The sequence below is a fragment of the Cupressus sempervirens genome, chromosome 3 (assembly GCF_028749045.1).
Source record: "Cupressus sempervirens isolate cs-2001-9-10 chromosome 3, ASM2874904v1, whole genome shotgun sequence".
Lineage (NCBI taxonomy): Eukaryota > Viridiplantae > Streptophyta > Pinopsida > Cupressales > Cupressaceae > Cupressus > Cupressus sempervirens.
The window spans coordinates 187901963-188046141 of NC_143120.1; the positions used below are offsets into that span (position 1 = coordinate 187901963).

General features: G+C 34.8%; 2 protein-coding genes and 1 pseudogene across 34 annotated transcripts; all 3 read left to right on the forward strand.

Annotated features, from left to right (window-relative positions):
- Positions 1–5204: 5204 nt before the first annotated feature.
- Positions 5205–55470, forward strand: LOC149565432 (Protein kinase superfamily protein). 33 transcript variants are annotated; one of them, XM_089818933.1, is made up of 18 exons: positions 5205–5806; positions 6847–8648; positions 8757–8941; positions 9071–9300; positions 9528–9596; positions 9981–10053; positions 10213–10369; positions 10461–10752; positions 10870–10984; positions 11169–11332; positions 14908–14982; positions 15115–15608; positions 16184–16250; positions 17434–17498; positions 35619–35791; positions 40072–40203; positions 40409–40496; positions 54539–55470. In XM_089818933.1, exons 1-12 carry the CDS (start codon positions 5381–5383, stop codon positions 15301–15303), a joined length of 3777 nt encoding a protein of 1258 aa, XP_089675059.1. In that variant the 5' UTR covers positions 5205–5380; the 3' UTR covers positions 15304–15608; positions 16184–16250; positions 17434–17498; positions 35619–35791; positions 40072–40203; positions 40409–40496; positions 54539–55470. The 33 variants fall into 33 exon arrangements, with proteins under 33 accessions (XP_089675059.1, XP_089675060.1, XP_089675056.1 ...); XM_089818934.1 differs by lacking the exon at positions 54539–55470 and adding an exon at positions 47988–48420; XM_089818930.1 differs by having other exon boundaries at positions 40072–40496.
- On the forward strand, positions 23249–24427 carry LOC149565433 (uncharacterized). The gene is made up of 2 exons (XM_089818962.1): positions 23249–23629; positions 23748–24427. The coding sequence occupies exons 1-2, from the start codon at positions 23438–23440 to the stop codon at positions 24129–24131; spliced, it is 576 nt and encodes a 191-aa protein (XP_089675088.1). The 5' UTR covers positions 23249–23437; the 3' UTR covers positions 24132–24427.
- LOC149565434 (uncharacterized) lies at positions 53935–113201 on the forward strand (annotated as a pseudogene).
- The last annotated feature ends 30978 nt before the right edge of the window (positions 113202–144179 follow it).

A 144179-nucleotide genomic window follows, 5' to 3' on the forward strand; every position in this document is an offset into this window, starting at 1 on the left:
AATCTAAATTGGATCATAAGTGGAATCATACTTGGAAACCCCCCTCTTTCCATCGTATATACATATTTGAATGGCTCAGTGCCCAGAAAAGCAGAAGTCTACATCCTACTAAAGTGCTTACATTTTACCATTGAACAAGCCCCACTAAACAAAAGGGGCATGTAGGCCAATCACAATATCCACCATTCCTTGAACCCCCACTTAGCTAACATCTCCTCATAGGACTTATTCATTGTATCATTGGAAAATGGAAGCACTTCCATTTAGGACTAGTTTAGCCCTCCCAGTAGGTGGTTTGGGGTCATGTCAAGCCCTTTGGATGCATCCTCAATTTAGATTTAGCTTTTTCCCTTGATTTTGCCCCCTTTTCTACTTTCTTTCTGCATTTTTCTAGCATTCTAGATTGAGATCCTGAGATTTGTGACCTGAAGGTCAAGGTTGATCTCAACCCTAACCTAGGTCAAAGTTGACCTTGACCTTGGCCCAGGGTCCAAATTTCAAGGTTCCATGATTTTCGGATGTCAGGTTTTAGAAAGAATTGTTTTCCCACTTCCAGGTCGACTGTTCTAGTCTCCGAAATGGTAAACTCTTAAATTTCATTTAATCCAAGTCTATTTCTAGGGTTAAGGGCCTAATGGAAATTTATTTCTCATATGTCAGCCTCTCTAGGAGTTTGTGCCCTGGATCTCTATAAAAGGAAGCCTTCTCCTCTCATTTTCTCTATCTCTTTTGGAGGATCTCTTTTTAATCTCTCCATCAAGTTTGGAAATCAAGCATCCACCTTCAAGCATTCAACCCTTAAAGCATCCATATTCAAGCATTCAAGCATTCAATTCATCAAGGAAATTCATTAGTAGCCATTGAAGGATTCAAGCTCTATGGAGCCCTCTTGTTGAAGATTCATCCATTTCCATTCAAGCCTCTTCCCAATCCAAGATCCATTCAAGATTGGTTTTGAAGATCTAAGACAATTGATTTGAGACATCCTACATCCTATTCTACATTCATTTAGAGAATCCATATTTGTGGATTCAAGGATTTGAATCCTCCACAAGGGTTCAACATAAGCAAGGTGAATTATTCCATTTACTTTGTTTATTCCAACAATTTCATCAAGGTTAATTCCTAAATTGGGGTTTGACTAAGGGCAAACCACCACACCTCCTCCCCCCCCCCCTCCACACACACACACACACACACACAAAAGAAAAAGTTTTCCTTGCAGGTACAGGTGTGGAACAATGAATATCAGTGCATATTTGGATATCCTTTTTGCCGAACTTTCAGGATCCACGAACAAAATTTCTATCAGAGCTATGCAGGTCAAGGTTGAATATGTCTACTTAGGTCAAGGTTGACCTTTCCCCCAAATTTTTTTATTTATAGGTTTTGTAGATCTCACAGTTTTGGTTGAGAATAATGAAAATAAATAGTTTCTGAGACTATTTGATAGGGTTTTCAACCGATTATTTTTTCGGAGATAAGTAACTTTTTATTTCTTCATTTCAATATTAGTCTCCTATATTTACATCTTGTATCATAAGAATTTATATGCATGTATAGAATATTGGTTTAGGGTCTCTTTCAAGTGCACTATTCTAAAACCCTATCTAACCCCATATTTTACATATTACATTCACCATGATTCCTTTGATGATATCCACCTTGGATTTCTTTCATCCCAACATAGGTAGCGACACCTCTTGAAGAATCTCCCCTGCATCCTATTCATGAACCTTGTCTAGTGTGTGTTTACACTTGCATCTTCTTTCCTCTGTCAACTATCATTGATCGACCTCCATTGGTTCATGCACTCCAACAACTCTATCCATGTCATCTTGGCTTTGTCCCCTCACTTCACAATCAGTGTCAAGGTACCAAACACCAAGAATGGTTGAAAGTCTTCCTTGCTCCTTCCACACAGTGCCATCAACCCTCTGTTGTGTGAAAACCTACACCAATTTTTGTCACATTTAGCCACTACATGACACTGAAATGCCACAATCAGTGTCAAGGTACCAAGCACCAAGAATGGCTGAAAGTCTTCCTCGCCCCTTCCACATAGTGCCATCAACCCTCTGTTGTGTGGAAACCTACACCAAATTTTGTCATATTTAGCCACTGTATAACATTGAAATGCTTTGTATAGATTTCCACCCTACACAAAGATTCTTCCTTATTTTGAGCAAGTAGGAATGCCCACATACAAAACATGGAAGAGATGTCCATATCTGTGGGGGGATGGAAGTCTCCTACAATGAACTCCTTACCCAAAAGTTTATTCAAAAGGCAAATTAACTCATCCTCTTGTATCCTAAAAACCTCCCCTAGCCTATGCAGTGTGATCTTAGATCAAAAGTCAGGCATCTACTTCTGCTTCAGGGTCTCCACATAGAAATTCACCTCCATGACTCATTCTCCTACTAAGCCAACACATAGGTTGTGCCAAAAATTGCAAAAAAAACATTTCATTTAAAGTGCCTCCCACATCTAGAGAATTTCGTAAGAACATCACCAAAAATCATGATTGCATGGTACTTTGATTCTCCATTATACTTTGCTGGCCAAGTAACTCACATGCCTCACCGCTGCCATTCACCATATAATGAGTTGCTAAGGTGCCTCACATCATTATAAAATCATCCCAAAAAAAAATGGGATTACAAGGGCAATTTAGAGAAATCGTCAACCATCTCTATTTTTTCATTCATCCCAACTCCCATATTTGCCATCTTGTCCATTATTTGGTTCCCTTTGCGTAGTGTATGAGAGACTTCATAATCGTCAAAACTTTATGTTAACTTTCTGATGCATTTAGTTTGTTTATCTAAAAATCATGTTTCCATTTTGCCCTTGAGAATCCCATTAATTACAATTTGTGAATCTCCTTGAAGATAAATTTTCTTCTATCCATTTTGCAATCTAAAGTGCATGGATCATTGCAAAATACCCTACTACATTATTTGGTCCTTTTGGTGGAGATTTAACTCTAATGGATAGTTTGTTATTCTCCGTATCTAGGATGACACATCTCACTCCACTCTTGCCCAAGTTTCCTTTTGATGCACCGTCAAATTGCACTTAGACCCATCCATCTCCAAGCTTTCCATCATTCTTGACATTCTTCATCCCTGACAAAAGGATCTACCCTTGGGAGCCCCTAAGCAAGAGTATTTGATTTTATAAGTTTTGATAGAACGTTGAATAATAGTTTGAATGACTTTTACATTATATATATATATATATATATATATATATATATATATATATATATATATATATATATAGTCTATTTAATAAGATTATAAATTAGATTTACATCATGTAACACAAGGTAATTTAGAGGAGATTACAATTAAGGTAGTTATTCATTTCTTTTCTTTTGGATTGGTTTATTTAGGACTTCTTTCATTCTAAGAAGAAATTTGATAGTTGAGTACAAGTTTTGGTTATCATTAAATTTTTTGAGATGATTATTGTAAATGGCTAATGTTTTAATATTGTGTTGGGGTGGGTGATCTTTTGGAAAACCCCAATGCTTCACCTTTGTGAGTATCATTAAATTTGGGTTTTTCTGAGAGATGGGTTCTTCCCAACCATTATAAAATAACCAATGAATTTGACTTGAAAATTGAACAATTGAATCATGATAACAATATTACAATTGGACATAGATCAATATAAGTACAAGAAGAATACAATTTTCTCATTGAAAAGAAAAAATAATTAATCTTCCATAAGGCTCCCTTAACACTCATAACTTAGTATGATTATATATATATATATATATATATATATATATCTATGTAGATAATATTAGATATACATAGCTAACAAAAGCTAAGCTACCATACATGTACCAAAGTAAATATTAAGAAATTTTATGCTCTAATTATATTATCATTTATATATATTTTTAATTTAGTATTAATGATAATATAAAAGAAATGAGAGGAGGGTAAGGATCAAACTTTGAGTTTCGTAAATCCTTCAAACCAAACTATGCACTAATTGGCTCAACATAAGCTTCCACATTGCTAAAGCAACTTGTAAGGAAAATCAAACAAGTAGTTCATTAAGAGTCCACACAAACCAAATTTATAGAAGTAAAACATGAGTTTTTTGGCTTTCTTATGAGATTTATATGTTGAAACTATGTTGACTAGAATGATCAATTAACTATTTTATTTGGTCTACATTGCATATATATGAAAATGGAAACAAGTTATATTAGAATTATACTTAACATAACACATGATACCCATGTTTATTATCTGAGTAGGCAGATAGTGCATAACACAATCCTTACTGTGCAATATCTACAAGAAGGTATTAAATATAATTTGGCTTGATTGAATACATCATATCTAACAACCTAACAACTATTGTTATGTCTTATGATTTTGAATTATGTTGTATTTGGTTATTCAACTCCAAGTTTTCAAAATAGAGTTTTATGTGTAGAATATTGAATGAATCCTCCTCGAATACATCCCCCCATAATATTCTTGAAACTCCTTTTGAATCTATAGGTGGAAAATGAATTTCAACTCAAATAGGTGAATTTTATCTTACATAAAGTAAGGGTAACATAAAGTAAGGGTGGTTGAGGATATAACCACTAAATTAATGGAAACCTAAAAGAAGGCATTTAAGTGTAATATGGAAAGGAAAGGAAAGGTAAGGAAAGGTGGTTTTATAGTCCACGACACTATGCCATAGTTTTTGGGTTTACATATGGTGACAGTGATATGGGACTACCTTGTACTCTTTTTCGAGAGGCGCTTGGCGCTACAAACGAGGCGTACATACCCTACCCCCCAATGGGATTTGAACTTGTGACCTCTCTTTCAAGAGTACAAGTTCTCCACCACTAGGCCAACTCAATCTGTTTTCCCACTTTCATTTGAATGATTTACTTAATCAACCCACATCCTTTATTTGTATCTATTTATGAACTCATGACCTACATGATTTCAATCCCTTCAACCTCTTCAATAATTTAAATCTTTATGATGTTAACCACAATATTAAACACGAAAAAATACCACCACCTTATTCCCTATATAAGTCAAAAATCAATTAAAAAAACTCTCAAATTGTAATATGTCAACGTATTAGACCATTCAGCCGAAATAAACACAAAACTAAAAGGAAAATTGAATTTGTTGTTACAAAATGAGTTGAAGCACGTGGTTGGTCTCATTATGCGAAGGAGATGAAAGCAGAAGCCCGAAGGCTCAATTATTAGTCATTCTCCACCGATACTGTCAAAACATAGAGAGACTTGTTTATTATTATTATTTTATTTGGGATTTTCGCTGTTTAAGGTAAAGATTGCGTTCGTCTATCAGATCGGCATCCCTGTTTCAGGAAGAAGATGAGCGCGCAGGAAGCAGCAGACATGGAGGCGGAGCCCTACAGAAAAGACACGCGAAGGAAGAGAGGCGAAGATGACACATACGAGTCCTCCAAGCGGCACAAACACCATCATCACAAGGACAGGGATAAAGATAAGGATATACACAGGCATCATCATCGCCATCACAAGCACAAACACCACCACCACAAGAAACAACGCGGTGACGAGACTGAGAACAATCTCGCAGACGGAATGGAAAAAGAACAAGGGTTTCGATTTCCTAGGGTTTCTGCTCATGATGATGATGAGAAGGAAGAAGGAGAAATCGTGGAAGACGAAGAAGAAGATGGAGTAAATCCTGCTCTTTCCGAGATGGAGTCTGGGGAAATACAGCCTGATGAGTCCGGCTCAATCTTTAGGGGGCTTGAGTCAGCCGCATCTAAGGTACTTCATTATTTTTGGCCTTCGTATTAGAATTTTTTTCGAATGCCCTCCAATTTTTAAGTTCGACGTGTACCTAGTTATGGTTAATATCTGATACAGGGCTAATAACTTATTGTTATTGTAGGAAATTGAGTTCACATTGCTCTCTGCTTTTTCACTAATCACTGAAGTTTTGTGGCCGTATTAGTTTGGCGACCTTGCGTGCAATTTCCTTTTTCTTTTTTTCTTTTCTGGGTTATGGTGAGTTCGAATGAGGTTCCAATAGTTTGGGGAGTCTTGGTTAGCGACCAAGACAATAATGGTCTTAAATTCCGCATGATTCACCTCTGTACCACAACCGTAAATGCTACGCCTCCCCCTCTCACAACGCACGCGCACAATACTGTAACATCAATATAACTTTCATCTGCATGAGCTGCCCTTGCGATCATCGTCTGTGTTTTCCAGCAGCTTGACCATCCAGCCCACCCCAGAGTACTTAGATCTGCACATATTTACCTTTGTCATCTTGAAATCCTGAACTTATCTCAAATTATACTGGAGTTATTTCAAAATTTTGCTGCTGCTATGTTATTATTCACTATCACTGTTATCATCATTTGTTGGGGTTATCAAACTCTGCAAGTGGATTGAAATAATCTGTTTTTGGCGTAATTTCAACAAAAAAAAATGTTGAATATTATTAACAAGGCTTCAATAGTATTTCTTCGATCAATGTAAAGAAATTTAGTTCTTTGTAGCTGATGCACTATTTTTTTTTGTAAGTATAAGCCACTTTTGAGCTCCATCTGAACTCTTTAATTATGTCTGCTGTTCTCAAAAGCTCTGCCAGTAATAGTTATGTTGAACTCTCTCACATTAACTATATTTGCTCAAAGCCATGGTGACCATGTGCCCCCATTTTTCTTTATGACCTTTAGCTAAATCTCTACAAGCTTGTGTGTGGTTACATTCTTTTTACCATGTATGTGTATTTATAATCGAGATGCTATCTGTTTAATAATTTCAGTTGCATTACAATAACAGTCTTTTATTTGCAGGGATCTAGTGGGCCCAGAGACCAAATTTCAGAATTAAAAGATGGACGTGCTGCAGTTGAAAATAGATTTACAGGCATTTCAGAATTTTCTGAAAAAAATGCAAGTGAGAGTTGCAATAAGTCTGCAGAAAACAATGACGCTGAGAGGGTTCTGTTAGAAAAGAGAAAGGACATGATTATGAAAGATAGAAATGGAATAATTGGTAATCTGGTAGGGAAACTTGACAAATATGATGGAATTAAAGGTGAAAAGTATTTTAAAGTAGACTCAAAGTCTGGTAGATTTGATAGAAGTAAGATGGCAATTAACGGTGACCAGCATACAAATCTGGTTTCTAGGGAAATTCAAATATCTGAAGATGGTAATGGACAGTCCTGTAAGAATCAGCAACCCTCTGAGGGGACAAAGACTGGTATCATCAGAGATGACAGGACGCTTATACTGGAACAAAATGATGCTATTCGAGAGGATGAGTTAAAGCTTTTGAATCATCATCCCTATTCAAGGCACAGAAAAGAAACTTTGTCAGAGAACATGGATACAAAGACTCAGCATGGCCATGCGGGAAGTGGACACGGTGGCAAAGTTGGAGATACTGAAACGAATTGCAGCAAATCCCATTTCAGAGATGACTCTGACAAGGAGAAGCATTATGAATCCTCCTCACCATTAGAGCTTAATGAGAGAGAGAGGTCCAGAAAACAGAGGCATTCTCCATCTCCTTTGAAGTATACTGAAAATGAGAGACGACACAGGCAAGAAGAGAAATCAAATTTGCCTTCTAAAGATACACAAACAGATAGACAAACAAAACAGGGCTGTTCACTATCTCCATTAAGAGATAGTGACAGGGAGAGACAATGGCAAAGAATTGGTGTTGATTGCAAGGAGGTTGGAAAGAATCTCAAATATTATACCCAGCCCCAGTCTCCAGGTGCTAAAAATGATATTGATGATAATCATAGAGATCATCAGTACAAAGAAAGATACCATGAAAGGAGAAGTTCAAAGTCTCGAGACTTCAATAAAGATAAGCCATTGGAAAGGGACAGAGCGGGATCCCTTGAAATTGGAGGAGATAAGTACCGGGGTAAGGGTTCATCGCCTTCATATGATATGTATAGAGATAAGGGCCAATCTTTTTCTTGTGACGGGTATAAAGATAAGGGCCGATCTCCTTCCCGGGATAAATATAGAGACAAGGTACGATCTTCTTCTCATGACAGGCACAGAGAGAGATTGCCATCTCTTCCTCGTGATAGTTTTAGAGATAGGGTTCGGTCCATCTCTCGTGACAGGAATAGAGAGAGGGGTCGGTCCATTTCTCATGAGAGGAATAGAGAGAGGGTTCGGTCTATTTCTCGTGAGAGGAATAGAGACAGGGGCTGGTCCATTTCTCGTGACAGGCATAGAGACAGGGAACGGTCCATTTCCCATGACAAGAACAGGGACAGGTTCTATGGTAGAAAGCGTTCAAGGTCTCTGGAAGCAAGGGAACAGTGCTCCAATTTGCGAGATAGAGTTAGGGCTTATGGGGAAGTCAGAAAAACATCCAGATCTCGTGAGAGGGAGATGAATTGGAATAGAAGCAGCCGGGATCGTGGTCAACGAGACAGAAGATCAAATTCAAGAGAAATCTCAAAATCTGCTCGAAATGATGATCGTTATGACAGATATCATAGATATGGTTATGAAAGACAATCAGACAAAGACAAACAAAGAAACAGAACAACGGAAAGAGAGCACATTTCAAAGTTTCAAGAATCAAGACAGGAATTTAAAGAGGAGAAAGAAAGAAATAGGTGGGTAAATTGTACAATTCTTTCAGTTTTTTTAAAAGTATATGTACACTTCATATTGGGGCTCCCTTCATGAGCTGCACAGAAGCTTCACTAAAACTGTTTTTGTAGGGAGGACGAAAACCAAGAAGAATACCAGGAGAGAGTTTTATTACAACTTGCGGAGCAAGAAGAGGATGATGTTGAAAAAATTAAAGAGGAAAGCAGAAAGAGGAGACAGGCAATACTAGAAAAGTACAGACAACAGAATCAACAGACAGTGATAAATGAAGAAGCAGCTGAAGGTGCTGGAAAAGGTATTGATCTTTAAACCATGTTTTATTAGTGAATGTATCTCTGTTTTTAGAGAGGAAATATATGGCAGAAAAGTATGCTTATTTTCACTTCTCAAAACAAATGTAATTTAAATGTTTAACTTGCAACAGATTCTCATAGATCTACTTCAGACAATTTGGCAGAGACAAACTTGGCTGCTACACTGATTTCAATTAGACAGTCAGAACTGATCACTGGACATGCTGAAAATGGACAGGATGGGAGTGATAGTTTTGTACCCGATTTAAACTTTTCTGTTGGTAAAGAGTCTCTACAAAATGGGATACTGCCAGCAGAGAAAACACTGGGTACTGGTGCTCTAGGTGAAGGCTCTCCAAAGGTAGGCATGCTCGCATGTAATTAGAAGCTTCTCCTTATTTTTTTGGGTCTTATTTGTGGAAAAGATTGCCTTTTTGCTTGAATTCTTTACTGTGGAACTTATTATTGTTTTATGAAATTAATACTGGTTAAGTTATTAATAATTATGTGTTGCTTCTGTGTACTAATTTTCTATGTATGTGTGACTTTATTTGTGCTAATAGAAATTACAACATTTGTTTGTTTCAGAGTGAGGTGGCTGCAGACATGTTTAGTGATGACATCTTTGGAGAGACTCCAGCAAAAATACGTAAACCGGTAATATCAACATTATAATAATGTTTTTTTAGTATTAAATTACAAGTATAAATATGAATGAAATAGCAATCGTTTCTTGTAAGTTTTACACACACACGCGCACACACACACACACACACACATATATATCATATTGTAGTTCTTGTTAAACAATACTAATCACAATATACATTGTGACTAATATTAATTGTAATATATATATTTTAATTGTATATTATTGTTTTTTTTCTGTATATTAATTTTCTTATCTGCATCACACAAACATGATTATTTGGATTGCTGCATATATTGATACGAGATTAGATGATGTTGAATTGTTAACACCTGCAATGCCACTATTGTGCTTATTTTGTCCGCTTTATTCATGTATTTTACTTACTTCAGGCTAGAGGAGATGGCTTACCTGTCGATACAAGTGGTCTTCATGACAACTGGGATGACGCAGAAGGATATTATAGTGAGTTTCTTTTGTGAGAGCAAAACTTTAGGTGTAATTTTAATAGTTACATTTTTATATTCTTGAAATTGATGACCCATTTATCTTGGAAAGTTGTTTTGAAACTTTGGACAATTTGCCTGGTCTACAAACAAAAGTAACTTGGTATTTGACTTCCAGGTTATCGCATAGGGGAAGTTCTCGATGGTCGCTATGAAATTATAGCAGCCCATGGGAAAGGTGTGTTTTCAAGTGTTGTTCGTGCAAAGGATCTCAAGGCTGGGAAGGGAGAGCCTGAAGAGATTGCTATTAAAATCATTCGAAATAATGAGACAATGTGAGTGCTTATTTCCACTTTTAGACTATCAATTTCGGTTACTGATTTGGTCCTGGTCACCTGTTATTTATGTCAGTCCTTTGCTCCACAGGTATAAAGCAGGACAAGAAGAACTAATAATATTGAAAAAATTGGCTGGTGCTGACCCTGAAGATAAACGACACTGTGTCAGATTTCTTTCCAGCTTTAAGTATAGGAATCATCTTTGTTTAGTATTTGAGTCTTTGCACATGAATCTTCGAGAGGTTCTTAAGAAGTTTGGTCGCAATATTGGTCTTAAATTGACTGCAGTGCGAGCGTATGCAAAACAATTGTTTATTGCTTTAAAGCATCTGAAGAACTGTGGAGTTTTGCACTGTGACATCAAGCCTGATAATATGCTGGTACGGTGTTATTTATCTGTAGGGTTGTTTTAAAAACATGGCCCAATCAAATTGAATTTTTATTCTAGCTCAAGGTTTGTGCTAATTTGCCTTTTTTTTTTTCTAACCACTTGGCAGGTAAATGAAGCAAAGAATGTTCTGAAGCTTTGTGATTTTGGGAATGCAATGTTTGCTGGGAAAAATGAGATTACGCCTTACCTTGTGAGTCGCTTCTATCGTGCCCCTGAAATAAGTAAGTTCTTGGCCTCCTCTGATTTATGTATGGTCTCTTTTGCAAATAATAAGTTGTGTACTGTTTCATGAGGTTGACTTACACAGGGTTTTTTTTCTCTTGTAGGATATGTAGGCATAATATCAGTATGCTAATATGTTGTGGTTGGCTTGAAGACTTACTAAGATTTTTAATGTTATTGCAGTTCTAGGTTTACCTTATGACCATGCCATGGACATGTGGTCCGTTGGTTGCTGCTTGTTTGAGCTTTATCTTGGAAAGGTTCTTTTCCCAGGCCCAACAAACAATGATATGCTTAGACTTCACATGGAGCTGAAGGGTCCCTTCCCAAAGAAGATGTTAAGGAAGGTGAGAACAATTACATTTAATAGAATTATGTGTTTTAATTTACATTAAATCTGGGTTTCTGCCCTCGATCAAGTGTTCTTAACAGACTCCAACACCCGGTTGACAGGTGGAGTACTAAGCAGTTAGTGAAGCAATAGGCAAGTTGCTTTTTCTTATTAATGAGCCGTGTGCTAGACTTAAGTGCGTTCGTTAATGTGTCTATATCTTTCTTTTGTAGGTATTATAACTTTAATTTTTAATGGAGTTATAACAGACAGAACATGCTTCTAAGCAAATTAATTAGAGTCTAGGCTACATGCATGTCTGAGTGAATGATGAACAAGGAGCCATAAGGCTAAGATAATTGTCATATGCAAGACAAACCATGGAATCTATTTCCAGGGTTAATTAACTTGTCTTTGACCACTAGAGTCAACCATACTGTGGGTGAGATCAGAGCATTTGGCCGCCATTCTATTATTTATGAAAGTTATCAACTTGCATTTTTAAACTTTTCCTCACCTAATCTGTCAATAACAATTTGCAATTCCCTTTGCTTGTCTACAATTAGAGAGGTAATATTATGTAAATATACCTTCCTCGACATGTTTTTTATCCAACTGTAATGGCCCAGTATGAGATGACTAAATAAAATTTTGTGAGCAGTTGAAAATCCTTTGCTTGCCTCCAACTGAAAAGGCAGAATTGTGGAATGTGCCTTTTTGCAACTTTTGTCTAACTTCATCCCTATCTTTTCATAGCCCTATCAGAACAAGATGGCTGAATAAGATATTTAGAGGATGTCAGGACCTTACTGTTGGGAAATGCTTATCCTAATCATGAACAGTTATCATAGATTCTGCTTATTGATTCTTTTAATTTTTTTTGTTTGTTAACTGGCAAGGCAGTATTCCTATACAGCTTGTTTCATATTTATCTTTTCGCAGTCTCTGCATGTTGATTTTAACCTGCTGGTTTAAGGCCTACATGTAGATTCTAATCATAATGATAAAAACATCCCAAGCGTTTCCATTATAAATGGATATGTTCTTGAGATGCATGTTTTATCTAGTCATCTCCAGATATGAGGGTAGCTGTAGTGGTACAGGCATGTGGATGCCATACAAATCAGGATTTGTGAGTTATCATAACTTGACCTGGCAAACATGCAGGAAAAAGCTCTGCAGATTATTGAAGACTGGAAAAATACATAATTATTTAACACATTCTTGGCAAACTTGCATATTACTGAATTCATGGAACACATTTTTGATTTTCTTCATATGTAGATCAAAATTAGCATTTGATACAAAAATGCGAGTTCACATTTTTTCTACATATGAAATTCAACATGCACATATAAGAATATTACAAATTCATTTGTTTTTCTATGACTAAAAACGTCTGTGCCATTTGTGGGTGTTGTCAAACTGAATGGTCCAGGTACATTATGTTCCAAAGGAGCCCGAGGCATAGGAAAAATACTGGAACAACATAAGTTGATTAAATTTCTTAGGCCCATGCTGAAAGTTGTGTGGCTGCGACCTGTAATTGTTGCTCATGATTCACTGTTGCGCTGCTGTTGCCTGTTGTCCAGCTAGAGCATTTGGCATAATCTTGGAGAAATTTCATTCAATGCCTGAAAATGAATTCATAGGATGAGAAGAAACCTCCTGAATTATGCTTTTTAATGTCAGATTTGTTATTCTTATGGTCAAAATATTATGTTCAGAAGGAGCCCGAGGCCTGGGAAATTTTTTAGAACAATAATATTTGATTTAAGTTCTTAGACCTGCTCCTAAATTATGAGGCTTGCTACCTGCAATTATAGCTTGTAATGCACTGTTGTGACCCCACTGTCTGTTGTCCAGCTTCAGCACTTGTCACAAACACAGAGAAATCTCATTCAAGGCCTCAAAATGAATCCATAGGACATTAAAAACCTTCTGAAAATTTATTTTATTGCCAGGCTTATTTTTTGCCCTGTTTTTAAGTTGAAGGTGGTTTGGCCTGCAAGTTTGGTGTGTGGATGGGAAAATATGAACTCGAGACAATTGATAGTTGGAGCTGCAATTAAACAGCGAGTACTGAGAGTACTCACATACTTTTGAAACAATGGTCACTAGAGATGTGGATACAGGGAAGAGGAAGTGAAGCTTCCACATAAGTCAAAGTTTTCTGATGACTGATATTTTATCACTGGCGTGCTGTTTCGGATTTGTAAATGCTTGTTTCTATCAGATTACTGGTGTTTTTTGTGTAGTTCAGGTTGATTTCTCTTTGATAAAATGATAGTCATATAATCAAAGATCAGTGAATTCCCTGTCTTCTTAATGATTCTCTATACCATAATATTAGATACCAGTCTTTCTGGTTATTGCTGGGTGCTGGTGCGTGGATGCGTCCTGGTTCTGCGTGGTTTCCCCCAGTAAGGGCATCCTGGGACTGTGGGTGCTCTCGGGATGCACTGAAGAGCATCCAAAGAACACCCACAGTCCCAGGATGTGCTTCCTGGGAGCACCCTGAGAGCATCCAAACGGCACACATGCATCTAAAGGCCTCTTGGACGCCCAAAGTCACTTCAGCAACTATTTTGCATGTGTTTAATTAATTTTTTAAATTATTTTTTTGCTCCTTCTAATTTCAATTTGTATATTTGTCAGTTTGTGTTTGTGAAGTTTGAAGTTGAACTATCGATGGTGAAGTATCATGCCATGGAATGGCCTACTTTTCTATAATTCTTATATATGTATATAGATAGATGAACCCAAATGCATCCAAACCAATAAAAAATAAATAAAAAATTCGTGGATCTGCGCATCAGAATCCCGCACCCGCATCAGCGTCAGAACCGGAGTTGGCCACTTAGACCATAATTATAGAGGAGCAGAATAAACTTTTAATTCACAGGTGCTGTAGATATAGTCTCCTTTAGCAGGGTGTTGCCTTGTACTGAAATGAGGTAAATGGCTCTTGTGAGCCATGATGTTTAGTCTTTGTCACCTTGGTCACAGTGGTTCTCTATCTGGTTGTGCCATTATAGTTAATTTATTTGTTTCTACCAGGTCACGATTTCATAAAATTGCATTTTAAATCCTTTAAACCAGGTCACGATTTCATAAAATTGCATTTTAAGTCCTTCTCAGGTCTGATAGCTGGATGTTTGTATGGACTATCAAATATATATCATAGCCATAATTTATAAAGGTGAGGTAGGTGGATGTTTGTCAAGACTGTCAAATATCTATTGTAGAAATAATTTATAGCAATAGGAGAAAGATCTGTCACTGTGGCTTTGTTGGAACATGTTTTATATATTTGAATTGTAATTTTATTAAAGCATAACACTACATAGCCTATTGTTCTCTGATTATTCTTTCTGCCTCACATTGATAGTTCAATTTCTTGTACTTGTCTTTTGTCTTTTGTCTTTTGTTAATGATAATTTTGGCCATAGTTTATAGGAATCGATGAGCACTGTTTTTCTTCATATGCCTGATTTTTCTGCCTTACAAATATTCTACCTGCGAAATAGATACTCCATATGTTCCAGCGTTATAATGTTTTTAATAGATTCCCATCTTTGACTTTGACAGGGGAGCTTTACAGACCAACATTTTGATCAGGACTTGAACTTTCATGCCACAGAAGAGGATCCTGTTTCAAAGAAGGTAAATGATTGAATATTTATTTGACTAGTTTTCAAATTTTTTATAAGATATTGGCAACCTTATTCTCGTTTGCCTAAATGAATCTCTTCCTAGACCGTTACCAAATGATTCCTTTTTTTTGTGATCAAGCAGACAGTGAAAAGACTGCTGGTGAATATCAAACCCAAAGATATTGGCAGTCTTATCCAAAGCTCTCTAGGGGAAGATCCGAAAATGTTGTCCAACTTCAAAGATCTTCTGGAAAGGATTTTTATTTTGGATCCAGATAAGCGACTAACTGTATCGCAAGCCTTGAGTCACCCATTTATCACTGGCAAGTGAAACGGATTGCCAAAACATTGGCTTCAATTGAGGTTTTAGATTTTAATACAATGATAGACATGGTCAATTATTGTAAAATTTTCAGTTAATTGCTAGATGACAATGTGGCACATAATTTAGTGCTTTTCTTATTCTATTCACCTGATGATGGGATATTTATCCTGTGGTCTATCATCTTTGTTGTACCCTGCCAAGCGCAAGCGGTATAGAGTTCTTGGCGTGGATGAACGGTGAAACAGATGGTGTTGGTCTGGAGCTCCTTTTCTACTGGGTGATTCTTTCAGTGGAATATTACTGTTTCTATTGTAAGACAACTCGCCACAGGCGTTTTCCCCTTGTATAATGTTCCTGGTAGTAATATTTTTTGCAAGCAATATTGGAACGCAGTTGTATTCAATGAAAGTATTTAGATGTTACTTTTAAGATTGTTGCAAATAATTGGTCAGTGGAGTACAATACATCGTGGAGTACTGATAAATTGGATTTGTTGATAGTATTAGTATATGCTGCTATACACATTGTGGTATATATACTGAGAAGTTGTACCATTGCAAAATAAATATTATCTTTTGTTGCATGCTTCACGTAAAAATGCTTCTTTGTCATACACTTTTTGAATTCAATTTTGTTTGGAAGTGGAAGACAACCTTATTGAAGGTTGAATGGGATCTTTGCTTATTATCATGAAAATTGATATTTTATCAGAGTTTTTTTTTGTAATCTATTGTTTTTAATGCACTCTAAATAATGTACAATAACAAAATCCCTGAGGACTTTAATAATGTTTAATTGGTTGATTCTTTTGTTTCTTTTTATAGGTTTTGATTTGATGTCTGATATTGTAAGTGTCCTGGGGAGTCTGATTATACTTTTTGTTCAGGGTTGCTTTCAGGTTTCATGAGATAATCCATTCGGTGCTTTAAGTGTCAGGTAGCTGCTGCAAGAAGGTACCCTGTTTGATATTTAGCCAACTGGTGACTGTTAAGATTTCTACTTGTAATGGGTCTTTGATGTCGTATGCTCCTTGGTATGGTGTAATATATAGGTGGATTTATCTGTTCTTATACAAAAAATTCTTGACTGTTTTGGAATTTTTAGTATTTACATCTATAGATTACCGGCAATCCAATAGAATTTGATTGCAAAGATCAATTAGTTGTAATGAACATGTCATATCCATCTGCAAAAGGTTTACTGTGCAGTTGCACGAGAATGCACTGTTCTACTTTTACAGGTCTGATTATCCATTAGTATTATATTTAGAGCATCTGCATTCTCCAGGCTTCATCAGTATATGATCAATCATTTGTTTTGACAAAATGGTGCTGGATATGTTTGAGGCTCTTAATTGTATATGCCTTTATTTGTCGCAAAAAGCTGTTACATGTGCGTGAGGCATTTGACTGTATAGGATGCTTTATTTGTCTTAACAAAATTGTTCTACGTTTTTGTGAGACATTCCACTGTAGGGTCCTGTTTTTGTCTTAACAAAAAGGTGCTATGTACATGTGAGGCACTTACTATTAGTATCCTTTATTTGTCTTTAAAAGAAGGTGCTACATGTTTGCATTATTTTTTGAGTGATCATAAATAAATAAGACTCTAATGTTATCTTTAATAACCTAAGAGGTGCATGCATATAACATTGGTTGATAACTTTTGAAGAATTGTGATGCTGATGCTATGCCAAAAATAACATCAATTGTATGATATGAAGAAATGTAATCTCTTCTTCACTTCCAATAACAGGTTTAGTTGAAAACATTAGAAGTTAGTTATGAAATTTTAAAAAAATAGGGTCAACTGCACGTACTGAAGACAATATCTATCGTGCATTTTATTATTTAGAGAGTTTAAGATAAGTGTGCTATGATTTCATGATGATTATATATTTTGGTATCTACCTCCTTGAAACCTTTAGGCTTTTATGCACTGTCTGTGGCTGATGACTTCAGCAAGCATTATTTGGTAGTCTAAAATTTCTAATCACATTATCTTCAATAACTAATACAGTGCAGAAAGCAAACTGTTTATCTTTTTTTTTTTTTGGTTAACCAAGCAATATCAGTTGTCTGAATCTTAAATTTTATATCTACATGATATTTGATCTTCTTTTAGTTTTGATTGCAGAGTACAGATTCATGATGGAGTCTTGTGGGACACTGAGAGTTTGCAACAATGCAACAGGGAATACAGTAAGTAGCTAAGCATGATAAAATTATTAGCTCTGCTGGAATTTATCCTAAGTAGGTAAGCTTAGTCTAATGTTTTTAGGCATCCTATATGCTAAAATGTTTACAAACACTATGATATCTATCTTGTAAAAATTAGTTTTTAAATGTTATCCTTGTGAGTTTCTGCCTGCCTTGCTGCTGTTATTTGTGTGGTGAAAACTCTTTTTGTTTGTACTGCATGCCAATTTTTTTGAGAACACTATGATAACTATGTTGTACAGAGTAGTTTTTCAATGTTATCCTTGTGACTTTTTGCCTGACATGCTACTGTTGCTTGCTTGGTAAAATCTCTTTTGGTCTATACATTTACTTATCTCAGTAGAAGAAGAAAAAACAAATCAATGAGAGTATATTGTGTTTAAATGCTGCTGTGCCTGGTGAGCCCATGATACCAAAGAAGTGTTGAACTAAATGGTGTTTCTCAATTTAAAGCTTATATTCTTAGTTGCCGATTCGTGAAATGAATCCGATTTGGGTACGTGAATCGGATCTGTGGATTCGGGATTTTTTTTCTTTTCCAATAATGATCCATGGAGGATTCATCTATATATATACACACTAAAAACTAAGAGAAATAATTTCATAGTATGAATCTGTGATCTAGTATGCATCAATGAATCTAGTATACTTGATAATTGATCTATTTTCATGATTATAAAGAAAATCAGAACATTCACATTCATGATTTTATGTTTTTGTGCCTTGTATTGCCACGGATTCGTGCTGGATCCTCAGGGTTCGCGCTTGGATCCTTGATTCTGCCTGGTGATCCATCAGGATACTTGGGTTCCACAGGCAGGATCGCTGACCCTGCCCGGATCCTTACGGATTCACCGGCAGGTCCGGACCTGAATCCATATCCGGGGTCTGCTAATCAGGTAACTAAGCTTATATTATATCATGGAAATCTGGAGACTTGTCTCCGGTACTTTACATCTCCCAAAATGCCTTGATACATATGTTCCTTTGGCCGCTGTCTCCTAACATTTCTGAAGTCTCCTGGCCAAAAATTGACATCTGCTGCCAGAAACTTCTGGGCAAAAAGTATTAAAGGCAAAAAGGAAGGCAAACAAATAAAATAAACCTGAATATTGTTTCATGCTAAAATTTTAGATGATACCAAAATCCATGGAAGTTGTAGTAATCATATCTACCAACTGGGACATCAGTTGTATGACTGATTTCCTGTCATTGTAATGTTCTTAAGAGAAATTCAGTTTACCTATTTATAATTTTGTTGTTATTGTATTACTGATTTTCTGCCTTTGTTTTTGAAGTTCTATGCCATGATATTTTTTGGAAATTGTTAAATAATATTAAAAAAACTAGTCTCTGGCATCTCCAAGTACCTGACTCCTATTGACAATACATTGTGTCTACATTGACCACATGAAAAAGTTCATTTTCATTTGACATTACTAGAATTTGCTTAGAATTACCAATAAATGCTTATTTCTAATTTTTTTACCCTCAGCCTTGTCCTACTATAGAAATTTAAAAACTGATTCCCAAAAATATGGTTTTTTAACAACTCCCAGTCTACTAAAGAATTTAGAAGAATGATGCTTGACTTGTATTGGCATTGATATAAATCTTGGTTCTTGCCATTGTGTGGATTCTGGTTGCATCGTCTGATTGGTAAATGCATAATTTGGACTTTCAAAACCTAATACGATTGGCTTTTACTTTGTTTTAGTTGGAGGGAGATACATTTTATGCAGGTAAACTCTTCTTTGCGCTTTTGTTTGTCTCTACAATTAGTTTCTGCATTTGCATAAGAATGAAGAATGCAGTCGTACTTGATGAGTTGAATGCAAGAAAGGTTATACACACACTTATGTGGATCATCTATAAATTGTGGATGCATACCTCAATATCTTGTAATTGCAAATGCACAAAATTGTATTAATATATTTCAATATTCCCATATAACACATGACAAGTTTCGTCAGTCATCTTGTTTTGAGATTTTGAATGCAGTATCTAAATTTTAAATTTTCACATAAACAGATCAAATCTGTAGTTTGATATAACATTTGACTGTATTTTTTTCTGTCGGTATTTGTAGTACTTGTTATGGTGTTATTGTTGAGAAGAAATTAATGGTTAATGCTTTTGCAGTCTCTCTTCCGGGTGTATGTACTTCAAAAAGGACCTCATAAGTATTTACGTATGTATTTAATGTGAATAACCGCTTAAAGTAGCCTTATATTCCAATAAGTATCAATTATTACCCTTGTTGATGAAATTTAGAAGGGGTAGAGAATGAGTATGTTCTAGGAGGGTAGTGGGTGGTATGCAGAATGAAGTGGATAAGAGAAAACATGTTCTAACTGGCTAGACTTGATTTTGTGTTGATATTTCACTTCGACCTAGAGGATCCTTGGGCTCATGTCTGGTCTTATCAAACAATGTTCTTTTGGTGAGGTTCCTTTGGACTTGGAGTTACTTAGTTGTACATAGAGGAACCTTCTTCGAACGGGCCCCCAAGAGGAAGAAATTTTGTGTTTCATCTGAAAATTCTATGTACATGTAAGTTTGTAGACCCTAATCTTGTATACACAACATGTAAGTGAAAATGTAAGACAATAAATCATGTGAAAGTGGAGGAAACAATGGTAGCAAAAACGAAAGTACATGCCTCAATTTGCCCGGCTGGCAAAGGGCTTATGTGAATCTTTTGTCAAATTTGATTGTATGCGCACTTTGCCTTTCATTACATGGCATTTATTTTTGAGAGTAAAATATGTGTTTTTATTTAAATTTTTTGGGACTGATGTCTTTCTCAAACAAAATCCAGTGGAACAAAATGTGATCTGTAAAGTTGGTAAGGTTACAAATTCAAAGTTTTAAGTTACCCCAAAATTCTGAATGATATTGTGCTAATAGCAACATGTTTAATGTACAGCAGTCATATAATTTTGTAATCTGCAAATGGAAATTTAGCTGGCAGTTTAAAGAATTTGTAATTGACAATCGATAATGGGACTCGTGTTTTATCACCTGAAGGAATAAGGGTTAAATGTGCCTGTAAGGGTGTGACAGAATGCGGAAGAGGTTGATAGGTTCATTAGTGCTGATAAATGTTTTGGTATATAATCACAAAATGTCAGCTGTAGTTGAAATATATGGCAATGCCCATGTAACAAATTGTCAATTCTTTGTCTGTGCAGAATGGCTGAAAGTTGGAAAACTTACAATGAGATGCCATAAGTACTAAGATGAATAATAAAGGGAGAGGCCTGATTTTAGTCTTCAAGTCATACAATTTTACACCCAAGAGCCTGTTCGCACTAAGAAAATAACTTAAAGACAGCTGACAGGTCATTGAATAATAGATGTTTCAAAAGGGGATGAGTGATTTATGGACCACCAAGTCATTTATAGTAGAACTCGATCGGTGTATCAATCCCTGGATCACTATTATAGGCCTCTATTTAGGTGTTGTAACTGTAAACATGTTAATTGTTTAGAATTATGTATGGGTTTACTTGAACCAGCTTCATTTCCCATGTATCATATATAAACACATTGTTTCCATAGTGAACATTATCATCAAACCCTTCATCAATTTAACAACCTGAAAATTCCTATGCTCCACGGGGACGCGTCCCCTGCCTCTGTACCCTAGTACCCGTACCGGGTACGAAACGGGGACGCGGGTACGGATTTTGGACGTACCCTGCGACGTCCCTTTTTGAGGGGAAAGGGGACGGTCCCCGAAACGCAAAAAAAAATTTCGTAGGAAACTTGGGTACGGATTTCCGTACCGGGGACGGCGTTCCCGTCCCTCGCCCGTACCCTTTTGCCCACGCCGTCCCCTATTTTCCAGCCGGCCATGGGTGAGTTAAAAAGTTAAAAAAAATGGTTTTTTTAAAAAAAAATTTAATCTTTTCTATTCCGCCTAGGGCCCACATGGATGTTAAGTTGTTAACCCTAATGTGTCTTCTTAAATAGTTAAAGTTGGAGCTCATTGCTCATTTGGAGTTGTTTGCAAGTTGGGAAGAGGAAGAGGAAAACATTGAACATTCAACAACAACAAAAGAGGAGTGTGTTTTGGAGGTGGAAGAGAAAGTTTTGCCTTCATTTCTACTTCATTCTAGGTATGTTTTTTATTTTCTTTTTGTTTGATTCAAACTTCATTGTTGTTTGTTGTCATTTTTCATTTTTTTCAATGACATAAAGAGGGCATGTTAATGGAACATTGAAATTTTTTTTTTTCTATAACTTGCAGCAGTATACTATAAATCATTGTAAAATCCAAAGGCAAAAACATGAGCAGCAGTGAGAGTGAGGGAAGTAGTGATAGCATGGAAGTTGCCATGCAAGAAACTCAAGTGTCACAATTACAAAGACCAAGAAAAAGACCTAGGGCAGCCATTGATGAGCCTAATGTAGATGTCCCTATGCCTAATCCATTTGAGTGCCCTTCCAAAGCCTTAAAACAATATGCCAAAGGCCCATTCAACCCTAAGAAACCTCTCCTACAATTTGCCACAAAAGTAGACAAGAATAAGAAGAAAAATTCGGGGGGTAGTAGGGAATGGGAGTGTCATTTATGTAAGAAGCATTATTTTGGGAGCTACACAAGAGTGTATTGCCATCTTTTATGGATAGGTGGGCAAGGGGTGAAAGGTTGCAAAAAAATTACGGAGGAAGAAAAACTTGAGGCCAATAGGTTGTATGTGGAGGGGGAGTTATTGAAATCCGGGGGTCCTATGAGTAGCACACCCACACCCTCATTGACTCCCACTAGCACTGTTAGTAAAGGGAAGGGAAAGGCCAAGACTAAGAGAGATACCAATGTGGCTGATTTATTTAACATACAAGCAAAAGATAGAGCTGAAGAGTCCATTGGCAGATTTCTTGTTGCTCATGGCATACCATACCATGTTTCTCGTTCCTCATTCTATAAACAAATGTGCAAAGATATTTATGCTGCTGGTCCCTCATTTGTACCACCAGGAGAGACTAAATTACGCACCACTATCCTTGACAAAGAGTACTCAAAAGTAAACATTTTGATGGAGGATATGAGGCAAACATGGATGAGTGATGGATGTTCTATTATCATGGATGGTTGGACCGATATCAAACATCGGCCACTCATCAATCTTATTGTCACTAGTACAGCAGGGGCCTATTTTCTTAGAGCCATTGATTGTTCGGGAAAAAAGAAGGATGCATCCTTCCAATTTCAGATTTTGAAGGATGCTATAGAAGAGGTAGGGACTTCAAATGTTGTGCAAGTAGTCACTGATTCAGCCCGTGTGTGTAAATCAGCTGGATTGATAATAGAGAGCACCTATAGACACATTTTTTGGACCCCATGTTGTGTACATGCATTGAATAACACCTTGAAGGACTTTGGGAAAATTGATTGGATAAAGACTATGGTGTTTGAGGCTAGAGACGTGCAAATGTTTATTTGCAATCATCACACATCTCTTGCATTATTTAGGACATTTTCCAAAAAAGAATTCCTCAAGCCTGTGGAGACTCGATATGCTAGCTACTTCATTTTGTTGGAGAGGATGCTTGAGGTCCAAGAGGCCATACAATCCATGGTGGTCAATGCAGAGTGGAATAGATGGCATGAATCAAGCACCCCAGATGGAAGACTTGTCAAATGAAGAATCCTAGATGAACATTGGTGGACCACAATGAGGTAAGAAACTTAAGAATTGGTGGATATCATAATTGTTATTATTGCTGATTTAATAAAAAAAAAAAATTGATTTAAGCACTTGCTGATTTTTTTAACATATTATGTTTCTCACTTGCAATTTTCTTTCATTTGCAGATACATTTGCTCCTTCATTGACCCTATTGTGCAGGTCATTAGATATGCTGATACTGACTCTCCTAGCCTTGGAGAGATTTATGAGACTTTTGATAGCATGCTTGGGCAGATCAAGCAAGCTGTTAAAGATAAGGAACCTACTTTGGAGTTCTACGAGGAGCATCTTAAGCCCATTGTAATGAAAAGGTGGAACACTATGAACAACCCACTTCATATGGCAGCCTATGCAGTCAATCCAAAATGGTATGCACCAAGGCCTGGGAGAGTGCTTCCATCTAATGATGAGGAGGTGAGTTTAATTTATTAAAGAATTCTGATTTTATAATACATTTTTAAATATTTTATTTTATTTGTAAAGTTTATAAACTCTAAGTTCTCACTTCTTAATTTTTGTTTGTTCAATATAGGTGAAGGACGGCTTCTTCAAGGCCCTTTCAAAAATGTATAGTGCAGAGGATGCTGCAAAAATTCGAGGGCAATGGCTTGACTTTGCCAATCTTCGTGGTCCAACATTTGGTAGACCAGAGGCGAGGACTGATAGAGCTACATTAGCTCAAAAGGACCCGATTGGATGGTGGACATGGCATGGTAGAGATGCACCTGAGCTGAAAGCCCTTGCCACCCGTCTTCTCTCACAGGTTGCGAGTTCCTCTGCTGCAGAGAGGAATTGGTCTACATATAGCTTCATTCAATCGGTCAAGAGGAACAACCTTACCTCTAGACGATCAGAGAAGCTTGTGGCTGTTCATAGTGTATTGCGACTACAGGAGCGACAGAGTCTTGAGTATTGACAGACTCCAGCACTACGTTGGGATGTTAATCCTGAGGATGCATTGCAGATTGATGAGGATAACACACCCCCAGGGCTGCTTGGAGTTCCATTGGATGAGGACCCTCTGCCTACCCCTGCCAGTGATTCAGAGGATGAGATTGATGATGATCTTGATTTAGATAGAGATTTAGATTCCTAGAGGACAGCCATATATTTGGCTTTCTGCTTTTCAGATACTCAGATACATTATTGCTTTTGATTATTATGGAGTTGGACATCTCATTTACACTTCTAGTATTTACTTTCATTGTGTCATTTTGATTTTCATTTCATGCATGATGATGATAGATTGATACTTGGAGCCTTTGGGCATTTTTGCTAATTGTATGCGATATTCGGATATATCATCATATCATATTCTCATTTTGATTCTAATCTTAATAGTTTTCAATTTCCATGTATTCTATGGTGAATGGTTTATCAATGTTATGATTTATCATTGTTATGGTATGCATATCAGAAATATATCTCTAAAGAAGTCTAATTCTCCATATATAAAAAATTTAAAATTCCCTATATTTTATAGCCGTCCCCTGAGGTCCCGTCCCCTAAATTTTGGCTTCGACCCGTACCCGTACCGGAAACACGTTCCCGTCCCCTAAAACGTCCCCGTCCCGGAAACTCCGTGGAGCATAGGAAAATTCAATTTACTCTGAGTGAGAAAGAAGAAATCATGCAACTTGCAAAAGATATCTAATTCACCAACAATTGAACAATGAATTTACTGAAGCAGTTTTTATAGCTCATTACCAAGATTTAGACAGCTATACCCTAATTAGGGTTTACAATAACTATCCAGTGAGAAGCAATGGAAAATGAACAGATCAAAGCACCTCTTACCCTGAAATTATTTGATCTGTGGAAATGGACGGTTGTCACACCTCTTTGGCTTTGAACAATTCTTTTTCAGTTTTTGGAATTTGAGATTTTGGAAAAATCTTCCCAGATTGTATCGTCCTTAAGTTTTTCTTTTGAATTTTTTCTATTCCAAGGTTTTGGACTTAGTGTAATCTTTGAAATTTGGAAGATGTTTTTGAAATCTTTGATTGTCCATCCATTCCTTGTTTTCTTAAAATTCTTTTTAGGTGATGAAGTCCTTTGTTGCGTTTCCTCATCTGTGAACATCATCTTTCCTTATACCATTTGAATTCCATTCTTTGGTCTTGATCTTGGAAATCTAGTTTATAGCATCTCCTTCGTCATTGTTTGCCCTTGATTGTTTACTTCACATCTGATCTGCAAAACAATATTGAGAAAATTGTCAATAACTCATTAAAATGACACCACCAATCATTCCTTTAATCTGAAAATGGCCTTACAATTTTTTGGAAATGATGAGGTCCCAGCCTTGGAAACAAACTTTCTAGTCTGAATTTCAAGAAATTTTCCTATTTAGGCAATTTTCGCTATTGCTTCCTTAATGATTTCACACTTTAAAAATGCTCCCCTTTCCAAAAGTCACGCCTCTCTATAAACTTATACCTCTTCTTTTCTTTGTATTAATTTAACATTCTCCCTTTGAAACTTGGCCTGTTTTTCTTTCCCAGTTGGATTTGTTTTTGGATACTTGGTGATTTCAACCTAAATGGCTTTGGACTACACAACTTTCTAACTTTTCTCTAGCTCTAGAGAGTGGATTTGATCACTTAGTTTGCATTGTTCACCTAGGCTGTCAACACTTACCCAATTTTCATCAAGAGAGGGGAGACTTTGCTTGGTTTGTGGCTTTTTTTTTTAAAACAGGATTTTTCCAATACTTGGAGGAGCAAACTTTGTAGTTACTTCTGGATTTTCCTTTGTTAAAGATATGGTAGAGTCTGTCAGAATTCAAGGACTGTTCTGATAAATCTGTATACATATGTGCATGTATACTGGCTCATCATATGAACTGGTATACATGCATACACATACATACATAATCAGAACTGTTATTGTTATCAGCGAAATAGCTCTTGAAATTGACCAGATTATCATTGTCAAACTAAGTATAAATTCTGAAGCATTCATTCTGTTGGATCATGTTAGATCAAGCAAACAAATCGTGGTTATGATTGTTTATTCCAGATCGAAGTTTGCAAATTAGTTTAACCTAATTACACCCGAAATGATGAAAATTTGATTTTTCAATCAAGAAATAGGACTTAAAGAATGAAAAGCCAAGGATGTAAACATCGAGTCTCCTCCAGTTCCAAGAATTTGCAGACTCCTCCAGTTCCAAGAATTTGCAGACCAAGATTCTGGATTTGGAGTGAAATTCTCTTTCACATCTGCCTAAACTTGTTAGAATCTCTTATAATCAGTTTAGAAGTAAAAAATTATGAAAATTGTCTCTAAACTTGAGAAAATTTGGAAATATAAATAAAATTCCTCCGCAAATATGAAAATTCTAAGGAATGATAATCAAAATTCATGGAACTCAATCAGAAAACTGCCTAAAATTTCTACCTGATCTAAAATCTGAAAAGTACCACCAAACCCAAAGCTGAATTTTTTTCTTTGTGAATAAATACAACGCCTAGTTCTTGTCTTATAGGAAACAATGGTATTAAGAAGGGATTGACCTGGTTCTTTTATACTTTTTTGATTTCTTTACTTTGTTGAACTTTAGAGAAGCTTCATTTAAAAAATTTGTTTTCCCCGTTCATGGCGATCTCTTAGCTTTCTTCCAGAATCTTCCTATGTGTCGACCAAGTTATTTTTTAGTGGCTAATATTCGTAAATTGGCTAATTTTAGAAATTTTTGGTTGGTAATTTGGCTAATAATTTAAGATTTAATGCAACCTAAATTGCCATATTTTTATAAATTTTAGCTTTAAAATATTTAAATTCGCTCAATAATTTATTTTATTAAAAAAATTATGTTCAAAGAGTCGTCATAATATTAGATATATGGGTAGATTTGATTCACCTAAATATTATGTATTATTGGGGAAATTAAAATTAATTCACCAGTAATTATCATAATTATTAGTTACTTAAGGGATATATCACCAATATTTAGTTTTCACTATTGATTTAAAATATAATGTAATGATCCTCATAATAATCCTTTAGTTAAAAAATATTCAGTTTTCATTTGTAATATTCTATGTTAATTAATGGAATTTCTATTATTATTGAGATTCACAAACATTTTCTATACAAAAATTATGATTCCAAAATAATCACCAATATAAATAATATTTAAAATAAAAAATTTCAAAGATTCGTGAATAGAAATAATTTTATTTTTATTAAATAATGAAATATTCACCAATATTTTGTTTCTTTTTTCCGAGGGGGGTTTCTTAAAGATTACCTTGGTGTCGACCCTTATCTTGCTTTCTTCTAGAATTCTCTTCAAGTGAATCCTTTATGTTTTCTTTTAGAACTTATCTTTTCAAGTTGATCCTTATTCTAGAATTTTCATGTTTGAATAGACATTGAAGAATTTCTCTAGGGAAATTTTTAGATATGTAACATTAAAGTCGAAGTCAATTATATAATTATTGTTAGGATGTTTGAAAGTGGTTTCAGATCTCTAGGGGCCCGTTTGGTTGCTAGAATACGATTTAGGAATGGGAATCTGAAACCCTTGATTTGGGACTCTGGGACTTGAAATCTAGATTATGGTTTTTGGATTTTTTTTGGGATTGTTTGGTTCAAAATTAAAAATATTTGATATTTGGAATTTTTTATTCCAAGCCCGTTTGGTTCAAAATACAAATATATGGCTCAAAAAATGAGTATAAAAGTTATAGTGAGAAAGACAATTTGTATCTCTAATTTTTTCAAGGATCTATTCATGATGCTTTCAAATCCGCACATGCCAAAAATGTCTATTCATTGCAAAATAAAAATTCAAGAAAAAAGTTATAAAAAAAAAAGATAAAAGAATTTAGATATGTGCGGTACTAATTATTTTATTTAATCCAAACATAAGAACAAGTAACAGCGAAAATTTTTCCCCTCATTTAAAAAAAATAAATTTCAAAAATTTGTGCAAAAAAAGGTAACCTCAAATGGGCATCCGGATTTCAAATTCAATTAAATTTTACTTCAGTTGAAATCCTCATTTTCAAAAAATGGGAATTAAAACGGGAATTCCAAATAACAAGTATTATGAGGAATTTGGAATCCTTGTTTTGGGGGTCAAATGGGGATACTGGATTCTACTTTTTCCCAATTTCAATTCCGATTGTGTGGACCCAAACAATGGATTAGAAATTTTTTAGAATTCCGAATGCCAATTCCATTCTAATTCTAGCTACCAAACGTGCCCTAGGAGTTATAATGGAGATTTTGGATTTTGGAAGATCCAATTTTTTTTTAGACAGCCAAATTTCAGTGCTCAGCATGCTTCGATCAATGTATTTTTCCTCAACTTTTCCTGACTTTTCCAAGAAAAATAAGAAAAATCTGATTTTGGAACAAGGCTTCTATAAGATTTTTCACAATTTGAATGCTTCTCCTCATTTTGAATTTCACCACATTTCATGCTTTTTCATGAAATCCTAGACGAACTCAAAGTTCAAAATAGTAATTTTATTTGTGTAACACCAGTACTGTACTAGGCTACGGCGGGACGAGTTTCCGGGACATGGGGAAAATGGGCCTCATTTTGGGGACGGCAGCAAGGGGAACGGGGCAGGGAGGGGTGTTGTGTAGTATACATATAGAACTTGAAATGTAAGTTATGAAATGATGTTTCAGTAGAATATACCAAGTTAAAATACTTAAACATAGCAAAATTGCAACATGAACTAGACACATTGAACATTCAACATAGTAACATATTACATACCCAATAGTAACATACAAAAATCAAAATTCAAATAGAAATTCAAGTACCAATCCAAGTGGCAACATGGTTGCGGACTGACAGAGGTGGGGATACTTGACTCGGTGCAAGAACGTCTTGGGGAAAGGTACTTCGAGGTTTGGGAGGGGGGTGCGAGTCCCTGTGTTACCCTGAATTTTACACTTGGGCACAACTTTGATCTTTCTGAAAACAATTTTTTTGAGAAAGCAAAAAGCAACATTCCAAATTAAAAAAAGTAAACAATAAATTTAAAAAGTAGAAAAAAGCAAAAAGTAGAAAAAATCAGAAAAGAAGAAAGTAGAAAAAAAAACTTTTCCTAAAAGTAGTAGTCAGAACTCACCCTAAGCAATGTATATCTTCGTCCCTTGGTGCTTCCAAATACTTCCATGGCATCAACATACAGATTTGGTCATGCTTTCTCTTTTTAACATTTTGATATCTCTGAATTCGGATCAAACTCCTAAATTTGCACTGGCAATAGACCAAAGACTGAAATAGAGACACTCAGCGAAGTCCCTAAAATGTAAAAATTTGGAGGTCGATCTTTGACAACATCACAACAACGAGCAACAACTAAATCTAGTAAGGAGTTGAACAGCTTCAAACACAGATTGATTCAAACTAATAAATGTAAGCTGCATGCATGGTGTTGAGAACAATTAATAAGATAACATTGTTTATAGATTTTTTTTGATTTATTATCCAGACTCTGAATTTGTGTCAACAGCATTCAATGGTAAAGGTTATTTAAATAACTGTAAAGCCGGATCCCAGTTTGGTGTATGGGTTCCCTTTGTGGGTTTACACCAGTTAATTTTCTTTGATTTACATTTTATTGTATTCAGACTCTACCCTGCTTCTTATTTCATACTATCTCATTGTTATCAGCTGTGGTCAAAGGCAAAGGTTATTTAAATTGCTGTAAAGCCAGATCCCAGTTTGGTGTATGGGTTCCCTTTGTGGGTTTACACCAGTTAGTTTTCTTTGATTTACATTTTATTATATTCAGACGCTACCCTGCTTCTTATTTCATACTATCTCATTGTTATCAGCTGTGGTCAAAGGCAAAGGTTCTGCACATCACTGTCAAACCAGATACCAGTTTGAATCCCATTGCGGCTCAAAGATTGTTAAAACTGAGCACCACTGTATTTCAATGTCGTGATTGAGCTTGTGAAGAAGCTTGACCTTGTTACATTGAGATGCGTCTACATTGGCAGCACTATCTGAGTAAGCTAAATTCCGTCGTATTTTATTTGACGTCCTCCATGACAGTTCTGCTGGAATTGAGGTGTTAGAATATTACTTGCCTATTAGTAACTAACCATTTTGTACTTGGAACTAAAAGTTAGAGGGAGTCAATTAAAAAAACATGATAATGTAATTAAAATTGATCCAAAATCCTCTTCTATCTGTCAAAATATTATTCTTGGCTGTAATTGGCGATAGTTGGAGCATTTTTATATACAAAGTTTATCAATAATCTGTCTTCTGCATTTTCTTAGTCATTGGCATTTAGAATGTTACTCCTCTGGTCTAAGAACAGATGATAGCCTACATTTTTAAATAATAATGCCTAGGTGACCAAATGAATATGGCTGAGCCAACATTAAAGAAATTTAAAAATGAAGCAATAGCGATTATTAATTTGAAGGGCTGACTAGATTAAAAGAGTATATATAATAATAATAAAGAAATTATATATATTGATTGCCACCTTTTACCCATCATAATGACTAAGGAAAGGCCTTAAAAAGTAGAAGATCACTAAATCCTGGTAAACTGAATTCCCTGGTATTTTATTTGATGTCCTCCATGACAGTTATGCTGGAACTGAGGCATTAGAATATTACTTGCCCATTAGTAACCAACCATTTTGTACTTGGAAGTAAAAGTTAAAGGGAGTCTAGAAAAACATGACAATGCAATTTGGTGATATGTATATTAATTTTCATTGATTTGTGGGTGGTGGAAACCATCAGTAAGCGGTAGTCCTTTAAGAGTAGTAAATAGGCAAGAAAGAGATAACAAAATAAGTAATCTGATCCCTCCAAGAAACAAATAGATTTTAGATAGTTTCTATGAATAAAGTAAAATTATAGTGTGCAATATTTGCCAGCAGTTATTGATCTTTTTGTGTAATTTTAATGCTTCTCTTACTTTTAAAGGATTTGATTGATAATCTATTTTGAATTCAGAGAAACTGATTCCAAATAGTTATGTAGATAAAAGCCAAGTTGCCGGCTCATATTAAATACTGGTTCAAATCCACAATCTGATAAAGTGTGTTCTGCAACAAGATGAAATACTTACTCCACAGTAAGAATCCTGATAATGAAGCTTTCACATGTTCTGTAATTAAAAGCTAAATTACTGGTTTATATTTTTTCATTTTCAATTTATTTGCTATATATATATTTAATTTTTTTAAAAAAAGTGTATAGACAAACACAAAATGAATCCGAACCCAGCCCCCAAAAAATTTGAGCCAATGTTGAACCTGCATCCGAACCAGCAACTTATATATATCTGTGGTACTGGAACCTGCCCAAATTTCTTTTTCACCCAATCCTGGAATCCAAATCTGAACCAGAACCAGGATTAGGTACTTTGGAAATAACCATTCAGCACAATGCTAATAATAGATATTCTGATACATGATATAAAATCATCAACAGTCAACTAGACCAGCCATGGAAAGCAAAGGAGTGCAGAACAAGACCTTGCCAAGCCAACTAAGCGAACACCCATCTAATCTCCTCCTAAACAAATGTTGTGTGATTAATCAGGTGGATGGTTCTTGGTGTTTTCCTGCATCAATTTTGTCACTTCTGAAGAGAAATTATTCTTCCATATGAGGCTGGTAATTCCATCATCGCCTACACCATCCTACTAGTAGTCGTTGTGTCTGCCACTTTATTGCCATCTCTCTTAACATTGGAGAATTTGATTTTGTTCAATCCTCTAGATAAGTGTTTGCAGTCTTCAAACAACAAATTCAGCCATTAATTAGTGGATGCACACCCATTCATTAGATTGATGACAATTTTGGAATCATCCTCCACCCAACATTCTTCCATTCTTCCTTAGCAGCAATCTGCAGACCTTTCCACAAAGCTCTAGTTTCTGCAATATCATTGGAATCTACTCCAAAGTCAAAAGCTTAAATACTCAAAGGTTGTACTCTACGATCTTTACTCACCCCATCAATTCTAGCTCTATCTGGATTAGGTCCTAGGATTGGTAGCTCCATCGAATTTGAGGTTTATCCAACCTTTTTCAAGGCAAGACCACATGCTCTTGAACCACGTGGTATTGTTAGGATCATCCTTGCATTTCTCTCCACCCACCCAGTAAAACCTAGGCCTACCTACTTCACCCAATTGAATTCTTCCTCCATCACTTCCTAATCCTCTTTGCTGCGTACCTATCCAAGTCAAGATATTATATTTTCAAACATTTCCTTATCCTTGAAAGTCTTGTTATGCTTCAGCCAAAGATTCTACAATAAAATCTCGGGACCCACATTCCATGTGAGCCTAAGCCTGGGTGAGGGTACTGCATCCCATATGAACTTAAGGCCGAGGCTCTTGATCTCGAGAGTCCAACCCTCCACCAAACTCAACAGATTCTGAAGAGTCACTCAATTGAACCCTTTATTGATAATCAGTTTGCACCATGATTTCTCCACCACCACGCAGTGAATGAATAAATGATCATTATTCTCACTGCAAGCCCTACACATCTCATATCTGGATGGATCATTCCCGCCCATCAGCATCAGCCTATGTAGTTAGAGTCAGCCAAATTATGTAATTTTTTAAACTTCCGTGAGATCTTGCTCCTCAACCCAAACATCTCCCTAGGAAAGACCTTATCCCCTCTACCAACTTTTCATATTGTGTCTGGTCTGGTAAAATCACCAAACTTCTCATAAAATTCCAAATAGTGGACTCTTTTAGACAATAGAGATATTTGGGCGGGTCTCTCAGGCATTCTATAAATATTTAGCTTGTGTCCCTTTTCCACAACCAGTCGTCCTCAGAGACACGCTAAGTAAGCTTGGCACCCTATTCCTTATCTTCTTTAGATTTCTAAAACTAGCTCCATCCTTCATGGGCATACATTTATCCTCCTATGCTAATAAGTTGTATTTGGGAGCTTCTTTGCGTGTCCAGTGAAAAATCCCCGACTGGCCTCAAGCACCCTAGCAACCGTGCTAGAAATCTTGAAAGAAGACATGTTGTAAATTGGCATAGAAGCAAGGGAAGCCTTGATGAGAGTAGTCCTATCAGCAAGAGGGAGCAACTTTCCCTTCCAGGTTGCAAGCTTGTTTTGAACCTTATCCACCACTTTTGTCCATTCGACTTTGGATGTTCTCTTGTCAACTAATGACATCCCCAAGTATGAGCTAGGGAGATAATCAACATCAACCATCGAAATCCTTTGAATGTTAAGTGAGTCCACAGAACATTCTTTCAAGAACAAGATCCAAGATTGACTACTGTTGATTTTCTGACCAGCTGACAACTCATAATTCTGAAGCACCTTTTGTATTCTTCTTGCTTCCTTAGTTGAAGCTTTCCCAAAAAGCAGAGTACCGTCAACGAACCTTAGGTGAGTCACATTGAGATTGCCACCAGAAATTTAAGGCCCTCTCACCTGCCCCACTTTGACCTCCTTGTTAGCACGCCCCAGAACTTTTGCTACAGTCAGAAACAAAAATGGGATAGAGGGTCACCTTGGCTCAAACCCCTGCTCACATTGAAGAATTCCGAAGCCACTATACTGAACAACATCGCATAAGACACAATCGAGATCCAACTGAACACTCAAAATAGTAAACATAGAGGGTCACCTTGCCTCAAAATCCTGTCTGCATTGAAGAAATATGAAGTCACTGCTGCAAATCCCAAACCTTTGCATTACCATAATATTATAATTGTTTTGGAAAGCCTAGTTTCTTCTCTCAAAGCTATTTCTTATGCCAAGTGTACATTAGGTCCCCATTTCCATGATCAGTTCCAAAACATACTTAGAAATAGAAAAGAGAAGAGCCTTTGTTTAACTGTGAGCCCTCCCAGGGTGAATGGTTTATTGGTGTTATGTGGAAGAAATTGCTGCTCCAAGATGAAGCCAGGACTAAAGTAAATACTATGTAAACAGGTATATTTATATTTAATAATGTATATTAATGTTTTAAGAATTGAGTATTATACTCTTTGCATATTTTGAAGGTATTGAAATATTCTATTTATTGGCAAATACGAGTATCATTGTTCTAATTTGAATTTTTGAATATATGTATTTGTATCAATACACAATGGGTAAAATTGCTGTACCAAGTTCCAGTTCCTGCGCATACACCTTTACCTGATTGGGCAGCTTAGCTATATCTTGTTGACTTAGTTTCTTTCAGGGTTATTGAAATTATTTAAGCTGGATGACATATCAAATCTGAATATCTTGTCGCTTCTGGATCTGGTCAGCAATATCTATTTAAGAAATTCGTAATTTCTTTCAAATTTGGAATTTGTTGATATATTTAATTCTCTGAATTCATGGCAAAGAATAATTTGGGAAAGGAAAAGGTTACATTTGAGTGGTGGAGGAAACTTTTCTATTGGGAGAGACAGTTTGGTGGAATTGCAAGAATTATTTGGAGGTATTTGTCTTTTGATGCATACCGTGACATCAAACTATGTTATATTTGGAAGATGCAAAAGTTTCTGACAGCAAAGTGACATCCCTTGGCATCCTTCACATAGAATTTTCTAAATGTAGGTATGCTTGTAAATACACCAACGGAAAGTTGACCTTTGGTTCTAAGTACTGTTGATGAGTTATAGAAAGATGACAAGGGGCAAAGTTTCAATTAGTTTTTAATGGAGATTTTTATAGATTCTCATGTTGCATAACCCAATTCACAATATGGGTGATGGCTGTGATTGTGTTACTGGTGTTGTGTTAATATTAACATTGTTCCTTCCAGGGTTACATAGACTATTTTTGGGAGTTTGGTTCTCTGAGTTTTGTTTTCCAATCTCTCTCCTTGCTTTTTCCTATTGTCATACGTACTGAAGTTCTGATGTCACCAATCAACCTACTACAATTTTTTTAAGGATTTAGGAGATTTGCCTTTCCAGGGATTGATTAGACCTGGATAGAAGAAAGAACATGGACTAAGTGAAGGATGAGTTTTGTCTGTCACAATATTTGACCATGAATAAATGGGTTATAACGTCTTTGTTGCAAATGTTGAAAAGTTTAATATAAAATTTACATATTCCTAAGTGCCGGAATATGTTTTCCTGTTCATAGATTGTGATCAATATTGGGCATTGACCTTATACGAATCTCAAACATAATTTTAGAGGAAACTGTTGACTTTCTTCCTGTGGATCATAGTAGGACAAATTGCAGGAATGACTCTGCTAGTGCACATCTAATATAAAGCTTTTTAAATATGGTGAGGTAATTGTTCATTATGACCAATGATTGGAGTGGAAAGCTGAAAACCTGAACTCGCTTTTATAGTAGTTTCAATAGATCAATTTTAAACATCTACATGAATCTTATTTATAATCATTGAGTTTAAATATTTCAATCTTCACATGGATGATTTGTGCAAACTCTTGCTTTCAGAGGGCAGTGACATTGAGCAGGGTGAGTGCTGTTGGTGAGTGGTTTGCAGGTAAGCAATAAGACGAAAGGTTTGCTGCTGACAAAAACAATGCCTGATTTTTTTGAGGCATTTGTTGAACTACACACCTTCCTTCTGCAGATGGAGTCACTTCTTTCCATTTGGTTACCAATACGTATGTTTATTGTAACCATTCATTTTTCTCAAAATCAGCATGTGTTTTGTTGCCAATAAAAGGATATTAGTTAAATTATGTGCTTGAGCTTGCTTCACTGGCATGCTGAACTGCTAGCATATTAGGAACTTGACATTTAAATGTGGGATTTGTTGCTAACACTTGTTTAGCTTTGTTGAAAACTTATGGAGGAGGACAGATATGTGAGTTATTTTAACTGATACAAAGAGCAGTGAACATAATTTTTATTATCTGTACTACTAAAAATATTTAGAACACCCTTTTCAAATTGTTTGTGGTGAGGAAAGGTTGCTTATTCGTGGATGCACATTGTATCAAATATGACTTTTGAGTGTTGTAGCAAGTACATGTACCTCGATCTCTTGTTTGACAAGAAGCTATACTTTAGCTCCATAACATAAGTTTGGCATCTATTAATTATTGATAACCAGTTACCATAATATTGCCCATAATGTTGTAGCCATGTGAGCTGCACGGGTCCAACATGATTGTTTCTATGTTGCCGATTCGTGTTCGGGGCTTGGGTTTGTGGGCCCAGGCAATTTTTTTTCCCCATTTGGGTTCATGGGGTGGGTTTGTGAGTGTCTATATATATACATATGCTAAAAAAAAAGAGAAACATGCATAATCGTAAGTCATGTCATAGTATGAATATATTAGTGTTACTTAATCATTGATTAATGCCAAAGTCAAAGATAAGCATTGAATACTTGCTCATTAATCTATGTTCATGATTGTAAAGAAAATCATAAATTGAATTACTAAATGGCAAAATGAAATTTTAAAACTTAAACTAGTTCATGAGATTGACAGATAATAAAGTTTGAAACATAATGATAAATGACAAATGTTTAATAGTTTATCAATGACCATAGACGCATAGTTTCAAAGATGCAAATGCCTTTCAAGGGTCAAATGGGTCATCAAAAAATGAGGGATCAATGGCTTCATCCCCAACTATATCTACTCCTCACCATTGGAACCCAAACCAGTTCCACTAGCCCCAGATGCTTTTGCATCCTCCTCCGCGTCCTTCTCAACATCCAACAAGGCAATTCTAGCTAGATCCTGGATGGTCATATCCAAGTCAGCAGTCTCGGGTAATACATCCCACAAATTCTCTGGCCCCTTCTTATATTTTGGAACCTTGCATGACAAGAGGCACCAGTTGTTGTGAATATATACCAAGTTCTCTGATTTCTTGGAACCCAACCGGTTACGCTTCATTGAGTGGATAAAGGAGTATGTACTCCAATTCCGCTCGGCAGCAAAATATCTAGCAACCTAGGAAGACAACTAACAAAATTGAAAAAAATTAGAAATTGTAAATTATATTACAATAGGAATTTAAGAGTGCCAATTCTACAAGCTAAGTGCCCACAAAAAAGGAGGAAAAAAAACTTAAAACTTGTGACATGATTTTAATGGCAAGAGGTTGGAGGTACATGTAACCTTGCCCAGGTAAGTACCATCATAGTTGGAAAACTTGCCAAAGCCAAAAACTCACCAAGCCCCCCAAAAGTTTAGTGGGGAAAACTTGGTGGGAACCTAAAAAAACTGCTGAAATTTAATTAAAAATACATTTGTTTTTGCAAAATTTAATGAGAAGATGCATCTAATAAGTTAATTAAAGAGAACACAAAAGAAACAAGCAGAGTTTTTACATATATATATGCATAGTGGGTACAAAATTGCATTCTCATGCAGAATGCTCATGGCGTGAAGCAAAATAGTAAATAGTTTCTATCTGTCAAACTAGAAGTAAATACTAAAAGTCTAAATACATCAATACAATCACATCTTCCTCTTTCCAGCTGCACTAGTTGGAAAGCTAGGGGTTCTAGTCCTTGAAGAAGTGCCCCACATTGGGATAGGGCGTGAGTTGCGTGATTGTGAAGTCTATGGCTGTGCCTCCTCGTTCAACATCTATACTGACTGGCTCGGCATCCTAGAAGAGGATGTATCTCCTCTTGAATGTGGCACTGGTAATGTCTCGTCCTCTGAGCTTGAATCATCATTGTCCTCGTCCTCAATGTCATCCATTTTGAAATGAATATCTGTTCCAGTATCCCCCTCCATGGCTTGACTCTCCAAATCAGCGATCTCATCCGGTGAAAACAATGGACTTGGCTCATGTTTCGTCTAATCAGAATAAGGATCTATCTCTTCGAGATCAAGTGGACCAAGTAGTGGAGCAACTTAAGATTATAGTGCACATAAGCAAGTTTATTAAGCCGTTTTTGAGTCATTCTGTTTCTTTTCTTTGTGTGGATGGACTCAAATAAGCTCTAATTGTGCTCACAATGGGATGTGCTACAAGGTTGGCATAGGACTCCGAGAGCAAAATTGTTTAAATTGAGGGTATTGCCACCCTAACTTGCCCACCAAGCATCTGCAAAATAAAATATAAAATTTGTTAAATCAATGAAAAAAGATAATCAGAAAACTCAACTTATCAATTTGCAAAAGTTTTAAAGTTTGACGCTTTACCTAGTGCTTGAGTAGATCTTGCTCTCTTTGCTAGCACAGAAGAGAACAAATTACCCCTCGATTCCAGATAGACTTGTTGTTCGGTCACAACAAGGTCTCTCTCCGCTTCATTGGATATCATTCTCTGAATGCATTTAGAGAGACCTTCCATGACCTCTCCGTTAGGATCTGAGTAGGAATCATCAGCCCTAAAACAAATAGAAAATGATACCAAGTCTTACTACACAACCTTAAAAAGTAAAGTAAAATAAAGTCTTAGTAAAATCTCAACTTCAAGGACAATCATAGTACTTGAATTTGGGATTAAGGAAGTAGCCTGTTGCATGAATGGGTTGGTGGAGCATATTGTTCCACCTCCTATCAATTATTTTCCAAATGGGGTCAGATCTGAGTCTGTCTGCATGATAGTAATTCTAATAGCCTCTTTGGCCTTATCCATGGCCTCATAAAGACCTCCCATTGGGGATTGTTGCCCATCACATATGCGCAAGACTCTAACCAGGGGCATAGACATCTACATTTGAAATTTGAAAAATACAAGTTAGCTAATAACATAGAAAATTATGAATTAATAATGAAACTTGAATCAACTAAAAATATAATGTTTTGATTCTTGAAGTTACCTCCACAATCTCTTTAGCCTTTGCAAAAAAACTATCATCAAAGACTATTCGTGCTACAGCCTCTCCTTCGGGCTTCTTTGAGTAAGATGAAGCAATCCAATCAGCACACACAAACATTTGTTTTAGAGCCAATATGTGGTCGATAATACTTTGCAACGTCAAGAACATCGTTGCAAACCTTGTCATTGCGGGTCTCACCAAATCTTTGCCTTTAGTTGTCTTTCTCATCAAATTGAGAACCCATGGGTGATTATAGATATATTTGGTGACTTGCCTAACATCTTCCACAATTGGACTCACCCAATCAAGTTTTCCTGTGCCCTCCAAAAGAAGGTCAAGGACATGTGCTGCACAAGGTGACCAAAAAAGTGTGGGATGCCTCTCTTGGAGGATTCTACCTAAAAGATTAGTAAAAAATCAATAATTAGTTACAAACTTTCCATATTTACATCAAATCTAAATTGAATAATACCATAGCATAACATTCATGATTCATATTGAAGATAAAAAATTAAACTTACGTGTTGCCACATATGTTGTTGCATTATCTGTGATGATTTGCACCACATTCTCTACTCCGACCTCCATGATAACATTCTCCAACATTAAGGCCAGTGTGTGTGCATTTTTCACTTTGTTGGAGGCATCAACAGATTTCCAAAACATCACATCATCTTTTCAAGCAACCAAGAAATTAATAATGGTTCTACTTCTTCCATTTGTCCACCCATCAAATAAAATGGTTCAGCCATATTTCTTCCACTCTTTCTTTTGGTCTTCTATTGATACTGTTACCCTACCAAGTGCATGGTCAAGCAACTTACAAAATTTAGGTGTAATGAAGTGTTAGTAAAAAATAGGAAATAACAATTAAGATTTAAAATATAACAATGAACTGAAGTGAATCACAATTATTTACAATTACTAAATAGTAAAATACTAACCTTACACTCAAATCCTTGCGAGTAGGCAGCTTGTACCCTTTGCTCGATATTGACATTGCATTCACCAAATTCAACCAATAGGGACTATTAGCCGCATACATTGAGATATTGTTGAAAAACCAAAAATCAGCTGCTGCAATATCAGTTTGCTCATGCACCTCCTTGAACCATCTAGTGCTTTCTAATGATGGTTATGATCCAGCTGTGTTCCTAGGCACAAAATAATTCCCTATCCTTGATGTGGATGGTGATGAAGAACTAGGAAATGTAGAAGAAGTGGAATCGGCAAAAGAGGCATTTTGTTTGCAGATCCGTGGGCCACGAAGAGATCCTGGTATGTTCTTAAGTGCTTCTTCTTCTTCTTGCATATCAAAAGGAGCTCCTTGAGATTCAGCTATAGCTGCCCTCATAGCTAATTTCATCCTCTCCCTATTCAATTTTTTCTATTCAACAATTGCAAGTAGAGCATTGCTGAATACTTTTTCTTCTTCAGTTACCTTGAGACAAGGATTTGAATCATGTTTCTTTTTGCGTGCAAGGTGTTATTTGAAGCGGTTTATGCTTCCAAAGATAAGTTTTTTACGTGGAATGCATATAACTTTTCCAACATCATTTGGAGCTTCATAGGTATATTGTCATGCCTTATCTCTTGCATTTCTAGGCCGCGTGCCTATATATTCAAGTGAATACGGTGTTTGTGGCTACTCTTCTTGCGGATTTGTCATGCTTTTTAAATGCTTAACTAATGCCCTACACTTAAATTTATAGAAAAATGAATAAACAAAGTTAGAGCAACTAGGGTTTGTTTTTAGAAAATCTTACATATTCTTCAATTTTTTTTATGAAACATAGAGTTTAATGGCTTTCAAATGATTTAAACATAGAGTTAAAATGCTTTTAAATGATTTGAATTCATTTACAAACAACAACCAAAACAATAGAACATTTTTTAAAACGATAAAAAGTTTTACAACTATGAGAAAAACAACATACGTGGAAAATGATTTGTCTTCTAAAATCAATTAGAATCCTCTACAAATCCACTCAAATCCGCCTTGACTCACTTGCAATCACCTAAGAATGCCTCCAAACCTTCTTCTCTCCACACCTCAAGCCTCTAGAGTGCACAAATGCAATAGACATTGCCAAAAAAAGAATTTTTTGCCCTTTATTTTCATTACAGCACGCGGGTTTTTGGACTAGGTATGTCACCGCAAGTTTTTACAAAAAAATCGTCAATTACTTGCCAAGTAATTGGTGATTTTTTTCGCTTGAGCCGAGTTTTACCATCCGCGAGTTGTTTGGGGAAAAACACATCGAGCTTGAAAACTTGGTGAGTGTTTGAAACTTGCTGAGTGTTCCAAGTATGAGTACCACCATCTAATGGTATCCATTTTACTTTGGTCATTGATTGCATCAGGGTCTGCATTTTTTCCTAAGACAAAGTTTGCAAACTCTCTTCTAACATTCGATGCCACCTTAGGATCGCTAAAGAGTCTGTTAAATGCCTTCTTATACCCACTAGCAGCCTCAGGATCTCTGTATGGTGCCACTCTACTAGGAATATAAAGTATCTCACTGCTATAATACTTGGGATAAAGTGCATATGCGAGGAGGTGTAAAGGTGTAGTCATCTTGTTCCAATGATGTAGAACAATTTTCTCCACCTTTTTATAGAAGGTTTCCTCAAGATCCTGATCTCTCCTTTGAATGACCTGGGATGTCAAATGATGTTTATATAAATTATCTTGATCTAGTGTTAATTAAAATTAACATCAAAATCTCTCAATAAACAAGGATAAAGTATTGTATAAAAATTATAACTTCTCTCTCTAGTGTGGAGTTCATGGCATCGTATCTGTCCCCTAGAAAAGGTTCGTTAGTGTTGGAAAACCGAAGCATAGTCATGATGGGCTCGGTGAGTGCTAATACATATTCCACCTTATTTTAGAAGTCATCACTCAAGATAAAATCCTTCACATTTTTAGCCCTTGTTGTATTGGCTCGGTTCCATTCACCCCATTGGTTGCTAATAACCATTTGGGACAATGCTTGTTTCATCCTTAAGTCGTTTAAGGACGATTGTGTGTGAAGCAAACCTTGTTTCAGCAACCTATTACCTTGTTAATTCAAATTGTAAGTTAATAACACATTTCAAATATGTAAACAACACAAAAAACATTTTATTCAATTATGATAAGTATGACACAAGAAGATAAATGAAACTAAATAAAGTTAAAAAATATACCTTCAATAATTCCAAGCAAGAGAAAGTTTTGAAAATTGCTTGTGACATATGGTGGTTGTGTCACAAATATTTGGATCTCCCCACCCTCATACACTTCTTTCAACCGTTCAATTTGGGTGCCAATTGCTTTCATCACCAAGTTCAAGGAGTGGATGGTGCATGGTGTCCAAAAGATACGATGATATTGTGCTCCTACCAAAGCAATTGCAGCCTTACAAACTTTAGCATTGGCCGTTATTACTTGGACAACATTGTCAACTCTCATGGACTCTCAGAATTCAATGAGAAGCCCAACAATAAAATTTGCATCCTTTACCTGCCTTTCACAATCAACTGCTCTCGAAAAATTACCCCGTTGGGGGAGACAACAATCACATTTATTAATGGGCGGTTTTTGCAATCTTTCCATCCATCAGAGTCAATAACTCAACCTTGTTTGGATCCAATAATCTTTTATTGGTTTGAGAAGGGTGTCTACATTCTTTCTCTCCTTATGCAATATGGTGGTTCTCAATTTTGGATATTGGGGCCTCGGTAACCACGAGGTGCTTCATTTATTGCTTGCACATCTAGGGCCTCTCTCCAATATGGATGATCTCACTAGATTGAATGGAATACCATTTGTAATGAGGCAACGCCTAACCTTTATCTCAGCAAATTCTCTCAATTCATTTTGAAATGCCTTATCTAATGGGCCTTTTTCGTAGGATGGGGGTGTTTTTATTTCTTCTTCATCCGTAGAAGGGGTTGGTAGGAAGGGATGTTGTCTAGTGGCTGTTTGAGTGGGTGGTGTTGGTGGTTTTTGCTTTGTTCTATCTTTTTCCCCTTGACACTAACCTATCTGCCTCTTGTTGTTCTTTAACATGCCTACTATTTGAGAAACCGACAACCCCTTACTATCTCCACTTGGGGCCCCTTCACACATGCTAATCGCTTGACACGCAAGGCCTATGAAATGATGTTTAACTCAATAATATGAGCTTCTATACTGGGTTTGGCAAAAATTGCATTTCCATATATACGCTCCCCCTCCAACACATTGCTCAGTTCTTGTTGTATACTTCCACAAAGGAGAACTTTTATGAATTTTATATCTTTGGGATCCCTCCCCACCAAGTGAACTCTGACTACTAATTCTTGCAATCTCTAACAAAAATAAAAAATAAATATTTCAAAATTTATACAAAAGCTTGATAAAATTTTAGAACAATAAAAAAACTAAAAACAAACTATCAAAGAAGCAAAGGGAAGGATCAAATGCATACATGGAACACTCAACATTGATTATTGGAAGGATTTGAGACTCCTCAAACAATCTCTACAACCTTCTCTTTAAATTTGCAAAATAGACACACCAAAATGAGAGAGCAAAATTAGAAAGCAAATGAGAGTTAGATGAATGAAATGTTTCTTGTTAGGCTTCTTTAAGGGTTACAAACAAAAAAATATTAAAACATTGGTTGTTTTTATTTATTTTTAATCCACTTTTTTGGCCCCGCGGGCTGTGGGTCTGCGTGGATCTGCCCGAGTCCATTTCGGTTCTAGACAGGCTCCCTGTTGGGGATTATGGGTCCGCTTTGGGCCGTGCTTGCATGGGCTTGGGCGGACCCACAATCCCCAACAGGGACCTTGCCTCGACCCGAAGTGGACCCAGGCTCGAATTCGGATCCAAATCAATCCGGACTTGGACCCGAGCTCTAGGGTCCAAGCCTAGCTTCCTAGGATCATTCTTTACATGGACGTGAATACTTGTTAGTTTTTGCAGGTTTTAGGTGAATTATAAACAACAATAGAATAAACTGCATATTAATTGAATTGACTTGGTGCTTAAAGAATAGCATAAAACTTGGACTAGGCAAAAAATTGGTAGACCCCATTTTTTTGGCTGTTTGGCAACTCGACAAAAACATGAAAAATTTCCTCAAATCAATACTTTAGTATGTGTATATGAAACAATAAACTACAATTAAACATATATGCTCTTTCACTTGATTGAAGTGTTGTTTTCCTTCAAATGCATGGAATTGAAGAAAATGACTCCCTCTTCATACCCACAACCCACATAAATCCACGATTTATGGTCCCCAGGGCTTTCACAGGCAATCATCCACGATTTATGGTACCCAGGGCTTTCACAGACAATCATCCAAAACATGTGTCAAGAGTATGCATAACCTCCTCAGTTGTTCTTAATGAATCACGGATTTTTTTTGGTTATAGTAATAGGCTGCAACGTGAACATGCTGGCGTTGGTTTTGTACCTATCAACAATGCCCTTAATGGGCTCATATTTGGCCTGTACAAATGCTAAATCCCCATTCTTGGCCTTGTCCATGGCTTAATATAGATAGCATATATAATTAAATCAGAAAATTAATTTTAATCAGAAAAATATTCAAAGAATAAGAAAGTTGGCAAATTAACATTACAGAAAAAAAATATTGTAACATACCTTTTAAAATGAAAATTTACTTTCATGATGCTTTCATATACTTGTTAAATGAATTATTAAAACCGTTTTCACAATTCACCATCTTCTTGCTTCCAAAAGAAAGGACTTTCCACCATCTAGCATTGGCAAACACACATTTAAGAGATGGCAATGGGTTTGCAATATGTTACAATGTAATGAGATTAGGTACAAACTGTGTGACTCAATAAGTTCCTTATTGCACATGTGCTCTCTCATGAGATGATGCCTCCACAAGGGAATATCAAATGTGACGGGGAGCACAAGGGCTCCAAAACAACATATAAAGCCTCACCTCTAAAAGTATAACAGCTCCTGTGTACATAGCTGCCGTTTTAATCATTACCTAGAGAAAGTTCTCCACTCACACCTCATCCAACTAGATGCAGAATGCATAAACATGCTAATTTCATTGGAAGTATCAGCTAATCTCAAAAACTATAATTATCCCTTGGAAGCCATGAGAAATATGGTTAAGGTGCATTTCTTACCAATTGCTTGCTAATGAAATTCAAAAGAGTTGCAGCCTTTCTTTTTCCAAATTTCTTTTTGTTTATTTGATTTTTGATTTTGATTTCTTCAACGTCTCTGATAATGGTCCCCACTCAAAGTCATGGAAGATTGATGTTTTAAACCCTTGCTTGCTAGGCTCATGAATCCAATTCGGGCATGTGAATCGGATTCATGATTTTTTATTTTTCCCATTATGATTCATGAGGATTCATGAATGTATACACACACACACACACACACATATTATATATACACATTATATATATTTATTCCAAGTTTGGTCTGTGGGTCCTTGGGGATTCATGATTGATTCGTGTTGGATTTGTGCAGGGTCTGGATTTGACCCTGCGGATTCATCCGGATTCACAGTCAACAGATCCACATTCCAAAACAAGGCTCCTGCCTGGATCTGGACGGATCCAGGCATGAATCAATCCAGATCTGGACCGGACCCGGACCCGGACCCGGACCCGAATCCAGCCTCCTAGGCATGAATGTGGTAACTAGGGGCTCAGTCCAATAACCAATTGAGGAACTCTTGGATTCATTAAGGGATAAATTGTTGTAGTTCCAAAAAATTGCTTATATATTTCATGATTACATGCACCTTCTAATGGAGTGCATTCACCAAAAGTGATATCTTGTTTTATATAATCTAGATTATTCACATATTCATTGCACACTGTAAGATGGCTGCTCTCCTTAAATCTCTCTGTTGTCTTGTAAAACTCATGACAGCTGATTTCATTTTATGTCCATTTTTTGGCATTTCCAACTTGAAAATGCTACGTCACACATCCCAACTGACCATTCCTATCTCTCCTATCTGATTCCATATTTCCAAGTAGGGTTCTGCTGCTTCTAAATGATATTTTGTTTCTGAAAAATGAAGTCCCTAGCAAAATGGGAAAAACAGAAAATGTTGAAAAGAAAAAACATGAGCAGCTATTACAAAGTTGAACAGACTGACCGTGAATTAGAAATACAGTCAGTGTTGTCAGATTTCCTCTTTCCATTAAAATTCATTTGAGTAGCTTCTTGTTTGGACTGTATAATTTCTTTTATCAATGTTTTAGATCACACTCTGTGGTCCATCATCAGCATGTAAGAGAAATACAGTACAGATTTAACCATAGCAGCTAGAAATTTAGAGTGATGGATAAATTTTTTAGTGTTACACACTTGTTAAATGTGGCTGATAAAATCAGCCTAAGCTGAATCAATGCTAATATGGAATCACTTGCAAACAAACATTCAATGCTTAAACACTTAGATCCTGATTCTCTGCTGAAATGGCTGGATGTTGGTTCTGATGTGTCCGGATGCTTGGGTGCGTTAGGATGCTGCATGGATTATCCCATTAAGGCATCTGGGGACTGTGGGTTCTGCAGCACATCCTCTAAGATCCCACAGTCCCAGGATGCACTTCCTGGAAGCATCCAGGAAGCATCTGGGCCCACCCATCCAGAAAGCAGCCGCGGCTAAAAGGCCTTTTAGATGTAAATTTTAGCATGCATTTAATTGATGATGATGATAATGTGGACTTTTTAAGAATCCTTATAATTCTGATTGACTGAATTTGATTAGTGAATCTTGAGTCTCGACTCTTGATTGATTAACATTGAATCATGAACTAAGTTTTGATTTTGTAATTCAAATTACATTGGAATCTTCAACTTGAGCAATTTTAAATTTACTAATTAATATTTCAATTTTTATATTTGAAGTATAAATGGTGAAGCATCATGCAATGGAATGGGTTATTTTTTTATATTTCTTGCATTTCTTTGCATATATATATATATATATATATATATATATATATATGGATGCACCCAAATGCATCCAAATCCCCCCCGCCCCTCGCCCTCCACCACCAAAAAAAATTGCACATCAGCACCCTGAATGGTAAACAGTAAGCTTAAACATGTCAAGAATGTTACATGCTTTAAAAGAACAATGGGAAAAATCACCTAGATGACTTTGTCGGGGCAAACTGTTTTGTTTTAATATTGATTGACTTTTTAGTACAGACTTGGAAGTTTTTCTTCAAATTTTTGGGGAGTACTCGGTGAAAACTTGCCAGAGTTATTCAGTTAGTTACACACTGAGCCTGTCATGAATATTCTTGAAGCTTTTGATCCTGTCTGAGTGGGAGTACTCACAGGCTACTGAAATTTTATTTTTTAATATTGGTTCTTGCGTATACAGAACTTATATTTCACCAGTCGCTAACATATAATGGCACTGCGACATGAGCTAGGCCTTTCCCAAAACATTGTTAGAAAAAATTGGTTTAAACAGGGTCAACTATCAAATTTGAACAGTGGATATGAAATTGTTATTTTAGGATGAAAACAACCTTTAAGTTTGCTATCTGTTTAACCAGAAAAGCTGTCACGAGAGTTTTTAAAATGGTAAATTCTTGTCTTGTAGTTGCTCAAAGTTTCGACTGTTCTTAGAAATATTCATAATTTCAGAGAGTTCCCTTTAGAATGTGAGACTGATGGTTGTCACTGATCTCAACATCCTCATCTCAGCCTTCAATGTGTCGGCTGCTCTGTACCAGCAACAACTTGGTGCTTGTTTGGTGTATCGGTTGGTTGCATATTGGATATCTTCCTTCACCGATTGCCTATAGCGGGTGATGTGTGTTTCTGTTGGCTAAGCAATAATTGTTTTACTGTTTCATGTCTCGGAGGTGGTTTGCATTGTTCTGGTGGATCGATCCTTTGTGATGTCTGTGGTTTGATTTGGTCCCAATAGCTGTTCCTAGTGTGTTCAATCATAGCCATTGGTACTGGTGATCGATGTGCCATGATGTTGTACTTAAGGATTGTATTACTTGAGGCAGTGTCACTCAACTCAAATCTGTTTTATCTGACAGATTCGTGCTGTGCATCCAGTATATACTATATATAGAAGATCATTTCAAGAGGGATGTATGGAAGTCTGAATTTAAGGTTGTATATTCATGTGATCTTGTTGCTTATATGCGAGCTATATGTGGTGCTAGTGCAAATTTACTCAGCTGATTCAAGGAGGTGCAGACAGTTGTTAACAGGAATTGTAGAGGTTCAACAACCTTATTCTGTGGTCGTTCATACTAAAGCTATCATGTGCTGCTCTAAGCCTATTGGCAGTGAGCCTTATAGTATCGACAGTGAGCCTTCTGTATTTCTGGGGAGTGGCCATCCTGGCAGTGGAGCCTACCAGCAGAACTCTTTCATATTGCAGTGAGCATTTCAGGCAGTTAGCCTTCCTGTATAAGATCACCTTAACTGGTCTCACCTTAATCAATGTTTTTTATTTCATGAGAATTAGCTTCTCTGTGGTTTTTCCTTGTTTGGGTTTTCCACATAAATCCTAATGTTGATTGTGTTGGTGTTTTTGTACTGCAATGTTTATCTTTACATTGTTCATTTACTGTGCTGTACCTGTCATGTCTTAATTGGTGGTTGTTGATAACTAGGTATTAACCAGCAGATCAAATGTTTTTTATGAAGTGTATGGGAATAACTGATTCATCCTTCCCTTAGTTATTCAACCTGTTCAACTGTTTGCTATTGGGGGGACCGGGGACACGAGGATGGGGGGACCAAGGGCCTAAACTTGAGGATGAGAAGGGGATGGAGGCAGAGTGGCGAATGCAGGTCAACACTATTACACAAATTGAGGTGAATTGAAATCCTCAAGGCAAAATCTGCATTATAACATATTTAGAAGTGCCCCATGAAAAGTGAACTAGTTTTGACGAATTTAACAGTTGCAGTAGTATAGTAAGTGATCTGATGGCATCCTTAATGGAGCTGGTAGAGTTTTCCCCAACTCCCCATGTCCTGAAAATGTGTACAGAAAATGGCTTTCGAGAAACTTTTAATCATCAAGCCTTAATAAGGAATACAGAATACAGAATACTAATTAAATTATGACCCTTGACAAAAGGAGATAAAAACATGATGGGGTTTTTTTCATTCTAATTTACTGTCATTGCTTCAAAAAAATTCTTATAATATTGGATGTTGTAGTTTTGTAGTATATATAGAACCAAGTATGAATTTGTGTCATGCTGGCAGTGATTCAAACTGGATCTCCCAGTTATATACAAAACTACTTATTGCATCTGCTGGTTAAGGATGGCCATATATCTTATATGTTTTTGTCATCTTATATGTACAATTAATATTGAAAACAATTGAATTTTGTTGATTTGTTTGTCAGTGCTCATGTGATATCTCAATAGAGGTCTAATGTTATGTGTTAACTGTTTTCATCTATGATGAATGCTTTAACAATGCTATGATATGAATATCTGAAATTTCTCTATTTATAGCCATCCCATGCTGTCCATTAATAACATTCCCAAAAGTACCCTGTAAGAGAAACACATCCCGCTGTCCCTGCCCCCAAAACTTGGTTGAGTTTGACTGCAGTCATTGCCATTATATTATTAGAGAATGTTTGTTCTTTATTGGGATTGTAGGGGTTATATTACAAACAAGACCTGGAGAATTTACCATATGGATTTGAGATCAAATCATTTAAAAGATTGCATTTCAAGGACTTTAGGATTAAGGTTTTTAGGAAGCCTTGTAGATGGTTGCATAGAGGATGTTCTATCTACTTGGTATACAGATTTGTCGTCGTGGTTCTGCCTTGAAAGATGACCCTGAATTGCTCAGTGAGCAGCAATAAACAGACCAATGGTTTGAGAGATCACTATTGATTATGTGATCTTCCTCTAAATTTTAGAGGTAGAGCTTCCTCATATACTGAATTTTTTTTTTTAGGGTATGCTTTTAACCACAAAGCAGTAATGGCAAGCGAACTAAAATGAAATGAGAGATAGATTGCAGCAAAAGTGGGAATGGATACATAGCAGAAGATTTATTGAAGTGAGGCAAAAGAACTGCAGCTAAACATTTGGTAAACATTCAGAGAACTGGCTGTAAATTGGACATATTATTGAAATGGATAAAAAACACACTCAAGACTCCCAGATTAGAAAGTCAAATGCCAAAATCAGCATCTCTCTAGACAAACTTGAACCACCCCTATTCACCCCTCTTGGAAAACTTTACAATAAAATAAGCCCCGAAACATTTCAGTTCTTGGAACTGACCTATTATAAAGAATTAAAAAAAAGCCCTCACATTTCCTTGCACACAATACTAATTCACAAATGAGCTAAAATATTAGTTAACTTTATAATAAAATGGTAGTTCCTCTTCTAAGTTTAACTGGTATATGCCTGTTGCCTAAGTTGCATCCATAGTTGGAACCACCCTGGTCTCTTCTTTATCTTTAGTTATCATATCACTCTTGTCAGAAATTTTATGCCCAAAACCATTCTGATCTATAATTTAGAATAATTCTTCTCACTAGCATTCTTAACCTCAGAAGATGGATGGCACCAAAACCTTTCAGTTCTTGTAACTGACCTGTTATAAAGAATAAACAAAAATCCTTCACATTTCCATGCACACAATATTAACTCACTATTGAGCTAAAATATTAGTTATTAAACTTCATAATAAAATGGTAGTTCCTCTTCTAAGTTTAACTGGTATATGCCTGTTGCCTAAGCTGCATCTGTAGTTGGATCTGCTCGTCTCTTCTTTATCTTTAGGTATCATCTCATTATTTTCAGAAAATTTTATGCCCAAAAACCATTCTAATCTATAATTTATAATAATTCTTCTCACTAGCATTCTTAGCCTCGGAAGATGGATGGCACAGCCCTCCTCATTGTGGGAAAGATAGCCACAACAATAGCAATAAGCAGGGAATTATCATGACACACATCAAGTTATCCTGTCTCAGTGGAATACTAGAACATAAGCTTTGTGACCATTGATCCCAGTTTGCTCTTCTTCCTGTTATTTCAGATGCTATACTTAATGATCTTCTAGAAACGAAAGGAGCTATTCCAAAAGTCGGACCTCAAGATGCTTGCTCGAAAATGGAGAAGATCAGCATGTCTGTAGTGGACAGGCCCAGTGAATTTGCATTTCCCAGCTAGACAGTAAACTCAACCCACAGTGTCAACAATCTAGAGAGCCCATTTTCGCCCTCTCATGCCATACCTACATGCTACAAGGTCAGAAACGATACCCCAAATGGATAGCTCACTATCTTGGTAATCCTCTTAATTCTGTAACTTCGAAATCATACTGGTCTGATGGAAGAGATCATACAGATCTGATTATGCATAAATAATGCCTTTGTAATGAAGGCCTATAAATATAATTGTTTAGTCTTCAATGATGATCGGTGTCTCCCTTGGAGTAATGTTGTTTAAGTTAATCTTCAACAAATTAGTCTGCCGATTTGAACCAAATTTGAACCTGGACAAAAGAGGCCAAAAAAATCGAACCAAGTTCAAATCATGTGCTTTGTGGGCCCTGCGAATGACAATAACGTGCTTTTTATGCAAAATTTCATAAGTTTTTGGTGTCTACAACCCTAAAATGTTGTAATAAAATGCATTTGGCAGCCTCTCATTGTCATTTTTTGTGGCCTCCAATTGTCACAGTCATTGTCATTTTCTGTAGAATTTGATGCCAATACCATTGTCGCTGTTGCTGATCCCATTGGCCTTAGCTCTATTGCTGACTCAAATGATGCCAGAGAAGAAGATGAATATGAAGATGAAGATGAAGATTGAAGAACTTAGAATATTTATAGATTTTTATTCCATTAATTGAACAATGAACATGAAACAATGATACTTGAATTTGATGCATGATTTATTTGTAATGTTTTGAATCTTTGATGTTGAACTATATGATGGTGTACGATCACTATGATTACAAGTTTATGGTATTTTTGTTGTTTAAATGTGTTTATGCTACTATGCTACATTCTAATTTTAACTCGTGCTTCATATATATATACATATATAAATTTTACATGTTTTTGTACTAACCCAAATGAACCCAAACCCCTTTCCAAAATATTGACGAACTTGCGAACTGGTTCTTGAACTTTGAACTTGGAACTGATATCGAACTGGTAGCTTAGGTAAAAAGCAACGTGCATGCTAGAAAATCTACGAGAATTTGTCCTTTGCCTTATCTTCCTGTTTATGAAGAGCCACATAATTACTATGTGGCAGATCTTGTTCAAATATGAGCAGAAGAAGCCCCATGAAACTCCAGGTGTGATGAATGCAATGTGCCATTTTGTAGAGCATGTGGAGTATGGATTTTGAATCAATTCATAAAACGGATGTGTCAATAGCTGTTTTGCTTTCCTTGAATTAATATTTACTTGATTCTCCACCTCTATTTTCTCGATGTCTTTGATTTTTTCCTTATCATGGTTAAACGGGCATTTGTTTTTTTCACTCAAAATTTTCTTACCATAAGTTCAATGACCATTACCACTAGTTGACACACATGATTTATCAGTATTTCCTTTATATAAAATGTGAGTTGCTTTTTCGGCATAGAAAGATTGAACTGGTAACTTTGATATCAAGGACCTTAACACACTTCACAAAATTTCTTTTTTGTGGACTGAAAGTGGAAACTGCACTAAACCTCCGACATGTAAATGAGGAGATCTCTGAGGATGGCATAGCTGAAATTGCTAAAGCAGTGGATGGATTAATTGTATCAGTTGATGACCCAACTGTTGACTGAAATGTTCTTACGGAAGATCAGTTTTTTGAACACAGATGATTAAGAATATCACAACTATTTTCTCACAAGAACTTCATTTCCAGAATTTATGCATAAGTTTGTCATGAGAGTTTCATACAGATACCAAAAGACTTGTAACTAATCAGTGCTAATCTGTATCAAACATGCAGGACAGTTAACAGAGTCTATTATGATATGGGATATTCACAATTTTCTTACAGATTTTCAGACTTAATGTTCTTATTATCTCTGAATGCTTATCGATTCTGTTGGAACAATCTGATTGCCTTTCGATGCTATCCTAATGATGCTATCCTAATGGCTTTGCAGGTATTGCGCATACACTGCAAAGTCATGCTTCAATTCAGTTCTGTCTTTTCTGTATTTGCTTCGTGAATCTACTTGACCACTAATGACTCTGGTTGCTTTTCCAGTTAGAGGTGTTTGAAAGTGGTGTCTGGCTGTGGCCTGAATTAACCACCATGACCTCTCCTTAAGCTGTGAGATTCTCGCTGACCTCTGATCTGGAATACTGTGATGCCAAACAAATCTCACTATTATTACTGGTGAACAGTTCACTAATCAATGTTTAATGCTGGGGATTTTTTCCTACCTTGTGTGGACACTGGATTTGGCGATCCAATTCTAGGCACGCTCAGTTTTTGCTTAAGCCTATGACTGGTACAACTAAAATCATCTTTGATTTGTTCTGCTTTCCTCTGCTCTCCCACAATAATTTTGGAGAGTTTTTTTAAGAAAATTTGATTTAACTTCAACTGAGGCTTTCTGTTTAATATTTATATTTTATTCGTTCATGTTATCTGCTGCGACATAAACTGAGGGTTTACTAACATTGGAAACACTGAAATTCAAATATCAACATTCTTTTCTCTCTGTCCTTTCTTGGTGGTCATATGATTGTTGCTGAGGTTATGATGGACATCCAGTAAGAAATGGCAGTTACCGATTTAGGATACGAATCCAATTCGGGCACGTGAATTGGATCCGTGGATTCACGATTTAGAGAGAGAGAGAGAATTTGAGGTGAACTGTTTTTGGATGTGAAATGAAAGGGTTGTTTTAGGGTTAGAAAGCAAAAAAAAAGTATTTAAAAAGTCATATTAAATAAGTTAGAGCCAGTTAAAACCTTGGCCTGCCTGTCGATCCTTGAGAATTCATGCCGGATTCATGCTGATTCGGGCAGGATCCTTGTTTTACACAGTGAATTCATCCGGATTTGCGGGCCCTGAATCTGGACGAATCCACTGTTTAAAACAAGAAACCTACCCAGATCAGCACGAATCCAGGCACGAAACTGGATCTGGGCTGCGAATCTGGACGAATCCATTGTGTAAAAAAAGTATCGTGCTCAGATCAGCGCAAATCCAGATCCAGATCCAGCTTCTAGGGCATGAATCCAGTAACTAAGAGAAATGCATGCTTGTGTTCTTTAGTCAGTTGGGCCACGAATCCGGACGATTCACTGTGTAAAACAAGGATCCTGTCTGGATCAGCGTGACTCGCAGGCACGAATCCGGATCCAGATCCGGCTTCTAGAGCATGAATCCGGTAACTAAGAGAAATGCATGCTTGTGTTCTTTAGTCAGTTGACTACTCATATAAAGCATTAATCTTGTGCTTAGCACTGCATCGAGATATGCTTTCTTGTGTTTGGATTGTATTACTTGTGAACATTCCTTTACAGATGCTTGTAGATACGGAAAAAATCCGTATCTTTAATGCTGCAATGTGGAATATTTAATGGTGTTCTTGTTTCATATACGTCCAAAAGAAGGCGATCTTGAAAGTGGGGGACTGGTTAGAGATGTGCAAAGAGAACTGGAAGTAGGGAAGAAACTACCAACTAGAACATTTTCTGGGCTACCAAGCAGCAGCAGTTCCTTATGCGTGTCTTCCTTTCCTAATCTTCTGAAAGGGAAAGTTTTCTGCATGCCTATGGTTCGGCGTGGTGCACAATCCTGCATCATGAAGTCTTATCAGGTTTGGAAGGTAGCGTGTGGTGTTGATGTAGCATGTGTCAATACTAGGTATTGAATTGAAGGGAGGCTATCCAGTTGTGACCAACTTACGAAGAATATTATTAAGGTAGGCTATCCAGCCGTGACCAACTTTTTGAAATTATCAGGTTAGATCTAGTAGCCAAAGTTAAAAATTCGAATAATCTTGAAGTACTTATTTTTGACACTAAAAATAGGTCTTGGAACCCCCCTCATGGGGCTGCCTCCAAAGTGAAAATTTGGGTTGCAAGAGTACCATGGTATCCGAATTTGTTGGTTTTAAATGAAGATGGTATGTTGAAACAGGCATTGACAATGTTTCCATCCTGTAGCAGTTAATATGGTGCGGACAATGTCTTATGCAAGCTTTTTAATCAATAAAATATCCAGTCTTCGATAAACTTATCATCTGATGCCTTGGCAAAGCCTTAGTAAATTGGGACCCCATTTTATGATACATTTCAGGGTAAGGAGCGAAGTACTTGGTTTAACAATTATTGTTAAAAACCATAGATGAAAAACTCGCAGATTACTCGGCGAGTTTTTACTAAAAACTCAGCGATTTTTTTTTAAAAACTCAGCTGCATTGTTTGATGCCAAGAACTATTTACTATTTTGCTTCTTGCCATGAGCATTCCGCATGAGAATGCAATTTTGTACGCATTGTGCTTTTATATATATCTAAACTCTGCTTGTTTTTTTTGTATTCTCTTTAATTAACTTATTAGATGCATCTTTTCATTAAATTTTGCAAAATAAATGTATTTTAAATTAAATTTCAGCAGTTTTTTGAAGTTTCTGAGTTTTCCCGAGTTTTTTTAAAAAATTGCCGAGTTTTTCCCGATTAAACTTTTGGGGGGCTTGGCGAGTTTTTACTTTTGGCGAGTTTTCCAACTATGTTAAAAACTACTAATAACATAATTTGGGGGCTATTTTACAAATTTTAAAAGTTGTATTAATTTTTTTTTACAAAAATTATTTTTAAGAAGACTTATATTATGTCAATGAAAATATGAATTAGTTTATGAATGATGTGGTCTGTATGTAATCATAATTGTTTGACATAGTAACGTGGTATTTAATTCACAATCTTTGTATAATGGACGTGATCATGTATTATTGGTGATTGGGAGGGGTGCAGGGTTTGTAAATGGATGTCATCTTTGTTTTCCTTATTGCTTTCTGCATCATGATTATGAATTTTGTATAAAGTAGTCTATCACCGTCTTCAATTTATGTGTTAATTTTATAGAATATTTCAGTTCTTAACATATGTAACTCTGAGATTGCTTCGTAAATAATGACAGGTATAACTGGGAAAGTTTTTGTCATTGAAATGCCCGTATTACGAATATCTGTTATATCCATCAAATGATACAAAATAATTCAAAATTTCGAATGTTTATGTGAAACTTAGGCATTATTTTGTAATTTAAATATTAAACGTAAGTGGCGATTTATAAGACTAAGGTCAAGAGTATGACGACATGGATTTTTTAACTAGTGATAAATTAACATATTCACTGATTTGTCTACGGGGAAAGGATAATTGAAATTTGAACAATAAAACGAATTGACGAGAAGATTGGGCATTAAAATATGCGATTGAAACCAAAGTCAAGTGAGGCACTTTCATTCACTCATTAGAGTGTTAGATTGCCATTAGGCCACGGAATTTAACTTTGGTCAAAAGACATCTGGTTTAATGGGCTTTCAAAGGGGAAATACTTGCGTTTTTTCACGTTTTTGCAAGTCTTTGTAGCAATTTGGAGCGCACAGCTTAGAATTGTGAGTTTGAATTTGTATTGCTGTTTATGGTAGCATATATTACTGTCGGTGAAGTGAAGCCGCAACAATAAGCATTAAAGGTTCATTGCATTTGATTTCCCTAGTATTTGAGCTCCAAACTTGAAAGATCTTTTGATATAATTTGCAGCGGAGGCAGTGTCCATGTTGTATCCATTTAGATGGTATTGAGCTCAAATCTTTTACAATACCACATATATTATAAAAATGAAAATTGAACTCCATGTGTAAGTCAGAATAGACTTGAAATGACATCCATTGTAGTTGTATCTTTGACACGATTTTATTTTTTGGTCTCGATAAAACATTTGATAAAACATTTGACACTTAGAAAATAATCTAAGGTTAATCTTGTGTCAAACAATTTGTTTAAGATTAACATTAGACATTTAGAAATAAATCTTATGGTTGATCTTGTGTCACAAAGACTTTGTTTAAGATTGTCCACTCGCTAGATAAAAATTGTGACCTTAAAATAAAATAGGGCAGATATAGCTCTTGAATGGAAGAGAATTGAGCTCGTATTAGAGAGACTAAAGAGTATATGGCAATCACAATTATATCCACTCGTAAAGCTTATTTTTTTGAGTAGTTTCGTTGTACAATAGAGCGTATTCTTTTGCAAAAAGGTGGCTTCTTGTTAGTTATAAGGAATGGTTAATTCGATTTGTCAAGGTCATAACAATTACATACTTTATGCAATAGCTGACTTGAGATTCCCATATATATAATGTTACTTAACTAATTTGTGAAGTATGAAAATATGTTTACGTGATTCTTCACCTCAAGTGCTTATTGACAAATAATACATGGATATTCACAAACTAATTTGTGAAGTTTGAAAATATGTGTACATGATACTTCACATGGAGTGCTTATTGACAAATAATACATGAATATTCACAAATATTTGTGTAGCATAACAAATAATTAAATTAATCAATTTGAAAGCCAAAAAGTTGTCATAGGAGTGAATCTAAGTTTTTCTAGAATATGGATCAAGTGATTTGTAGTGTGGCAGGGGAGAGCTTGGAGATAGTTCAAGTGTAGGAGACATGTCCAAATTTTTGATGACGCCTAGGGGCCTAAAAATGGAATGCATGTAAATTGGAAAGGTGATGGTAGGACGTGGGAAAATTCTTTGTTGGGATGTTAATTTTGTGTTGATCCCTGTTTCAGTAACATGCAAAAGATGTAGTGTTGTTTCAACATTTTGGAATGTTTTTGTTGGATTTGAAAATGATTCAAAATAGTGGTCATAGAAGTGAATCTAAGTTTATCTGGAATATGGATCAAGTAATTTGTAGTGTGGCAGGGGAGTGCTATGGAGATAGTTCAAGTGTAGGAGACATGTCCAAATTTTTGTTGACGCCTAGGGGCCTAAGAATGGAATGCATGTAAATTGGAAAGGTGATGGTAGGACATGGGGAAATTCTTTGTTGGGAGGTTAATGTTGTGTTGATCCTTTTTTCGATAACATACAAAACACGTAGTGTTGTGTCAACATTTTGGAATGTTTTGGTTGGATTTGAAGATGATTATAATAAAATAATAAAATGTAGATCCTTGGGAAGGCTGATTTGAGGTGGCAACATGTAATTTTCTTTCATGTTATGGAAATAAAATAAAATCTTATTACCAAGAAAGAAAGCCAGGTCTCGAGAAAGAGTACAAAATGTCGCATACTCTTCATTGCTGGAAAAATAACATGAAGACAAGATCCTAGACACATGCCAAAATATATCCTCTTGTGAGAAGCACTCCTTAAGGCTTGTGGGAAATGTTTCTATTATCCTACAAGAATACCTATTCTCGGAGAGTTCACCAAATGACATGATATAATTCTAGACCACAAGCACTACTAGATAAACCATAGATGATCCAATAACTTGTAAATTAATAATGAACTTTTAAAGCCTTAAAATAACACATGATAGTCATAATCATTCAGAATTGACATAGAACCTTAAATCATTTGTAGAAGTGTAAGAAAAATGAATTATAACCTTTTTCTTAATGTTTTTCTATATAATGACAAAACATTATAGAACAAAGGTTCTAGATCTAACCGAACTCCTTATTACAATGTGCTTGCAACTTTTTCAATGAAGAAATCACTTAACAATATCTTGAATGTGCAACTGAGGAGGGTGATACAATTGTGCCATATTGAGATCTCATTTTGATGGCTGTTACAATCAACTTAGGCATGTTGATTTTTTGCATCATTGTTCTCCTTTTACATGGAAAACATGGACACTCTATGTGCTTTTCCAAACCCTCGGTTCATTAAGAGTTGTAGTAATTTCTCCTTTTTTGTGTGTAGAGGTGATTTGACCCTTAAAGCAAATCAATATTAATAATTAAGTGCTATAAAAAGATATGAATAATAAACAACAAACACATGACCCTAAATACATAACACAAGAACAACAGATTTGTTCTCAAGTAAACCTATTAGGAAAAACCCTAGTGGGAATCTAACCCATAAGATGTACTCTACTAAAGTACTGTTTGGTTAAGAGCATGAAAAATAGAGTTGGTAAACGAGATTAGTTTTATGCTCATTTTGTTTTGAAGGTACAAAATCCTTGTTTTGGTTTTATTATTATTAAAAAAAAGTGCTTAAATAATGCAATTGATAGTACAATATGCAAATATAAATATAAGAATCATGATTATAAGTTTACAAACATAGGTATGATTAAGGTACTCGTAAATAATAAATTTGTAGGAATAGTTAGCACTAAAAAGTAATAAACTTTGATGCTTCTAAATAATTCTAAAAAGAGGACCTAGTAAATACTCAAATCCTCATTATCAAACTCATCTAGGATTAGATAACAAGAGTTTAGATCATTAAATAGAAAGTTTCCACTTTTCATTGTTGCAGGATACAAAATCTAAAAAACAAGCAAAGAAAAATTGTAACCTACTTTCAACAATCTACAAAAAAAGGAGTTAAATTTTGTATTGCAAAATAATGAAATAGAAACAAAGTATTCTCTCACATTCCTACAATTATCTACTTGGTGAAAGCTAATATAAATATACAAAATTAATTTTTAGTTTATGTTGATAGATAACATAACCATTGCATCGATTAGATGCTTATTAAAAGACTCATTGAAATGGCTAAATCAAATATTGTACTCTTGCAAGAAACCAAATTGTTAAAAGGAAGAGGCAGTGACTCTAAATAGGAAACTTGGGTTATGGCAAGGAGAGTTTAATCAATCAAGAGGGACTTCTAGAGGAGTAACTATTCTATGGGATCCGAGGAAAGTAAGCTTTGAAACCTAGATAAATAACCATAATTGGCAAAGTGGTTGGGTGAAAATAACACAAAGATCGTTGAAGTTCTTTCTTATTAATGTATATGGAACCATTTCTACCACTAGGAAAAAAGTATGGAATGAAATCAATGAAATTTTCAACTAGATCTACATTAACCATGTTATTCTAGGAGTAGGTTTCAATGTAATTATTTATAGGAATGTAAAAAGGGGAGGTGTGAACTATGAACCATAATCATTAAGAAACTTTAGAGAATGAGTGGAAAATAATAATACGATGAACATCCAAACAAAGAATGGGACACATACTTGTTATAATAAACGAGAAGGCCATGTTTTGTAGCTGAATAGTTAAACAAATTCTTATATAAAGGAAATCTAGCCTTATTAAATTACTCTTTGTTTGTCTCGATCCTAATGATAGGAGGATCAAATCATCTGTTGGTAGCACTTGAAATTGAAGAAAGTCAATAAGCCTCAACATTGTCCTCTCAAATTTGAGAAAATATGGTTCAAACATAAGAAGCTCTTGGAGATGGTGGATATATGGTAGAAAAAAGGAGTTCTGAAGGATCAAAGTTATCTTTCTGTGTCTGAACTAAAATGTACCAAACAAATGAAATATTAGAAAGGAATAGGGAATATTTTGGTAATATTTTCTTAAAAAAGTTGAAAGTAGATGGAGATAGAAAAGCTTAAAGAAAATAAAAAAAATGAGAGAAGGTATGAATAGGAATAGCCACTTTTGAGAAAAGTTGTTACAAAATAAAAACTTGCTAGCTAAGGAAGACAACTTTTGGTAAGAAAAATCTAGTGAAACATGGTTGTTTGAAGGTGATAAAAACACACAAAAAAATCCATAACAACAATAAAACAAGAAGAATAATGAATAGGATAGCCCAAGTCAAAGATGAGAATGGAGAAGTTATAGATAATTCGACATAACTAAAAAAGGTATTTGTAGAATCTTTTGACAAGGCCTTCAATGGCTCCCCTACGCTTAGATTTGGAAGCACAAAGACATCTTATGAGCAATATCCCAAAGATTATAACAAAAGAAGATAATAATTTTCTAAACAAAAGATTTTCTATTGAAGAAAAATTAGAAAAGCCCTTTTTGATCTCCATCTTGATAAAGCACCTAGACTAGATGGATTTTAGACCTTATTTTTCTAGAAATTGTGGGACTTTTTTAGGCTATGAATTATGGGAAGTATTGGAGAATGCTCAAAGTGTAGGGAGTTTTCTTAAAGAAATTAATAATACCCTTTTTGCCCTCATACCCAAAAAAATATTCCTCAGAAGTAGCAAGAGATTTCAAGCCTATAGCTCTATGTAACACCATTTACAAGATTTTTTCTAAAGCAATTACAAATAGATTAAAAACCCTTCGATATAAATAATCTCTCAAGAACAAACATGTTTTGTGCATGACAAGTCTATGTTAGATGGTATAGTCATCACCTAGGAAATGATTCACTTTGCTAATTTTAGGAGTGAAGCAAGTATGATAATCAAAATGCATAAGATTGGGTGGATCAAAGATTTCTATGTAAATATTTTGAAACCTTTGGTTTCTCTAAGAGATGGGTTAATCTAATTGTAGTTGTATTTTGACATAAAAAATATTTGTATTGATAAATGAGACCCCAAAAGGATACTTTGGCATTTCAAGGGGATTGAGGCAAGGTGACTATCTCTCCCTCTCTCTTTGTCATCAAAGTTGAGGCATTTGGAAGAAGTATTAAAAAGCACATTTTGAAAGAAGAATTTCAGGATTAAGGTTACAAGTGGAGTAGATAATATGTCTTTGCTCTTAAGGACACTATACATGACACTATACTCTCAATCAAGAGCAATATTTTAGATAAGATCAAATAAGTAAATTTATTAATGTCCAATAGGAGACCAACGAGGCTCTAAGGGATTGGAAAAAGTACAAAGGGCAAACACTAGCAAAGGGAAGCACCAAACAGTGTTTGTAGAAAGAACGTGAAAATAAAAAAACCAAGAAAAGCAATAACAACAACTAAAAACTCCTCACAAGTGAGAAGTAGTCCAAAATGGAAAGGTGGACATTAGAGCAATCAGGTACTCTAGAAGGTCTTCTCTGAGGTCTACTAGAGGGACGCTGTAGAGTACAATCTCTATGGGGTCTTACAGATTTGGTGTGAACTGAGATAGTGTAGAGAGGCTGCTTCAATCCTCAGGCAAAAACCATAGGACTGAAGAAAGAGGTGATAAGCTCCGTAGGGTTGATGACGAGCAAAGCTAGAGCTGTATAGTGTGCTGGCGAAGCCGCATGGTCTCCAGAAGGTAAGAGTGCAAGACAATGTTGGTCAGTATATCTGAAAAATGAGGTAAGAGATCGACACTCTCTAAACAAACAATAGAATCTCCCTCAGATCTCATAGTAAATGGGACAACAAAAAATAAAGTGAGACTTGGTCTCAACCTCCCTGAGGTGACAAAGCCGACAAGTCCTGTCCTCCCTGTCGATCTAGTGATCAATCTGAATTTGTAGCTGGTGAGGTCCCACTCTAAAAGATCCCAAGGAGATGTGAAGAGTGTGAGTTGAACAACGAGTGAGGTACTAGGGTCATAAGATGATCCTGTCCTGGATATCAAGAAAGTGCTCAGCATATAAAGCCATACATAGATAAAGCCCACTTGGGGGATTCCTCTAGGTCGTGATAACATACTGTCTGTAGATGTCAAGTCTAACATGCTCATTCAACTTCCACTAAGGTGGAAGAAGATGGGCTGAAGCGTCCAGAGAAAATTGAAAGGGGGAAAGATGATCCAAACTAATACCAATTGAGCCCAAGTGGGTAGAGACTTGAGTGTACCAGCAATGAGACCTGTGACCAAAGTCCGAACTTGTAACCTCCATAGAGGAACAGTAAGCCAAGTAAGAATATCTGTGACGACCGTCAGAGGAATTGGCGAAGCTCCAGAGCCGGTGAAGAAGCCAAACTAGATCAAAGATGGTCCCCAATTTGAAAGGGTGAGCACCAAACTTTGCCAAAACAATGTTGTGTGGTGTGGACAAGTGACATCTGATAATGCGTCGAAGGAAAAGGGTTTGGACTCTCTCAACAAAGGCTCAGTCAGACTCCAAGAGGGAGGGCCCCCAAATAGTAGAGCCATAGAGGACAGTCGGTTTGACTAGGGAGTCAAGAAGAGACATCTTAGTTGTGGTGTCCTGGAAGTGGTGTCAAAAGCATTGTCGCTCAAGAATAGTGAGGGAGCCAAGCCCCTTGTTGACTTTGGCCTGCATGGCTGGTCTCAGGCTGAACTGAGGTCCAGAAAACTTAACCCCCAAGTAAGTATATGAAGATGCAATCTTGATCTCAGTACCTTGGAAGTAAAAATGGAGGTGCAATGTCCTCAAACAATTTAAGACCATAACTCGAGTCTTGCCTAGATTTACAACTAGCTCATATGAGTTGCAGAAAGAGGCCAAGCCATCAAGGAGCTGTTGAAGATCATCAGGAGAAGGTGCTAGGAGAATCACATCATCAGTAAGTACGAGAATAGAGATCAACATTTGATGTAAATAACAACCATTGCCAGGGAGCGAGCAATGACAAAGAAATGCCTCAAGCTCGTCGATGTAGATGCCAAAGAGAGTGGGGGAGAGAGGGCAGCCCTGTTTCACCCTAATAGTGCTCTGGATAGGGTTAGAGTAGCCTTGTGGAGTTCTTGAATCTACCTACAATGCACTCATAACCTCATAATAGTTGTAAGGAGAATCTTTGAGATCCTGATGTGCTTAAGACGTTGAAAGCGAGCCGCCTAAGGAACAAAGTTGAAGGCTTTGCGAAAGTCAACAAAACACCAGTAAACTTTCACCGAGTGGTGCTTAGCCTCCTCAATGATGGCTCGTAAGGTCAAATTGTGATCAATGGTTTGAAACTTTGTACGAAACCCAACCTGACCTCTAGCCCGACAATGTCATTGATCAAGCTCTCTGGATAGGATATCGTTCAACACAGTTGCATAGAGTTTGGCGAAGGTATGCCCAACCATAATAGTCTTGTAGTTCTCGGGGAAAAAAGCTGGCCCAGATTTATGGATCAGATAGATAATATTTAGTGACCAAGAGTTGGGAAAGCCAACACAAACCACTTGATTGAAGAACACTGTAAGAACGGGACCCAGGATAAAGATACCCAACTTGAATTCAGCTTGGAATCCTTCCTCATCTGGAGTTCTGCTACTGTTCATAACTCTAACTACCTCACTAATGTGGGAAAAGGAGAAGAGGTGACAACAGGTGAGGGGGAGGATGAGACGAAGAGGGGGTTGGCTAGGAATATCATAGAGGGTGGAGGTATGGGAGGCAAGGGAGTGAAGGTCAAGAGTATTAGTGCCAAAAGCCAAAGATAAGATAAGATAATATTAATGTCCAACAAGAGACCACAACACGGGTCTAAGGGATTGGGAGCTTACAACCAAGAAGATAGCACCAAACAAAACACCAAACGGTGCCGAAAAAATAGCATCAAATAGTGCCGATAAAAGAGCAAGCACAAAACCTCACCAAGAGTCACCACGAAAAGAATATCAAAACATTCTCAATCGGTACCAAGGAGCATCTAGGCAAAAAGTTAATGGAGAAAAATGTAAAATTTTCTTTTTAAACAATTAAATAAGGTTAGAAACTACACTTTGCTAGGTATTAGGATTTAATAAAGGTATTTTACCATGTAAATACCTAGGTATGACTATAGAAAAAGGGGCTCATTCCTCTAAATGTTGGGATATAATTTTTTTTAATCTAAATTAGATTTGAGGATAAACATCTAGAAAGAGAAATGGCTCTCTAGCACATGAAAAGCAACAATGATTAGACCATAAATAAATTAACTAAAATTATTAAGAACCTTCTTTTGGCAAGGTACCTTTGACAAATGTAAATTTTCCCGTATTAGCTAGCTTAGGATTTGCCAACCACATAGTCAAGGAGGGGCACTGGCAGGGCTAAATGATATAGTTACGCAAAAATTGGCTCTAGGGGCCAAACTAGTATGGAGATTATATGAGGAACATTATAGGAAATGGGCAAGGATTATCTATAATAAATATATGTATCATAATGATCCAACAAGTATTTTTAGAACTAAAAACCCTCCTAAGTGCTGCAAGGTGTTGTGGAACTAAATGTTGGAATGTCAAAATATTATATCAAATAATATAAGTTGGGTTGTACAAAGGGCGATTCAACATTGTTTTGCAAAGGCACTTGGGGAGGGTATATACCATTAGAAGAACAAATTAAATATCAAAGAATTAAAAACATCCTCAAAGACCTCTTAGGGGACACCCTCAATCATTTCATAGAAATACCTATGGGCAATCCAATTATGGGACAAAATTGGAAATTGTTAGAAGGTACACCTTTAAACCTAGAAGATAGAGTAGACCTTCAAGAGACCCTTAAACTTACAAATATTTTGATTAAGGATAGAGAAGACAAAATCAAATGGGTTAAATCTAAAACAAGAGAATATGTGGTAAAAGAAGGCTATAATATGATTAATTGTGCTCCTTATAACCCAAAATTCCCTTTACATCTCTATTGGGATAAAAGTTGTTTGCCAAAGGAAAACTTTCTTATGGGTAGCCGTGAAAAACATGATTCAAACTACAAATTGGTTTAGGATGGTTGGTTTTGAAGGGCCCTCAAGATGTTTATTATATGAGAACATTGAAGAAGATGTGGACCATCTTCTTTGGTAGTGTCCCCTCTCACAAAAATGTTGGCACTAGCTTCAACAAAAAAAACAGGATGTAAATCTACAAATCTACAACAACTCACTAATTTCCTTATAGCACAACCAATCCACACAGTTATTCTTTGTATAATATCATTTAGAGAATATCCCCCTCAATAGTGGCCTTAGAATTATGGAAAGAAAAAAAAAAAAAGATTCTTTAAAGGAACAAGGATGAAAGTTTTTGTTCTTATCAATAAAATGGAAGTAAACATAATAGAATTAATGAACAATAGGGTAATTAATAGACAATTTTAAAGGATGTTTTTCTTAGTGTGATGAACAAATTAGGAAAAATTGGTTTGGGCTTTAAGTCCTGAACTTGGTAGGCAAAGGGGGTAAAGCAAGGTAAATTGACTCCCCCTCAAGAAGGTTTGATTAAATTGAACTTTAATGGGGCGTTAAGAGGCAATCCAAGTATAGATGGGTGTGGAGGAATTATAAATGATATTCAAGGAAATATGTTAGTAAAATTCACCAAACCTCCAAGAACAACATCTAACAACGTAGATAAAATTCAAGGTCTAATAGAAGGTCTCAAGATTTGTAGTAATAAAGGCTTTCCTAATCTATAAATGGAAGGTGACTACTCATTATTATTAATGTGATAAGAGTAGGAGAAACTCCAAATTGGATTCGAAATTCAAAATTAGAAATTGCTATTGAACTTTTAAAATTCTTTAGAAATGTTAAAATAGGTCATATTTATAGAGAAGGGAATGGATTAGCTGATAAGCTAGCCAACCTAGGGGCTGATGGACATCTTATTATGGAAGAATTGATATAAGGCTTTTACTATAGTAGAATAACTTAGATACTAGAGAGCTTAATAACTTTACACCATATACTTTTTGCATGCAAAACTTTATGTAATAATTTGGGTAACCTATGCTATGTTGGTATCATAATTCACTTGTCTAAATTGTAGGATATAATTGTTTGTGTTCTGAAGTACATATCGTGGAATATTTCTTTATTTGTGTCATCTATATCTTGACAAAGTAAAAATACATTAACCCATTACATTTAACACAAAGTAATATCAAGTTCAATTACTTAGTTTATCTATATCACTAAACTTGATCTTGGTCAAGAAGAAAGATTTTGTAGAAATCTAAAACACGATTAAAGGACAGAAGAAATATCAATAGGAGAGACATAATAAGAAACAAGTATCCAAATCAAAGACACCGATGTCATATATGATCTACCAGATCAACGCTGAATTATGATAGAACTCATGTAAGGGATCAGCCTAAGGGATAATGAATGAAATGTCAGAATGTATCCATTTAATATGGGGAAAGGTCCCATAATAGAATAAAATTGATATACACATCTATGTAATAAGGAAAATACCCCTTAAATAAATGTAATTGAGTAATGTATCTATGTAGCATGGGGAACGCCCCATGAAGACCCTAATATAACCATATGAATACATGTTGGACCTTGGTTCTTTTCCTCTGGTGCACATACTGAACAAAGAACCCAAAATGTAAAATTAATTTCAACTTATAAAATTAACATATAGCTAGTGTTGCTTATTGATAAAAGAAGGTATATGTAAATAATAAATTTATAGAAAATCCATATATCTGTATCAACCAAATGTACAAGGGAGTAATAATTATCAGTAAAGAGCATAATAAACTTTGACACTTCTAAAGTATTCTAAAAAGAGGACCCAATAAAAAGTGCAACTTGGTTTTTACAAAAGCATGGTTGAAATTCCTAAATTTGAACTAGGTCATTGCCACAAGTGTGGATTAGAAATCAATGCAATATTTGCAATGGTAATATCAATGAAGCCTTGGTTCTTGCTCTTATTAAAATAAATGTACTACTCAAATCCTCATTATCACACTCCTCTAGGAATAAACAACAAGATTTTAGATTATTAAATAAAAAATTTCCACTTTTCACTGTCAGAGGATTAAAATTTTCAAAAATAAACAAACAAACATTGTAACCTACTTTCAATAATCTATTAAAAATGAGTAAGATAGAGTTTATTTTGTATAGGAACAATATGAAATAGAAAGAAAATATTCTCGCACATTCCTACAATAATCTATTGGGTGAAAGCTAATAGAAATGCACAAAATTAATCTTTAGTTTATGTTGACAAACAACATAATTATAACTATTGCATTGACTAGATGCTATTTTTAAAATTTTGGTTATCCAATCATCTTTTAGAATTTATGTAACATTTCTATATTTCTATTCGTTTTTCTAAAAAATCATATTTATTTGTTACCTCTTCTATTACAAAAGCATTTGTAAACTTTGGTTTGAACCAAAGTGAAATATTTAGTCACACCTTTAGCTTTGCACATCACTACATTCAATTATGTAGCCTAGAATGCATTGGGAAGATTAAGCTAATATTGCAAAATATGGTAGAATCAGAGAAAATCTATAAATAGTTACATAAACCTATCCCCTAATATTAAAATAAGCACCAATAGTGGAAAAGAAAATGCAACTATGTGTGGAGTGAATCTTGCTTCTTCTATGTCTGGGAATTATTAATATCAAAGAAACATTTTGAATCATTTTTCACAAGCCTTTATTTTTAAGAAACATAGAAACATTTATTGTGATGAACTTTGACGGTAAGATTAGTTTAAAGCTCTATAAAAAGAATAACTCATTAAATGATTTGAAATAACACAATTAGTAGAAATGCAAAGTAAAAGACATCTAAGAAACATAGGAATTCCAATGTCAACATATTTAAAGACAAACATTTCAATCAATCAAATACCATCTAAACAATGAAAAACAATAATATATCCTTTTCATGGGTTTGTAATGGATTTTGTGGAATGACTATTTTGAATATTTATCATCAAAGTAGTACACATTGTATAGAAACTTAGAAAAGTTGAGAAATTATGAAGAGAGAGAGAGAGAGAGAGAGAGAGAGAGAGAGAGAGAGAGAGAGAGAGAGAGAGAGATTCTATATCTAACGCTTCACAAACAGATTTTTGTAGATACAGAAAATTGTATTGTTACTTACATGTCACAATTTAGCATTTTTTGTCTCAATTAGTAAAATAATTTTTATCATTTAATTGATTTATGTCATTCTTGATTCTATTTTTAGTAGAGAATAATCAAGGGTGACTTGTGGCCAAGTTTTAGGCAACATGATTACATCTATTACAAAGCTGATGCGAGTTCTTGGTGGCCTTTCAACAAGTGTTTGAAAAGGGATCATCATCATTTTGATAGAAAACAAAGAAAGTGGACATGGAAGACTCCGATGAACCAAAAACACTAAGATAACAAAGTGGACACTAGAGTTAGTTTACCTAGGGCACTAATGATGAATGACTTTGATGGTCTTCAATCAATGCATTATGAGTTACAAGAGAATTTTAAGAAGATACAAGATAATTTTTGTCGTTCTAAGCCTAACACTATGGCATTTAAAGTTTTAAAGGTAATCCCTAATTTTGAAGACTATAGGGTTATTTAAGTTTTGATAGAAAATGAGGAATTAATTTATTGGTTTACTTTGTTAAGGAACATGTTTTTAAAAAATAAAATCAAATGAGGGGTTGGGTGGCACACATTCTCAAAAATTTAGTCATGGTGCAACGAACACTAGGGTGAGAGTGTTGAACTTCAAAATTTGTAAAATGGGTTCTATTGGGTTATGATGGAGATTGGATACTCAATTGTGGCCCTTTCTTCATGGAACAAAAGTATTTTTTTCTTTAAGGGATGAAAACCCAATTTTAACCGTAACAAAGAAACAATTGGCACTATTTCTTTGTGGATTAAGCAACTTGATTTATCCCATGAATAAAAAAATTTAGAAACAATAAGGTAGATTGGTAATGGGATTGGGGACTTCATGATGGTAGAAGATGTAGTTGATAAGATTGATTCTAGTGTGTATACTTAGATCTATCTTAGTTGGAAAATAATTCACACTCTCCTTAAAGGTATTGAAATCATATTACATTTGGAAATAAGAATGTTGTTGAGGATGTAATGGAATCTTTTTCCAAATGCACAGATTTAGTGCATCTTGTTAGGCTTTGTAAAGAAGTGAAAAAAGGGAAAACGTTAGTCTAAAAATCCTTAGCTGAAGAGATCACTAATCTGTTCGAGGGTAACTAATGGTAAAATTAATAGAATGAAATAGAATAGGAAATGCTCCAATCTCATAATTGGAAATACATGCTCTCTAATGGTGGTTTCTAATCCTCTTGGGGTGTTGTACAAAGAGGAGTTATAAATGAGATTTTTGATAGTGTTAGTAATTTTTCAAGTTCAAATAATGGGGAGGAAACTGAAACAACTTTGGAAAAGATGTAGCAAGGAGAATGTCAAAATATGTGGATTAATTACAAAGTTTGGAGAAGATTAAAACAAAAGAAGATATTGCAGAAGGATAGAAAAATTGAGAGGAGGCAAGAGGTAATGAAATTCAATGCTAGTATCATGATGGCCACATTACTTATAGGATGGTGTTTAAGGTAGATAGGAAAAATATGATCTTAGAGGGGGAGACCAATCCAAACAACAATAAACACATCCGCAGTCCCATATATGTCGGTGTATATGGGAAAGGAGGATTGACTTACATTGCTAGATCATATTTTTACTAGTTTTGAATAGGGATATCAAGGGGATAATTAAGATAATAGACTGATAAACAAATATTCAACGACATCTAAATTTATCCTATCCAAATTCTTGATATTTATTTTGAAGGGTTAAATATAGTGGTGGAAACTCAACTGAATCTATTTTTGAGGAAGAATCAAAATTAGTATTTGGAGGGGGAGGATGAATTGAGAATTCATTCTAGCCTATGAGTAATTGGAAAAAGGTCTTTGGAGAAGAAGATGCAAGGACCCAAATCTAACATAGTCAAGGTGGAAGTGGCATGCAATGCTGTTGGCCAATGTAAAATGAGAACCTTTTCTAGAAGAAATTGAAGGACCTATCTAGGAGTTGAAATTCTCTTGACAAGGTCTTCTTAGTTAAAAGGGGTTTTGATCAAGCAAGACTGAACATTGCTCTTCTTCAAGAGTAAAAATTAAAGCGAACGATATTTACAATTTGTTAAGGTGGTTGAAGATTTGGAATTATTCCAAGGGAGCTTTAAGGGGTATGACTATCCTATGGAATTATTCTATAGTTTACGTGGAAGTGGTCAGGCAAGATGGATGGTGGTAGATGCTGGAAGTCATCTAAAAACAACTACATTCAAGTTTATTTAGTTTTCAATGTTTATTGCCCCAATATCATACCCGAAAATTCCATCATGTTAGATAACTGAGGAGTTGGGGGGGGGGGGGGGGGGGGGTGAATTAGTTATAACTAGTTATCCTACAAGCCTAAAAAATAATACTATACCAACTTAAACTTAATAAATATTTAGATCAATAACTCGGTAACCACATCAAACATCATAATTCAAACTTATAAGATTTAACATGGAAACCTTGTAAAGGGCAAAACCACTTGGAAATTGACAACCCAAATATTTTCACTCTTCTGAAGTGAGATATGTTGGGATCTAACCTTGTTTAAAGGTTACATGCACATTTTTAGTGTGACCTTGTTAGAGGGTTTTCACCAAAGATCATCTAGACCTTATCACTTCTTTACATTTATAAAGAGTGGCTTGCCCTAAAGGACTTAAAACATTACTATTGAATGCTACCACAAAGGATTTCAACGAGTTGTTAGATTCACTCGGCAAAGTGATTTTTCTACTACAATGGTAAGAAAGTAACATTGAAATGATCTGTTAGGTTTTAACACCACCTTGCTTGTTCAGATTTCTGCTTCACTTTATCTCTTCCTTTCGATTCCTTTTTAGATGACTCACACACTTCATACCTTCACTTAACACTTCCTCTGCTTGATCTCCAAACTAGTATTCTTCTCAGTTCATCTTCTATCAACAACTCGATCAATACCTTGAACTCGAGCAACAATCAACAAAAATCAACAATAAGAAACATCTTGTTAATCCCTTTAAATAGATTAAATTTTCTGTTCTAGAATCTTCTAGATTTTGTTGCTTAATCATGATCATAGATCTCCATCAGATTTGAATTCAATGAATCTAGACATCTAGGAAATAGATTTCCTCCTTGAACTTTGTGCTTCATTTCAAATTGTTAACTCTCCTCCATTAGATCTTTCTTTCAGTTACTCCATCTGTTGATCTCATGACTGACTTCATCCTTATCCTTGAAGCTTCTCAAACATTCTTAATTTTCAACAAATGTTAGCCTTAGATTAATATTTAAAAAAATTATTCTTCTTATTCATGCTTGATGATCATTACAACTCACTCGATCAATACTTGACTCAGTCAACACTGAAATTACTCGGTTAACACTAAACTTCAACACTTCTTTTCCATATGCTCGGTAACACCAGTAGTAGCTCAGTTAATATTGTATTCTGTCATTCACTGACCAAACTATGCATAAACATCTTTCTTAATTCATGTAAAATAATCAAACTGACATTATACTATCAAAGTCTAACTCATTCAAGTGCCCATTGAATACCATACACTTATCATGTCTTACATCATATACTTTCTTCAAATCTCATTCATCAATCATATCCTCTTCATCAATCAAATGATATCGTACTCTAGTGAATTAGCATAATGTCTCACGAAATAAGGCTTGACATCAATGAATACATAACAACTAATATGACTCTTACACATACATTAATCAACATTATCAGTTGGGGCTATCTCCCCCTTTGGCATTGATGACAACACATAAACACAAGATTTTACATTACAAAACACTACATTATAAGATAATCAAATGTATGTATTGACAACAACAAAACAACACAACTTTTCAACTCTTTAACTTTTTAGGTTCTTTGCAATAGGTTTGATATTTCCAGCTTGATGTCCACTGTGACAAATTCTCCTCCTTTGGGTGTACTTCACTTTCTGTTCAACAGCATCACTTCATATCAGCTTGTAGAACTCCCCCTTAGGATATCATCTCTTTGTAAGTCTCCTCTTCATATCAGACCCTCTCCCCCTTTGACATCAATACCAAAGGTAAATATAAGTTCCAATGTGAAACTTATAAAGCCTTGTAGTTATACCTTGTACCTTGCACACACTTATTACACTAGTTTCATTACAATATCTTTCACAATTTCAAGAAACAGTCTCTAAGGAGTGAGCTCTTGCATCAAGTCCAAAAAGATATATATGTCCATCCATGAATGGATGCAACATGCATTGTTTCTTAATGAATATTGGATAGGGGAAGGATTCCTAACTTACCTCTTAGATACTCAAAAGCATCCTTAGGAAGTGGCTTTGTGAATATGTCTACAATTTTATCCTTAGACTTCACATACTCCAACCTCACTTGCTTCTCTTGTACTTTTTCCCTCAAATAATGATTGTTGATATATATATGCTTCATTTTTGCATGCATCACAAGATTCTTGGATATTTTTATTGCACCCGTGTTATCACAATACAATAGACAATGACATGCTCGGTAACTTCCTCTTGCATTCCTTCCAATAGTTGTTTTATCCAAACAATATTTGAATAGTTAATTGCAACATCAACATACTTATCTTCAGCTATAAATTGTGATATGCATCTTTATTTCTTTCTCAACCATGTAATCAATCTTTCTCCTAAAAAGAAAGCCCCACCACATGTAATTTTCCTGTCATCAACATTTCTAGCTCAATCAACATTAGTGTAGACTCTAAGTTCAAAATCACTTGCTTGTTTTTACCAAAAACTATATTCTTCTATTCCTTTCAAGCATATGAATATCCTTTTAACAATAGTCATGTGTGTTTCCTTAGGATTAGAGGAAAATCTTGCAACATTACCAACTGCATGTGCAATATTAGGCCTAATGTACATATCATATTGTAACTTCTCAATCATTGATATGTATTGTGTCTCATTCACTTCAACAATAGTATCCTCCTTAAATAAAGTTTCCACTCATTGTAGGTGTATCGAGTGGCCTTGACTCATCCATACCAAATGTCTTCAATATATCCTTAATGTACTTAGACCATGTTTGTTCTTCAAACTTCTCCATATTACAAACTTCTCCATTCTCATTCAGTTTGTATCTAAGAATCCACTTTATTCACATTACATTCTTGTCTATAGGTATCGACACCAATGTCTAGGCATTGTTCTTCTCAATTTGATCTTTTTCTTCATTCATAGCATTGATCCAATCTTCATTGTCAATTGAAACTTTCACAATTCTTGGCTCAAACTCAACAATCAAACAATTTTTTATCGTTCAACTTACTTCTTTTCATGACTCCAACACTCTTGTCTCCAATTATTTATTTAGGTGAATGGTTCTTTCTCACATATTGTTGATGTTTTGGTAGCTTCAGTAGGATAAACCTAAGATCAAAGAGAAATTAATATAATTACAATGATATATATGTATATAATTAAGTTTAACATTATATTAACTATATTAATGAATGAACATATCCCATTGAGGGACATATCTCTTCTCACTGTATTCCTCATACAAATTGAAAGAGATCAATGCATTTGAATATACATATCGTGCATAATGGCAATGCTAGTACACTTGCAACGATCCTCCATGAAAACCAACATGGTATCACTCTAGATTGCTGCAAATGAGAAACTATTAATCAAACCAATCTGAGGTCAAACTCTTTGCTATGGAAACATCATGAAAGTTGAGATGAGTGTATTCAGTATACCATGTCTATTGATCTCAGGTTGGTTTTGACAAGTGAATGTCAACATACTTAAGTTATTTACTTAGTTCATGCCGAACTAGTAGTATATGCCGAGTACATATAAATAATAGACCACGTCGAGCCACTCATGTGCCGAGTCACTCAAGTGCCGAGTAGATAGTGTATGTCGAGTGACATAGGAGCCGAGTAAACAGTGGATGCCAAGCAATATAGGTGCCGGGTCATAGCAGAAAGATTAGTGTATGCTGAGCATCAAAGACTTCAGATGCCAAGTGAAACATTTTTGACATATTTGTTTGTAATGGCACAAACAACTATGTAAACCATTTTTGAGCGACTTAAGATTGAATTTCAATATTTTGGAGATAAGGACGAATCTCTATTTGGATTCCCTATGCAATTACATGCAACCAAATTGAAAATAGGAAAGATTAAGTGGCAAAATGGATGAATCTCAGCTGTAGATTCATACCTAACCCTAAGCCACCAAAGTTTTCTTAAGGAGAAAAAAAAAAACCCTAAACTTTCTATGAGTGTTGAAGGAGTGAAAAGGATAGTCTGCATGCACAAACAAAGCATTCATAGTGACTTAGAAGTTATGAAGTGAAACTACATTATAGAATTAGTTAGAGCAGAATAGAGGATAGAGAAAAATATACAACAAAGAGACATCTGATCAAGAAGGATCCAAGAAGACATTGTTTACAGGTGATCTGTTATCAGGCATGCAAGTGCCAACCGTAGGATCTATGCTAAGTCAGTCAAATCTCTTATCAAAGTAGTCCTAACAGGTTGTATGAAATCATTTAATAGGGTGCTTACTTAGTTGTAAGTTAAAGTCCTTAACTAGGTACACTTCTAATAAGGTATTGATCCTTTAACAAGGTGAGACCTAACAGTCTTTGTAAGCCTTTAACAGGGCAGACCTTTCACAAGGTAGATCATGTTTCATAGTCAAAACATTGTAATCTTCATTGGATACACTTTATTGTTGTAGTAGTGAAGATTTGTGGGTGTCATCCCCACCCTAGTTTTACCTTCTCACTTGGAAGGTTTCTGGGTAATCATATCTGGTGTTGTGTGTGAAATTACTTATTTGTGTTTACATGATTTAGATATATATGCTTTATATGTTATTCATTGAATGTATAGGATGGATGTCTGGTGAAAATTTTATGAGCCTAAGTTTAAACTACTATTCACCCTCACCCTCTTAGAAGTTTACCTTCCTATTGTAATTCCAACAGTGTCAACATCACATTGAGTGTTCACATAAGAGATCAAGTGGGTGTTAGTTTCCAACAAAAGTAACATTATTAGGTCCCATAGTTTGCTTAAAAATCCTAGTATAGATGCAATAGAAGGAAAAGTGGAATCAAAAGAGAGAAGTAGCATTTCAAAATCAGAAAGAGGTGTTTCGATGTTTTAATAATCCTACCTTGAAATTGCCATCTAATTTTTTTAGTGTTTTCATAGGTTTTTATGGTATAGGTGATGTGTAACTTGATGAAAGGCCTAGTATTTGAAAAATATGTCATAGTATGGTTACCAATGGAGTTTGAGATGTCGAGGAAAGTTATGGTCTACCTATTGATTGATGGCTTGATTGGATAGGGAAATCATCGGCAATGGTAGATCACTCATTGACATTCAATATTGATGGTCAAAGTGAAAGTTGATATCCTTACTAATATAGACTACAAATTGTGGACTCTACAGTAAGACATTTATTCATAGAAATTAAAATTTGAAATGTTTCGGTCCATTGAACTCTACTGCAACTGTATTAATGTGATTGTAATCAATGGGCAACTATAAGGAGAAGGATACATCATAGAAATACTATTTACTTCAAAGAATCACATTTGGCCTAGGCGATTATTGTAAGAATGTGAGTAAAAACAAATATCTATGGTTATAGTATTGCGGGTGGCACAAACTCCAACAAAATTTGGCGAGAAAATTCTAGATGTAATTGTTTTATATTTGAAGTGTTAGAAAATTCTATTCCTATCTGCGCACAATAACATCTTCCCAGAGATAGCATATGAACTACATGCTAAGGGGATCGATTTGATTGCTCATGTCTCTGTCAATGGTGCATTCATACTTCGGGAAGAATCTATTAGTTTTAACTGAGATAAGGTGCTCGTTCTTTCAATTAGAAATTGACATTTCAGGCACGTTATGAGATGTCATCCATTTAACCGATAAACTTGTTGGTCTTGAGGTATGGCCACACATGTATTCCTTTCTTGCAGAGGAATAAAAAGCGATAGTCAAAGAAACAAATTAAATAGAAGGGACCAAAAGAGAGAGGTTATGTGGCAATTTGGGAGTATAATGGATGAACTCAAAACCAATTCCCTTGTATTTGAGGGGAAGAGAATAGTCTATGGAGGCTCAAATTCAGCAAGGGCGCATCTAATCCTTGACATAATGTGAGTGACATTTGCTACCAAGTGGTGGAGGTGACTTTTGTAAGCCACATTATGAAGTGGCACAGTATGTATGGTATAATATGTAAAGTTTTATTTTCATTCTTTAAGATCTTTGCATTATTAATATGTAATAAGGGGAGATATAATAACCTTGGAAATAGTATAAAAAAAAAAAAAATAATATATATTTTATTGGTAGTGAATATTATATAAATATTTATTTATATGTTTAGTATGATATGATTATACTTGATAACAAAAAATTCTCTCTCTTTATATATATATATATAAAGAATTCATGTATAAAACATCGTGAATTTCTTAATAATTGGTAAATTATATAAATAAACTTTATCTAAGAAATAATTGATATTTTATAAGATCAATATAATATATTATGAGAAGGGTGACATAAATTCACTATTATATGTATAATTACCACATCAACGATGATGAAGGGACAATTAAGGATGTTGATGTTCAGATAAGTATTTATTTTCTTGAGTATTAGAAATTATCTATAACTATAGTCTCTTTTTCTCTCTAATTTTCTAAATGCCTTGATCTTTTCCTCTGATAATGTTATTGCAGGAAGAGTGAGATTAAGATCCAAAGGGAGCCTGACATTTCATTAGAGAAAACCTTGAAAGAGAGGGAGTAGATAGAGGGTATGATCCAATCAATCTCTGTGATCTTGACCATATTGATTCAGAGGGAGTAAACCATGTTGAGATGAATTATATATATATATATATATATATATATATATATATATATATATATATATATATATATATATATATATATATGTCCAATAACATATGAATAAACATGTATAGAACATTGTGAATTTCTTAATAATTGGTAAGTTATATAAATAATCTTTATCTAAGAAATAATTGATATTTTATAAGATCAATATAAAATATTATGAGAAGGATGACATAAATTCACTATTATATGTATAATTACCACATCAACGATGATGAAGGGAAAATTAAGGATGTTGATGTGCGGATAAGTATTTATTTTCTTGAGTATTAGAAATTATCTATAACTAAAGTCTCTTTTTCTCTCTAATTTTCTAAATGCCTTGATCTTTTCCTCTGATAATGTTATTGCAGGAAGAGTGAGATTAAGATCCAAAGGGAGCTTGACATTTCATTAGAGAAAACCTTGAAAGAGAGGGAGTAGATAGAGGGTGTGATCCAATCAATCTTTGTGATCTTGACCATATTGATTCAAAGGGAGTAAACCATGTTGAGATGAGTTCTTTAGTGATCAATAAATTGTAGTACTCAAGATGAATTTGATTCATGAATATACCTCATGACTTTGTTATTTTAATGGGCCTACCCCTTGTATACATCATGAAGAAGTGATGATTTCCAAATGATGTCAATTTTATTTGCAAAAGTTATTGAAAGGAGATGATATTACAATAACTTAATTTATTATTATGATGGATATCTTATGATGTCTATGCGGATCATGATACATTATACTTTGCATGATAGATATTTATATGTTAAGTATTATGAGAATGTGTGTGCACATACCTTATAAACATTTTTACATGGTGAATTTTATGCATATTGATGTTTTGGAGGGCCATTACACAGAGTACTTGGTGAATATCATGCAACTTGATGTTCTAGAAGGCCATTACTCACAATACTTAGTGAATACGTTGCATCTCAACATTCCAGAAGGCCATTATTCAGAGTATTTGGTGAATATCACTGATGTTCTGAGAAATCAATACTCATAAAATTAGGCGTGATATCAAAACCTTTTGAGTACTTGGTGAATATCGAATATCGATATTTTAGGAGATCAATACTCATGATATCAGATGTGATACCAAAATATTTTGAGTACTTGGTGAATATCACATGTTGATATTGTTATAATGATTTAGAATAACTAAGAGGAGGGTGAATTAGTTATCCTCAAGTCTAGATGTATGAATTCAACTTTTAAACACTTCAAACAACTTAATCAAACTTAGATATTCACTCGGTCTCTATAGAATGTCATCAACAATTTAACATTTCATGCAATATCTTAACTCTTGATCTCTATATGTGCTATCTATTAGTAAATAAAGTATTGTAAAATATAGCATGCAAAATAATAACATCCACACATGAGAATAACACTTTTGACACTAGGATTTAATGTGCAAACCCAATTTGGGAATAATCACCAAGTAACATGCTACCAATATTTCACTCTTCTAAAGTGAACTCAGTTAAGAGCCAACCTTGTTGAAGGTTATACAACACACTATTGAATGTGACCTTGTTAAAGGATTTAATCACCATATTAGGAGTGTCCTTGTTAGAGGAATTTAGGAAATTTCATTAGAATATCACCTTGATTAAAGGATTTATAGAATGATTGTTAGGTCAACCTTGATTAAATGATTTTTGACTGATATGATGGTTAGAATGTAATAGTAGGTTTGATCTATAAAGTACAATTCACTTTGCAAATTCAAGTCTCTATTCGCTCATCTACGAGTTCATTGACTGGCTTGCATTCACATCTCCATCTCTGATTTGCTTGGCACCTCCTCAAGAAATCACACTTCACAAACTGTTCATACTTCACCTATGTTTTTCACCTCTTCACAAATTCTCCTTAAGGTTGCTAATCGAAAACAAACTAAACTTTTAATTTATTCCTTATGCCTCCTTAAATAGGTAATTTTGATCTTTTGCCACTTAAACATCATCATTGATCTTAGGGTTAGGTTAGATTCATTAAATACTTCCATCTTTTTGTTCTCCTTCTTTGTCTAGAAACTTTTGATCAAATCCTTGCATTTAATCATGTAACAAACTCTCCTCATGCATTGAATATGAAAACTCATCAATTCTTATCTTCCACGCTTTTTGACTAATTCAAAATTTCAACTGCGTTGGCCTCAAAATCAAATCTTTCTCAAAATTTAACTTTTTTTGTCACTCAACAATCATTATGTTCTTTAGCTTGATCATCACTATATATCTCGACAATCACTATACTTTCTCACTCAACATCAACATGCTCACTTGACCAATACTACAATCAGTCACAACTACACTCCTCTATACATTTTCTTGGTAATTAACTATTTGGTCAACTTGAACTATTTTGTTTGACTTCTACATGAGTTCCTAAATCTTATTCTTTCAACTCCTTCATTGACTGTGCAATACTGATACTTAGTCAAGCTTATCCGTATGACTTGTTTGTAATCTTACCTTCATCCAATCATATTCTACACTTTATCTATTGATCAAACAACACATTATCTTGTCAAGAACTAACTTATCAAGTGCCAATTGTATTTCCTTGATACTTAACACATCTCAACTCAACCTTTCACTAGGTCACATCATCATCTCTTCTTTTCAAATCCTTTTATCATTAAAATGATATGGCACTCTACATTGTTAGTTAATGTACCTCCAATAAATGACACTATGCATTACTAATAGGTTTGACATCAATGACAATATAACAATTTCTCCAAATGTAGTTTCCAACAATCTCCCTCTTTGACATTGATAGCAACACCAGTCAAACTTTACTAGGTACCAGGCAATCCAAAAACTTCAACACTATATGTTGTATGCTCCCTTTGTATTTTTCTCTCTCTCTTTCTTAGTTTCATTTTGATTCTCATTCAATCAATCTTAGAATGCTCCCTCTATTAATTTAGTACATACACTTCTCTATAGAAACCTCAACATATGTTAACCTCTTTCTTTATATGATAAATGTTAATCTCTTCCTCTTACTATCTACTTGTATGGTAACTTGATCATGCTAATCTCTCCCTCTTTGAGAACAATGCTAAAGCCATACCATATACATACATCTTCATGTCACTGCTTATGATTGATACATCAATATCATATTTGTATTAACTCCTTGTAGCTTCTGACATATTCCTTTGTGTTTACATATTCCAGTCTCACTTCTTTCTCTTATACTGACTCTCTCAAGTAATTATACTTGATATCAATATGCTTAGTCTTTGTATGCATCACATGGTTCTTTGATATGTTTATAACACTTGTGTTATTACAATAAATCACAATAGGTTCAATAATCTCTTCCTTCATCCCTTTCAACAATTGTTTGATCCATACAATATTTGAACAATTCACTACTACACCAACATATTCAGCCTCTGTTATAGATTGTGAAATATAGTTTTACCTCTTGCTTGTTTGTGAAATTAATCTTCTACCCAAGAAGAATTCTCCTCCACTTGCGATATTTTTATCATCAACATTTCTTGCCCAATAAACATTTGTATACCCTTTTATTTCAAAATTTCCACTTCTTTTGTACCATAGGCCATGGTCTTCTGTTTATTTTAAGTATCTCAGTATTATTTTTACTATCATCATATGATTCTCTCCAAGATTAGCTAATAATCTAGAAATAATTCCAACAACTATTGAAATTTTAGGTCTTCTTTGTATAACATATTGCAGTTTCTCAATCATAGACCGATACAATGTTTGATTTACCTCAACAAAATCATCATTCTTTGATAATTTGTATCTAGGCACCATTGATGTTCCAACTGGTCTTGAGTCTTGCATACCAAAGGTCTTCACAATTTCTTTGATATAATTTGATTGCATGATGAAAATACCTTTGTTCATCTGATAAACTTGTAAACCAACAAAGAATTTAATCTCTCCAAACATTGACATTTCAAACTCCTTTTTCATTTGATCAGAAAATGACTTGCTCAATGAATCCTTTCCTCCAAATATGATGTCATCGACAAAAATTCTAACTAACATTATCTTGTTTTTAGCTTTTCAATTCAAATACAAATTTCTATTGTCATTAGTTTTTGCAAAACCAAAATTTATCAAGTAATTGTGTGTTGTGGTCTCACAATGCACACCCCATTTATCCTAGAAATGGGGATCCCCTCTTAAATTTTTGTCCATCAGACTCCTAGTTCAGAGTCTAGGTTACTTTTGGACTCCTCCAGGAGTCTAGGTCAATCCCTACTCTCTGACTGGGGAAGTCTAAAGAGCCATAATATTGAAAAGAATGATTTTTTTTAGCTTTCATGTGCTAAAGTGTGCCCTAGTGTACTAGCACACATGCACATGTGTGTAGAATGCACAAGTATGTACTCCATCTCCTTTTAGAGATGCGTACATTCACATGTGCGCACCTCCAGAGGGCGTGCACCTATGAAGGTGCACACCTATGAAGATTCACATAGGGGTCCTGGGGTCTATATAAGACCCTAGACTCCCTTTCTTCCCTCATTCACTCTTTGCTAACCTCTTCTTGCTGCACCCCTGCACCCTCCAACATGTACTAGTCCCTTGACGCCCACTCGTCCACATCCTACAAGCAAAACACAAAGGTTAGGCTTTGCGAATGAGGTGCACATGTGCCCACCTCTGCTCACACCAAGACCTAAAAGACAACATTAAATAAGCTTAAAACTCTAACACAATGAAAAGTGTGCACATACACACCTCCACAAGGTGCATATGTGCACACCTTTCCTCACATTAAAACTAAAAAGACTCTCAATGCACTCAAAGGTGTGTATGTGCGCACCTCACTAAGGTGCACAAATGTGCAGGTGTGCAACTGCACAAAATTGGCCAAATATGGGCCAAATCAATGCACTAGTGTACCTGTAAGGGTGCACTAGGTGTGTTGAACTGCATAATAGGGGATTTAGGAGGGATTTAGATGTTTTGGGTTGCATTCTGATTGGTTTTAGTTAGTGTCAGAGTAAATAAGGGTTTATTTTAAGTTAAATTTAGCTTTCCAAACTAATGGTGTCTCTCTTATCCAGATAAAATAATGCCATCATCCTCTTTAATGGCAGAAAAGATAGCTCCAAAACTAGTGGTGTTCAAGTACCAAGGGGCACCCAAAAAATCCTGATTTTAAGAAGGACATGCTGAGATTAAGGGTACAAAACTTTGACATATAGATTGGACCTCTGTACTTGTGCATTTAGGTCTCATGAATATAGCCTCACATCCAACATCAGTCCAGTCTTTAGAACTCATAATGGCCTTGGTAGAACATATGTGTCTGAGGAAAAGGTCATTAAGAGTGTCATAAGAGAGATAGTCCTTGCCCTTTGACCCAGGAATATTGAGAGAGTATTTCATCTCCTACAGGTAGATCAATATTTACATGTTTCTTATGAAGGAGCTGAGAGATGGTGCAAAGAAAGTGAGAAAGAGGCCAAGGAAATAGTGCAATTTTCCTTTCTAATTAACCAAACACCAGTGGACCATAGAGTTAGCAAAGTGGACATGACACGAGATGACTTGAAAGATGATATTGGATATGCAATTGTGCTTTTGAGCAAAGTAGTGGGACTTCATGTAGCAGAACATCTTCAAACTTGGATAGTCCATTTCATACAAACCATTAGGACAACAAGAATGCCAATTGACTGGGCCACTACTCTAAGTGATAACTTAGATGAGCAATTGGTATCCTTCAAAGCCAATCCAAGGTTCTACATGACATCATATTTGGTGTACTTACTGGTGGCTAGAACTATAGACTACCTTAAAATTTATAAGAAAGGAAACATGCAGGATTGATGAAGGGTTCTCCCCTTAAAACCATATATACATAACATAAACAAAGAAATAATAACAATTGCAATAACAAAATAAGGGCTTTTATTATCGCCACAAATGTAGAATTATAGAATTTACAATTACAATATGCTGACCCACATGGGCACCTTGCTATAGTAATATGCAAGATAATTCTGTGAACTATCACCCAGAGCTGTCTTAGACAATGTTTGGGCGGGCCTTTCTTAAATAGGCAATTTTATACCACCTGGGAAGGTTCTAGACACTCAAACTTAATACTTAGGGCCGATAAACCCTAACAATACATATAGAGTTAGCCAAATACAACTTTAATAAATTATTTTAGAAAATTTGGGTAGCTCGACTTTAGAAGGGCATAACTCTCGAACCATTTCTCTAATTGGCTATTATAACCATTTTTTAGAAATGCTTACTTCTGATCTACAAGCTTTGATTAGTGAATGTACCTTTCAAAATTGAGTTCAAAGATTTTTCTCCAAAAGTTTCCACTAAAAATCTGCAACATGTTCTCTAATACTTAAGCTAGAGCAATGAGATTTTTATGGTAGGCTTATAATTCTGAAATGAACCTTCATGTAGAAAATAAGAACATTTTGAGCTGATATGACAAACTTACTAAAAATAGTAAGCTCCTAGAAATATTAACCCCTTGTCTACTAGTCCTTATTAAAATAGAAAAGACTTAAAAGAAAATATTTTTGGGTGATGCAAGATTGCCTTCACACCTAGGATGCTCCTACATTTGACATCCAAGGTAATTTGAGAAGTGACTCAGCCACGTCTCAGGTGTGTAGAGGAAAACCAAGATGGTTAACCTCTTGCTAGCCATGATGAATCCTCTATTGGCCTTCCTTTCCATTTCACCAAGTATTCTTCATAAGTTCTGTTCCTTTTACTTTTTCCACCACAATTGTTTAGTATCTCCTCAATCTCCTTTGTAGTTGAACTAGCTATTGGAATACTCCACTACGCTTCTATAACTTCATCTCCATCACCTCCTTCATAATACTCTTTCAAATTTGAAATAATTAATACTGGCAAAATATTCAATTCAGCAAGAAACTCCACTTCATAGGCATTTTTAGAATTATGTCTTTTCACTATCTTGCACGGTCCAAACTTCTTCATCTTTAGCTTATTATATGTACCCACTAGAAAATGCTCCTTACTCAAATGAACCATGACTTCATTTCCTATATGAAATTCCTTATACCTCTTTTTTGCATCTTCCTTAGCTTTATATTATGCATTCATCTTTATAATGTGCTTCCTCACCTCCTCATGGATGTTCATCAAATGTTTAGCTAAATCTTTTGCTTTAGCACTACTTATCTCTCCTTTATCCAACTGTCGCAATTTAGAAGCATTTCTAAGAATGCTCCCATATACAATCTAGAATGGTGATTTACCAGTACTCCTGTTGAAAAAATTATTATATGAAATATTTTGCTTGTGGTAAAATTAGATCCCATCCTTTTGGCTTGTCTCCAACCAAACATCTCAATAAATTTCCCAAACTCTGATTCACAACCTCTATCTATCCATTAGTCTATGGATGATGTAATGAACTAAACTTCAATTTTTTCTTCAATTTCTTCCACAATGTATGCCAAAAATACCCAAAAAATTTGGTATCTTGATCTGAAACTATACTCTTAGACCATGTAGTCTCACCACATCTCTAAAAAACAAGACTACCACATGAACAACATCACTAGTATTCTTGCAAGGAATGAAATGTGCCATCTTTGAAAACCTGTCAACCACCAAAAAAATAGAATCATGTCTGCACTTAGTCCTTGGTAATCCAAGAACAAAATCCATACTAACATCCTCCCATGACTTCTCTAGTATAAGTAATGGATGATACAATCTTGTATTCTGCTTCACTCCTTTCAGCACCTGAGATACTCTGCAAATCTATATAAAATTATTCACATCTTGTTGTAATTGTGGCCAATAATAATTCTCAGGAACCAAAGAAATGGTTTTATCTCTACCAAAGTGTCCAACCAATCCTTCACTATGCTTCTCCTTGATGAGATTCTCTCATTGAATTTCTTGGAATGCACAACTGACTTCCTTTGAACAACATACCGTCCTGGATTATAAAATCCAACCACTTTTTCCTATTGAGAGTAACAGGTTCTATACAAGCCTTCCACACTTCACCAAAGTTAGGATCATCTGGATACAAATTACTGAGTTCCTTGAACCCAACCACCTCAATCTATATTTCTGTCAGCAAAAGTTGTCTTGTGCTAAGAGCATCTACAACTCTCTTAGACTTCCCACTCTTGTGTTTCAAAACAAATATATAGCTCTACAAAAACTCAACCCAATTCAAATGCATTTGGTTTAATTTTTCTTGACTATTCAAATATTGCAAATCTCGATGATCAATATACAAAGAAAACTCCTTAGGAAGAAAATATTGTCTCTACTTCTTCAATACTTGAACTATAGCATAGAATTACTGATCATAAAATATAATATTTTCTTTTTACATAATTCAACTTCTCACTAAAACAAGCAATAGATCTACCTTCTTGGCTCAAAACAACTCCTATTGCAGTATCACTAGCATCATAGTCTACTTGAAACACCTTGTTAAAATTAAAAAGTGCTAAAACATGCTACTCAGTAACTTTCAATTTCAACATATTAAAACTCTTATCCACTCCTATAGTCCATTTAAATTATTTCCCATCCCCCCTCATTATTTTAGTCAAGGGTCCACAAATATTGCTAAAACCTCTTAGGACCTTTGAGAATTTTTCCACCACCATCTTAGGACTTAACATTTTTGGACAAAGGCTCAGTAAATCTATTACCCTAGGCATTAGAAGCTGAAGAACAAGCTACAGAGGAAGGAGAGCCTGAAAAACTACATGCTGATGAAATATCAGAGGGAGGAAAAATACTTGAAGAGCCTCAACAAACTTCTCATGATAAAAAGTCTAGGACCTTAGCCCAATAATAGTAGATCTTTCTCAATGAGAAAAGATACCTGAGAGGACCAATAAGGAGAAGGGGCCTACAGTGGAAACAACTTCTTTAGCTAAATACACGTCTCCCATGGGCACCACATCAACATGGTTGAAGAGAGAAGTTATGTTTCATCAGAAAAGGTAGATGGACCTAACAGTTGAGGAGGGAATGAAGGAATTAGTGCAATCACTTAAGAAGCTTGAGTCACCTACGGGTGATGCATGGGCACTGGCCTTCATAATGAAGAACTAGGATCAAGACTTTCTTGCACATATAGCTATTCCTCCTCCACACATTGACTCTGAGGAACTAACTCCTAAAGATTAACGAATCAAGGAGATTATTTTGGGAAGACCCACAATAGACACCAAAAAAGTAATGATCACTACGGGCATGAAGGAGGTGTTCAAACATATGGACTAGGATGAGTATGAGTTGATAGCACCCAGGAAGAAAAATACAATATCAAGAGGCTATCTGTTGTCCTATTGACCTGGATAATCCTTATTGACTTGGATAATCCAAAGACCACTCTTGTCGTGACATTGGAGAAGAAAGGGACATGAACGACATAGTTAGACCCATTTTTGGAAGCATGTTAGCAATGGTGTGACAATTTTGAGGTGAGAGGTGTACAAATAATATAGGGGAATTTGAACGTATTACACCATATTTAGTAGAGTGCAGATAAGTTGGTATTCGTAGTGAACCAAGCTTTTGGATTAATGGATGAGGTACATACTTGGGCTAAAGACCTGCAAGTGTTAAAATCAATAAAAGGCTAAAGGTATCATATGCTCATGGAAGTATTCACTACTAAAGAGCTTGATAAGCTCAATGATTGGATTGAAAAGACATCCACTAACAATAAAATCATGGAAGGAATACATGCAGATATTCAAAAAATAAGAGATCAAACTGATGAAGGGTGCTCCCTCTTAATACCATAAACACATAATAGAAACAAAGAAATAACAAAAAATGTGAGAAAAAAAATGGGCTTCTTATTTGCACCACAAATGTAGATTTACAAAATTTACAAGAACAATATGCTAACCCACATAGGTGCCTTCATTATAGTAATCTACAAGACTAAGCTACAAACTACTACCCAGAGCTATTCTAGACAATGTTCGGGTTTTTCTTAAATAGGAAATTTTATGCCACCTAGTAAGGTTCTAGACATTAAAATTAATAACTAGGGCCGACATACCTTAACAATACATATAGAGTCAGCCAAATACATCTTTGACAATTATTTTAAAATTTTTAGGTAGCCCAACTTCGGTGTTGGAAATCTGTTTGAAAATGAATACTATCAAAGAGGGAGACTATTGCAAAGAAGGAAGATGATTGATAAGGAATGTTTTCAATCATTGTTTTGTCATTGATGTCAACCTGCTATTTGCAGGAATGAAAATTGTTTATAAGATCCAAGTACTACCACTTAGTTGATTGATGAAGAGGATTTAATCAACAAGATGTAACAAGAGTACCTAAAGGAAAGGTTGAATTATGGTTTTTTAGTGAAGTGCAAGGATCAGTTAAGACAATGGTAAAATGATGTATTGATAATATACTTGAAGATACAGAGGTTAGCCACACTTATAAACATTGGAAGAATAAGATGCAACAAGGATGTCTGCAAAGCTTAACTAAGTTTATTAGTGAGTGTTTAGAAAGCTAGTTTGAGCCGAGTAGATTTTCAATTAGTGTCGACCAAAAGCAAAATCTAGTGTGTGCCGAGTGAAACAAAAGGAGCCAAGCATCTTTAGGTACTGAGCAAAGTAACAAGTGCCAAGCATTAGTAAAACTTAGTGGATGCCAAGTGAATCCACAGTAGGTGCCAAGCATTACTAAAACTTAGTTGATGCTGAGTAACATAGTATGTGATGACCACCAAAATTTTAATAGTGCCAAGCTACTGCATTATTTAAAAAGTTAAAGATTCGTCAGATTTGAGCTAAAAAGTTTATTACCTTGAATTTTGTGAACCCGATGGAGGATAAGGATGATGAGATGGTGGGACAAAAATTTATGTAAACCATTTTTGAGCAAATTCAAGAGGATTCTTCACAATGTTTCTAGAAGGAACAAGATATGGGTTAGATTCAATGAATCCTACCTAATCCATTCGAACTAAGATTAAAGAAGAGAATAATCGAGTGGGAAAAGAAATTCTAGACTTCTATTTAAGGAGTCATAGGCCAAGAAGTAAAAAGGTTGGGGGGTGCCACAATGCAAAGTTACTAAAAGGTGTCAAGGAAAAGATGAGAAGGAAGAGCACAACATAGAGACTCTGCTTTGATAAGTGTTCATATAGGAGATTGCACTGGTACATTGAGCATGGAGACTTAAGGAGAAAAAGATTGAAAGGAGGACAAGCTATTAGAACTGTAGGGACTGAAAGAAAAGAAAATTGTGAAGAGCTAAATTGTGATATGAAATCTGCAAATTAAGTTGTGAGTTGTATCAGGTCAAAAGCCCTTGTTGTTACTCTCTAATAATTGTGCAAGCTAGGGTAAAAATTCTATGGACTTAGGTTGGTTTAATAGCCATTTATAAATCCTTTAACAAGGTGGCATTCCAAGTGAATGTTCTAAAGTCCCCTAACTTGGCCCACTTCTAATAGGGTGGTTAAATCCTGTAACTGGGTCAGATTTAATAGTGTGTTGTAGCCTTTAATAGAGTAGGCCTTTCACAGGGCATCACTTCAGAAGAGTGAGAATTGAGTAGCATGTTATTGGTGGTTTTTCCCAAATTGGGTTTCCATGTAAATCACTATGTTATGTGTTGATTCTTCATGTGTTATTCTTGCATGTTGATTTACAGTAACTTGCTAAGTAGGAAAAGTTTAAGCTTGGATGCATGAATAGTTTAATGGTCTCACTTTACTTGATGAAATTTTTTTAATTGGACATTTGGACCTTGAATAACTGATTCGCCCCCATCTCAGTTATTCTAAGACATTTCTAACACTTTGAAAGGCCATAACTCTCAAATCATTCCTCCGATTGTTTATTATAACCACTTTTCAGAAACATCAAATCTTGATCTACATACTTGAAAATGCATAAATGCCTTATGTTGAGTTTTCAGATCTCATCCAGGCACTCTAAGTCCTCCAAAAGTGAGCTTGAAGATTTTTCTACAAATTCTTCCATAAAAAAATCTGCAATAACTTCTCTAATACTTAAGTTGGAGCAATGAAAATTTTATGGTAGCCTTATAACCCTAAAATGAACCTTCATTTAGAAAATGACAATATTCTGAGCTTGTATGAGAAACTTACTAAAAATAGCAAGTTCCCACAAATAGTAACCACCTTGTCTACTAGTCCTTATTAAAATAGAAAAGGCTGAAAATAAAATATTTTTGGGTGATGCAAGATTGCTTTTACACATCCTACATCAGACACCAGGGGTAATTTGAGAAGTGACTCCATCATGTCTTGGGTGTTCAGAAGAAAACCAAGATGATTAACCTCCTCGCTTGCTAGCCATGATGAATCCTCTATTGGCCTCCCTTTCCATTTGACTAGGTATTCTGCATAAGTTCTATTCCTTGTACTTTTGCCAACATGACTGTCTAGTATCTTCTCAATCTCCTTTGTAGCCAAACTAGCTGCTGAATACTCTACTGCTCTTCTATGACTTCATCCCTATCACCTCCTTCATAATACTCTATAAAATCTAAAATATTAAATACTAGTCAAATATTCAACTCAACAAGAAACTCAACTTTATAAGCATTTCCAAAATCATGCCTTTTCACTATCTTGCAAGATCCAAACTTCTTCATCTTCAACTTATTATATGTACCTATTGGAAATGCTCCTTTCTCAAATGAACCATGACTTCATCTCCAATATAAAATTCCTTATACCTCATTTTCACATATTCCTTAGCCTTATACTATGTATTCATCTTTATGATGTCCTTCCTCACCTGCTCATGGATTTTCTTCAAATGTTTAGCAAATTCTTCTGCTTCAAAATTACTTATCTCTACTTTATTCAACTACCTCAATTCAACTGCATTTCTAGGACTAATCTCATATACAATTTGGAATGGTTATTTAATAGTACTTTTTTTGACATAATTATTATATGCAAATTCTACCTATGGTTAAATCAGATCCCATCCTTTTTGCTTGTCTCCAACCAAACATCTCAACAAGTTTCCCAAACTGCAATTCACAACTTATGTCTATCCATCAGTCTGTGGATGATGTGATGAACTAGACTTCAAATGTGTCTTCAACTTCTTCCATAGTGTATGCCATAAATACTCAAAAAATTTGGTATCTCAATCTGAAACTATACTCTTTGGGTAGACCATGTAGTCTCACCACTTCTGTGAAAAATAACTCTGCCAGATGAACAACATCACTAGTCTTCTTGCAAGGAATAAAATATGCCATCTTTGAAAACCTTTCAACCACCAAAAAAATAGAATCATGCCCATGCTGCATCCTGAGTAATCCAAGAATAAAATCTATGCTAACATCCTCCCATGGATTCTCTGGTATAGGTAATGGTTGATACAATCTTGTATTCTACTTCACTCCTTTTGTCATTTGAGATACTCGACAACTTTGTACAAACTTCTTCACATCTCGCTACAAGTGTGGCCAATAATAATTCTCAGCAATGAAAGCTATGGTTTTATCTTTTCCAAAATGTCCAACCAATCCTCCACTATGCTTCTCCTTGATGAGATTCTCTCTCATTGAACTTCTAGGAATGTAGAACCAACTTCCTTTCAACAACATACTATCCTGGATCATGAAATCCAACCACTTTTTCCTATCAAGTGTAATAGGTTTTGTAAAAGCCTTCCACACTTCACCAAAATTAGGATCATTTGGATATAAAGTGTTGAGTTCCTTAAACCCAACCACCTCTATTTGCATTTCTATTAGCAAAAGTTGTCTTCTATTAAGAGAATTTGCAACTCTATTAAACTTTCCACTCTTGTGTTTCAAAAAAAATGTATAACTCTACAAAAACTTAAACCACCTCAAATGCCTTTAGTTTAATTTTCCTTGACAATTCAAATATTGCAAAGCTTGATGATCAATATACAAAACAAACTCTTTAGGAAGAAGATAGTGTCTCCACTTCTTCAATGCTTGAACTATAGCTTAAAATTCCTCTGTCACACTTCTTGGAGTAAGCCATTCAAGGATAGCCTTCACTTTCTCTAGATCCATTTTTAGATCTTCTATTGACACTACAAATCCTAGGTACACCAACTCCTTTACAAAACTGCACTTCTTCAGGTTTATCAACAACTTTTCTTCCCTAAACTTATCAAACACCTTGTGAGTATGAATCAAGTGCTCCTCCAATGTCTTACTAAAGATCAAAATATCATCTAGGTAAATAGTGACAATCTTACCCAGAAACTCCTTTAGTACCTCATTCATGAGCCACATGAAAGTGCTTGATGCATTGGTTAGCCTAAAAGGCATGACTAACCACTCATACAATCCTTCTTTTGTCTTTAAAGTAGTCTTCCACTCATCATCTTCTCTGATAAAAATTTGATGGTACCCACTCTTCATATCTATCTCTGTGAAATACTCAGCTCCACTTAAACAATCCATAATATCTTCCATCCTTGGCAATGGAAATCTAAACTTGATTGTGATCTTGTTGATAGCACAAGAATTTGTGTACATCCTCCATTATCCATTATTATTTGGTGCTAGTACGATTGGTATAACACATGTACTCAAACTCTCTCTAATCAATTTCTTTTTCAATAACTCATGAACTTTCCTGTTCAATTCTTTACTTTCTACTAGTGTCATTCTGTGTGCTTCTTTATTTGGAAAACTAGATCCTAGAACCAAATCCATCCGGTGACTAATATTCCTCATTGGAGACAATCCATCAGGTACATTATCTAATACAATATCAAAAAAATCTCTCAACATATATACAACTTCTACAGGTGCCTCCTCAACTTCTTCTTTACTATCTTTAGGAATTATGGAAAAACACATATGTTCACGCTTCATACCTTTAAGAAACTCTTTTCCATCAACAAAACATATTATGGAAGCACTACATACCTTGTTTTTTTCTCCTTCAATGGCTTCAACTTATGTTTTACTCCATCCTTGGTCAGAGTGTAGGTATTTTCTCACCCATTGTGTACAACATGCCTATCAAACTATCATGGCCTACCCAACAACATATGACATATGTCCATAGGTATTATATCACATAGTACCTCATTTTGGTAGCTTTTGATCTTGAAATTCACTTAACACTGCTCATTGACCATGACCTTGTATTCATCTTACACCTAAGCAATATGATATGGATGCAAGTGTTTTTGTCTCTTCAACTTCAACTTTGTGACCATCATTTCTGACACCAAATTGTCAGCACTTCCACCATCAATGATCACATCACAACACTTATCTATTGGAAATATAAGAGGAGTAACTGAGAGGGGAGCGGTGGATTAGTTACTACAAAAATAAATCCCAAATCCCTTAAATGTTAGTACAAAATGAAATTTGAAATTTGAATACTACTAATGCTATACAAACACCCATAAAATGCTATAACTTGGTAAATAATGAATATAGTTGGTAATGAACTAGCTCTGCAGATCTTAAGATGTTATTAGTGTTTATAATTACTTTAACTTAATTTTCAAGCATAAAATAAATAACATAAGATTTAATGTGGAAACCCAATTTGAGAAAAATCATCAATTGCAACTAGTTACTGATTTTCACTTTTTTGAAGTGAGCCACCCTATTAAGAGCCAGTCCTATTAAAGGTTACAAAACACACTATTAGGTGTGACCCTGTTAAAGGATTTAATCACCCTATTAGGAGTGGCCTTATTAGAGGTCTTTAAATGATTCAAGTAAACTACTACCTTATTAGAGGATTTACAAATAGATGTTAAACTAACTCTATTAAGAGATTTTAGATCATTGCTAATATGGTTAGAGAGTAACAATGAGATGGCCTAATTTAGATGCAACTGAATTGCTGATTATAGATCTCTATTTTGGCTTGTACTTGATCCTTCCTGATTGAATGTATCCTTTCAATTCCTAAAACACATCCTTCTTATCTTCAGATTCACTTCCTTAGAGGAATTCTCAAATCTTCATTACTTCTTCTATATCACACATTATCCCACAACTTGATCTTATACTTATATCTTTCCTTTTGTCAAGTTGACTAGAATACAACTTAGAATCATTAACATTCATAATCTCAATCAGCTATAATTAATCAATTAATCTTAATATGCCATAATAACAAAATCCTTCGTTAGCTGACCTAGCTTGGTAAACACTAACTTAGAAATAATTTTCCTGTGTTGACCAAGTGAAGCTCGATTAATACTGCAAACTGGAAAATTCCTTTGGTAACCGAGTGAACTTGGTTAGTATTGATTCCATCTAACATTTATTTTATTAACCAAGTGAGTTCGATTAACACTCATCTTTTGTAGACTTTCCTTTGACGCCTAAAATGAACTCAGTATACACTGTCTTCTAAACAAGAATGCTCAGTAGACACAAAAAAATCTCTTCACTATCTGAGTGATCTCAGCATACACTGACTGATAATGATATGAAATTTGTGTGACATCAAAGACAACACACAATTAATCAATTGTATCCAACAATCTCCCCCTCTGGCATTGATGACAACACAACATTTTATAACATAATGAAATTTTAGATTCAGAGAACTCCCTCTATTAGTTTGAACTCTTCAGTTTCTCCCTCTATAGTAAAAACTTTTGTCTACAAAAACTTCTACCAAGTTCATTCTCCCTCTTTGATATCTCTTCATAAAGTTTCTATGATAGCAGAATTCTCCCTCTTACAACAAACTTTTCTTTCTTTGTAATAAAAAAAATTTCTGTGAGATATGATAATAAACTTCTCCCTTCTTGACAACACATGCCAAACACAACAATTCTAATGAGATCAATGTACCTTAAGTACTGATTCATTTGCAATATGCCCTTATCAATACTACATCAACAAATTGATCTTCAACTTGTTCTGGTTGATGCATCACTAAAATTCATTTAGTGAACTTCAGATAGGGGAATGACCCTTTTCTTACCTCTTAGATACAAAAATGCATCCTTAGGTAATGGTTTGGTGAATATGTCTACAATTTTCTCTTTTGTGTTTACATATTCCAATCTGACTTCTTTATCCTGCACCAATTCTCTAAAGAAATGATATTTTATAGCAATGTGCTTTGTTTTGGTATGCATCACTGGGTCCTTTGATATATTGATTGCACTGTTGTTATTACAATATATGACTACTAGATCCTTGATCTCTATTTTCATTCCTTCCAATAGTTGTTTGAACCAAACAATAATAGAACAATTAACTATTGCTGCCACATATTTTGCCTCTGTTGTGGATTGAGAGATACAATTTTATTTCTTACTCATCCAAGACACTAGTCTTTTACCAAGAAAGAATGCTCAAACACTAGTGCTCTTTCTCTCATTAATACTTCTTGCCCAATCAGCATTAGTAAACACCTTAAAGTCTAGATTGCCTTTGAGTTTGTACCATAAGCCATAGTCTTTAGTACCTTTTAGATATCTCATGATTCTCTTGATTGCTATCATGTGATTTTTTCTAGGATTTGTTGAGAATCTTGCCACCATACCAAGTGCTAATGCAATGTCAGGCCTTGTATGTACTACATACTGCAATTTTCCAGTCATTGATTGGTATGTGGTCTAACCTACTTCTTTGGAATCATCATTCTTGGAGAGCTTATGTCTAGTGGACATAGGGGTTCCAACTAGTCTTGAATCTTCCATTCCAAATTTCTTTAGTATCTACTTGATGTATTTGGATTGAGTGATATAGACACCATCTTTCTTCTGTTGAATTTGTAATCCAACAAAGAATTTTATCTCTCCAAACATAGACATCTCAAATTCCTTGCTCATTTCTTCTAAAAATCCTTTGCACAAGTCATCATTTCCTATGAATAATATGTCATCAAAAAATATTTTAGCCAACATAATCTTCTTGTTTGGTCCTTTTTTGATATATAGACTACTGTTATCATTTTTTTTTGAAAGCCAATCTATATCAAATAGTTATGTAATCTTTCATACCAAGCTTTGGGAGCTTTCTTGAGACCATATAATGCTTTTTGTAATTTGCAGACCATATCTCTTTTGTTAGGATCTACAAAACCTTTTGGTAGCTCAATGTAGACTTCCTCATCAAGAATTCCATTCAAGAATGCAGATTTGACATCCATTTGATACACCTTAAATCCTTTGTGAGCTGCATATGCAAGTAAGGTTCTAACACTTTCTAATCTTGCAAAAAGGGAAAAAGTCTCACCATAATCAATACCTTCTTCTTGAGAATAGCCTTTACATACAAATCTTTCTTTGTTTCTAGATACTTTTCCATCTTCATTCAACTTGTTTCCGAACACCCACTTTGTGCCAATTACATTTTTATCCTTGGGTCTAGGAACAAGAGTCCAAGTTTGGTTCTTGTCTATCTGTTCTATCTCTTTATTCATTCCTTCAACCCAACTTTTATTATCTAATATATCTCTACTATTCCTTGGTTCAAATTAAGCAAGCAAACATGTACCTTTCAATTTTCTTCTTGTCATTATTCCATCAGATTTGTCTCTAATGATTTGATCAAGAGCATGATGCCTTCTGACATATTTTGCTAATACAGGTTCTTTGGATTTGATATGGGTTCCACTATTTTCATCATGAAATTCAGTATCAAGCTCAGGTCTCTTTGCCTATGACTTGGGCTCTTGGTTTGGACTAGCTCGATAGCTTTTGATTGTGACTCAGGTCCTTCAGAGTATAACTTGGGTTACATTGTTTGCAGCTTAGTAACTATTGGATTTTTTGGAAACTCAATAGGTTAAGTCTCCTTTATTATAGATGGATTTGGTAGGGTATCAGGTTCATGGTAAATGAATCTTCTATAATCCTATGGCTCTTTGTTGCTTTCTTTTTCACTCTTTTTTGTAAACTCATCAATTCTGACATGTGCACTTTCTATGATTTTATGAGTAGAAAAATTCAAACATTTGTATGCTTTGCTTCTGCAGGAGTAATGTATAAATATGCCTTCATCACCTTTGACATCAAATTTTCCTTTTCTAGACTCTTTCAAGATATAACATTTTCTACCAAATATTTTCAAATAACTCAGATTAGGTTTGTAGCCATACCATAGTTCATAGGGAGTTTTGTTTGAGTATTTCTTCAATTGAACTCTTTTCAATGTATGGACTACAATGTTGATAGCTTCCTTCCAATATTTAATTGCAATATTTTTTTCTATCATCAATGTCTTTGCACAATCCATGATAGATCTATTTCTTCTTTCAACTATACCATTCTGATGAGGTGTACCAGGGGTTGATACTTGTCTTTTGATTCCTCTTTCAATGCAAAAATTATGGAATTCATTGGAGATGAATTCATCACCTTTGTCCAATCTTAAGCATTTCAATCTCTTTCTAGTTTCTTTTTCTACTCTTTTTAGATACCATTTGAATTTTTCAAAAGCTTCTGATTTTTCTTTTAGATACATCATAGTCATCATTCTAGAATAGTCATCAACAAAAAGAATTGAGAACTTTTCTCCACTGTAACTCTCTATTCCAATAGGTCCACATAAGTTAGTATTTAAAATTTCTAAAACTTCTTCTGACTAATATTTTTTTTCTCTTGAAACTAGTCTTTCCCATCTTACCAATTTGGAAATTCTTGCATAAAACCACATTAGGTTTGTTCAAAATAAGAATGCCTCTTACTCTTTTATGTTTTCTTATCTTAACCAAATTATCAAAGTTTACTTGACATAGTCTTTTGTGTCATAACCAACTTTCTTCTACTTGAGAAATAAAACATGAACATTCACTAAGATCAAGATAAAATAGATTACCTTTTGTTTGTTTTCCAAATCCAACCATATTTCCTTTGTCAACTACCAGTTTCGCCTTGCCATTCATGAATTCTACCTTGAATCCAATGTTGTTCAATTTTGCCACACTCAGTAGATTATGTTTTATTCCTTCAACCCAATAAGCATTGTCACATATAAGTTCATTGGTTAATGAGATACAACTTTTTTCTTTTATGCAACAAGGTTCATTGTTACCAAATCTTACACTTCCTATATCATAATGTTCAAAATGTTTAAACTTTGTTTTATCTACAATCATATGGTGCGAGCACCCACTGTCAATAATTCATGTACCATTTTTGCTAACATGAGAGATAAGTGCCATCTTATCTCCTTCATCATCAGACTTATCTTTTATAGAAATATATACCATTTCATCTTCACTATTATCAGAATCTTTAGCCATAAAACAAGTTTTCTTACCTTTGTCCCTGTAGTTCTTGTGATTTTTGAATTCCTTCTTGTCTTTGTGCTTGTCACTTTTTTTTCATCCTCGCTTTGTCTGTTAGAACACCTAGTAGCAATATGACCAACTTCTTCACAAGAAAAGTAGATTAGAGAAATTTTACCTTTGTACTTTCCTCTGCCTTTAAAATATTTCTTTGCAAGTAGGGCTTCAACAATTTCAAGATCACTGTCAGAAATTTCTTCAATTTTTTCCTCACTTCCTAATTGATTGGCTTTTGATTTCTTGCTCTTTTCCTTACGTGAGAGTTGGGCTTCAAATTTAGACTCAATATTTTTTGAGACAAGAACATAGTTATCATAGTTGTCTACTTCAAAAGCTATCAGTCTTCTAACTAGAGCATCCAAGGTTAATTTTTTATTTGGATCACATCTCATTTCTTGAATAGTAGACACTCTAATTGCATATATAGGAAGAAGAGTTATGAGTAACTTGCTTACAATACTTGTCTCTTGAATGTCTTCTCCAGATGCTTTGATTGCACTTACACTGGCCTTGATTCTTTCCACATATTTTGCAATGTTTTCATCTTCTCTCATTCTCATTTGGTCAAATTGTCCTCTAAGACTTTATTCTTTGACTCTTCTTACATTGCCATCTCCTCCATAGATATCTTTTAGTTTGGTCCACATTTCATGAGCAGTTTGATAGTCTTTTACCTCATCAAATTCAACATAACTAAGAGCAGATACAATATCAATCATCATTATGTTATGATTCTTCTTTTCAGCAATATCTTCAACTGATAGTGTTCTAGTGGGAGTTTTGTATTATATGTCAAGATATTTGCAACCAAAATCATTGATAGTAGCTAGATGTAATCTCATAAGTCCTTGCCATGCTACAAAATTGTCTTTGTGCAAATTGGGAATCTCTCTTTTGTAAGACATCCTGATCTTTAGCTTAGGTCCTTGAAACCTTCTCTACAAGCACCAAAATAGACTTGATACCAATTTTTGGAAATATAAGAGGAGTAAATGAGAGGGGAGGGGTGAATCAATCACTACAAAAATAAATCTTAGATCCCTTAGATGTCAGTACAAAATAAACTCTGAAAGCTAAATACTGTTGATGCTTGGTAAACACACATAAAATGTTGTAACTAGGTAAATACTGAATATACTCGGTAATGAACTAGTTTTGAAGATCATAAGATGTTATTAGTGACTATAATTAATTTAAATTAATTTTTAAGCATAAATGAAATAACATGAACACATTTGGTACCAAGATTTAACTTGGAAACCCAATCTGGGAAAAACCACCAATTGCAACTAGTTACTAATTTTCACTCTTCTGAAGTGAGCCCTATTAGGAGACAACCTTTTTAAAGGTTAAAAAACACATTTTTAGGTGTGACCATGTTAAAGGATTTAATCACCTTGTTAGGAGTGGCCTTGTCAGAGGTCTTTAGACAATTCAACAGAATTGCCACCTTATTAGAGGATTTGCAAATAGCTGTTAAGCCAACTATGTTAAGAGGTTTTAGATCACTGCTACAATGGTTAGAGAGTAACAATGAGATCACCTAATTTAGATGCAATTGAATTACTAATTAAAAATCTCTATTCTAGCTTGTACTTGATCCTTCTTGATTGAATGCATCCTTTCAGATCCTCAAACACATCCTTCTTATCTTTAGATTTGCTTCCTTAGAGAAATTCTCAAATCTTCATTACTTCTTCTATATTAGACATTATCGCATAATTTGACCTTATACTTATATCTTTCCTTTTGTCAAGTAATCTGGAATACAACTTAGAATCATTATCATTCATCATCTTAGTTAGCTAGAACCAATCAATTAATCTTAATATGCCAAAATAAGAAAATTCTTTGTTAGCTGACCTAGCTCGGTAGACACTAACTTAGAAACAATTTCCCTATGTTGACCAAGTGAAGCTTGATTAATACTAAAAATTAGTAAATTCCTTTGGTAACTAAGTGAACTTAGTTAGTATTGATTCAATCCAACATTTCCTTCATTAACCAAGTGAGCTCAGTTAACACTCATCTTCTACAGACTTTCCTTCAACACCCGAGTGAACTTGGTAGACACTATCTTCTAAATAGAAATGCTCAGTACACATAGAAAACTATCTTCACTATTTGAGTGAGATCGACATACACTAACTAATAATGATATGAAATTTGTGTAACATCAAAGACAACACACAATTAATCAATTGTATCCAAGATTATCTTCACATATGCACCTTGTACAAAAGAAGCTCTTTCTTTGATCAGGTTCATTCTCACCACTTAGTAGGACTCTTCTGTTAACTAAGATTTCTCCTCTTTTAGCATCTTCATCAATATGTGCAATTCTAGCCTAGCCTTCTATTCTTTGATCTGTCCTTCCTTGGTGCTAGGTACATTCAAATGCTCTATGCTCTTCTTCTCCATAGTGAAAACACTTCCCATAGAAGCCTCCTCTTCCATATCCTTGTCCTTTGCCTCTTTCTCTTTGATCTCTATTATTTTGATCATGGAAATGATTGGAATTGTTACCCTTTTGGTTCTAACTACTAATTCCAACCTCATCCTTGTTCTTTTGGTCATCATTATGGCTTCCATAAGATCGTCCTCCAGATCCTCCACCATGACCTCTTCCACTATTCTTGTTGTCAAATTTCTTGCTCAATTTTTTCTCAACTCTCAGAGCAAACTGGTATGCCTCCTCAATACTATTCATTCAAACCAAATTCAACTCATTCTGAATACTTGGCCTTAACCCATTAAGATAACAGGCCACTTTCTCCTTATCAACTTTTGTATGGCTAATTCTAATGAGAACTTAGTAGAACTTTTTAGTATAATCTTGAATAGATTTTCCTGCTTACTTCAACCCTTGCACTTTATTCAACAGATCAAGCTCATAATCCATAAGAATGAATTGTCACCTTAGTTTAGCTATCATTTGATTCCATCTAGTGATTTTTTCCTTTTCCTTTCTATTTCACTCCAACTGAACCTCCTGTCACCAGATCTTTACATGTCCCTTTAGTTTCGCCTTCACAAACTTGACCCTATTAGAATCATAAATATCTTCATACTCAAAGTACTCCTCCAATTCATTGATCCAATCAATCAACTCCTTTGGGTTAAGATTTCATAAAAATGTAGGAACCTCAAATTTAGGTCTTTTTCCAATCTTAAAGATGACCCTAAAAGGCCTCTCTTCCTTTGGGTTTAGAACTGCTCCTGCTTTGGAATTTTCTTCTACTTCATCCTCATCCTTGCTTTCATCTCTAATGAGAAGATTTATTCCTCTACAATTTTTTTCTTCCAATACTTTCATTTGTCTTTGGAGGGCTCTAAAATTATAAAGTGTACCACCTACAACTCTTCTACCACACTGTCTTCGTGGATGCATTTTCACGCTTCCATTGAAACCCTAGTGCAAACTACAATACAATTGGCGATCTTTTTACACACTCAACTCAAACAATGGTCTTGGTGCAAACTACCTCACAGTTGGTGATCTATCCAAACACTCTAGAAATCTAGCTCTGATACCAGTTGATGAAGGGTGTTCCCCCTTAATACCATAAACACATAAGAGAAATAAAGAAACAACATCAAATGTGAGAAAAAAATGGACTTCTTATTTGCACCGCAAATGCAAAATTATAGAATTCACAAGTACAATATTCCAACCCACATGGGTGCCTTCATTACTGTAATATGCAAGACTAAGTGGCAAACTACCACCTAGAGCTATTCTAGACAATGTTTGGGCCTTTCTTAAATAGATAATTTTATGCCACCATAGAAGGTTCTAGACATAAAAACTTAATACCTAGGGTCAATAGACTTTAACAATACATATAGAGTTGGCCAAATACATCTTTGACAATTATTTTAGAAAGTTTGAGTAGCCCAACTTTGGAAGGCCATAACTCTCAAACCGTTGCTTCAATTGGCTATTATAGCCACTTTTCAGAAATGCTAGCTCCTAATTTATAGGCTCAAAACTATGCAAGCACCCTTTTATCTAGTTTTTGAACCTCATCTGGGTAGTCTAAGGCCTCCAACAGTGAGCCTGAAGATTTTTCTACAAATGTTTCCACTAAAAATCTGCAATAACTTCCTTGATTCTTAAGCTAGAGCAATGAGATTTTTATAGTAGCATTATAACTCTAAAATGAACCTTCATGTAGAAAATGAGAACATTTTGAGCTCATATGAGAAACTTAGTAAAAATAACAAGTTCCCATAAATAGTAACCACCCTGTCTACTAGTCCTTATTAAAATAGAAAAGACTAAAAATAAAATATTTTTTGGTGATGCAAGATTGCTCTTACATTTAGGATGCTCCTGCATTAGAAACTCAAGAGTAAAGTTTGGAAGCAGAGAGGTACTACAACGCTTCTTGCCTTGAGATTTTTGAAGATAAGTTAAAGACTAAGCTCAATGTGACTCAAGAAGTAGTCCAACAATTCTGAGAAACACTCGAGAATGCTTTTTTATATGAAGAAACAAGACAAGCATTCAAAATTAAAGAGGTGTTACTGGAGCTAGATACAAAGCTTGAAGATTTTGTAGATACCTAGATCAAAGTAAGTAACTATTGACAATTAGTAAAGGATAAATATAGAGCTTTGGATTTTCCAGAATCTTTCCAAGTAATAGAGATAATAGAGAAATTCAAGAGCAAACATCCAAACATCATTTTGGTCTAAAGGAGAAGAGAACCCAGATGCTGGAAATGTAGTTGTGACACTTATAATTTTTTTGGGATTTTTGGAACCTACCATCAAGGTGTGTAGGTGTGCTTTTCATAGAGGTGCACCAACAATTTGAAGAATAAGTAATGTGCTGATAGTTAACTTTCAGTTCCTAATTTAGATCTTTCCATGCACCGAAAACACATTTTGATGGTAGTTCAACTCTCAAAAATACCTAGAGAAGGCCAAGCTTCCATTTTTAGAGCTTCTAGAGACTCCTACATTATCTTGTGGCTGTATTCTTCTTATATTATCATTATTTTATTCTTTTGTGTCATGTAAAGGTTCATGCACCCATCAATGAATATAAATAGGGGTGGAGACCTACTTAGCACCATTTAGAGAGTCAGTTTGTATATAATTAGATTTTTTAAATTAGTTTTTAGCATGTATTTACACTTTAAGAGTTCTGATTCTCAACACAAAAAGAGGAGATGGTTTCTTATAAATAATGGGATGTAATATGTACTCCAAACCATTATTTTGATGCAATAATATATTCTATTGGTTCTCTCATTCTGAGTGTAGTTATTCTTGCCAAAGTGTGTTATTTTTTTGAATGCATGTTCATGAATAATAATTGAGCTAATGGTCTTATTGTGCAAACTTTTAGTTCTGGTGTTTGCCTTGTGTTAACAAATTTTGCTGACGTACCAAGTTGGAGAAAGGATCATCGTTGTTTTTGCATAGCATCTTGTCTCATTTGAGCACACTTTTCATGGCCTTTCAATTCAATGAGACATGAAACATCTTTTAGTTCATATTAATATTCCCATCGATGATTGCATTGGTGGAATTGCAGAAGTGCTTCTCCTATTTTCATTGGTTTCCTACTTGATCTTTTTGATGATTTAACTCACACACGTGTTGTTACTATGGTTTATGTCTATTAGGAATTTCCCTTTCAAGTTATGTGCTTTAAATCTCTCATGACCTTATCTTTGTTATTTGATTTTCTAACACTTGGTTAAAATAAGAATTCATATAGTTACATCGATGAATTGCATTCATCATTAAAAAATAAAATAAAAAATATATATCTTTTGTGGTTACTTGTTTCAAACAACAACATATCAAACAAACTGTCCAAAATTGTTCAGAACCAACAAGATCAAACATTTATGTTCAATTGAGTAGATTTCAGTAGGTCACAAGATCAGCCAAAACCTTGGAGTAGATCCCCAATTAGCTTTTCAAGAGAGAAATTTGAAAGGATTCCTGTCATTCAACATCGTTTAAAATGACAACTCAACATTATGTAACCATTCATACTATTTTCTAGGGGCTTGCTTCAAACTATATAAAGCTTTGTGTAACTTACATACCATATACCTTTTGTTTAGATCAATAAATCCATCAAGTTGCTCAATGAAGACTTCTTCCTCTAGAATTCCATTTAAAAATGTAGATTTTACATCCATTTGGTACATTTTGAATCCTTTGTAAGCAACATATGCAAGAAAAGTTCTAACTCCTTTCAACCTTGTGATTGGGGAAAATATTTTTCCATAATCAACCCATTCCTCTTGTGCATATCCTTTACAAACCAGCCTTTCCTTGTTCCTTGTGAGTTCACCTTTTTCATTCAGCTTGTTTTTGAACATCCATTTGTACCAATCATATTTTTTTCTTTAGGTTTGTATACCAATGTTCATGCTTTTCTCTTCTCAATTTGTTCAATCGCTTAATTCATTTCCTTGATCCAATCTTAATTCTTCAAAGAATCTTTGATAGATTTAGGCTCAAACTCACACAATAAGCATATGCCATTTTCCAGTCTTCTTCTTTTCGTGAATCCTTAATATTAATCTCCAATAATTTGTTCTTGTGCAAGATGTCTTCTCATGTACTTTTCCAATACAGGTTTAGATCTTGGTCCCTCTTACTATTGTTCACTAGATTTTGCATGTTCATCATCTCTTATTATCTTTGGTTGTTTCTTGGTTCCTTCTATCTACAAGTTAGTAGTCACATTATGTGACTTGACTCCTGTAGCATGATGCTTGATAGACTGCTGATGGTTTACAAATCTCTTCTATAGAGTCTTGATAGTACGTAACTATTGATGCTTGGCAACCATCTTCTCTAGTTTACACTAGTACATTTGGGGGTCATTTTCGACCAAAATTTTTGACCAAAGGCCATATTGGCCTATCATCTCATGTTTTTTTAAGTTTTTATCCTCATGTTGGTCAAAATTTTGACAAAACTAGGGGTTTATGCTCGAGTTGTCAAAATTTCAACCAACGTGGGTTCATAACCAAAAAAAGGGAGAAAATTTTTGGGGGAGCTTTTAGAGGTAAAATGTTTGAACACTAAATTTTTTGTAGTGGCTAAGTGGGGAACAAAGATAATGCTTCAAGATGCTCAGTGTGCTTTTGTCTATGTTCACCCACTGAAACCTGCCCTTTGTGCATTCACCCACCCTTTGTGAGTGTTTGCTATTGCTGATCAGGGAATACATTTATAGAAGACTACAGTTTAGGTATTTTTCATTTTGGACTAAGAATATCTTTAGTGAGTTCCATTTTACATTTCTAGATCAATATCCTTACTCTTTATTTTATGTATTTTGCTCATATCTTGTGTTGGTTGTGCATATTTTATGAGATAACTTGAGTAGACTGTAAGCAGATTGTGTGCTATTGCTTCATGATAAGGTTTCAGTTCTATTGTGTTCCCTACTTTTTTTGACTCCCGGACTCATAGTTTGGGAGTCGAGGGAAGAAAATTTAGTTAGGAGCCTTAGAGTCAAATTTTTTTTTAAAAAATAAAAATTAGAAAAACCAAAAAATAAATAAATAAATAAAATCATCATCTAGTGCACGCACATAGAGGCACGACGCACTTTGCAAAAGGGAGAGGGGGTTATAAAACCCTCCCTCCCCTTCTTGCTCATTTTTCTAAAGAGCAAGGAGGGACAGGTAATGCACCCCCTGCCCCTTTTTTTTCATGCTGCGCACTACCCTGCGCCTTGCGCTTGAGCGCTGTGCCCTTTTGGGTGTGTAGCGCGATGTTCCCTCAAGGCACATGCTACAGCGATCATGCTTGAGCGGCGCCGTGTGTCGCGCAACCCTTTTGGGGTGCATGTGCATGCGGCACCATCGCGGTGGCCATGCCATGCCCCTTTTGGGGTGTGTGCATGGGGCAGTACACTTGGCCACACCCCTTTTAGGGCGCGCACGCTGCTCGTGCCATTGCATGAGTGGCGCACACAAATGCCCTTGCAAGTGGTGCATGCCTATCCATGCGCTCTTAAATGAATTTAAAAAAAAAAAAAAACAAATAAATAAGTTCTCTAGGGGGACTTTTTTCTTCTTTCTTTTTCATTTTTTTTTCCAATATCTAATCATAGTTTTTTTCCCATGATGCACAGGTAATATAATTAGATGGCGTCTACATCCAGATCAGTAGCAAAACTAGTTGTGTATAAGTTCCAAGGCATAACCTCGAAATCATAGTTGCACAATGAATACTCTGAGATCAAAGACACAGAACTTGGCCACATAGACTTGGGAGAGTTCTTGAGAGTTTGTAACAATCCAATTGAAAGATCATCCTTGAGATCCGCCTTAATCCATTCTGGATTAGTAAATGCAACATCACATCTCGGGACCGTGCAGTCAGCTAAATTAATTATGACCCTATCTTGGCATTTTTTTCCCGATGAAAGGGTGGTAAATAACATCATTGTGGAAGTGGTCTTGGATCTATGACCTGATAATATCAAGAGGGTTTTTCATCTACCTAGAGCCGATTAGTTCATCAGGCTTTCATATGAAGCAGCTGAGAGGTGGCATAAGGATCATTACCAGGAGGCTATCGACATCATATATTCCTTATACTTCATTGAGAAACCACCTTGGGGGAAGACAATCAGCAAAGTGGATATGACTCAAGGATACATGAAGGATGACATTGGATATTCAATCATTCTCCTAAGCAGAGTTATGGGATTGCCTGCAACAAGTCATCTTGCTCCATTCATGGTCAACTTGATTAAGACCATCAGACACACAAAGATGCCACTGGATTGGGCCACTACACTTAGTGAGAACTTGTGTGACCAATTGCGGACAGTAAAGGACAAGAAGAAGTTTTATATGACTTCTTATGTGGTATATCTACTTGCAGCAAGGGCCACCAACTATCTTGAGTTATACAAGAAGGGCAGTATGTAGGATCCTAATGCATGGCCATATATAGTCTATCCTTAGCTAGTGAAAAAGAAGCTCTCATCGCAAAGCAAGGAGTACAAAATTGTGAACGATGCCTTCATCTTTTCCATTATTTGATTCATTGAAGGGGATTACGAGAAGAGGTTGTTTGATGAAGCCAAGACGCAAATCATAGATCTTGGTGCATATTTCATCTAGTTTTAGACATGCACATACATTTAGGTTGGTGGTGCATCCATCAATCCAAAGAAACTCCCAAGGTACCCAAGTGACAAGTTGGTTTTAATGAAAATTTGCTGGCAGATTAAGTCAGCTTATGAGAGGATCAAAAAACAACAGAGGCCTTGTTGGGATTGGCCTTTTGTAATAGGAGAATACCAGGTAAGAGAAAGTAGGATATCCTAACTTTTGAGTGGGAATGGGAGAATTATCCTCTTGAAGAATATAACTCTCCCTGGCCATTCTTCGACAATGTTGGTAAAGTGCAAAACCTGGCAGGAAAAGAGTTCTACCATGAGGATGCCATTGAAGATCATTGGATGAATGCCACAAATGACTATGATGTGCATATTAGAGACTATTGTAGAATGACTTTGTATTTAGCGAAAAAGGCTCTCCATTTGACCATCCCAGATGAGATAAGGCTACAGGACTCACAAGAGCTACTGGATCCCCTATTTATTATAGATAAAGTTGGCGAGAGATCCATCCTGAATGCATAAATTGATAGAGGGGAAGGAGATGATATTAATCATTGAGCGAGACATGTCATCAGAGTGACAAAGACTTGGATCAAGAAACCCTTTCCACTTGATCCAATTACAGATACAGTGATATTCCATGCACATGCTTGCCCATAAAGGGTAAAGGGGAAGAAAGTCACAGTTCCTATCTTTGTGCTCTAGTCTCCTATTAGGCCAAAAATAGTCTACCAACTTGATCATCTAGTGGGATACTACCATCCTTCAGAGAAGAAGAAGGAAAAGATGAAGAAAGCCTCTCCTTAGAGGATTCAAGTAGAGCATGTTGAAGAACAAGCCCCTTTGTAGTGACAGGAATCTACTCCCCAGGAGCCCCAAGACTCTAGAATTTCTCATATCCAGGTTGATTTTCCATTGCATCCTATTTTGTCAAGTCAACAAGAAGAGGGAGAAATTCCAGAGACATCCATTCATCTAGTGCATGAAGAGCTCATTTCTCCTATGGTTCCGTAGAAGAAAAAGAGGATCAAGGTTAGAATGAACAAGAGGTAAAGAGTTCGTAAAAGATTAGTGCCTAATCCATCTATTCCTGAAACCATTCCCGAGGAAGAATTAGATGAAGGGGAAATCGAGTCAGATGAAGTGGAGGAGCAAGTGCCTCTATAAAGGAGAAATCGACTGGCCAAAGCCACAAAATTGGAAAGAAGGAAGAGTGTCATAAATACCCCACCACCCACCCAAGTTGAAATGGTAGAAATCTCTTCTTCGAAAGATGAAGTATAATGATGGGTGAATGAGCAAAGGGAGCTAGGTGATGATGTTCTCTCCATCCCTAATTTTGATTTCATGCTAGTGGGTATAGAATTGGTTGGATATAAGATTAGAGATACTCCTACAGGTGAACTTCAATAACAAGATTGGACGCAGATGCCACCTGAGACATAAGGTCCTCACCCAACTCCCCCATCTTCACCTCAGGTTATGATGGTAGATAAGGTTTCAGTGACACCTCCACCTTCAAGTTTAGGAGAACATGTTCAGAAGGAATCATCATTACAAGGAGAACCAGAACCAAGGATTACTGATGAGCCATCAAAAGAGGCATGGGTAGTAGAATGTATACAACAACCTTCTCAGGAAGTTGAGGATCAAACTATAGGATCTACAGAAAATGAGACTACAGAAGAAGAACCATCACAATAGGAGACTCTAAGCAAGAGAAATAGAGGGAAGGAGGTAGTTGAACACATCCCTTCATCATCTAGAGCCAAGGTTATAGAAAGACATATCCCAAGATGGTTTCAGAAAGAAATAATGAGAAGTGCTAAACATCAATTCCTTGCTTCAGAGGATGATATTGTGACATTGCAGAGATTTTGAACAAGCCTGACTCTCCATTACATGATGCAATGCCATTTGCATTCATTACTACTACCCGAAACCAAGACTTATTTGCACAAGTGGCTCACCCTATGAAAGGTACAGATGAAGAAGTTGTTAGCCTTTAGGACTATGAAGTGAAATATATCATGTTAGGAAAGCCTACACGAGATAATTCCCAATAGATGATGACTATGGGAGTCAAGGAGGTTCTCAATTGTATGGAATAGGATGAGATTAAAATCAAAAAACTTCGAAGGAAAGTTGAGATCTTAAAGGGATATTTAGCTGAAGTTATTGGTCCTCTTGATTCTGAATGCCCCGAGGAGACTTTGAATACCATTCTTAGAGAAGGGAAAGGTGTACGGCTCAATCCATTTTGGAGAGCTTGTCAGGATTAGCGAGACAACATTGAGGATAGGGGTGTCACTATAATCACAAGAAGTCTAAAGTTATTGCATGCTACACAAGAGAATGTTGATAAGATCGTGGCAATTCTGAGGCAGGACTTCAATATTATGGATGAGGTACGGGTATGGAGCAAGGATTTACAAACTCTACAGGCCATAAAAGGGAAAAGGTATCACATTCTGATTGATGTATATATTGGAGAAGAGTTAGACATGATAGATGATTGGATATAAAAGATTGTAGATGGGTGAACCCACAATAGTGGGTTACACTTTTTTGCCTAAACTGACATTGAACTATAAATTTTCAAGAAAAAATTCACTTTCACATGCAAATTTCCATTTAACGGTTACGAATTTGAAGATGAAGTAAACTAGAGTCTTTTAGGATTTTCTATGTAAAATCTAAATATATTTAAAAAAAAAAAATTTGACTTGATTTGATTGAATTATTGTTTCTCTCATGAAAACTAGTATGTTATCAAAAAACTGATTTTTAAAAAGTGACATTGTTTTTGACACACATAACTTTTTTTCTACAATAGATATCAATGTGATTCTTTCAAATTTAATTTGTTAACATCCATACCAAAACCATAGAGGTGATCTGATGTTTTTATCCTTAGTATTCCATATTTTATTAGCATTTAAAGTTGACCTAACATGAATCTGGACATACATGTCTTTTGACACATGTAACTTATTATATATTTACCTAATTTCAAAATTTCTTTTTTTGATTGATAGAGGACTTGAATATGAAGACCGTAGTTATTTTTCAATTTTTTTTTTCTCTTAGTTACTATTTTTCCATGAGTGTTTGATATAGAGATTTATTTTTTATAACAAACCTCTATTCAATTCATGTGCAAAAACGTATACCTAAAAAATTCAAAATGTAGCAAATTCATAGTCATTAGAAAGCTCATTCAGAGCTATTCTATCATGAAAAATGACATGATTTCAGTGCTCCATCTGGACTTGGTAATTGAGCCTAGAAGCCATGAAAACAACTGAAACTATTATAGAATTTGCAAAAGACATCTAGTTTTCTAGTTTTGATAGAAACTAACTTTCTATCAAATTTTTTTAGATAGTTTTGATAGAAACTATTAATATTTAGTTTTGATAGAATTAAATAGTTTCTATCGAAACTATTTAGGCTGATTTTTTTGTCCTAAATAGTTTCGATCGAAACTATTTAGGACCCTTTTTTTTGTTTACCTAGTTTCGATCGAAACTAGGAGTTTCGATAGAAACTATATGAGTACTTTCTATCGAAAGTTTTTGGCCAAAAAAATCATCTTTCATGATTTTGGAGGAATTTCTTCCTCCGAAACATTGCATGATGAGATACATAGGCTCAAGGACCAAGCTCGAGAGCAAATTTTGGAAGCATTAAAGTTGTATAGTGAAGCATGCTTGTACATTTTTGAAGATGAAGAATGAGAGAAGCTTTTACCAGTTGAGGTAGTTGTGGAGAATTTCAAAAAGAATTTAGAGGAAGTATCCAGTGATGAAGACATCAAAAAAGCCTTCAAGACAGAGGAAGCACTGTTAGAGTTGGACACCAAACTCAAAAATTTTACAGAAACTCCAATTGAGGTGGACAACTACAGACAAAGGGTCAAAGAAAAGTATGAGGCTTTGGATCTTTTCAATGCTGCTAAGATTACTGAGATTATAGAGAAATTCAAGGGCAAACATCTAAACATATCTTTAGGATAAAGATGAGCAAAACCCAGATGCTAGAATTTCAATTTTGACACTTAGTAAAATTTTGAGATTTTTGACCCAGTCGAGGTCCGCAGGTTTGTAATTTAGAGGTGCACCGACAGTTGATTGCCAGTTCCAAAAATAGCACTTTCCATGCATCAAGAATGCATTCTAATAGCAGTTTAACTCCGACACATGCCTAGTGAAGGGGCAACTTCTATTTTTGGTGTCTCCATGCACTTCTACTTGGACTGATGGCTTCCTCCTACTTTCTCTCTCATGCTTTCATTGTTTTTGACATGTAAAGGGCTCATGCATCCAATTAATGAATAAAATATGGATGGAGTCCCTCTAAGCAACAGTTAGATTATCAGTTTGTTTAAATGTTTTAAAAGCATTTTATTGCATCAAGATATCTCTCACTCTCAACAAAAATTGAGGATATGATTTCTTATAAATACCCCATTGTAAAATGTAACAAGGGCTGCCATTATTATGCAATAAAGTTATGCTTTTGGTGCTAGCATTCGAAGTGTAGTTATTCTTGCCTAAATGTGTCATTATTTTGTGAATTTTATTCATGAGATTGTGATTGAGCCAAAGGTTTATTGCGTTGTTTCTGGTTGTGTGATCTTTTAGCTCTAGTATTTGCTATAGATATATGAATTTCATTGACATAACGAGCTTGAGAAGAGATCACCCGATTGTGTCTACATAGCTTTTTGTCTCACATGAGCGCACTTTCCGTGGCGTTGCAATTTGATGAAGAGTGAAATATCATTCAATTTGATAAAAATTCTCACTGACGATTGCATCAGTGGATTTTAGGAAGTGCTACTCCTATTTTCATTGGTTTCCTACCAATTTCTTCAAAGGTTTAACTCGCAGCGTGTTGTGTTCTGTGGCTTATGTCCATTTAGGAATTTCAATTTCATGTTATTTCAATTTTCATGTTATTTTGCTTTCAATTTCGTTATTTTCTTTGTTAACCCCCTGTTAAAATATGACCTCATATTAGTTGCATTATTAAAATTGCATTCATTGAAAAAATAGAAAATAAAAAAATATTGTTCTTTAGGTGTGATATTTTGAGATAGCGAACAGATTTTACTTCGATTCCAAGATAAAAGAGTTTTTAGAACCAGCAAAGGCCTCCTTGTGAACACTCACATTTATCTTCTACTGAGCAGATTTTGGCATGTCCCAAGATGAACACTGAACCTTGGAGTAGATCCTTAAAAGATTTTTTTTTCAAGAGAGGAATTACACTATGGATTCCTACCATTGACCTCATGCAAAACAAACACCCAACAAGTTCATGGTGCCCTTATTTTTGCTATTGCTATAGTTGGACTTGTTGTAAATATTATCATGATTTTCTTGCTTGGTCATGGCCATGATCATGATCATAGTCATGGCCACATTCATAGTAAAGGGCATGATCATCATAATCACGAGCATGATCATGTTGAGAAGGCTAAGCACGACCATAATCCTAAAGTTAAGCATGCTCATAAACATGCCCATAATCACAAAGATGTCAATGAATGCAATGCTCATGAACATGGTCAACATGACCATGAAAAAATTAACCTATTTGAACCTTTGCTTCATGATGTAGAAGGGGTCAAGCATTCAACTCATGATCATAATGCCCATTCAGAGGGGGATAGTGTTACTTTGAATCGTGATGTGGTAGGGAAAGAGAAAGATGGTCATTTAGGGTTTAATATAAATGTGCAAGCTACCTACCTTCATGTTTTGGGGGATTTGATTCAAAGAATTGGTGTCATGATTGGAGGAGAAATCATTTGGATATATCCCCAATTGCAAATTATTGATTTGATATGTACACTTTTCTTCTCATTAGTTGTACTAGGAACCACTATAAAGATTTTGAGAAGTGCATTGGAGGTTTTGATGGAGAGTACACCCCGTGAGATAGATGCTAGGGAGCTTAAAGAAGGGTTGTGTTCAATTCCTAGTGTTTTAACAGTGCATGAACTACATATTTGGGCCATTGCAGTTGGGAAAGTCTTACTCGCATGCCATGTGAGGATTTTGGCAGATGCAAATGCTGAAATGGTTCTTCATAGGGTAAAAGCCTATATTGAGAACGAGTACAAAATTAATCATAGCACCATGTAGATTGAGAAAGAGATTTGATAGACATTTATGTGTATGAATATTATCTTTTTATCTATAGTGGTTCCATATTTAATTGTGGTTCCTATTTGCGTACTTTGGTTTTCCTCCAAGTTAGGACTTGCATTTGATTTGAAATTAAAAAGATGGGAAATGTGCCTTGCTACTAGGGAAATTTCAATAGCTATTTGTATGATCATTTCATTGGATGTCTGTGTTTTTAATTCATATTATTCTACAACTTGAATATGTATGCAATGCTTTGTTGGAGATTAACACACAAGTGGGAAGTAGATGCAATTTAAAAACTCACTAAAAAGCACTATTCAATTGTGAACATGATTTTTGTAATGAATATGTGTTGGAAATCTGATTGAAAAGATTATTGTTGAAGATCAAAGAGGGAGATTGTTGCACAGAAAGAAGATTTTTGTTTTCAATCATTGTTTTGTCATTGATGTCAAACTTTCTATTTGTAGGAATGACATTTGCTTATAAGATCCAAGTACTATCACTTAGTTGATTGATGAAGAGGATTTGATCAACAAGATGTAACAAGAGAACCTAAAGGAAATGTTGAGTTATGATATTGTAATGAAGTGCAAGGATCAATTAAGACAATGGTTAAATGATGTATTGATAACATACTCAAAGATACAGAGGTTGGTCACACTTAGAAACATTGGAGGAAGAAGTTGTAACAAGGATGAATGCAAAGCTTAAACTAAGATCATTAATGGGTGCTGAACAAGTTAGTTGAAGCTGAGAAAATCCTCAGTTGAAGCCGACTAAAAAGAAATTCTAGTGTGTGCCAAGTGATATTTAGGTGCTGAGCATCAAAAAATTCTTGAGGCCAAGTGATGTTCAAGTACCAGACATTAGGAAAAACATAGTTGATGCCGAGTAACACAGTATGTGCCGAGCACCAATATTTCAATAGTTCCAAGCTGCTGCATTATTTCAAATGATGAAGATTCACCAAATCTAAGCCGAAAAAGTAGTCGTCTTGAATTTTGTGAATGAATGGGAAGATAAGGATGATGAGCTAGTGACACATAATCCTATGTAAACTATTTTTGAGCGAATTCTAAAGGATTATTCAAGAAGTTTCTAGAGGAAACAAAATATGGGTTAGATGCAATGAATCCTACATAATCCATGCAAATTGAAATTAAAGAATGGAAGAATTGAGTGGGAAAAGGAACTCCAAGACTTCTATTTAAGGAGTCATAGACCAAGAAGCAAAGAGCTACTGATACTATTGCTACTGAAGAGCCAAATCTGTGAAGTGGTTAGAAGGGTGTCAATGAGGAGATATCTAGGAGAAGGAAGAGAATAGAGGCTTTGCTTTTACAAGTGGTTATGAAGAGATGATTGCACTGGTACATTGAGCATGGAGACTCAAGGAGACTAAGCTTTAAAGGAGGACAAGTTATCAGAGTTGCAGAGATTGAAGGCCGGGCAAGAGTATGAGCTGAGAAGTGATTTGAGATCTGCAAGATAAGTTGTATGTTGTAGTTAGGTCAAGGTTTTCTAATACTCTTTAGCAATTGTATTAGATTTGAAAATCCTATGGAATTAGGTTGGTTTAATAGCCATTTTTAAATCCTTTAACAAGGTGGAATTCCAAGTGAATGTTCTAAAGTCCTCTAACTAGGCCCACTTCTAACAGGGTGGTTAAATCCTCTAGCAAGGTCACATTTGATAGTGTGTTGTAAGCCTTTAACAAGGCGAGCCTTTCATAGGGTATCACTTTAGAAGAGTGAGAATTGAGTAGCATGTTATTAGTGATTTTTCCCAAATTGGGTTTCCATGTAAATCACTATGTTATGTGTTGATTTCTTATGTGTTATGCTTGCTTGTTGATTTACAGTAACTTGCTGATTAGAAAAGTTAAAACTTGGATGAATGAATAGTTGAATGGGTTCACTACACTTAGTGAAAAATTTGAATAGGAAATTTTGACCTTGAATAACTAATTCACCCCCCCCTCTCAATTATTATAAAGAAAATTTAACAATTGGTATCAGAGCCATCTACTGATTTAGTTTCAAGGTACTAGAAGCAGGAAGATCAAGGTGCCCAAGAGAGAAGTTCCCAAGCTCAACAAAGACAACTTTGCTACATGGTAGAGTTTGATGAAATTGAACCTTGGATCAATAGGTGACTATGCTCAAAGCTCAATTGGAATAGAACATATAAATCTAGTAAGACCTCTTACTGTAGATGATTTGAACAAAAAGAAGGAGCATAATCAAGCAATGCTAGAGATTGCCTCTGCACTTAATTATGTAGAACATGATGACATCAAAGATTGTAACACTGCATTCAAGATGTGGAAAGCCCTATCAGATATCTATGAAGGAGATCAAAATGTCCAGAGAGAAAATAGAGAAAGCCTAAGAGAAAAGTTTGATAACATGAAAATGGAGGAAGGTGAAATTGCTGCTCAGTATGCTGCAATAATGAAAGAAGTGGTAAGTGCAATAAGAAGTATAAGTGGTCAATTGGAAGAAGAAACTATCATCAGAAAACACTTAAGAACTCTTCTCCCTATCTATGCCATTAGAGTTTCAGCCATCCAAGAGCTAAGGTGTGTACAAGGAAACACACTAACTTTTGAAGGAATAGTGGGAAGACTTACTGCATTTGAGCTATCCAATTTTGATAACTATATACTTGAGAACCTTGAATCTACTTTCAAGGCCAATATGACAATAAAAGACATTGAGGAGGAGACATCAAGCAAAAAGAGAATAAAGGAAAAACATGCATCTAGTGATAGCAGCACAGATGAGGAAGATGTGGAATAGTTAGAGGCACTATTGGCTAGGAGATTCCATAGAGGCAAAGGTAAATTCAAAGGTAAGCTCCCTATCATATGTTTCAATTGCAATGAAGTAGGTCATATTATTGCAAGATGTACATAGAAGAAGAACTAAAAAGAAGGAAACAAGTACAGGAACAAGAGAGAAGATGATAGCAAAGACTACAAGGAGAAAGGAAAAAGATGCTACATTGTTGAAGAAGATTCTGATGAGAATGATAATGAAGTAGTCTATGTGGCCATGAAGGATGAATCAGATGAAGATGAAGCAACAACATTGGTTAATTGTGTGAACAAGAATGATAAGTGGATCATAGACAGTGGATGCTCACATCACATGATAGGAGATAAGAGTAAGTTCATTACCTTTACTCAATATGATGGAAATAGTGTTAGATTTGGTAATGATGCACCATGTAAAATCAAAGGAAAAGGTTCCATTAAGCTCATAGAGAAAATCTCATGTGATAATGCATACTATGTCAAAGGATTGAATTACAACTTGTTAAGAGTATCATAGTTAGGCAATGTAGGCTGCAAAGTTGAATTTGGAAACAAAATTACCAAGATCTATGACACTGATGGAAATCTAATAGAAAAAGGTGAAAAAACTAGGAGTAATCTATTTTACCTAGATATGGAAGATGCAACATGTCTTGTTGTTAGATTTGATGATGTGTGGTTGTGGCACAAAAGGTTGTGTCATGTTAATTTTGATAATTTGATCAACATCAGCAAGAAAAAGAAGGTCAAAGGGTTGCCCAAGTTGAAGAAACCTAAAAACACAATGTGCAAACAATGTTAATTAGGGAAGATGACTAAGTCTAGTTTCAAAAGAAAAACATACACTTCTAATGAAGTACCAGAGTTAGTGATGGGGAGACACCCAAAGAACAGAATGGACACAAAAAAAAAGGAAAAATTATATTAACTAAGAAAATAAGCTAGTACAAACAGTACAGGAAAATAAAATTCAAAACATGCCCTAAGGGCTTACAATAGCATAAATCTGGAGATAATTTCTCCTTACAGTACCTCCTCTCAAACTCCACTCCAAAACTGCCTTTTACAATGCCAAAAATCTCCTTAAATTGACCTGGGAGGGTTAAGGACTAGGAGTACATTCTAGAAAGTGCTAGTAGGCATCCACTGACTAAATAGAAGGTTCCAGAAGCTGCGTTAGAAGTCGGTGCAAATCTAGAAGAATCCAGAAACGGTAATCGAACTTTCGGGAGGCATAACTTTTGAACCATAGCTCCGATTGATGAACTGTTTACATTTTTGGAAAGCTCTCGAAGCGCTCTATAGCCTTATGGACCAGCTTCTCTCATCCCCCATTTTTTGGCCCTTTTTGAGGTCATTTAATGCCCCTAACCTGACTTTGAAGCATTCTTAGGAGGTCTCCAAAATTTGAAAAACTGCAATAACTTTCAAACCGTGGGGCCTTTTGACCTGATTTTTTTTCTGGAATGCTCTAAATCATAATTACATTCATCTGGCCAATTCAAACCTTCTAAGTCACCAAAATGATGGCCAAATTGCATGCTCCTATTTTTTTGGGATTTTCTAGCACACTGATAGTTGAACTGTGAGAGTTGGAACCTTTATTTGACCCAAATGGGTATCCAAAAATGAAAAGACATGAAACATAAACTAAGTCTAAGTACATTTTTTTTGGGTGACATAGGATTGCCCTTATACCTCTGGATGCTTCTGCATCAGTTAGTCCATACCGACTTATGTGGTCCAATAGAAGTACAAAGCTACCTAGGAGACAAATACATAATGTTATTTGTAGATGACTATTCCATGATGATGACTGCTATGTTTTTAAAGCAAAAATATGATGCATTTAAAATGTTTAAGTGTTATTTGGCTAGAGTTGAGAAGGAAACAGGAAGGAACCTAAAATGCCTAAGGTTAGATAGAGGAGGTGACTTCACATCAAAAGAATTTGAGATATTATACAATGATAAAGGTATCAAGAGATAAACATCAACACCAAGAATTCCATCAAAAAATGGTATTTCTGAAAGAAGGTATAGATCAATGATTGACTATGTTAGAACCTTGACGATGGAGAAAAATGTTGCATTAAAGTATTGGAGAAAAGCTATAAGTATTGCAGTCTACACACTGAATAGAGTTCAAGTCAAGAAAGGTACAAATGCAACACCTTTTGAATTGTGGTATGGTCACTCACCCAATGTAAGACATTTCAAAGTATTTGGTTGCAAATGCTATATTCTTAAAGATAATAGAAATGGTAAGTTTGATGCTAAAAGTGATGAAGGCATATTCCTTGGCTACTCCACTAGAAGTAAGGCATATAAGTGTTTGAATACTAACACTAACAAAATTGTGGAGAGTGTAAATGTAAATTTTGATGAGCATGCAGAAGTCCAAGTTGATGAGTCCAAGAAATTAGAGGATTATAGATCCTTTGTATATTTCTATGAAGGGATGATAGTTGAAGACAATGTTGCAAATCAAGTTGGAAATCAACAACAAATTTTAGTATCTACCGAGTCTTAGCCTGTGAATGCCAAGCTCCATTCAAAAGATGAGCTATAGAATGTAGAAAATGCACATTCTGATTCTAAAAATAGTATACAAGAAAGGAATGATGAAATGCCAGATGAAGAAGAACAAAATGACTCTAAAGCTGAAGGATCAAACATGGAAAGAAGGACATAACCTAGATTAACCAAGTATGTGAGAAGAAATCACCCTATAGATCAAATCATTAGTGACAAGGATGCCAAATAAATGACAAGGAATAGGCTCAGGAATGACTCATGTCTGCTGAGAAAGGTTGTACCAAAAATAGCGAATGATGCACTACAAGATGATGACTGGTATAAAGCCATGGAAGAAGAGATAAATCAGATTGAGAAGAACAAAACATGGTCTCTAGTTCCTAGACCAGTTGATAAGAATGTGATTGGTACCAAATGGTTGTTTAGAAACAAAATTGATGAGAATGGTGAGATAACAAGAAATAAAGTTAGACTAGTTTGCAAAGGCTATGAACAAGAAGAAGGACTGGATTATGGGGAAACATTTGTCCTTGTTGCAAGAATGGAAGGAGTAAAAACATTACTTGCATATGCTGCATACAAAGGTTTCAAAGTCTACCAAACGGATGTGAAGTCTAATTTTCTAAATGGTATACTGGAAGAGGAAGTCTACATAGAACAACTAGAGGGATTTGTAGATGAGAAGAACAAGGACATGGTTTGCAAACTGCACAAAGCACTTTATGGATTGAAGCAAGCACCTAGAGCATGTTATGAGAGACTGCATAGATATCTTGTGAAGATAAGATTTGAGAGAAAATATGACAACAACAACTTTTACATCAAAGTTTAAGAAGGTAAAGACATTTTGATATCAAAAATATTTGTTGATGATATAATATTTGGAGGAAAAGATGTACTTTGCAAAGGCTTTTCTGATCAAATGAAGCATGAATTTGAGATGTCAATGTTTGGAGAAATCAAATTCTTTGTTGGATTACAAGTACATCAATTAAAGCATGTCATATTTGTGACCCAATCCAAATACATCAAGGAGATACTCAAAACATTTGGATTAGAAGATTCAAAACCAGTTAGCACACCAATGGCAATAGGACATAAGCTATCCAAGAATGATGAGTCAGATGAAGCGAATTATACATTGTATAGGTTAATGATTGGAAAGCTATAATATGTTATACATAGTAGACTATACATTGCATTAGCTATTGGAATAGTGGCAATATTTTTTGCAAATCCAAGCAAAAATCACTTAATGATAGTGAAGAGAATACTGAGATACATGAAAGGAACTGATGATTTTGGTTTGTACTACAAGAGGAGTGAAAAATTTGAACTGAGAGCCTACACTGATGCAAATTGGGTAGGCAACATTGATGATAGAAAAAGTGCTAGTAGAGGAACACTCTTCTTAGGAAAAAGGTTGATTACATGGACTAGAAAAAAGCAAAGCTACACCTCACAGTCCACTACTGAAGCTGAATATGTGGCAGCTACTATAAACTGCACCAATATTGTATGGATCAAACATTTGTTGCAAGGTATAAAAGAAGAGGTAACTGAGCCTGTGATACTTTATTGTGATAATACAAGTGCTATTAAAATATCAAAGAATCCTGTAATGCATGTTAAAACCAAGCATATTGCAATCAAGTATCACTATGTAAGAGAGTTGGTGGAAGACAAACAAGTGAAGATGGAATATGTTAGCTCAAAGGAATAGATTGCTGACATCTTCACAAAAGCACTACCTAAAGATGCTTTTGAATACCTTAGAGGTAAGTTAGGGGTGATACCCCTAGCTAAGGCTACTTGAAGCAAAAGAAAGAATGCCCTGCATCAAATGAGTTGAATGTAGAAGATTTTACACATTGATGTAGAGGTTTACTTTAGGACCCATGCCTAAAGTAGTTGATGTGCTAAAGTTCCAAATTAGTCACAAGCAAGGTGATAGAGGGAGAAATTGAATGAACCTATAAAAGCCACACTTGCATACTAAGATGATAATATGTCTTTGGCATTGTGGTCAAAGAGGGAGAAATAGTAGAAAACTGATCAATAGGAGAAGTTGTGATCAAAGAAGATAGATGGAGAAGTTGACTGAAGTTGATCAGAATAGCATAAGATGAGCAATACAGAGGGAGAAAGACAAAGAAGAAGGAAGCAACAACAAAGAGGGAGAAGCAGAAATGATGCAATCAAATTAGTAGAGATTGGTGTGAAGCTACAATTTACTTTTTGGCATTTGGCTTACTATTCTAACCTAGCTAAAATTTGGTTAAATAGTTTAGTTTGATGGTTGATCAGTTTGGTTTTCCATCAATGCCAAAGAGGGAGATTGTTGGAAATATGATTGAAAAGATTATTGTTGAAGATCAAAGAGGGAGATTTTTGTAAAGAAAGAAGATTGTTATTTCTAATCACTTTTTTTTCACTGATGTTAAGCCTACTATTTGTAGGAATGACATTTGCTTATAAGATCCAAGTACTATCACTTAGTTGATTGATAAAGAGGATTTGATCAACAAGATGTAACAAGAGAACCTAAAGGAAAGGTTGAGTTATGATATTGTAATGAAGTGCAAAGGTCCATTAAGATAATGGTTAAATTATGTATTGATAATATACTCAAAGATATAGAGGTTGGTCACACTTAGAAACATTGGAGGAAGAAGTTGTAACAAGTATGAATGCAAAACTTAAACTAAGATCATTAGTGTGTGTCGAGCAAGTTAGTTGAAGCTGAGAAAATTCTTAGTTGGAGTTGAGTAATAGGAAATTCTAGTGCGTGTCGAGTGATATTTAGGTGTTGAGCATCAAAAAATTCTTAGTTGGTGTTGAGTGATGTTCAGGTGTTGAGCATTAGGAAAAATACAGTTGATGCTGAGTAACACAGTATGTGCCAAGCACTATTATTTCAATAGTGCTGAGCTACTGCATTATTTCAAATGGTGAAGATTCACCAAATCTAAGCCAACAAAGTGATTGTCTTGAATTTTTTGAACAAATGGGAAGATAAGGATGATGAGCTGGTGGCATAGAATCCTATGTAAACCATTTTTGAGCGAATTCTAAAGGATTATTCAAGAAGTTTCTAGAGGAAACAAAATATGGGTTAGATGCAATGAATCCTATCTAATCCATGTAAATTGAAATCAAATAATGGAAGAATTGAGTGGGAAAAGGAACTCCAAGACTTCTATTTAAGGAGTCATAGACCAAGAAGCAAAGAGCTGCTGATATTGTTGCTGCTAAAGAGCCAAATCTGTGAAGTGGTTAGAAGGGTATCAATGAGGAGACATCTAGGAGAAGGAAGAGAACATAGGCTCCACTTCTACAAGTGGTCATGAAGAGATGATTATATTGGTACATTGAACATGGAGACTTAAGGAGATTAAGCTTGAAAGGAGGACAAGCTATTAGAGTTGCAGAGATTGAAGGCCAGGCAAGAGTATGAGCTAAGAAGTGATCTGAGATCTGCAAGATAAGTTGTATGTTGTAGTTAGGTCAAGATTTTATAATACTCTTTAACAATTGTATTAGATTTGAAAATCCTATGGACTTAGGTTGGTTTAATAACCATTTGTAAATCCTTTAACAAGGTGGCATTCCAAGTGAATGTTCTAAAGTCCTCTAACTAGGCCCACTTCTAACAGGGTGGTTAAATCCTCTAGCAAGATCACATTTGATAGTGTGTTGTAAGCCTTTAACAAGGAAAGCCTTTCACAGGGCATCACTTCAAAAGAGTGAGAATTGAGTAGCATTTTACTGGTGGTTTTCCCAAATTGGGTTTCCACATAAATCACTATGTTATGTGTTGATTTCTTATGTGTTATGCTTGCTTTTTGATTTACGGTAACTTTCCAATTAGAAAAGTTAAAGCTTGGATGAATGAATAGTTGAATGGGTTCACTACACTTAGTGAAAAGTTTGAATAGGAAATTTTGACCTTGAATAACTAATTCCCCCCCCCCTCTTAGTTATTCTAAAGAAAATCTAACAATATGTTAATGCCACATGCTGCATTCTCCAGTTTTGAAGTTCATTTACATAAAGAACATATTTATACAATGCCTTATTTGTTACTAAGGCAGGACAAGATGTGATAGTAGATTCCATATACTATAAAATAACTATAGTTTCTAACTTGTCATCTGTTCCTTTCATCTAAGGATTTTTTGATGTGAAGGTTACTGAATTGGCATGTTGTATTGTAAGCATTGGAGTTGAATTTATGAATTCCCGATGCATTGGCAATAAGGCTGATCAATTATTTTCTAATAACCATTTGCAAGAAAATAATGACGAATTATCTCACATTGATGAGAAACTCTAATTTGAACCTCTGTGAACATTCAAATTCGTTTAGGATATCTTCCAATCTTTTGAGAATTGAAGCTTGGATCAATGAGACATATCAAGTGCCAAGTTAACTAGAGTAGCTAAGATACTTATATGAATATTTTATAAGACCCAAGTTGAGATGTTTTAGAAGATAATGCAAGCAATCCACTTCAGCTAATGGGAATGAAGAAGTGGGCATTCTTCTACCATATTGAAGGATCTAAAGTAGTTTTTAAAAACTTGTTGGAACTGAATGCGAGTGAATATTCTTTCGTTTAAGACAATAGATCTTGCAATCCATGATATTAAGTTAAATGCTTTTAGAAAAAAAGGTGCAAAAGTGTTTTTATTCTGCAGTAAATTTTTATAGGGAAAATAGCAGCAAATAAATAGAGAAAAGGGGAAAATTGAGCAAGAATAAAACATACAACACTAATAAGGAATAAACAACAACAATCTAAAAAATATGCACAACCCTTGGAAGAAACTAGTTAACTTATTATTAATCAATCAACAACAGTTATCCATAACTTTGTCACATTACATTGCATTACATTGGCATCTTATCTACATGAAAATGATATATTGAATGTATAAGAAGCAAGAATACCATTATCAGGTGCCAAAAACCAATTTGAAAGACCATACTGGGTGCCAACATTTGGAAGCTTCATTGAGTCAAACTTTGTAATAAAGGTTTTAACCACTAGTAGGCCAATCTAATGCGTGTGGTTAATACTGGTAGTTAATTGACAAACTACAACTACAACTGATAGTTAATCGATAGACTATGACTACATCTGATATAGATAATTAACTGATAAAGTCAGCAAATTACATCTAATAATTTCATTTTTTTCACACATACATAGCAATTTTTTGGATAGTAGATATTGAATCCCTATTTCTCTATTAAGTCTAGAACATAATTTTTTGCAATTTATGATATTAGATAAAAATATTTGGGAAATAAAGTTATATAGAAGATTTTTCATCGTAAGCACTCAAAGTCAATGAGCTATTTTTGTAGGGCTTAGTCATTAAGTTCTTATATATTATTTTCTAAAAGTGGTCAATACAATGAAAGTGTGATAGTGAATCAAAGCTCAGTGATTCCCAGTGTTGACCAAGATGATTAATTGGTACTATTAAATGTTTGAGGACGGTCTGTAATCTATGAGGATTGGTAATGAGTCAAGGTTTTGGAAATTTGGTTCATGTGACAGAATGTTGTTACTTAGAGGGATAAAAGAAAGTACAAAAGAGGTATTCAACCATTCTTAAACATTACACATTAAGGGAGCCAAACAAGATATATTAGTGATGTTGGTTAGGAAGTGATACATCCATTTGCATGAGAATTGACATATTGTATGGGAATAAACAAAACAACTTGGTCAGGCTTGCATTCCATCTCATTGCATAAATGGGGTAATTGAAGTTTTGGAATTTTCTTAATTTACCTAGTGAAGTCAGAGTGCCTAACCATTATTACACCGTGTCCAATAATTTAGTGCTAGCCAAACACATGTGCTCAATAGCTTGTAGGTTTCATCTCCTTTTTGGTATTCACACGAAACATCTCCACATATTGAAGTATCCCAATCCTTATGGTGCTGAATAACTGTCTTCTCTAATCACCTCCGAAGTAGCTCTAGCTTGCTTCAGCATTTTTTTCCTAAACAGATTTATTTATTTTATTCTTGTTACCTCCATGCCCTCACAATGGGTGCCTAAAATTGTCTCCATTTATAGATGAGGATAGCTATTCCACATGGGACAGTTCACTGCAAACTCCTCTACAATTGCCTTGCTGAAGCATTTCTTTTGCTAAATGAAGACATTGGATGGATGTTTATATATCATCCAACTCCAATTCATTTTGTTATTGCTGATTTTGTGCAAGTCTTTCTCATCAATAGTCCTTGACACAATCACTGTTCATGGAGGATATTATTAAAGCTTATTTCTATCATGTTAGCCTGCTTATCAACCTAATTGATAACTAGTTGTGAATGTTTCTGTTAGAGTAAATAAATCCATTTAATTATGGTTCATTGAGTTACTACTATTTATAGGGGGTTCACCTCTCCTATGCCATGGTAGTAGGGTTAAAAATATTGGGCCATGCCTCCACCTATATTAGGTATATCGTGTTTGGGTGCCCTAGAAGATATTTTCCATATGATTGTGTTATGTTTATATTGCTTATGTGGAGGCTTCTTTTTTGCCAATTTTTTGAGTTTTCCCTCAATTGTCACAATGATTAAAAGCCTAAGTTGCAGAGACCATCAAAATGTCCTTTACTTCCACTTGGTGCATAGAGTCTTGGTGACAACTTTGAAGGACATTTGGTAAAATTCTTCTATTTGGGGTCACTTCTCTAGAGAGAATGTGGTAGATGAATTGTAAAGTTACAAATTTTAACTGGCCCCTTAGAACTATAATCCCCACCCAATTATATAGAGGGGGGCGAGTGGGAGGAAATCATAGTTAGACCTCTAATTTATCAAGTTAGTGCAACAATGATTTTAGGTAGTGGCTATGGATTCTTGAAAAATTCTTGTGGTGGGGATTTCTTGTTTTCTAGACTTGATCACATATTTGAACTCTAATTTATTTGTAATGAGATAGTTTGTGACCTTCCACATTCTTTCATCTAGGCTTTAAATCCAAATTAAAGATATGCCCATTTGATAGACATAAAAGAATGTTGACGGACAATCTTCTGTAGGTCATAACTTGTCATAGGACTTAGCTTGAAGCATTGCAAAGGTGGTAATTACTTAAAGTGACTCAAAGCATTTTGTCTTCAACTATTTCTCTTTACATTCTATGCATAAAATAGATTGAGATCTTTTTAAACATGCTGCGTGTGTTGGTAGTTTTCTTTCTTCTTGGGTTATAATTTCCTAACATAATTTTATTATCGATTTCTATACTACTGTTTGACTTGGACACAAAGCTTTAAGTACATTTCTTGCTTTTTAAAGTTATGCCAACCCTCCCTTCCCTTCTCCACAATAATATAACTACCACACATATGGCAGGAACTTTGACGCTTCACATCTCTTGTTTTAGATAAATGTGTTCAGTGGGTTTGTTTAGGTTCATACTGCTAAAATTGACAAAGTGGGAAGGGCAATAGACAATGCAAGATGATCCACATTCACTGTAGAGTAGTCCAATATTCAAAGCTTCATGATTTTATGGCACATGATTCATCTAAGCCACAAATTGTTAGTGTATTTCTTGTTCCAATCTTGCATATGCTCTGAAATAATGTTCATATAATCTTGGTAATTAGTATAATTCTATTTTTGGCTAAATTTTCCAATGTCAAGTCTGTTATTTCTGTTATTAGATTGAGTAGTTAGCAATGGGTATTTCTCAAACTTGGTTGCGATAGAAATCTTAGAATGAGTTTCTCTTTTTCATTCTGTTAATTAGACCTTTCATGGATCTATTGGTTTATTATTGGTATGGAAAACTATCATAAAGATAAATTGCATGCTACGCTTTGAATTTACTAATCAATAAGGAAAAAACATTGATTTTATGCTCAGGACCTCTTCATTGTGTTCAAATGTATTTTATGCTCCCCTATTTCAGCTCTTCTTTATATCCACATCATTGGATGACCTTAGTTTCTTTTTATAATTCTATTTCATTTTAAAAGTTCATCTTATGAGAGGTTTGTATGAATAAGTCAGATAATGTCCCCAAACTATAGCCGGATTGCCTATGAGAGATTTTTCTCTTCTATAGAGGGTTTTGTGGGCATAGGTTTCTTCTATAAAGCATTTAGATAAGATTGTTTTGATTTTCTTTTAACTGTAAGTTTTGGATACTACTAAGTTTTGAAAATATATTTATTAATATGTTAACATTTCTTGCTGAATTCATGAACAAATTCTAGAAGTTTCCCATAATAATACATAACCCATTCAAAATTGCTGCACTTTTCAGTTAAAGAATTTCTTCCATCCCCTATTTTTTGACTCAGGTTTTGATATTAACATTTTCTAATTAAGTTATTGGTTTTATATTAACTAGTTTCAATACAAGGTGCAAGTATTTTAAACATATCTTAAGAATTTTAACAGCTTCACACATGCCTACTAAAGATGATCATGATGATATTTGTATTTGTGACCTGTTGTCATTGCGAATATAAATTCAAAATTTTACTATTCAACATTGTTGGGATAAGTAATATATGCACCTCCACATAATGCTTTAATGTTTTTCATGCATATGTGGACTAGGTTTTATCGTCATGCAACTGCTTACCACTTGGAATCTAGAATTTCATGCTGTTGATGTATCCATTCACAGAGATTTATGAATGAATAAATTAGAATTTTTTTTGCTCAATTCATGTTCTTATTTCTTAGTGTATTATTTTATATTTTTTTAACATGATCCATATAATTAGTTCCAATTCATAGGAATTCGTAGGAAACACTTGCTCCTTATAAAAGTTAATGAAGTTGGGTTATGAAGAGAATTTGAATCAATAAATATATATCTTGTAGATTGGCTTTTTAAATTCAAATTTCAATTATAACAATAGTTTCTCGAGTCTTGTGCAGGATGAGAGCACATTAAGGGTTGTTAAAATTTCTAAGGGATGGGATGCAAAAGCTTCTACTTTGAATGCCCTTACAACTATATAAACCATTCTTCGAGGGCACAAATCCTATCTTGACCTCTGGAAGTTTTGATGATAATTGCACTAACTATGTTTAGTTCTTTTTTGTGGTACAAATATGAGGTGGATTGTTGTGGCACTGTTGGCTCTTTATGGCAATCACACCACCTAATGTTACACACATTTGTTTCAATTTACAACCTATGGAGATATACATTGATGATGAGGAAAAATTGACACTTCAAGGTTTAGTTCAAGTATTGAATTTATTTGAGTTTAATAATGTTTGATAAAATAGTAAACCATTCTCTCTTTTGCTGTGTTTGGTATTTATGTCTTGAGATTCTTCCATCACTACATCAAATTGAGTGAGCTGGAGAAGAACTGGAAGCTAAATGATCTACTCAATGCACTAGACTTCAATCAAGTTGTGATATATATCAAGAGTGTTAACAAAGCTGTAAAGTAGAACAAGGTTCTTGTGGAATACAACTTTCCATCAGTTTGCATTCATTCTAGAATGCCACAAGAAGAAATGGATGTTTGATGTTATTTTTCTTTTTGAATCTACCATGGTACTTAATGTAACAATTCCCTTTGCTCTTTAATCCAAGATATGCAATTGAATTTAATTTGTATAATTCTGCCATCTCACATTGCTAGATGCTTCATTCATAAATAAAGATTTTTGCAGTTGTCATATATAGATTATTTATGGCAATATTTGGGAGATAAAGGATTGTTCTTTTTAAAATTCTCGATGGTTCATGAAAATTTCTCTTAAGCATTTGATTTAAATATGTTTAACAAATACTAATGTGTTTCTTGTGATCACATTTTAATGTTAAAGATTTTTCTAGCAGACAATGTCCCACTCCAATGTAATGCATTGTCTCAAGGAGATATCAATCACCCAATACAATTTTGAAAGTGCTATGCTCATTACAAATGACATACCTTATTATTGATAACATTTAACTTTTAAGTCTTGTTAAAGGTTTTCTGGCAGACTATGTTTCACTCCAATTTAATGCATTGTCTCAAGGAGATATCAGTCAACATCAAATAATGTATGGTAATTATGAATTACACTAGTCTATATGGGATTGATGCTTAATTAGGAAGGGCATACCTTAGTGCTGATCACATTTTAGTTTTGTTGAGGTTTTACAGTAGATTGTTTGATTCACATTTAATTCTATAGTTGAGTTCATGAGAGATCAACTAGTAGATACAATGTTGTATATCCTTCTTTGACATTCAAATGGGTTTATACTTTCATGTATTTATAATATGTGTTTTGTTATTTTTAGAATGATGGTACATTCATTGAATATAGCCCCTCTTTGGCTTTTTAAAATCTTGCCACTTCTTTTCTAGTGTGTTGGGGAGGACATTGAAGACTTGGAATACACACCAAAGCCAAAATTCAAAAGGATTTTCAAAGTGACCAATGTACCGAATGAGGTAGTTTAGGCTATTTCCTTTTCTATCATAAACTCTGTGCCTCTGAAACTTATTCTGATTCCTTTGAAATTTGATATTTATGTAAAGAGATCTTATTAAGTGGTGGTTTGATCATATGCATGAAGTCAAACCTGGGCTTTATGTGACATACAATGGTGATTTTTTTGATTGGCCTTTCCTGGAGCAACGAGCTAATCATTATGGAATGAGAATGAGCAATGTAAGTGATTTTCCATATCAAGTATGAAAATTTCTTAAATTAGCAAACTATTGGGGATTTTGAATTACTTTCTATTCAGGAGAAAGTTCACAATTCATGATGGTTCAATGAATCTACGTTGCCATTTAAAGTCTTAATGAGTAGAGTACTTGTTCTAGATGCCTTAAGTAATTTATTCTGATCTTGTCTTAATTATATTGAATCAAACCATTATTTTATTTCATCTTTTCTAATAAGTAATACATTTTGATTGTGTTCTTTGGGTATTATATCTAGCATGGAAGACTGATTTTTACCTTGACATAAGTGTGTATTTCATAGATAGAAGGTATATGGCTAGAATGTTTCATTCGTGATGCTATGAATTTAAAGTGCTCTACACTCTCACTTTATATATTAGTTTTGTCTTTTTATTGTTGAAAGCCCTTGCTAGGTTATGTTTAGTTTAGATTGGATGGTGATGGATATTTTACATTAAAGTCACCCGAGATTTGTACATGGGTGTGTCTAATTGGATATGTTGCACCAGGGACCAAAGTTGGTTGCAATATGTTTCTGATTTTAGCACTTTAACATTTCTCTCAGTGATTTGAACTGATGGCTCTGTCTTGGGCTTGAGATCATTTACGACTCATACTTATCCCATTTGACCTTAGGACAAGCATGTGACAAAATATTGTTCATACTTTTGGTGATAAAAAACCCTTTGTTGCTGACATATTGAAATATAAAATATGAAATGCATGGCCAAGATAACTTAAATTAATAAATGAAGTAAAATATGAAAGATTAATTACACTAAGTTGCCAATTGTGTTTGAAAATGAAGTGAAAAATAGTGTTTTTCTTAAAAATTATAGGCAGAAAAAGGTTTTAATGTGGATTTGGACACGTATTAGCACAAAAATTGTGTTTTTCCCTATTGCCTAATCAATTTTATAGGGAAGAATCACCACAAATTTAATAACAACTCACGTAGCAATCTAGCTTGTGAGTACTAAACAAGTTTTGGAATTATGGTTATAATGTTTTACTCTTTTCTTACCTCATTTTTCCAGGTCTGAATGCATTGATGCTTCCTAGGCTTCAGTCTCATGACCCCATTAATTAAGTCTATTTTACAAAAAAATATTTTTAGCTGAGACTTGTGCGAGCTTTAGAATTAAATTTTCCTATGTTTGGATAGAATTAAAATTAAAATTAAAACTTAAAATGTTGTATGTATATTTCTCTCTTTTGATTTATTTTATTCTATTGCTCTAGGAACAAATCTTCCTATATCATTTCTAGTTTATTGTTATTTGAGACTAGCACTCTAATGTTGTTTACCTAGTCCCCTTATTCATGAAAACTAATATAGCTTAAAATTCAAGTTTAATTTATGTTTTCAAATAGGAGAAGGTTTTGCAATTTCTCACTTGGACCTAGCAAAGTGATTTGTTAATTTGTATTCGGCTACTTTTAAGTTTTCATCTCCAATAAATCATTATCCTAAAGTTGTTTGCATTATGTGAAGATACTATATCATTCTGATATTATTGTTGGTTGACTGTAGGAACTTGGCTTCTGTTGTGATAAAATTCAAGGTGAATGCCGTGCTAAATTTGCATGCCACCTAGATTTTTTTGCTTGGGTCAAGCGTGACAATTATCTACCACAAGGTAGCCAGGGCCTGAAGGTGCTAGTTCTGTCTATCAAAACATTGTAACTTCTAATAGTTAAATAGCTTTTTGTTAGAGTTTCTATATTATGTTTGGAAGGAGCTTAAATTTAGAGAAATAGATCAAGACTTGCTCCAAATATTATTCAATCATTTGTGCTTGGTGAATGCATTTTATGCCTAGCTTGAAATTAAAATGGAATCTATCCTTGGCTTAGACTGTGTGAGTTTTCCTTTTTCACATATATGCATAAATGATTTTTTTTCATTAATTGTATTTTTAATTCTGTGAACCTCCTCTTCTTTTCTTTTCAAGATCTCATGTCTTACTATCTTGATGTTTCTAAATAGTGGGCATATTCTTATGTATTTTTCCTATGTTTGTGGCAGCAGTAATACTATAAATAGAAAAATTTTCATTGATTTTGGAGTTGTAGTTTTATTTTAGACTTGTAGAACCTCTTCATCTAGAAGTAGAACATCCCTGATCCAAACTTGGCAGAAAGTGTACGTTTCATTTTACACGTGTTCTGGAAGGTTACTTTTCAAACAATTTTATCTCAAGTTGCACTGTGCTTAATGGATAGAATGCACTATGAACCTTTTAAATTGTTAGTTTCATGAATCCTAATTTTTTTTAAAGATAGGATAATAATTTAGTGGATTTCTTGTTTGAGATTAAAATGATGAGTATATTTTTAATTTGGTTTTGTACCGTATTGTGCCTACCAGCTTTCTTCAGCACACTGAAAAAGTTCTTTAAATGGTATTCTCTACTTTTTGTTTTCTACATGTTTTGAGTTTTTTGTTTGTGGTGAATTGCTGTCAAAGGAGATTCCTCCCATTATATTGAAAGAAAGTAATTTGATTACAATGACTTCCTATAATTTGGCTAAGATCACGATACAAATGCCTTGAGTGATCTCTTGCAATCTTTTGATTTGATAAGATGAAAATAGGTTTCATTGAAGTTTATAAAATAAGCATATGTTTTCATGTTATTCGTTGTTGGTCTTTGCATTAGAGTGATTCTTGCATCATGTCTTCACTCTTTCTTGTTGTTGAAATGCATCCTCAAAAAGGCCTCCTTTTGAATCTCTTCTCAAACCACAAGTGCCATCAATGCCACAAACCTATAGACTGGATTCACTATGTTGTTGATCACTTTTTTACCACATTCAATTTTTTTGAGTGATTTGTATTATGTTTAGTAGATGTATTCCTATTTTAAGCTGTAGATAACGAATTAGAAATATGAAAGTATTATGTCAGTGCTTAACAATTCAATTAACTATCCTAGGATAAGTTTTCCTAGTTCACTTGTATTATATTTGATGTATGTTCTAGCCTATTGACTTATTCTTGGTCATTCATGGTCATTAATAAAGTTTCTTCCTTTTTTCTTTCTTTCTTTGCATTCTAATGTAGGCTGTTACAAAAGAAAAGTTAGGTTATGATCCATTGGAAGTAAATCCTGAGGATATCGTCTACTTTGCAATGGAAGAGCCACAGGTCGGTCATAATGATATCAAATATTGATGTCGATTTCTTGATTCACTCATTTTGTTTTTCACTAGTAGGAGTAAAAGATAATATTGCATTGCTATTTACATTGCTTGTTTAAATTATTTGTCAGTGTACTGGTTTTATTGTTCTCCATTTTTGAGTGCCATGATATGTTCTTTTGATGCTTATTTTGTGTAGACAATGGCTTCCTATTCAATATCTGATGTAGTTGCAACATATTACCTTTACATGAACTATTGACACCCTTTTATCTTTTCTTTAGCAACAATAATCCCTATGCCCCCTAATGAAGTTTACACAAAGGCAGTTGAACTCTTTGTGAAATTTTGTGTATGGTTCAGGTGATTAATCTTTCAATGGCTTAAAATCTTTTATAAATTGTTTCAATCTAATTTAGGGTCACTTAAATCTATCAAGGTTTTGGAATATTCACACATTTAGAAAACTAAGATTCAATAATGTATACTTTTAAATATTTTTTGTAAATGAAATGGCTATTGAAATAATTACATTCCTGGTTGTTCCCTACTGTTTTGGTACAACATTGGTTAAATCCAAGATAGGTCTTATTAAGTGTTATAATGCTTAAATGATTTCTTCAAGTCCCATATTTTCATTCCAAAAAAATCTGTTTATTTTCTTTAGTGATTTCATCCTTTTTGTTCATAGGTTTTTTGAAAGGTGCTTTGAGGCTTAAACATGATTATTAGTGCTTTGATGATTATAATATAGGGTTTTGATGATATTATTGTTGGATTTTTATTAATGTACGAACCTTTGCAAGCATTCAAGGAAAACATCATTTGTCCCAACAAAAATCAATTTGAACTAGAAAAGTTTTACAATGGGCATCTACTTGAGAGTGAAACATATATTGGAGGCCATGTTGAATGTCTTGAAAGTGGTGTCTTCCGCTTTGATCTTCCTACAAAATTTTGTCTTGAACCTTTAGCTTATCAGGTGCCTTTCTGGTCAAAATTTCTTTTGAAAGAATATATTTTGCAGGAATTTTTTGTTGAGTACTATGTTATCAAATTCTTCATTGGCAAGCCCAAAGTCTGGTCCCATTCTTGCAAAAGTCTGGTCCTTATCATATTCTTGCTAAAGTCTTTCCAAATTCTATTAGACAAACTTGACACAAATTTTGTAGATAATGCTTTGTGTCATATAAGACTTAGCTCTGTAATGTGTTTGTATCATCTGGCTCTGAAATTTGTTGGTTCCTTGGTGTCTATTGATTGGTGTAGGTATTGTTAAGTGAGCATTGTAGAAGCAAGTGCAATATTTTAGGGAATGTACATCTCGAATAACAACCATTGTTGGGGTAGAGCGTGCTTTGAGTATTGTAAGCAATGCACTTTACTACTTGGCTACAGGGAATGCTAATTGGGGTGTTAGTTATTTCTTCAATATAGGAAATGTTAACAATAACCATTTATTTCTTCAATATAGGAAATGTTAATAGTAACTGTGCTAGGATCTATATAATGTTGGAGCCAGAAAGTTCATAGCAGCAGGGCTGTCCATCTTGGGATGTTCATCTTAAAAAAAAACATTTCTTGCTGTGGTAGGGAGGCCATGCAAATTAAGAATAAATGATGCATCACCCTACTTCAACAAAAACTGGGACTTGGTTTCTCCAACTTGGAGAGCTCACTACCAGGATCAACTATTGTTTACTCAGACATCTATGACATTGTAGTGGATGTTGTTACTTATCCCTTCAGATATGGAAGTTCAAATGACACTGTAATTTGATTTTTAAATTCAATCGTGTAAATACTTTTAGCATCATCATTTTGGATCAAATGAATTTGTGGTTTAGCATCAATATTTTGGATTAAATGAATGTGTTGTTTAACATCAATGTTTTGGATCAAATGAATTTTTGGTAAGCATAATCTTGTAGCTACATCAACATTAATCTATTTGAAAAGTAAATATTTTGTTTTTCAATTTGATTGTGTATGGTATTTTTAGGATTAATGTTTTGGATCACGCTACAAGATCCATCATTATGAGACAAGAATGCAAGAGTGAAGTGTAATAGATGATTTGGTGCAGGACATGGAAGTGTTGGTGGTCCCATTGGGGGGCATTTACCATATCAAGGTTCACGTCAACCAATTGGAGGTATGGGATTTGGTTTCAACTTTGCTGGTCTTGAAAATCTAGCAAGCTAGACTTTAGTTGGAGGTCCATTGTCTCAAACTGGCTTATTGACTTAGGTAATCATGTATATTTGTTGGCTTTTGTTTGATAGGTAGGAAATACTAATAGTTACAAAAAGCTGTGGGAAATGATTTTTGAACATTTGATTGAAGTTTGTATTAATGTGTGGTGTTAGTTGCTTAATCAAGGATTGAGTCAAAGCCTACAAGATGGGAAATTAAATCATATTATGGGATATGCATGTTAGTATCGAGGAAGATATTCTTTGGTTGTAGGCATCTAATATTTATGGAAATGAAATTGGAAATTCTATATGTAGTTGCATGATAGGATTCCAATCTTATATGATTGCTCTATTTTGTTATCCCCACTTTCTTCAGGTTGAAATGCCTATTTAATAGGTAATTGAATTATGGTATATGTCCTAGTGCAAAGTGTGTTGTATTCATGTTGTCTTTGATTTTGATTGAGTTTTTATGCTAAAGTGTCAGATGGTGGACTTTCTTACATAGTTACTAGATCTGGTTAGTCTTAAATCAAATTTAACTTGATTGAGATTTTTTGTACCAAGAAAATTTGACCAATTCATCCTTGGCTTTTCAATTCCTATACAAATTTTAGTGAATTCTTTCTTGGGTTATGGATTTCCAATTTTTATGGATCTCCTAAACAAATCAATTTTTTGGACTAGGTAATTATGATTTTTGAACATTGAATTGATCAAACCTGGTGGTTTTGAATCTTTAATTTGTAAAACTTGGTACCTATGTTTTGTGAATTTTGATCTAAGTAATGTGGTATATATAGCTTTTTACCTACCCTGGATTTTACACTTTCAAGAAAGAATTCAATGGTTTACTTATAAGTGATTTATGCCTTGGGTACCCAGAGGTTCTTGTAGCATGTCTATTTTTTTTAGGCTTATGATGCTGCTTGATATATATCATGATTATTCATGGTTCCATTGTTAGTTCCTTTATGTACTTTGATATTTGTAGCTCTTTGATTAGGCTTTAGGTTATTCCTTGTATAATGATTCTTATTGGGAAAATATGCATATCTTCCAATATTGGCTTGCCATTAGATGACATTTCATGGAGGCAGTCAATAAAATAGTTCAAATGCCTTACCTATAATTCCACATTTTGCATGCATTTCTACCAGGGCATATCCAACAACCATGGCTTTTGATGACCACATTACATTTAGGCATCCTGTCAAACAGTTCACATGACTTATCTATGCTTCCATTTTGCAAGCATGTCTCCCAAGGCAAATGCTACTACTTCATCTACACCATCTGGAAAAATCCTTTATGCTTTGATGGATGCCTATAGCTTATCCAAAGCTCTCATTCAACATTTATGAGATGATCAATCAAGAGGAAACAGTTGAGAGCTTAGAGTGATACAATTTTTAGATGATCATATGAAATGAAATGGGCATGCGAGTAGAAAGAAACAAGAAAGAAATTGTGTACAGATGAAGGCATGAAATGGATGGTTTTGGAGCACTCAACATAGACATTCAACATTCAGTACATATCATCATTCAAGATCAAATGGGTGTGTGGGATTATGTGCATAGTGAATAATAAAGGAGGGAATTGAACCCTCCTTGTGGCTCACACTTGTTGAGGTCCACTTCAGCAATGGCCCTTCCTATGAAATTGTTGTCTAAAAACTTTCTAATGAGATAATGTGTTATGAACTCTTCATCAGTGGGATGGAACGTGAATCTAGGAGGAAATTGTGCATCACCCATATCATGACTATAACTCAAGTTAAGAGCCTCTATTATTGAATCCTCTTCCCTATTTCCCATAGCAAAGGAAATGAATATGGGTGATAGGGAAGATAATTCAATAATAGAGGCTCTTAACTTTAGTTACATTCATGATATGGGTGATGCACAACTGCCTCCTAGATTCACGTTTCATCCCATTGATGAAGAGCTCATAACACATTATCTCATTAGAAAGGTTCTAGACAAAAATTTCACAAGATGAGCCATTACTGAAGTAGACCTCAACAAGTATGAACCTCAAAAAAATTTCGACCAAGCATTGGTCAAAATTTTGACCAATGCTTGGCAGGTTTCGACCAAGCATTGGTCAAAATTTTGACCAATGCTTGACAGGTTTCCACCAAGCATTGGTTGAAATTTTGACCAATGCTTGGTAGGTTTTGACCAAACATTGGTTGAAATTTTGACCAATGCTGTGGAGGTTTCTACCAGAATTGGTCAAAATTTTGACCAATGCTTGGCAGAACTTGTGCCAACTTGTTTGAAAGTTTTTGACCAATGTATTGTTCAAAATTTTGACCAACCAGTACGTTGGTCAAAATTTTGACTAGGAAAATTTTGACCAATGATTTGGTTGAAATTTGGTCAAAATTTTGACCAATATGGATCGAAAAATGGCCTCAAATGTACTAGTGTTAGGTAAGGTTCTAGGTTCACCTTCATGGACATAGAAATAAATTCTATAATCTTCAGGTTCTTTCTTGCATTATTCTTCATTTTTCCTTGCAAATTCATCAACTGTAACATTTTCACTTTCCACAATGTTCTTAGTGTTTGAATTCAAACATTTATAAGATTTAGTTTTAGTGGAATAACCTATGAATATTCCTTCATCACTTTTAACATCAAGTTTACCTTTTCTTGCATCTTTATATATATAATATTTGCTTCTAAAGACTTTAAAATAATTCACATTTGGTGCATATCCATACCAAATTTGAAATGGTATTTTGTTTGTTCCTTTCTTTACTTGAACTTGGTTTAGAGTATAGATTTTAGCAGTAATAATCTCTCTCTAGTACTTCTGTGAAACATCCTTCTCAATCATTAATGTTCTTGTGCAATTCCTAATAGACCTATTCCTTCTTTCTAATATACCATTTTGTGGTAGTGTCCTTGGTGCATTCATTTGCCTATTTATTTCTTTTTTATTGAAAAATATGTTGAACTCATCTAAAATGAATTCACCACCACTATCTAATCTCAAACATTTGAGACTTTTACCTACTTCTTTCTCAACTCTAGAAAGATACCACTTGAACATTTGAAATTAATCAAATTTTTCCTTAAGAAACATCACAATCATCATTCTTGAAAAATCATTAACAAACATAATAAAATATATATCACAATAATAGCTTTGTATTCCAATAGGACCACATAAGTCAGTTTGAAACAACTTCAAAATCTCATCAGAAGAATAGGTCTTGCTCTCGAAACTAGACTTTGTCATTTTACCAATTTGATATTATTTACACATCACTCTATCAGGGTTTCTTAATCTTGGTATTCACCTAACTCTTCTCATTTTCTAATTCTTACCAAGTTAATTAAAATTCACATGACATAGCCTCTTATGCCATAACCAAACATCTTCACATTTTGCAAATAAACAAGTATTTTTTAGATAGGTCTAGATAGAAGAAGTTAGCTCTTGTTTGCTCTCAACTTGTAACAAGTTCACCGAAAAAATTATAGACTTTCACCTTCTTGTTCTAGAAATAAACTCTATAGCTTGAACTTATCAATTATGCTACACTCAACAAGTTATACTTCAAACCATCAACCCAATATGCATTGTCACACTTGATATTTTCAATTAGTTTAATTGATCCTTTACCTTTCACATAACATGGTGCATCATTACCAAACTTAACACTACTTCCATTACAATGTCCTAGCTTATCAAACTTACTTGTATCACCAGTCATATGATGTGAGTCACCACTATAAATTATCCATCTACAAGTTTTACTCACATGTGAGATCAATATAGTTTTCTCATCTTCATTAGAATAATCTTTTATTGTAATACAAACAACTTCTTCATCATGACCATCATAATTACTATTAGAACCATCCTCTTTAGCTATATAGTAGCATTTCTTACCTTTTTCTTTGTAGTCTCTTCTCTCTGTTAATTCTTTCATCTCTCCTTCCTTTGTACTTGAGATATTTCCTTTCATCTTTTTTATCTTTTTTAGGGCATTTAGTTGCATATGACCAAATTTTTACATGTAAAATAGATAATATGAAGTTTACCTTTGTATTTTCCTTTTCCTCTAGGAAGTCTTCTTGCCAACAATTCTTCAAGTTCATCAAGGTCGTCATCAAATCCAATGTCACTTTCTACATACTTTCTTTTCTTCTTTTTATTATATCCATCAAGGGTTAGTTGGGAATTGAATGAAAATTCCACACTTGTAGGGAGTAGTTATCAAAAATTGATAATTAAAATGCAATAAGTCTACCATTCAAACTATCTGAGGTTAGATCATTACCAGGTGTAGATCTTAGTTCTTGAATTGCAAATACTCTGATTGCATAGATGGGATGTAAAGTCCTCAATATCCTACTTATTATAGTCTCATCAATTATATCTCCTTCAAATCCTCTGATAACATTCACCAATTCTTTGATTTGGCTACAATATTGTCCAATATTCTGACCTTCCCACATTCTCATGTCATCAAACTTTCCTCTTAAGATTTTTTCCTTAGCTCTCTACACATTCTTGTCTCCACCATGGATTTTTTCGAACTTGTCCCACATTTTTTTAGCAGTATGCATTCCTTCACATCATCAAATCTAATATAACTTGAGGCTGCTAAAAGTTCAATCATCATTTTGTTTCGCTTTTGCTTCTCTTTCGTTTGGTCAATTGTAATAGGTCTAGGCACCTCAATTTAGTCATTGTCTAGGTAGTAGGATGTGGAATTTCCAATTCTAGATAAGTGCAATCTCATCAGCTTTTGCCATGCTGGAAAATTCTTCTTATTCAACTTAGGTATCTCTCTCTTATACATCTTGATATTTAACTTGAGTCCCTTCAAACTTTCTTGAAAAGCACCTATACTTTGATATGAATTATTATAATAATTTCAGAATATATGAGAGTGGTGTGAATCAGTTATCCTTAGGTCTAGATGTACCAATTCAACTTTTAAACACTTCAAACAACTTAATAAAACTCAAATATCCACTCAGTCTCCATAGCATATCATCAACAATTTAACATTTCATGCAATATCTTAAATCTCTATCTCTATATGTGTCATATCTTAGTAAATAAACTACTATAAAATATAGCATGCAAAATAATAACATCTACACATGAACATAACAATTTTGATTTAAAGTGGAAACCTAATTTGGGAAAAACCACCAAGTACCATGCTACCAATATTTCAACCTTCTAAAGTGAGATTGGTTAAGAGCCAACTTTGATAAAGGTTATAAAATACACTATTAAATGTAACCTTGTGCCTTGTTAGAGGAATTTAGAACATTCCATTAGAATATCACCTTGATTAAAGGATTTATAAAATGACTATTAGGTCAACCTTAATTAAAGGATTTTGGATTGATACAATGGTTAGAATGTAACAATAGGTTTGATCTGTAAAGTATAAGTCACTTTGACAATTTGGATCTCTATTTACTTATCTGCTGGCTCATTGACTAGCATGCATTTGAATATCCATCTCTGATCTTCTTGGCACATCCTCAATAAATAAAACTTCATAAACTCTTCACACTTCACCTCTATTGTTCACCTCTTCAAAACTTCTCATAGCTTCTCCTTAAGATCCCCAATCAACAACAAACTAACCTTTCAATTTATTCTTTATGCCTCATTAAATAGGTAATTTCAATATTATTTTGCTTAAATATCACACTAATCTTAGGGTTAGTTTAGATTCATCAAATCCTTCCATCTTTTTGTTCTCCTCCTTCTAGAAACTTTTGATTAAATACTTGTCTTTGATCGTGTAACAAATTCTCCTCATGCATTAAATATGCCAACTCATCAATTCTTATCTTCCACTTGCTTTGACTAATTCAAAATTTCCAACTGTGTTGGCCTCAGAATCAAATATTTTTCAAACTTTAACTTTTGTTTTCACTCAACAATCACTATGTTCTTCAGCTCAGTCATCATTGTGTAGTTTGACAATCACTATACTTTCTTATTCACCATTAACATGCTTGCTTGACCAATAGTACACTCAGTAACAACTAAACTCCATTTATTTTATTGAAAATAAGCCTCGACTTGAACTATTTTGTTTGGCTTCTACATAAGTTCCTTTATCTTATGCTTCAACTCCTTCATTGAACATGCAATAATGATAATCAGTCAAGCTTAAACTTATGAATTATTTCAAATTTTAGCTTCATCCAACTATATTCTACACTTCATGTATTGATCAAACAACACAATATCTTGTCAAGGACTAACTTATCAAGTGCCCATTGTATTTCCTTAACACGAAACACATCTCAACTCAACCTTTCACTAGGTCAAATCATCATCTCATCTTTTCAAATCCTCTTCATAAATCAAATGATATGGCACTCTACACTATTAGTAAATGTATCTCTAGTAAATGACACTCTGTCTTACCAATAGGTTTGACATCAATGACAATATTACAATTGTTCCAATTATATTTTCCAACAATCTCCCTCTTTGGCATTAATAGAAATACTAGTGAAACTTAACTAGTTACAATGTAATCCAAAAACTTCAATACTGTATATTGTCTACTCCCTCTTTGTTTCTTTTCTCTCTTTCTTAGTTTCATTATGATTTTCATTCAATCAATCTTAGGATGCTCCCTTTCTTAATTTAGTAAATGCACTTCTTTGTAGCAACCTCAACATATGTCAAACTCTTTCTTTATATGATAAATGCATATCTTTTTCTTTTATTGTCTACTTGTATGGTAATTTTATCATGCTAAGGAGGAGAGAGCGAGGAAGGGAGGGGGAGAGGAGAAAAAGAGAGGAAGAAGATGTGTGTGTGTGTGAGAGAGAGAGAGAGAGAGGTGTAGTGTGGGAGAAGGATAGAAGGTGAGGGAAAAATGGTTGAGAGAGGGAGAGAAAGAGAGGGTCCCTACAATCTTCTCCTAGTCTTCACCCCTCCTCCATCTCCCTCCCTCTACCAAAGATGTACCATACACATATATCTTCATTTCTCTATTTTTGACCAATACAAAAATATCATTTCTCACTACAACATTTGGGGTCAAATTGTGACAACGATGTAATTTGTGGTGATTTTCATATTTTTCTTTGCAATTATCCCTGAAGCCATCACAATATTGAGGTTAGCATTGTAATTGTGACACCTGTGTGAGTACATATACATATACATATACATATACATATACATATACATATACATATACATACATACATGCTGATTTTATTGTGGAGAGCTATGTGTGAAAGAAGGTGGAGAGCTCCGAATGAGGGTGGAGAGCTTTGAGTATCATCGTACCTTTGTGATTGGTGCATTTCATTGCTATGATCTCTGCATTTCATTTCCATGTCTTTGCTCTATGATTTGGTTTCTACGCCCTTGTGATCTCTATGATTTGGTTGCCATGCCCTTGCTTTGCAATTTCATTACTATGCCCTTGCTCTGTGATTTTGTTTGCATGCCATGCCCTTGCTCTACAATTTCATTATTGTGTCGTGCCCTTGCTCTACAATTTTCTTCAAGGGCTATCTAAATGTTCATTTATTTTCCTTCTAAATAGGCATCTCTTTATTTTTCCTTCTAAACATGTATATTTAGAGATCTCTTTTAAGGTGCTTATTACATCTTAGCACAATAGAAAAATTGATCTAGCTGCATATATATTTCAAAATCCAAATAATAAAACAATAAAACTCACTCAATCCATGCTAAGTGACTTACCTCAAGCTCCTCCATAAAAATAATGTAGACCAGGAAATATGGGTAGTATTCACAAGAAATTTTACAAAAAAGTACAATTTTAATATGAAGTTTCCCCCCTCTTTTTTAGGGTAATGCTGTCCAATTAGTTTCAATTTTAACCTTCATAGCTGATTATTGTTTTATATTATTGTAGTATTGTGTACGTAGTACTTTCCCTTAAAAATTTATAATCTTTGACAAATGACTTAACTTAATGATAGCACTCAAACTAGAGTAGAAGTCTCTAAAATTGATGTCCAATTCCCACCACGACTTAGAACACTAGATGTCACTACTGTCACAATGCCTTTGAAAAACAATAACAGTGAGCTGAGCTGAATAAAATCAATAAAACAATAGAAATTTAGCTCATTTTTAGAGATACTACAACCAAAGGTAAGGGAAAAGTCTATGCATTAAGTTCATATTCATTTCTTTCTCTTTTTTATTCTCAAAACTCTTAATTTCTTTCTTGTATCTTCTGAAACAGGGTGTTTGGGATTTTATGTGTTGAAACTCTAAGCCCAAACCCTTATAGTTGTAGCATTTTTGTATTCATTTTATTTTTTATGTGTGCTAGCTTTTGATGGAGGACATAACTAAAAAATTTTCAGTAAGAAACAAAGCGGAGGCATTGCTACTATCTTGAAGATCTACATGGAGAATTTCATGTGCCACAATAGCTTGTAGATAGAGTGCATTGAATGGGCCAGAACGAGAATGAGTGAATTGTTAATGTCCTTTTTTTCAAAGATTATAATGCCTTGTAGTTTATAAATATTGTTTTCTGTAGTTTATGAATTTGTGTGGTTCACTTGTTGTATTTAATCATTTTTAATGTTTCATTACACTATATTAGATGGAAAAAGTGTGTTTCTAACGGCATTATGCATTGCTTTTGGAATCAAGGAAAAAAGTACTCAGAGGGAAACTTATTTGAAGGAATTTATGAAGAATGGGTGTAGGTAACTTTAGTTAGTAGTAGCTATTCCTTTTCAAGCTTCAATTAAATTCAATACAAGAGCATAAAATTGAGCTATACAAAAGTATTTAGAAAATGCCTTGCTATGGAAAACTTAGATTTTAAAGTTGTATTAATTTTTTTAAAGATTGTGCCACCTTTATGTTTGAATTTTTGTTTGTTATTATACCACAATCTCTCACAAAATAAAAACTTTAAGTGTTAATAGCAGATTCAAATAAATAAATCAACAAAAAAATAGAAGAGAATAAAATAACTTGTAAATGAACAAGCATAGAACTGGTAATCTATTATGTATTTTCTATCATACTAACTTATTAAATGATGTTGTTTATAGTTATTATATTTTTAAAAAAACTCTTTGGTTTTTTTGATCGGTAATATATTTTGTATTAATATTGTATCAGAAGTTCAAAATTATATTACTTTTGCCACTATTTCTCTTGGCATATTCTTCTTTCCATTACACTAGTCTCCAAAATTTTATCTCCTATATGCAGTATAGTAAAATTTATAGTCTACCTTGTAGGATACCCTAGGGAACCATTAAAAGTACATTTCTAAGCCCATGCTGCTTCAAAAATTGGGCAACATCCAACTTGAAAAATATTAACCATTGAACAAAATGCACATTTGATAACACCTAGATGATAACATCCCAACCATTTCTTCTGCATCTCCTCCGTGCTCTCATTTGGAATGAGAATTCCTCTTGTAGTACCAATCCACCTTTTCTTGTTCTTCCTAGCTTATTTCACTCCACTCTCATCAACTTCTGCAATTTGATCTCTTACCTTTGATTTTTTCTTTTTCCTCCTTATCATCCTCTGACCCACTTTAGCTTGGCATTG

Coding starts and splice junctions, on each gene's coding strand:
- LOC149565432 (XM_089818930.1), top strand. CDS start 5,381: ATGAGCGCGCAGGAAGCAGCAGACATGGAGGCGGAGCCCTACAGAAAA. Junction 5,807..6,846: donor TTGAGTCAGCCGCATCTAAG/GTACTTCATTAT, acceptor TTTTATTTGCAG/GGATCTAGTGGGCCCAGAGA. Junction 9,301..9,527: donor TAGGTGAAGGCTCTCCAAAG/GTAGGCATGCTC, acceptor TGTTTGTTTCAG/AGTGAGGTGGCTGCAGACAT.
- LOC149565433 (XM_089818962.1), top strand. CDS start 23,438: ATGCTTGGGCAGATCAAGCAAGCTGTTAAAGATAAGGAACCTACTTTG. Junction 23,630..23,747: donor TTCCATCTAATGATGAGGAG/GTGAGTTTAATT, acceptor TGTTCAATATAG/GTGAAGGACGGCTTCTTCAA.